The sequence below is a fragment of the Equus quagga genome, chromosome 19 (genome assembly GCF_021613505.1).
Source record: "Equus quagga isolate Etosha38 chromosome 19, UCLA_HA_Equagga_1.0, whole genome shotgun sequence".
Classification (NCBI taxonomy): domain Eukaryota; kingdom Metazoa; phylum Chordata; class Mammalia; order Perissodactyla; family Equidae; genus Equus; species Equus quagga.
In genome coordinates, this window is record NC_060285.1 from 16,118,920 (window position 1) to 16,263,098 (window position 144,179).

General features: G+C 38.1%; 3 protein-coding genes across 14 annotated transcripts; 2 read left to right on the forward strand and 1 right to left on the reverse strand.

The window, feature by feature from the left end:
- Positions 1 to 328: 328 nt before the first annotated feature.
- CRY1 (cryptochrome circadian regulator 1) lies at positions 329 to 93,901 on the forward strand. Its single transcript, XM_046646592.1, has 13 exons — positions 329 to 1,303; positions 66,483 to 66,591; positions 78,839 to 78,981; positions 81,328 to 81,512; positions 81,900 to 81,988; positions 82,571 to 82,711; positions 82,793 to 83,104; positions 84,495 to 84,646; positions 84,884 to 85,086; positions 85,191 to 85,286; positions 91,418 to 91,489; positions 91,564 to 91,667; positions 92,423 to 93,901. The coding sequence occupies exons 1-12, from the start codon at positions 1,146 to 1,148 to the stop codon at positions 91,665 to 91,667; spliced, it is 1,764 nt and encodes a 587-aa protein (XP_046502548.1). The 5' UTR covers positions 329 to 1,145; the 3' UTR covers positions 92,423 to 93,901.
- A 2,409-nt stretch (positions 93,902 to 96,310) lies between these two features.
- Positions 96,311 to 103,651, forward strand: MTERF2 (mitochondrial transcription termination factor 2). Of its 5 annotated transcripts, none has more exons than XM_046646762.1 (3): positions 96,311 to 96,543; positions 98,140 to 98,284; positions 102,226 to 103,651. In XM_046646762.1, exons 2-3 carry the CDS (start codon positions 98,274 to 98,276, stop codon positions 103,439 to 103,441), a joined length of 1,227 nt encoding a protein of 408 aa, XP_046502718.1. In that variant the 5' UTR covers positions 96,311 to 96,543; positions 98,140 to 98,273; the 3' UTR covers positions 103,442 to 103,651. The 5 variants fall into 5 exon arrangements, with proteins under 5 accessions (XP_046502718.1, XP_046502722.1, XP_046502720.1 ...); XM_046646764.1 differs by having other exon boundaries at positions 96,312 to 96,543; positions 98,140 to 98,250; XM_046646761.1 differs by having other exon boundaries at positions 96,312 to 96,543; positions 98,150 to 98,284.
- A 3,694-nt stretch (positions 103,652 to 107,345) lies between these two features.
- Positions 107,346 to 125,370, reverse strand: TMEM263 (transmembrane protein 263). 8 transcript variants are annotated; one of them, XM_046646457.1, is made up of 5 exons: positions 125,008 to 125,370; positions 124,533 to 124,598; positions 124,300 to 124,370; positions 114,220 to 114,289; positions 107,346 to 110,405 (listed from the first exon to the last, which is right to left on the reverse strand). In XM_046646457.1, the coding sequence occupies exons 4-5, from the start codon at positions 114,281 to 114,283 to the stop codon at positions 110,119 to 110,121; spliced, it is 351 nt and encodes a 116-aa protein (XP_046502413.1). In that variant the 5' UTR covers positions 114,284 to 114,289; positions 124,300 to 124,370; positions 124,533 to 124,598; positions 125,008 to 125,370; the 3' UTR covers positions 107,346 to 110,118. The 8 variants fall into 8 exon arrangements, with proteins under 8 accessions (XP_046502413.1, XP_046502412.1, XP_046502409.1 ...); XM_046646456.1 differs by having other exon boundaries at positions 124,300 to 124,400; XM_046646453.1 differs by having other exon boundaries at positions 124,533 to 124,579; positions 125,008 to 125,075.
- Positions 125,371 to 144,179: the final 18,809 nt, after the last annotated feature.

The window sequence follows — 144,179 nt, forward strand, 5'->3', positions numbered from 1 at the left end:
AGCTCCCCCGCCAACTCTTGGAGCACTCCAGGTTGTCTCCAGGCCTTCCCGGAACCCCGCAGGAGAAATCCCGGAGCGCACTCCCGCCCGCCGGCCCCGCCCTCCTTCCCTCTGGAACTCGGCGAGAGCGCACGCGCGCCCTCCCGAGCCAAGCGCGTGCCCGCGAGCTCCCCGCATCCCCGTGCTCATCCGGGTCTCAGCGGGCCTCAGCCAATGGTGGGCGCTCGCGGCCCCCAGGGGCGGAGCTAAGCCTTCCCTCGCATGGGGCCTGTGGTCACCGCGGGGGCTCCCAAACCACCGCGACCAGTCGGCCGAGTGGAGGGCCAGAGGCTGAGAGCCCAGCGTTCGGGCGAGGGTCGACGTTTCTGAGGTCAAGCGGCGGCCGCCCCCGGGAAGCGAGTGAATCGCGAGCAGAGTCCCCAGTCAGAGCCACTGTAGTAAACACATTTCAGAAACGTGAGGTGCCGGGGGTCACGTGGGGAGCGCGCCCTCCAATGAGGAGCCGGGGGCGGGGCCGGGACCGCTGACGCGGCGGTGGCGGCGGAGTCACCCGGGCAGCCTCGGGACCGGTCACCGGCCGGCAACCGTCCAGCGGCCTCGACCCCCGCCTTCGCGCTCCGTGCTTCCTCCTCTTTGCGGGGCCGAGAGGCAGCGGGGCCACAGCTGCTCGACCCTCTCTCGTCCCTCTCGGTGGCTCGCCTCGGGCGGGCCGTTCTCTCCTCCAGGGCCGCTTCGGTGGGACGAGGCTTCCGTGACGAACCTCCAGGGGCTGCCGGTGCCGGCTCAGGCCGTCGTGGCGGCTCGGGTCCCTGGAACTTGCTCAGCCCCCGGGGGTCCGAGGCCCTCGAAGTTATGCGTCGGGTCCGGGCGGCTGCGGCGGGCGCCGGCTCCTAAAGGGCGTCACACCCGGACTCCGTCGACTGGGCAGCCTCCATTCATCTCCCAGCTGCGCCTCCAGCGCCCTCTCCCTCTCGGGTCCCCTCGTCGGACTCATTTTTTCCTTGCCCGGCTCTGCCGCCCTTCCCTCGCTCCCCGGCTGCGGCGATTCTCCTGGAAGCGGAGGTGTCGGTTATGAGCCGGAGCCTCCTCCCTTGAATCTCTGCTGGAGGAACTCGGCGGGGCCCCGCGCCCGCCGCGCCCCCGGGATGGGGGTGAACGCCGTGCACTGGTTCCGAAAGGGGCTCCGGCTCCACGACAACCCCGCCCTGAAGGAGTGCATTCAGGGCGCCGACACCATCCGCTGCGTCTACATCCTCGACCCCTGGTTCGCGGGCTCCTCCAACGTGGGCATCAACAGGTGGCGGTGAGTCAGAAGTCGTGGGAAATAGATTTTGGTGTTTAGTGAATCAGGACTGTACATGCGATCGGCCAAATCGGAGACTTTAGACCTGGGACCTCCTTGCTTATGCTTTTGTAAGAATGTGCGTGCTTGAAGTATTAAATAGAATAGACTTACTAGTTCTCTGGCCCGAGAGTGCTGGCAACCTGGAACACCTTGGCCTTCGTGTGTGAGTTACGTGTCTCTGCGCTAATGGGAACTCTTCCCCTGGATTTATGGAAAATTCTTAGTGGTGGAGTGAAAGAAGCTCCCTCTCAGTGCTCAGTGGCCGGTGGAATGATTTCCTTGGCCTCTTTGTGGCATTCGAAAGGATTGCGGTTTTTAATGTTTACGTTTGTGTGTGTCTAGGTAACTCATCGTAGGGGGAAAATCATTCATTCAGTACAGTCGCCTCCAAATCCAGATTTCTTCCACCTTGAGGTTGCCGTAGGAAAAGCAAGAGAAACAGCATTATCTAATTTCTCTTTCTCTCAACTCCTCCTTGTGGTTGTTTAGACAAAGCACAGTTTTTCTTTCTAGGCAAAGTCTAATCCTTCTAGGGATCAGAGCCCTGGAAGAAATCTTAGAGAAGCTTGATGATCTTTTCCTGAAGTAGCAGGCGAGATGATTGTTAGGCCCTCTGGGGAAATGAAAGCAGTCATTCAACAGATAGATTATTGATCACCTACTGTATACCAGGCACTGCTTTAAATGCTACTTTATAGCAGTGAATGAAGACAAAAATTCTTGTCCTTTTCGAACACGTCCCAGAAAGTAAAATATATAGTATTTGGTAGTGATAAATGCTGTGGAGCAATATAGAGCAGAGAATACGAGGGGGTGGGATTAAAGTTGCAATTTTGAATATGGTGATCAGAAAAAAACTCAGAGAAGGTGGCCTTGAACAAGGTGATGAAGCAGGTAATGGGCTGCAGGTATCCAGGGGAAAAGCATTCTAGGCAGAGAGAACAGTTAGGGAAAAGGTCCTGAGGAGGAAATGTGCTTAACCTTTGGAAGAAACAGCAGAAGAAGCCAGTGTGACTGGAGCAGAATAAGTGAGAGGAGAAGTAGTAGATGAGGTCAGAGATTAAATGGGGCCAGAACGAGTAGAACTTTATAAGCAGTTGTCAAGATTTGGGCTTTTACTCAAAGTGGGAGTAACTGTAGGATTTGAGCAGAGAAATGACGTGATCTGACTTGAGTTTGATGAAGACTTCTCTGGCTGTGGTTCTGAGAACAGACTGAATTGACGGCTGGAGGCTGACGAGAAGCTGGAAGACTAGTTAGGAGGCTGTCGCATTCATCCCGATGAGAGACGGTAATGGCTTGGACCATAGTGATCGTGGTGGACTTGGTGAGAAGTGGTCAAATACTGAGTATATTTTCAAGGCGGAATCCACAGTGTTTGTTGGCAGATTGGATATGTGGTGTGAGAGAAGGCATTAGGAACGACTTCAAAAATTTTTGGCTTCAAGAAGTAGAAGAATAGAGCTGCTCTTTGTTAAGGAAGTGAAGTCAGTCAGAGAAGCCATTGGGAGGGTGATTGGAACTCGCTTTTGAACTTGGTTGAGTTTGACGTGTTAGTCACACATCCTGGTGGAGATAGCAAATGGCTATATCTGGAGTTGAGGACAGAGATCCAGGCAGGAGGTATAAATTGGAGAATCATCAGTTTATAGATAATATTTAAAGCCATTTATTCATCCATCCACTCCTTGAGCAAGTGTTTGTCTCACACCTGCTACATGCCAGGCACTGTTTTAGGTGTGGGGCATTCAGCATAAACAAACTTGCTGAAAAATTCCTACCCTATTGAAGCTGCATTCTAGCAGAGCCATGAGACTGTGTGAGAATATTAAGAACGTGAGTGTAGACAGAAAGGAGAGAAGGTCCAGGGACTGAGCCTTGAATACTCTGGTGTGTGGGAATTGTGGCGCTGTGGAAGAACCAGCAGAGGAGAGTGAGAGGAAACATCGACTAAAGTAAGAAGGAAACCCAGAAGAGTATGGTGTCTCAGAAGCCAAGTAAAGAAAGTATTTCAAAGAGAGTGTATTACCTACATCAAGTGCTACAAATGGGTGAAGTGAGATGAGGCCTGAAAGTTGAAAATTATACTTAGCATTTTGAGGTCATTTGTAATCTTGACTAGAGTGGTTTCAGTAGTGTCAGAAGCAAAAGTCTTTTTGGCATGGCTCAAGAGAGTCTGAGAGGAGAGGAGTTGGGAGACAGCTCATACAGACAGCTCTTTTAGGGAGTTTTGCTGTAAGGGGATCAGAGAAATGGTGGGGTTCCTGGAGTGGGATGTGAAGTCAAGACAGGATTTTTTTTAAGATGGGAGAAATTACAGTATGTTTGTATGCTGATGGGAATGATACAGCAACTATATATAAAACACTTTCATTAGCAGAGCTAGTGTCATTAACGTTTCTGGAAGAAGATGGTAAATGTAATATATTTTAATGTATTAATATCTTACAATAATATGATAATTCCCTTTTCATAAGATTATTAGGGGGATTAAATTAGTTAACAAACATAGAATGCTTAAAATGTGAGGAGTAGTAGTGCTTGTTTGCTATTTGCTATTCAATTGGAAGTCCTAGGTAAATAATATCTAATTCAGCGTCTGCAGTCGGTTTCTTCTCGAGCAGTTGATAAAGTCTAGACTGTAAGCTTCTTTAGGATAGGGGTTATATGTTGCTTCACTTTGTACACCTAGCAACTCACATTGTCAAATGATGAGTGAAATAAAACTGGTAAGCACAATAGGAATAGTTCCATATTTTCTTTTTTTTAAGGATTTTTTTAAACTACTAAATATTGCTCTTTTTAAAAGATGGATAAAGATGTAAATAATGAGTAGAGACAGACTGTTTTCTTCCACTGAAGACTAAGTTATAAAAAGGCAGGATCAGAGTTTTAGTCTGTTCTCCTAGCACCAGAGTCAGTGCTTTTCATGTAGTGGTAGCTCAGTTACTGTTTGTTGAATGAAATGGACATCCAGGAGTCAATAATTTTACACTTAAACAACTTTGTTAACTTCCTTATTGACCATAGGATAATGTGCAAATTCTTTAGCTTAGCATTCAGGCTGTCTTGTAGGGTTTCTATCTTCTTTCCTTCACGCCACTTCCTTCAATCAACACCATTTCCTAGATTTTGGGATTTAATAGAAAAGCAAATTTTTAAAAATTTATTTTTCGTAAGTAAATTAACAAAACCACCTTTTGATATTGCCATGATTTCATTTTAAAAGGATGCTTTAATGTTTTGGAAAAAAACTTTTCAAGGACATTGATGCAAAATAAAGGACAGTCCTTTGACTTGAATAAATTAAGCTTAATGAAAACTCATTTTGCCTTATTTGATCTCAGACCAGTTAAAACTTTATCTTGAATTTGTCATCTTTGGGATTGAATGATTTAAAATATTTCAATTCTTTCCTTCACTTATTTCTTATTAGAATAATACCATGCAAAAACTTATATGTGAATGTTCATAGAATTATTATTATTCATAATAGCCAAAAGGTGAAAACAACCCAATGTTCCTCCACTGATTAATGTCTAAACAAAACATGGTATATCCATACAATGGAATATTATTCAATCATAGAAAGGAATGAAGTACTGGTACATGCTACAACATGGATGAACCTTGAAAACATTATGGTAAATGAAGAAGCCAGTCACAAAACCCCACATATTATTTGATTGTATTTATATGAAATGTCCCAAGTGGGCAAATATGTAGAGACATAAGTATATTAATGGTTTCTAAGAGCTGAGGAGATTAGAGGAGTTGGGAGGTGGTAGCTAAGGGGCATGGGGTTTCTTTTTGAGATGAGGAAAATATTCTAGAAGGGGATGGTTGTACAACTCTGTGAATAGACTAAAAACCATAGAACTGCACACAAATTAAAAGAAAACAATCTGCTTACCCCTGTAAGGCCCAGTCCAAATGCCATCTTTTCCATAATACCTTTCTTTATCACCTTGCCTGGGGTGATTAATAGTCTTGTGAATCTTATACCATTTTTTGATTTTGTTTTTCACATCACCCTTAGTATTTACTTCTTTCATTTGTAAAATTGATGTAGTCCTCCAATATTTATTTCTCCTCGATTTAACAGATTGCACCTTTTCTTCCTGAAGAGAAGGTACTATTTCATTCAATTAAAAATTTATTTTGCATTCCTGTCATGGCAGGCACTATTTTTGTTACTGTGGATACAACAGTGAATAAGACAGAAAAAGTCCCTGTCCTTGAGGAGCTTCTAGTCTAGGAAGAGAAACAAACAAATATATAAATACAGAAATATAATATGTCAGGTGGTGGTAAGTGTAATGGAGAGAAAAAAAGCAGAATGTGAGAACAGAGACCAAAAGGAAGGGAGGAAACAAGCTGTAAGTATCAGGGGAAGAGTCCTCTTTGTATTCTCCACAATGTCTAGCATTGTGTTTTGTACAAAGTAGGCATTTGATACAAATCTCCTTGATTTTCTTTGTAAGTCTAGGGTTTAGGAGTGGGGCAGTTACTTCATTTAATTTAGATGCTTATGTGTATTTTAAACTCCTAATTCAGAAAAATAATTCTCAATGAATGGATTATTTTTAATATTTAAACTTCAATATGTTTATTACACAGTTGATGCTATCACATGTAGAGTTTCTTAATTTTCAGTAACCAAATCTATAAATATACCCACATGTTTCCTCATTCTTTCCTTTGACTATATGATTTCAGTGGAAGAGATATGCTTTCCCTATTCAAAACCAATCTCTTCATCTATACCCCATTTTAAAAACTTTTTTCCAGCTTTATTGAAGTATAATTGACAAATAAAAATTGTAGTATTTAAGGTATACAACATGATGTTTTGATATATGTGTACATTGTGAAGTTCATTTTTGATTATTTATTCTCATACCTTTTTTTTAACCTCTTTTTAGGTTGCTTCCAATCAACATTTAAGCGTGCTTAAGTCCAAGCTCCGTAAAAACAAAAAACCAACAGAGGAACAGAACCTACCCTTGACTGTGTTCCTCTCCTGCAACTATGTTTCTCGGTTCCTTTATGGCCAGACTTCATGAACAAGATGTGTAATACTGGCTGACTTCATTTCTTTATCTTCTACTCACCCTTGAACCCGCCCCAAACTAGTCTTGGTTCCACCTCCACCTACTCCACTAAAACTGTTTCCATCCAAAGGATACTTTTAAACTTTCTGTTCCTTGACTTTTTACTGTGTTTGACACATTTGACCACACCTTTCTCTTCTTCCCTCTGCTTTAGTTGGAGGACCACCTCTGTTTGTTTTTCTGCCAGAGCTATTAGTGTTCTTCCTTGACTTCTCTTTTTCTGTTCAACCCTTAAATGGCACTTAGGTCTGTGGTCTCCACCCTCTTTTCATTTTGCCTCTTTGCTAGGCAATCTCATCTCTCTTTGTAAATTCAATTACCATCTACGTGCCCAGAGTTCACAGATCAGTGTCTTCAGCCCATATCTCTCTCCTGATCCCCAGATAGATATCCATTATATAGAGATTCCCTGCCAATTTGAATGTATTATATTACCTTAAACTAAACTTGTTTAAAACAGAGTTCATCTTCTCCCTTACCTCTCTCTCAAAAACAAAAAACCCCAAACTGACTTTTCCTTTGTTTCCTATCTTCATAAATAATATAACCATTTGCCCAGTTGCTCAGATAATTTACAGATGAGATTGTTAATTATATATTTATTCAACAAATATTTGAGTCCCTACTGTGTGCCAATCACTTTGCTTATTTCTGTGGGTAAAGTGGTAGTCAACAGAAAATTTCTCTGTTCTCAGGGAGTTTACGGTATAGAGAGGGATTTATTCAGAAATAAAATAATCACAGAAATACATTTTTCTGTCTCCTTTCCCCTTCAGCCCGTATCGCCATCCTTCTTGCCTAGGTTATGTGAGTAGTTTGCAAATCATTGTTCCCCTTCCCCTGCTCTAATGCGTGCTCTACACAGCCACTGCAGTGACCTTTTAAAATTGCAAATCTGATCATGTCCTTTACTCTTCAGAATCATTCAGTGACATTGCTTTACCCTTAGATTAATGTTCAAAAGGCGATAGCATGGTTTAAAATCTCTGTGTAATCTGGTCCTCTGCCTCTTTTCCCAGCCTCGGAGGATTGCTTTACTGAGGCATTTGAGCTGAACCTTGAAGTATGAGATGGGTCTTAATAAACAGAGAATGGAGGGAAGGAAATTATAGGCAGAGAGAAGAAAATTCCAGGCTGAGAAAATAACATGAGGAGAGACACAGTATTCTGATACTGGTGAGGAGGCTGGTATAACCTAATCATGTGGTGCATAAAAAGATAGGACGTGCGCCAGCTGGTTGCCTGACTCAAACATGCTTAAGGAGAGTGCTTCTTGACAAGGGTCATTGAACAGTCCAAGGGCAGTTGGCTTCAGACACCGGTTGATGCTAAGGCTCAAAAGATGTCTCTAGCACCAAATTTCTCCCTTTGCATCTGCAACTTCACTTATTTTGAGTTGGCTTCTCAGACAGGCTGTCCTCTGTTGGTAAGTTATAGCAATAACAATAGCAGTTACAGCAGTAAAAAGCCTATGGCTCTGCCCCAGAAGTCTCTGGCAAAGTGGCTCTGTTTGGGCCAATTTCTGAACCAATCGTTGTGAGCCCCTGGTTGTCTGAGCTGGAGTTGTGTGCCTCATGGCTGGAATCAGCTCAGCTGGACTGAAGTAACTGAAGTAGAATGAGTAGAATGAAGTAGGTGATGCCCTAAAACAATAGATGCCTATTATGTAAGAAGTCAGATCAGAAGTTGGGACCGAGTCAGAAAAACTTTGACCCCTATTTGGGGAAATATAACTTTGGCAGTTGAGTGAATGACAGAGGAAAGGAGCAATCTAGTAAGGTAGAGGCTTTATCAGCAGTTTAGTTGAAAGATAATACAGGCTTGAATTAGGGAAAAGGCTGTGAGGAAGAGGGTGATGCGAGAGAGTGATTGTAGAGGGACAGTGGACAGTTTAGGTGACTGTCTGGAAAAGGCAGTTTCATAGAGCAGAGTGAGGGAGGGTAGAATGTAAGATTCTCATACTTTGTGCCTCTTTGACAATTAGACATTAACTAAGAGAACACAGGAATAGACTATATTCAGATAAGGAAAAGAGTGAGTTTAGTTTAGGTCATTGATGAATTTGAGGTACTGCTAAGATATCTATGTGGGAAATGGAGAAAATAGAAGTTCAAGTTTGGGGATTATAGACATTAGAGCTGTGCATATGGGAATAATTCCTATATAATTAATAGATGAAACATGACTAATGATATTGGCTAGAATAAGACCCATCAAAACCTTGGTGAATACTATATTTAAGGTGAACAGGAGCTGGTGAAGGAAACTGAGGAGACTCAATCAGAGAGGTAAGAGAGGAGCCAGGAGACTGCTGTATCATGGAAACCAAAGGTGGCAAGATTTTTTCTTCATTGTGCTAGAGAAGGCAAATTAGGATGAGTTTTGACAGTTATGCAGGAGAAATTGTCAAAGACTTGGAAACAGGCAAAAGAAATTACTGTGTATCTGGAATGCTGGGCATTGTCTAGAGGACCCTCCAGGACTTATAGTATTCTGATTTAGGGATATGTTCCCTTGTCCTGATTGGCTAGACTGTTTTACAACTTTGTAAAAGGAATAAAAGTTAAACTGTAGAAAACTGAAAAAACAAATGATTCCTGCCTATTCCAATGCAAATTATTCCTGGTCATGCCATGCAAATTAATTTTGTAGAGTGGGTACTGTGAATCTCTCTAAGTCAGATTCTTCTTTGAACCAGTTTTAACATCTTACTGGTTCCTTCATTAATGAGTTAAATAAAATCTGCCATATATTCATGTCATGTTTGTGTGAGTCATGATTTTGCCATTTTGAAAATTATACTTTAACTGTTACAAAAGCCTTTGGTAAACTTTGAGGAAGCAGCTTCAGTGTTGTTGTAAGGACAGAAATCAGAATGTATAGGGTGTTACTGAAAGTCTGTGTGTGTGGCAGGTGGAGGAGGGGGATGATTGAGGAATTGATGAAGAGGGTTTTTATGTGAGGGGCAAGACATAAACTGGATGCATAGGTTCTGGATAGGCAGGGGAAAGTGAATTTCGGGCAGATCACCAGACTTGTGGTTAAGACTGGAATCACGAGACTTATAGTCAAGACAGTATGATAAACAGAAAATAAAATAAGTAGATAAGGTGGGGCCTGAATGTGGAGTTCTTTGAATGACCAACTAAAGTGTGTTTAAAACATCTGGCTATCCTAAAACCTAGATTCTAGTCCTTGCTTTTCTACTAAGTAGCAGTGGCACTGACCTTGGATAAGTCACTCCCCCTTCATTTTATTCATTCAGGAAACATTCATTAAGAGCCTGTTATCTGCCAGGCCCTTTGCAAGGCATTGGAGATACAAAGATGAGGGTCATGGTTCCTGCCCATAAGGAAACTTTCACACCGCTAAAGGACAAATAATTAAAATATAGAATGTTAAATAGGACCTCTCTGGAAATATGCCAAGATAATCATGGGAGTACAAAGGAGAGGCAACCCTGGGGGAGGAGAAGGAGAAGTTAGGAGTAGAGGTGATGGGTGTCTGGGTGGAGGTGGGCAAAAGGAAGGAGGGAGTGAGATACTGGTTTGAGAGAAGAGTTCCACAATACTTCTTGATGAAGGAGATTCTTGAGTCAGTGTCTTAATATGAAAAAGGAGGTACTAAAAAAGCCCTCTTATGGATACCATTGGGACCAGCAGTTAGTTGAACAAGGCAAGCATAAAAAATAACATATAAGTGTACGCTAACTTGACAACTTTTGATGTAGGGTGAAATTCCAAGTCTCAGTTCTGCTTACTTCTTTGTCCACATTTACTCCTTAGATGATCTCATCTAGTCACATGCTTGAATACCTCATAATTTTCTGTTGAGCATCTCTTGCTCTGACCTGTCTTGAGTTCCAGACTCATATATCCAGTATTTTTACTCGGATTCCAAATAAGTATCTTAAGCTGGGTTTTGCTCCATCTTCCCTACCTCTCGTGGTTTCTCTGTATCACAATAAATGGCAGCATTCACCTTGTTGCTCTGCAAAAACCTAGGAGCCATCTTTCCTTCATTTCTTTTTTTCCTAACAATCCCATGTCTCATCCTTCAGCAATTATTATGGCTTTTCCTTCAAAGTAACTCCCACATCCATTAAATCTCACCCTTCCACTGCTGTCATACCATCCAACTCAACAACATTTCTTGCAGAACTACTGCAGTAGCCTCCTAACTTCTCTACTTCGATTTTTGTACCTGCCTTCCCAGTCTGTTCCATGTGGAAGCCAGAGTATTCTTTTAAAAACCTTCATCAGATCGGGTCATTCCTATGCTCAGAATCCTCCAGTTGCTTCCAGGGTGTTTGCATTTTCTGCTTCTCTACCCAGAACATTATTCCCTCAAACCTTAGGAGGGCTCATTCCTTCAATATCCCTCGCCAGAGAGGCCTTTTCTGACCATCCTAAGTAAAGTAATTGCCCCTGCTCCTTCCCCACACCTCTCACTTTTCACTTTCTATCTCCTTGGCCTGTTTTATTTTTCATGGCATTTATCGCTACCTGAAATTAAATATTTATTGACTTCTTTATTGTCTTACTCCTTCACCAACTTACACAAGAGTGGGATTGATTCATTATTGGTTCCTCATATTCATTGCTGGTTCCTCAGCTCTAAAGCAGCACTTCTCAGTGGTTGGTCCACGGACGCCTATGGGTTCCTGAGACTTTCAAGATATCTGTGAAGTTAAAACTATTTTCATAATAACACTACGACATTATATGGCTTTCTTACTGTCATTCTCTCACATGTATACAGTTGATTTTTCCAGAAGCTACATGATAAGGGATGACATTATTGCTATGATGGCTAATGGAATGAATGCTGCTGTATTCTTGTGTTTTAAAATGTGTTCAGCTTTAATTTCTCATGAAATATTGACAGGTATTGCCTATAAAACAAAACTCGTTGGGGTTACTCAGTAATTTTTAAGAGTATAAAGGGTCCTGAGACCCAAAAGTCTGAGAACTGTTCCCCTAGAGCAACACCTGGCATAGTGTAGGTGTTCAGTATGTACTTGTGGGTTGAATGTTTAAATGAGTGTTGTTCTGCTGATTTTGTCAATGGAGTTTCATGTTGGCTTTCATGCATAAATTACACCTATAGTCTGATATTGCCTGTCATTTTCTTAAAGTTGATTAAAACCTTAAAGCAAAAATACTCAGGGCAGCAAGGCAGAAGAAAATAACCTACAAAGGAACCCCTATCAGGCTTCCAGCAGATTTCTCAGCAGGAACCTTATAGGCTAGGAGAGACTGGAATGATATATTCAGATCTTTGAGGACAAAAACTTTCAGCCAAGAATACTCTATCCAGCAAAAATAGCCTTCAGATATGATGGAGAAATAAAAACTTTCCCAGATAAACAAAAGCTAAGGGAGTTAGTTCATAGCCACAGGACGCCCCCCTACAAAACCTTAAAGACCCTTGTGAGCAAACTTGAGTACAGAATTCCTTTAGTACATTATTTTTTCTGATCTATTATAACTATTTTATCCACAGGTAATTAGAAACTTTTTTGGTGATTCACCTTTTATCAAGCCTTTATAAAGTATTCAATTTAGTATTCAGTAAAACAGCTTTCTTGTTTATACTCATTCAATCAGTTTGTATCAAATTACTTTATGTGATGCAGTAAGAAGTTCAGCTGGCATGAACAGGCTTCAGTAACACGAGTGACTCTTGATCTGCCTAGAACTTTAACTGATTGGAACAGGAATCAAATGCACTAGAAAACAATAGCCTGCTTTTCTCAAGCAGAAATTAGCCATGGCCATGAGTCAGTATGGTCTCTGTGTGTTTTACAGAAGATATAGAGAGATTGTATAATGTCTGTGATGATAATAGCAAAAATAATTATTAATAATATAAAAGGTATAACTGCAGGTTTTTAGAATTTGACATTTTAAAATTAATTCTCTCATTTTTATTTGGTTTGGATTACATATTTGTTTTAACTGGATATTAGGGTTTCCTAGAGAAGAAAAATGGTGTTTTAAAAATGGTACTCTATTGATTTTAGGTACTTTTGCCATTTTTATCTTATCCCAGCTCTTTCCCCTCAGTAACAACAACAAGCTAAGTATCTTAATGACATTTGTGGACTATTTTTTAGCTTTTCTGGTTTAAGTGTCAAAGGCCAGCAGGAGTTAAAAGACTATCAGTAGAATGACTTGATATTAAATTACTGTGCTGTAGTGTATAGGTACTAGAGAATGTGCTGGCCAGTGCTTTTATTGGTATTCACATATGGTGGGGGGTCGGATTCTAAAGTTAGGGTTAAAATACCTTTGTTAATAGGGCTTTGACCACAAGGCCAATTGCATGAGCAGTGCAGGATGGGTTAGGGGGAAGAACGGAGAAAAGACAGAGATACGGCCTGTGAGACATAGGAGTTTATTCGGACTTACGGACAGGGAGTCCAGGAGTGGCCAGCTGGACGACGTTGCACACCTGCACCCACTACTGCAAGCAGAGAGGGGGTTGCTTAAGTAGGCGGGGGAACAGAGGCTCCGTTCTTGCCGAGAGGGACTGTCCTTGCATGACCAGCATTCCAAGAACCAGTAGCTCACATGGAAGCGCTCTGTGTTCCTTCAAGGTATGATGTACATCCGGGATAGCCAGGCCCTGAACTGTTACAAATACCAGAGGTAGCGTCCTGCTCAGAAGCGGGCCAGAAGGACACATGGTTGTTATAGGGCACGTAGGCTAGTGCTGCTACAGCCTGCTATTTTTTATAATGAGAGTTATAATTTTGGGTGATAGAATGGGAATAGAAAGGAATGATTGAATGAAAGGGAAATACTGAAAAAGGTTTGTGACATATATGAGAGATTTCAGAAAAGGAGGGTTCAGTGATAACTGAGTTTTGAGATCCCAGGAAGGGAGACATAAAGTCAGAAGGAACTAGTTTGAGAGTTAGGGTGATAAGCTTGGCTTAAGGTATATAAGTTAAGGTAACAACAAAGTAATATCCAGGTATAATTGGTTAGCAGGGACTGAAGCTAGGAAGGGAAGTTGGGACTAGATGTGTGTTTATAATTGGAAATAATCCTTTTTGAGGTGATAACTAAAAATGAGAAAATTATGAAAATACTGAAAGGGAGACATATGAGAAGGCAAAAAGGAATGGCAGACTTTGTGATTTTTGAAAAAATATACATGTTAAACTTTTTGTACTCAAACTTTTATGGTTTATATCATTAATAATAAGCTTCACAGGGCCTTTTCCACTCAAAGATGATATAAATACTTATCTATATGTTTTTCTAATATATTTGTATTTCCATTTATACATAAAAATCTTTATTCTATCTAGAGTTTATATTAACACAGAGGTTGAGCTCTAACTTCTTTTTTCCCAAATGATGGTCATTTTCCCCAAAATGGTGGTCAATTATTCCAACATTATTTATTGAATAATATCCCCACTGAAATGTTATCTTAACCATACACTAATCTTTTAATATTTTGTGGTCTGTTTCTAGGCTAATTTTCAAAATGTGATTTTTTTCTGATGAAAAAATGTAATAATTATAAATAATTCAAATGAGATGAAGAAAGTACCTCTAAAATATAATTCCTAAGAAGTATATCATTGGTAATAGTTAAAAAATATGAAAACGTGAATGCATATGTATATGAACATGCATATTTATATGTAAACTTTGGCATCTCTATTCAAAAATATGAGTAATTCATTGAGTGTTCCTTTGGGAATTAATTTTGTTAGATCTTGATAATGGGATCCTATTAGTCTTGTAAAATAAATTGGTAACTTTATGTCCTTTTTGTATTCCCTAACAGTACTATAAATAACAGGAATTGTGTGTTCCATAAAGGTCTGCTAGAATTCGCCCATAGTCTTTTGGGAGGAGGCAGATTCTTTTTGTAGATACCTCAGCGTACCTGGCTGTCCACACATTAAGCTGTCCACATCAATAGCCTTACTTGAAAGGATGAATTAGCGTTCATTTTAATAGCTCATGACTCTGTAATCTACTTTTTCTCTTTTCCCTGTGGACAGTTTATTGGATCTAGAGTCGATACCTGACCTAAGCTGCACCAATTTGGAAGTTTGGAAAAGGGGTCCAGAGACTCTGGTTGTTAATATTGGGCCTTGACACTGAGCAGCCATAGAAAGCTGGGTATCTTAAAGAGAAAAACATGGGCACATGTGTAGAAAGGAACAAACGAGACCATTCATTTCCAAAAAGGAGCAGGTATCCTGGGTTGCTAATGTTCCAGAATCCTTAGACTTGACTGTACTTCCTGAGCACAGGTTCCATGAGATACTCCAGTATTCTTCCAGTACTTTCTCTCTCTCTTTTTGTTGTTTGACTTAGTTTGAGTAGATTTCTGTTTGTTGCAGTGAAATAATTCCTGACTTAGATCATCTTTGTTATACTTTTCAGTTCCATTGGTGCTTACTAGTTTTCTTTTCAGTTTGATAATTGAACTTGATAATTCAGACTTTCCTAAAATGTCTACCATTTAATCTAGTCTTATATTTTTATATGTGTTACTAAAGTTGTATACCATATTCTTCTATTTAATAATCACCACAATTGCTTTTATAGTCTCTTTCTCACGTTACTAATAGGTATTTGTATTTTTCTCTCTTTTTGTTTCTCAGTTAGGCTTTCCAGATGCTTTTCTATTTTATTGAACTTTTGAAAGTATAGTTCTTACAGAAGGAATAAAGAATATTGTCAGAGTTACCTCTACAGAAAATATTGGGCTTAGATAGTTTCATAGAGGTTCTATGAAGCTTTTAAGAAACATAAAACTTCAGTGCCATAAAAAGCACTGTTCCAGAGCATAGTAAGAGAAGAAGAGGAAACTATAGTCCAGTATTATTTAGGAATAAAATGTACAGATTTATCAAATAGAATACAGAATCATATTTTAAAAGCATATTTTACATACATGTGGAAAAATGCAAGAGTAATTCAATATTTGAAATATATTAATATGTCTTTATATTAATAGATCAAAGAAAAATCATAAGATCATCTTCATAGATGCTGAAAAGACTTTTCATAAAGTTCAACATCAATTCTTAGTAAAAACTAATGCTAAACCAGAAATAGAAGGCTGCCTCCTTAATCTGGTTATATAAAAAATCAGCTCAAAAGCCGGCATCATGCTTAATGGGTAAATTTTAGAAGAATTTCTGTAAAATTGAGAACAAGATACAAATGCTTGCTATCATCACCGTTACTGTCATTGTGCTAGAGCTACTCACTAACACAGTCTAAGAGGCATATAAGTGGAAGAGAAGGTAAATTGTTGCTATTTTCAAGTGATATGATTGTACACCTGAAATATCTAGGAGAATCAACTGAAAAAGTTATTAACAATAAAAGAATTCAGTGATGTGGCTGAGTACAATTTTTCTTAACCTTGTTTGCAGAGAGTTAAACTAATCCTTAGTTCAAGACATTTTATTGTCATTGGTGTATATAAGGTCATTCGCTTTCTCTTTTTTTAGTCTCTTTTATATCTATTTGAATTTACCTTCCTCCATAAATAAATATCCTATTTGTTTATAGTATATTATTTTTAATAAAATAATTATATAGTATATACTATATTGTTTATATTCTAATATATTTATCTTTTTGTAACTGTGTTCTTGCAAAATGGGTATTGTTTTATGTGTATTTATTTTTTTATTTACATAAAAGTTATGTTATATATCTTATTCTGTTTTTTCCATAGGCACTAAAATTTTAAGATCCTCTTCTGTTGGTACTTCTAATTGACAGCTTCTAATAGCTGCATGATATTCTGTGGGACATCTACCTCATTTTCCTACCTGTCCTGTGATAGCTACCTACTTACTTCCAATTTCCTGATACCACAAATTATTTTGCAGTTAACATCCTTGTACATGAATCTATGTGAGAATTTCTTTGGAAAATATATACAAATGAATAGAATTGCTGGGTCATATGATAGCCCTATACTTGGTTTGACTAAGAAATGCCAGATTGCTGTCTATATTCTGTATTGCAGTCTATATTCCCACTAGTAGTGTGTGAGTGTTCCTATGTTCTTATGTTCCAACTTTTAAAAGTTATCCAGCTTTCTAAATTTTATTAGTCTAATAAGTGTAAAGTGACATCTGATTGTTTTAATTTGTGCTTTTTCAGTTACTAATAGGTTCGAACATTTCTTGTTATATTAGCTTTGGACGTTTTTTTCTTCTGTAAATTGCCTTTTTATAGTCTTGCCCATTTTTCTATTGATGTTGCTGTCTTTCTATTTTATTTGTAGGAGTTTTGAAATAAGTATATATTAAAAAATACAAACAATGACTAACAAGCACATGAAAAGATATTCAGCATCATTAGTCATTAGGGAAATGCAAAGCCAAGCCAGTGTAATACCACTTCACACCCACTAGGATGGCTATGATAAAAAAAGGTGTTTTTTTTTTAAGATTTTTTTTTTTTTAGATTTTTTTTTTTCCTTTTTCTCTCCAAAGCCCCTTGGTACATAGTTGTCTATTGTCAGTTGTGGGTCCTTCTAGCTGTGGCATATGGGATGCCGCCTCAGCATGGCCTGATGAGCAGTGCCATGTCCATGCCCAGGATTCGAACTGGCGAAACCCTGGGCCGCCACAGTGGCGTGCACGAACTTAACCACTCAGCCATGGGGCTGGCCTCATATAATAAAAAATTTTTTAAAAATATTTTTAAAAGGAAAATAAGTGTTGGTGAGGATGTGGAGAAATGTAAACCTTTATATATAGCTGGTTGGAGTGTAAAGTGGTACAACCACTGTGGAAAACAGTTTAATAGTTCCACAAAACGTTAAACATAGAACTACCATACGACCCAGCAATTCCACTTTAAGAATTTGAAAACAGGCAGTGAAACAAAAGTTTGTACATCAGTGTCGACAGTAGTGTTATTCACCAAAAGATAGTAACAACTCAAATGTCTGTCAACCAATGAATGGATAAACAAAATGTAGTGTGTCCACACAGTGGAATATTACTCAGCCGTAAAAAGGAATGAGACACTACAACATGGATGAATGTCCAAAACATGCCAAGTGAAAGAAGCCACACACAAAAGATCACATTCCATGATTCTGTTTATATGCAAAATCCAGAATATGTAAATCCATAGAGACAGAAAGTAAATTTGGTAGTAGCCAGGGAAGGGAGAAATGGAGAATGATTGTTTAATGAGTACAGTGTTTCCATTTGGGATGATGAAAATGTTTTGAAACTAGAGAGAGGTAATGATTATGCAAGATTATGTATTGAACTAAATGCCACTGAATTGTACACTTTAAAATGATTAATGTTATATGAATTTTATCCCACAAAATTACCAATAGCTTTCCTATATGTCAGAGATTGGCAAACTTTTCATAGAAAGGGCCAGATGATAAATAGTTTAGACTTTGTGGGCCGTAGAGTCTCTGTCACAGCTACCCAGCTCTCCTGTTGTAGCATGAAAGCAGCCATAGACAATACATAAACAAATGAACATGTCTGTGTTCCAATAAAACTTTATTTACAAAGCAGACAGTGGGCTGGATTAACCCATGGGCCATAGTTGGCTGACTTCCTACTGTATATAAACAACCAGTTAGAAAGTATAGAAAGAAAAATCCTATTTACAGTAGCAACAAAGAGAGAGAACACTCAGTGATAACTTGAATTCGGATACAGAGATTGGTGATTCAATCTTATTCTCCACCTAAACTCTTGTTCTCAAATAAGGGATGAGAGAGATGTGGAATAGTTAGAAAGTTACTGCTTCATGACCCATAAGACCATGAGAGGCTGTACTCTTCAGTTGAGAACATTCTTTCAGGACTCAACATGGAATATAGTTTGAAGCTTTCCAGTGAGAAGGGGCAGGAGACTTATGATATTATTTATCATGCAGTCAGTTGCGAGATTTCAGCCTTATTACAAACTCCTGCTTCTCCTCCTCCTCCTTAAACTTGTCCAACACCTCCCTCCCCCCATTAGTCTGCAATCTAGTATCCTGCTGTATGGATTCTCCTCCTTTTCTCCTAGAAAGGCCTAAGGAAAGCTACAGTAAATTCCAGGTGTCTCTGTGATTTAAAATGTAAAAAACAAAACTATAAAACTTATAAAAGAAAACGTTGGAGGAATTTTTAAAAGTACCTTTGAGGGTAGGGTATGTCTTTCTAACTTGCAATCCAGAAACTAAAAAGAAAAGATTGGTAAATTCAATTAGATAATCATATAAAAGTTGTACATGCCAATATCACCCTGAAGTCCGAAGATAGCATGCTAAGGGAAAAAAGTCAGTTTATGTGATAAAAGTCTGGTTTCCTGAATATATAAAAGCCTCCTATATATTAGCGATTTATGAATTATGGCAGATTGTACCTAGGGTCAGCAATTTAAAGGGCTAGAAAGCAAATATTTCAGCCTTTGTGAGCCACACATAGAGTCTCTGTCTTATATTCTTCTTTTTCTTTTTTTTATATGACTCTGTAAAAATGTAAAAGCCGTTGTTAGCTGGTGGGCCATTCAAAAGCAGGTCATGGGTCAAATTTGTCCGTGGGCAGTGGTTTACTGACCCCTATTATAAGACTACCCCTTCCTTTTTTTGAACGCTTTTGCCTTTATATGATGTTAATGTTGTCATTCCTGCTTTCTCTTTGTTTTCATTGTCTTCTATAGCTTTCCTTTTATTTTTTTGTATGTCTCTTATAAACAGTATGTAGCTGAGTATTTTAACCTGATTTGAATTTTTAATCTTCAGTAGCAAAATATGACCTATTCACAGTTGACAGCTTCAATTCTCTATTTCAGGGATGTTTTCTTCTAACATAATTTTGAATACTTTTTCTGTTCCATTTGTTGTGTTCACTGCTTGAACTAATTAAGTTGGATTGGCTTTGTCTTTCCTATCTTTTTTGTGGTTTCAGTCACTTTGTTGTTTTTCTCTCAAATTGTTGTGATCTACTTGCCATCTCCTACAATTCCTACATGTCATAGTCATCTGGTTATATTGTGTGGGTTCTGCCCTTTTCTATTTCAATTTAATTATTCTGTGTTGGTGGCCTTTTTATTTTTATTTTTATTAGCTCTGCAGTCTTTTTGTTTCATTTTCCTATTTTATCATTTTTGTTTTCAAGCACTTGTTTAATTGATTCGATGTTCTTTTTAAGTTCTTCTGAAGCTACAGATCTTTTTGGCAGATTTTTCTTGTATTCTGTTTTCTTCTATACTGGATTATTTGGTTTTTTGCTTGCCGTGGAATTATTTTCTCTCTTATTTACAGTAATGTTGCCATGTTACTTCTTTTCATCTTATTCATGTTTAGTGTGGGGAACTGTGTTTTACTTTTTAAAACATTTAAATTAACATATAGTAAAATTCACTCTTTTTGGTATACAGCTCTGTGTTTTGATGAATGCCCCGAATACTATAAGCATCACTAAAATCAAGATACAGAATGGTTCCGTCATTCCAGAAAAATTCCCTCATGCTATCCCTTTGTATTCAAACTCTCCCTCGCTCATAACTCCTTGGCAACCACTCATCTATTTTGCATTTTCCAGAATGTCATATTGTGTTGCCTTTTGAACTTGGCTGCTTTTACCTATCATAATACATTTGATATGCATCCATGTTGTTGTACATAGTAATAGTTCATTTCTTTTCATTGCTATTATTCCATTGTATGGATGTACTACAGTTTATCCATTCCTCAGTTCAAGGAATATTTGGATTATTTCCAGTTTTTGGCAATTATAAATAAAGCCACTGTCCAGAATAAAGGAGTTAACATAGCAGACCTGAGATTGCTGTCCTTAGGAAGACCTGCTTGCAAGGTTTTCTCTTAGCTCTTGTCTGGAACCTGGATTTTGAGAGTATTCCCACCATTCTCTTAACTGATAAGAGTGGTTTGTGTGACTAAACTCTTTATGCTGAACATATTCTTTCCTTCTGGAAGTATGGAATTTTGGTATGTGCTAATCTAAGGTAACTGGGTGACCAGCCCACAATAAAACCTTATATTCCCAGGCTTAGGTGAGTTTTCCTGGTAGACAGTGCTTCACACATGCTGTCACTGTTTGTTGCTGGAAGGATTAAGTGCATCCTGCTGGGAGAGGACTCTTGGAAGCTTGCACCAGGTTTCTAACTTGACCCGTGTGCCTTTTCCCCTTGCTGATTTTGATTTGTATCTTTTCTCTGTAATAAATCTTAGCTGTAAGTATGAGTGTGTCCTGAGTCCTCTGAATTCTTCAAATGAATCACTGAACCTAGAAGTTCCCTTGAGGACCTCCAACACAACTGCTGTAAATGTTCACAGACAGGTTTTGGTGTGAACGTGGGTTCTCATTTTACTTGGGCAAATATCTAGGACTGGGATTGCTGGGTCTTATGGTAAGGATGTGTTTTTAACTTTATTAAAAACTGCCAAGCCATTTCCCAAAGTGATTGTACCATTTTGCATTCTCACTGGCAATGTATCAGAGTTCAAGTTGCTCCTCATCCTTGTCAGCATTTGGTATTGTCAGATTTTCTCCCCCATTCTGATACATATGTGGTGGTGTCTTGTGGTTTTAATTTGTATTTTTTATGTACTTATTTTCCATCTTTGTATATACTTATATTATATTGGGTGAAGTGTGTTTTCTTTTGCTCACTTTTTATAGGCTTGTTTATTTTTTTGAGTTTTGAAAGTTACTTATATATTCTGGATAGAAGTTGTCAGATGTGATAAATGATCTGCAGATATTTTCTCCCAGTCAATACCTTGTCTTTTCATCCTCTTAACAGTGTCTTTCAAAGAACAATTTTAAAGTTTTTTGATAATATTCTGTTTATTAATTTTTCTTGTATAGATTGTGGTTTTGGTGCTGTATGTAGTAACTCTGCCTAATTCAAAATCACAAAGATTTCTCTTGTGTTTTTTCCTAAACCTTTCATAGTTTTACGTTTTCACATTTCGGTCTGTGATTGGTTTTTGGTTTTTGTGTAAGGTGTGTGGTGTGGTGTATGTCAAGGTTTATTTTGTTGCACATGGATCTCAAGTAGTTCCAGCACCATTTTCTGAGAAGGCTATCCTTTCTCCAATGAATTGCTTTTGCACCTTTGTCAAAAGTTAGTGTGTGTATGTTTACTCATATGTGTATGAATTTACTTGTGGTCTCTCTCTTTGTTCCATTTATCTCAACAACAGCATACTGTCTTGAATTCAGGTAGTGTGAGTCCTCTAGATTTGTTCTTTTTCAAAGTTGTTTTGTCTATTCTTGTTCCTTTGCCTTTCCATATAAATTTTACAGTTAGTCTGTGGATATTTATGAAAATTCTGGGGTTTTGATTGAAATTGCACAGAATCTATAGCTCAATTTGGAAAGAATTGACAACAACATTGTCTTTCAATCCATGAACGTAGAATATGTCTCCATCTACTTAAGTCTTTGATTTTTTTCCATCTGTTTCATAGTTACAGCATGCAGAGCCTAGGAATTGTTTTGAAGCCCTCTGTTGGATACTATGTATGTGTCCTCCTTAACTCCTTTTCTATTTGAAACCTTTAAAGTTTTTCCCTAGAAACTGTACTTGGAGCTAAAACATTGCATTTAATTTACTTCTCTTTGCTTGAAGGCGTTGAGGGGGTGGTGTGTGTGTGTGCCCGTTGCTTATAGGACACCTCCATTAGACTATAGCTTTTGCTTTAGGCACAGAACTCAGCTGCATGTCAGCTTGTTAGCTTGTGTTAAAGTTTTGTACTAGAGTTCTTTCCATCTAAATTGGGAAATATCCTTTTCTTGTGTGTGCATACTCTCAGGGTTTAAATTGTGAAGCTTCTTCAGTATAGGGCTCTGAAACTATATTTCCAGCATTCACAGTCTCTCATGGTTGTTTGAGTCTTTAAAAAAAAATTAATCATTTGTTTTCTCCTAGGGGCATTTGTTCTCCCTAGGCAAAAAATGATAAGGGTTCCTCTGGGTTTTGGCCCCATTATTGATAGTTGGTGGAAATGGGAGTGTTAAATTAGGGAGGAGAGATTCACCCTGGGATTTTAGCGTACCTTTCAGAATCTTAATTATTTTCTCTTTTATTTGTAGTTCCACCAAGACTTTGTTGATAGAAGTAAATAGTTCTGTGTAGTTATAGTTATGACCATTGAGTTCCTTTTGGTTTTTCTTTTAGCTTAGAGGGGCCAAAACGGAAGCCCTGATAATTCCTCCCCTTCTGCAGAAACTTGTAATCCTACAGGGGTATATTGTTTTCTAGTCTAAGTAGTTGTGTACATTTCTTTGCAACACTGATACCAATAAAATATTATTTCTGTGACTGCTAATGGCTTACTTATTAAGTGATGTATCTTCTTTTTTTTTTTAAGATTTTATTTTTTTCCTTTTTCTCCCCAAAGCCACCTGGTACATAGTTGTATATTCTTCGTTGTGGGTCCTTCTAGTTGTGGCATGTGGGACGCTGTCTCAGCGTGGTTTGATGAGCAGTGCCATGTCCGCGCCCAGGATTCAAACCAAGGAAACACTGGGCCGCCTGCAGCAGAGGGCGCCAACTTAACCACTCGACCACAGGGCCAGCCCCTGATGTATCTTTTTTTTAATGTTTATTGGCCATTTTCTTCTTTTCTTTTTTCTTTTTTTATTGATGTCATAATAGTTTATAACATTGTGAAATTTCACTTGTACATTATTATTTGTCAGTCACCATATATTTGTGGCCCTTTACCCCTTATGCCCACCTCCCAACCCCGTTCCCTTCTGGTAACCACTAATCTGTTCTCTTTGTCTGTATATTTGTTTATCTTCCACATATGAGTGAAATCATACTGTGTTTTTCTTTCTGTCTGGCTTATCTCACTTAACATAATACCCTCAAGTTCCATCCATGTTGTTGCAAGTGGGACAGTTTCGTCTTTTTTTATAGCTGAGTATTATGTGTATTTATATATATACCACATCTTTATCCATTCATCAGTCACTGGGTACTTGGGTTGCTTCTGCGTCTTGGCTATTGTGAATAATGCTGCAATGAACATAGGGGTGCATAAGTCTCTGAATTGTTGATTTCAAGTTCACCCAGTAGAGAAATAGCTGGGTTGTATGGTTTTTAAATTTTTCGAGAAATCTCCATACTGTGTTCCATAGTGGCAGCATTCCCATAGTTTGCATTCCTACCAGCAGTGAATGAGGGTTCCCTTTTCTCCACATCCTCTCCAAGATTTGTTGTTTTTTGTCTTGGTAATTGTAGCCATTCTTAACAAGTGTAAGGTGGTATCTCATTATAGTTTTGATTTACATTTCCCTAATAATTAGTGATGCCAAACATCTTTTCATGTACCTGTTGGCTATCTGTATATCTTCTTTGGAGAAATCTCTGCCCATTTTTTGATTGGGTTGTTTTTTTGTTGTTGAGTTATATAAGTTCTTTATATATTTTGGAAGTTAACCCCTTGTTGAATATATGATTTGCAAATATTTTCTCCCAGTTGGTGGGTTGTCTTTTCGTTTTGTTCCTGGTTTCCTTTGCCTTGCAGCAGCTCTTTAGTCCGATGAAGTCCCATTTGTTTTTCTTTTGTTTCCTTTGCCTAAGTAGATAAGGTATTCAAAAAGATCCTTCTAAGACCAGTGTCAAAGAGTGCACTGCCTATATTTTCTTCTAGGAATTTTACAGTTTCACATCTTACCTTCAAGTCTTTAATCCATTTTGAGTTGATTTTTGTGTAAGGTGAAAGATAATGGTCTACCTTCATTCTTTTGCATGTGGCTGTCCAGTTCTCCCAACACTATTTATTAAAGAGACTTTCCTTTCTCTATTGTATCTTCTAGCTCCTGTGTTGAAGATTAGCTGTCCGTATGTGTGTGGTTTTATTTCTGGGTTTTCATTTCTGTTTCATTGATCCGTGTGTCTGTTTTTGTACCAGTACCATGCTGTTTTGATTACTGTAGCTTTGTCGTATATTTTGAAGTCAGAGATTGTGATGCCTCTAGCTTTGTTCTTTTTTCTCATGATCACTTTAGCTATTCGGGGTCTTTCGTTGTCCCATGTGAATTTTGGGATTCTTTGTTCTGTTTCCGTGAGGAATGTGATTGGAATTCTGATTTTGATTGCATTGAATCTGTAGATTGCTTTAGGTAGCATGAACATTTTAACTATGTTTATTCTTCCAGTCCATGTGCATGGAATATTTTTCCGTTTCTTTATGTCATCATTGATTTCTTTCAATAATGTCTTATAGTTTTCATTGTATAGGTCTTTCACCTTCTTGGTTAAATTTATTCCTAGATATTTTATTCTTTTTGTTGCGATTGTAAATAGAATTGTATTCTTGAGTTCTCTTTCTGTTAGTTTGTTATTAGAATATAGAAATGCAACTGATTTTTGTCAGTTCATTTTATACCCTGCAACTTTGCTGTAGTTGTTATTTCCAATAGTTTTCTGATGGATTCTTTAGGGTTTTCTATATATAAAATCATATTGTCTGCATACAGTACAAGTTTCACTTCCTCCTTGCCAATTTGGATACCTTTTATTCCTTTTTTTTGCCTAATTGCGCTGGCCAAAACCTCTAGTACTATGCTTAATAAGAGTGGTGAGAGTGGGCATGCTTGTCTTGTTCCTGTTCCCAGAGGGATGGCTTTCAGTTTTTCCCCTTGAGTATGATGTTGGCTGTGGCTTTGTCATATATGGCCTTTATTATGTTGAGGTGCTTTCCTTCTATACTCATTTTATTGAGAGTTTGTCATAAATGGATGCTGGATCTTGTCAAATGCTTTCTCAGCTTCTGTTGAGATGACCATGTGGGTTTTATTCCTCATTTTGTTAATGTGGTGTATCACATTGATTGATTTGCATATGTTAAACCATCCCTGTGTCCCTGGAATAAATCCTACTTGATCGTGGTATATGATCCTTTGATGTATTGCACTATTCAGTTTGCCAATTTTTTATTGAGGATTTTTGCATCTGTGTTCATCAGCGATATTGGCCTGTAGTTTTCCTTCTTTGTGTTGTCCTTGTCTGGCTTTTGGATCAGGGTGATACTGGCCTTGTAAAATATGTTAGGAAGTATTCCATCTTCTTCAATTTTTTGGAATAATTTGAGGAGGATAGGCACTAAGTCTTCTTTGAATATTTGGTAGAATTCTACAGAAAAGCCATCTGGTCCTGGTCTTTTATTTTTTAGGAGGTTTTGGATTACTGTTTCAATCTCTTTGCTTGTGGTTGGTCTATTCAGATTATTTATTCTTGCTTCAGTTTGGGGAAGTTGTATGAGTCTAAGAATTTATCAACTTCTGGATTGTCCAATTTGTTGGCATATAGTTTTTCATAGTATTCTCTTATAATCCTTTGTATTTCTGTGGTATCTGTTGTAATTTCTCCTCTTTCATTTCTAATTTTATTTATTTGAGCCTTCTCTCTTTTTTTCTTTTTTTAAAGATTGGCACCTGAGCTGACACCTGTTGCCAATCTTCTTTTCTTTTTTTTCGTCTTCTGCTCCCCAAAGCTCCTCAGTGCATAGTTGTATATTTTATTTAGTTGTAGGTCCTTCTGGTTGTGCTGTGTGGGATGCTGCCTCAGCATGGCTTGGTGAGCGGTACCATGTCCACACCCAGGATCCAAACTGGCAAAACCCCATGCCCCTGAAGCAGAACACGTGAACTTAATTACTCGGCCATGGGGCCAGCCCCTTCTCTTTTTCTCTTAGTGGGTCTGGCTAAGGGTTTGTCAATTTGTTTATCTTCTCGAAGAACAAGCCTTAGTTTCATTGATCTTTTCTACTGTTTTTTGTTGTTGTTGTTTCAATTTCATGTACTTCTGATTTAATTTTTATTATTTCCCTCCTTCTGCTGACTTTGGACTTTGTTTACTCTTCTTTTTCTAATTCTGTTAGGTGTAGTTTAAGATTGCTTATTTGAGACTTTTCTCGTTTATTAAGGTGGGCCTGTATTGCTATGAATTTCCCTCTTAGGACCACTGTTGCTACATCCCATGTGAGTTGGTGTGGTGTATTTTCATTTTCATTTGTCTCTAGATATTCTTTGATTTCTCCTTTAATTTCTTCAGTGATCCATTTATTGTTCAGTAGCATGTTGTTTAGTCTCCACATGTTTATCATTTTCCCAACTTTTTTCTTGTAGTTGATTTCTAGATTCATAGTGTTACGGTTGGAAAAGATGCTTGATATGATTTCAGTCTTCTTAAATTTATTGAGGCTTGCCTTGTTTTCCAACATATAATCTGTCTTTGAGAATGTTCCATGTGCACTTGAGAAGAATGTGTATTCTGATTTTGGATGGAGTATTCCATATATATATGTATGAAGTCCATCTGGTCTAGTTTTTTATTTAGTTCCACTATTTCCTCGTTGACTTTCTGTCGTCGATCTATTCATTGATGACAGTGGGGTGTTAAGGTCCCCTACTATTATTATGTTGCTGTTAATGTCTCCTTTTAGGTCAATTAATAGTTGCTTTATGTACTGTGGTGTTCCTGTGTTAGGTGCATATGTACTTAGAAGTGTTATGTCCTCTTGGTGGAGTGTCCCTTTTATCATTATATGCTGTCCCTCTTTGTCTTTCTTTGCCTTTTTTATCTTGAAGTCTACTTTGTCTGATATAAGTATGGCAACACCTGCCTTCTTTTGTTTGCCATTAGCTTGGAATATTGCATTCCATCCCTTCATTCTAAGCCTGTGTAGGTCTTTAGAGCTGAGATGTGTTTCCTGGAGGCACCAAATTGTTGGATCTTGGTTTTTAATCCATCCAGCTACTCTTGTGTCTTTTGATTGGGGAATTCAAGCCACTTATATCTATATTGATTATTGACATATAAGGGCTTCTTTTTTTTTTTTTTTAAAGATTGGCACACCTGGGCTAACAACTGTTGCCAATCTTCTTTTTTTTTTTTTAAGGATTGGCACCTGGGCTAACAACTGTTGCCAATCTATTTTTTTTTCTGCTTTATCTCCCCAACCCCCCACCCCCACCCCGTACACAGTTGTATATCCTAGTTGCAGGTCCTTCTATCTGTTGGATGTGGGACGCCGCCTCACCGTGGCCTGACGAGCAGTGCCATGTCTGCACCCAGGATCTGAACCCTGGGCCACCGCAGCGGAGCACGCGAACTTAACCACTCGGCCACGGAGCCGGCCCCGACATATGAGGGCTTAATGCTGCCATTTTATTGCTTGTTTTCCAGTTGTTTTGTATTTCCTTTGTTTCTTGTCCCATATATTTCAGACTGCCAATTCAGTTTGGTGGCTCTCTGTGATGGTTTTTTCTCTATTTATCATTTGTGTCCTTGTTCTGATTTTTTGTTTCGTGATTACTGTGAGGTTTGTATAAAAGACCTCATAGATGAGATAGTCCATTCTCTGATAGCCTCTTATCCCCTTAGTCTAAGCAGGTTTCATCCCTCACCTCTTCCCCTTTTAAGTTGTTGTTACAAGTTATTCTATTATGTGTTGTGAATCTGTGGTTAAAATGAGGTGATTATATTTATTTTTGATGTTTTCCTTCCCTTTATTTTTAGAGTTATAATTAAATGTTTGCTAATCTGTGTGACAGAGAGTTGCAATTTTCTGATTTTGTCTGCCTATTTATCTCCTTGTTCAAGGCTTTCTAAACCCTTTTTTTTTTTTTTTTTTGTCAGGTATGTAGGCCTTCTTGATCAGATCTTGTAGGGGGTGGTCTTGTGGCGATGAACTCCCTCAGCTTTTGTTTATCAGGGAAAGGTTTTTTCTCCATCATATCTGAAGGATATTTTTGATGAATATAGTATTCTTGGCTGAAAGTTTTTGTCTTTCAGAATTTTGAATATGTCATTTCACTCTCTCCTAGCCTATAAATTTTCTGCTGAGAAATCTGCTGAAAGCCAGGTAAGGGTTCCTTTGTATGTTATTTTCTTCTGCTTTGCTGCCCTTAATATTTTTTCTTTGTCATTGGCTTTTGCCAGCTTTGCTTATATCTTGGAGAAAGTCTTTTTACACTGATGTAATTGGGAGTTCTGTTGACTTCATTTACAGTCATTCCAGCTCCTTCACCAGCTTTGGGAAGTTCTCAGCCATTATTGTTTTGAACAAGCTCTCTGGTCCTTTCTCCCTCGCTTCTCTGTCTGGAATACCTATAATCCTTATGTTACATTTCCTAATTGAGTTGGATATTTCTTGGAGAATTTCTTCATTTTTTTTAGTCTTAGTGCTCTCTCCTCCTTCTGAAGCATTTCTGTATTCCTGTCCTCTAGATTGCTAATTCTGTCCTCCATAATGTCAGCTCTGTTATTTAAGGACTCCAGAATTTTCTTTATGTCATCCATTGTGTTTTTCATCTCCAACATTTCTGATTGGTTTTTCTTTGTAGTTTTGATCTCTTTTGTGGAGAATTCCCTCAGTTCATTAATTTTGTCCCTGAAGTCATTGAACTCTTTCTGAATTCTCTTGTAACTCATTGAGTTTTTTTCTGATGGCTGTTTTGAATTCTCTGTCATTTAGATTGTAAATTTTTGTGCCTTCAGATTGATTTCTGGATGTTTGTCTTTTTCCTTTTTGTCTGGACTATTGATATCTTTCTTTATACCATTTGATGGAGTGGATTTGTCCCATCGTGTAGTTGATAGTATCTGGTTGCAGGTTCCACCTGCCACCACTGGGACAGGGGGCAGGTGCTGTGTAATCTGAGCCTGCCAGGATCCCTGTCAGCTGTGCCTGCCCGAGCCTGGGCCACTCCTTGGGATCGGAGTAGCCCTGTGGGCTTTCCCACTGAATGGGAAGGCAATCACATGGGGGCTCAAGGCTGCTGCCACCTGCTCCCACAGTCCCACTGAGACACGCTCCCCTCTTCAGGGCCGCAGCCGTACTATAGGTGTTCGCAGCAGCCAGGAGTTCATTTGCCTGGACTGACAGCTCCGCCACCATCTGCTCCTAGGTTGCACCAGCCATTGTGCATGGTGGGCAGGGCCTTCCTGCTGGTTCTGAGCCAGAGCCACTCCCTGGGACTGTGGACTCTCCCACCAGATGGGGAAACGATCACATGGGGCTCAGGGCTGTCATCACCTGTTTCTACAGTTGCAGCAAGGTGTGCTCCCATCGCAAGAGCTGCAGTGGTGCTGTGAGCACTCCAGCTGCGAGAGCAGTCACATGCGTGTACTGGGTTGCCTGGGGACCGGGGACTGCTCACCTATCTCCACCACCTCCGTGATGGGTAGTCCATCCACCTTCAGATGTAGAGCTGCACGGGTCTCTCAGGCATCGTGGTGTGCTGTGTGGGCATCCTGCACTGATTAGTGGATGTCCATTTAGTTGTAGTTCAGAGGGGGAGAGACAAAAGGAACAAGTCACTCTGCCATGTTGCTGACATCAGGCTACAATTCTTAAGTGATGTACCTTAATGACATGTTACTGTTTCTTGAGGGCCAAAATAGTGATTTTTAATGTTGAGGATAATAAAAGGATTTCTAAAGATTGAGCTGTAGTACAGATGGCTTGATGGCTGGGTTTGACTCTTTCCCAGTACTTGATTTTGCTCGTTTGTTTAGAGAAAGAAATTAATGGCATACTAGTGGATATATTAACAAAATATATGTGTTTATGTATAGCAATAGATTTAAAGAAATATTTTCTAAGTCCAAAGGTAACTAGAGAGGGGATTGGGAATTCATTTGTCAATTGAAACATTCAGCTGTTAGCTTTTGGGGGGGTTCATTGAATTAGTTTCTTAGTGCTTAAAGTAGTTACCCATCACTACTAAGTAAGGTAAAAAGACTCTGATAAAATATTGCAAACAATAGCATTCCTCTTAGTGATGGGAAACTATCATTGTTATTATTAATTGAAATGTTTAAATAAATTAAAATAAATTTTCCATTAATTTACCTGAAATTAGTGCTCCATATATATGCTATAGGTCGTTAAAGCTACGGATGCAGATAGTTTAATAAACACTGATAAAAAATTTGAAAAGCATGGATTGTATTCAGACAGAATAATACTCCTGTGTATTCAGAATACAACTCTTGTGCATTCACCTCCTGGCTTCACCATTTATATTAACAGTATGTGTGACCTCGGTAGGATATTTAACTTTTCTAAGATTGTTTCTTTGTATTTTTTATGGAGATAATACTACCCATCTCATAGAATTGTTTGAGGATTAAATTAGATAAAGGAAAATACTTACTACTATGGGAAATTATACTCAGTAAAAAGAAGTATTACTTCTTTAAATATTATAAATGCATATAATATTAATAATACTTTGTTCTTGTGTGTTACATGTGATAAAAAAGGATGGGGTCGAGAACTAGTAACTGATGCAGATTAAACTTGATCCCAGACTATCTTTGATCTGTGTGATACCAAAATATTTATTTATACCACAATATTTGTTTAAAACTTACTATGTTATTTATAGACCAAGACTGGGTGAGTAACTGGCACTTCCCACTGAGAGCTCATAATAAGCTTGTAGTTAATAAAGCCTCCGGGTCTTTTTCATCTAACTTGTTGCCAGGCTTTGTTTACTTGTCGAGGGCATTTCTGAACCTACATGTAGACCTTTATCTCTATAGGTTCATCTTGTTTTCAACTTCGTGTTCATCTATTTGGTATAATTCTGAATTCCATCATTGTTACTGTTTCTGTCAGATATATGTCATCTACTGATTTGATAGCATATATTTTATGTCAATATCTAAATTAGAGAAATAATTATAAAATTTTAGAGCTAGATGACTTTAGAAGTCATCTGGTCAATTTTTTCAAACCACAGTTCTTGTCCCATTTTTAGTTATGAAATCAATTTTGTGGATTTTAATCTACATTAAAAATAATGATATAGAATAGAAAATGTCAGGGGTTGTTATATGGCTAAGTTATTTTATGAAACTTTTGCTTTAGTTACACACACATACAAAAATAATTAGTTGTTCTGGATCACTCTCTGTGCTAATTAGTAGTTGTTCTTACAATGGATCACTGTCAAAAAGTTTGAAAGTCTGCTGATGTAGTCTACTTATCAGATGGAGAAATAGGTCCAGTGAGATTAAACCACTTCCCAAGTCATGTCTGTGTTAATAGTGTCTTAATATAGTGTCTTTATGTAATTGAGAATAATGGTGAAACTGTCAAGAGATGCACCAGTACAGACAGGAAGCTTCACCATGTGATTCATTTAGTGTCCTTGCTCCAGGTTAACATGAACTCATTCAATAGTACTCTTAGATACAATTCATACAGTTAAAAATCTTATCAATCAGTTCAGAACCCTCAGTCTTGTCCACAAAAAGCATCATTAACTTTGTCATATATCTATCAGTCTAATAATCTGTCAGAAAGTGAAAAAAGATTATCTTGACGTGAATTTAGTGATTCTGTTTTTGTTTTTAGAACAAGGTCTGTTTTCTAAGTGCTTCTAAACTTTATGTTTAGTAACCCTTTCTGTTATTTTCTGGCGATGAATAATCAAACTTGCTAGCTTGTACTTTTGGAATCTTCCCTACACATACACACCTATAAAAGTCACTTATTTTCTCATCTCCAGTCCTCTGACTCTTTTCTTAATTTGAGCTCAGTCATTATGTTTTTGGTGTTCTGTTATTCTTGCCAAATCTCTTGGACTTGTTCTCTCTTTAGATTTGTATGTTCCTATTTAAAGTTTATTGTTGGGATGTGTGTGTGTGTTTGTGTTTACCCGGGGCTAGTGGAATAGGACATTCTGCATTCCCTCTGTCATCTATTAATAGTGTATTATTATCCTGAGTATAGGCTTGCATTCTCTTTGTTAATTTTCTTGCCATGAGCATGATTTTTTAAAGAGTTATGTTGTTATCTTTAGCATTTTTTTTAAACTTCAGGCTTTAACATTCTAGATGCTTATCTTGAAGGTTTTTGTTTTTGCAGTTTTACTTGCTTATGTGCCAGTCTTCTCAATTTGAAGTTTGGGCTTATGAGAAAATTCCTGTAGAAAGAGAAAGAAAAAAACGTTCTTTTATCCCCCACCCTTAATCTTAGTTTCCTTTCTCATTGGACTCATTCATAATAGGGTAGGCAGGACTTTATCTTTTTCAATTTCGGTGCTATATTGCTGTTTTTTTTTTTCTCTAAAGATTGGCACCTGAGCTAACAACTGTTGCCAATCTTCTTTTTTTTCCTTCTTCTTCCCCCAAAGCCCCCCACTACATAGTTGTATATTCTAGTTGTGAGTGCCTCTGGTTGTGTATATTGCTTCTGGATTCGCCAAACCATCATGTACCAATTATCATTTATGCCTAATATGTAGCAGGTACTTTGTAAATCTTTCTCCTTGGCATTTACCAATTATCATTTACACTTAGTATGTGACAGGTACTTTGTAATTCTTTCTACTTGGTAATTTTTGGTCTTTCTTTATACTGTTTTCAGTCTTGTGCAGTCAGTTCTCATTTTTCAGTCTTGTCTACAAAAATGTCACTAGGTATCACAGAACCTGCTTTTTACAATATACGCTATATTATAGTGCTTAAATAACTACTTCTCCTGCTATATTGTAGACACTTGGAGGGCACCTAATCCAGTAACTCTAAATATGTATATCAGTTGGATCAGGAAACTCATACTCAGAGACATCATTGGTTTGCACATTATTTTCAAGAGTTGAAACTAGAACCCAGATCTTCTGATTATCAGATATTCTGCCCCCTAAAATAGGAGTAACTTGATATCCATGTGGAAAAAAAATAAAACTGGATCCCTGCCTGACACCATAACTAAAATCAATTATAGATCCAAATGTGAAAGGTAAGTCAATAATACTTTACAAGAATAAAATGTAGGAAGGAATTTCCATGCGTTTAGAGGAGGCAAAGATTTCTTAAACAGATGTGTTCTCATGCACGCACATGTGTGCACACACACAGATACACAAGTATTGACTATAAGGGAATATTTGATAAATTGAATTTCATTAAAATTGAGAACTTCTGTTCATCAAAAATGGCAATAAAATAGTAAAAAGGCAAGCCAATGAGAAGACAGTGGGAGGAGATATTTGAAGCAATTATAACTGACAAGAGTTATAAGAATCTATAAAGAACTAAAAGTCTGTAAGAAAAATGTAGATAATAGAAAAATGAGCAAGAATTTGAATAGGCATCTTGCAAAAAAGGATATCCACATAGCCTAAAGACATAGTAAAAGTTGCCCAGTCACATTAAATAGTTGGAAAATATAAGTTAAAATCACGGTGAAACACCACTGAATACCTTCTGGATTGATTGGCTAAAATTTAAAAATCCAGCAGTACAAAGTATTGATGGAGATGTCGAACAGCTGGAACTTTCATACACTGCTACTAGGAGTGGGAACAGTTAACGCTTTGGGAAACTATAGAGCTCTATGTTGAGTATTTACATTACCCATAACCCAGCTGTTTCACTCCTAAGTATACACTCAATAGAAATTCATGCACATTTGTAGATTTGTGCAAATTATATTCATAACAGCATTATTTGTAGTACCTCCAAACAAGAATCAACCCAAATGGCCATTAACAGTAGAATGGATAAATAAATTGATTGGTATGCTTTGTGTATACTTGTTGTATTTCAATTTTAAAAGCTAAGAGTAGTGTGGGGGGGGGTAAACAATGGGATTCTTTGAAGAAACATTGGAAAGAATAGAAAATTATTTCTTTAAGAGGGTGGGAGATTCTTAATTCCTTCATCCAGAAGCAACAGTTGCTTAAAATTTGGCACATTTTCATTCATTATTAATATTTCTTCTTTGCTATGTTTATTTTTATCAAAGTTAAATATACTTATAGTTTAAAGTATCAAAAAAATGTTAAGGCTCTTTAGAAACAGCAGAATGTAATCCCTGTTCTCCCTTCTCCAAAAATCCTCTTCCCTACTCCCACAAACCACCTGTTGGAATGTTTGTTGGAATTGCATTGTACTAAATCTATATATGAAACGGAGGAAATTAACATCTGTGAAAATTAATGGAGACCTCAGCTAAAACTGGAGTCAGGAAAGCCTGTAGAGGGAGCTCTCCTGCCCTACAACTCTCCTCAATTACCCCAAACAGGAACATGTCAATTACAGCTTCAGTAATTACAGGATCAGTTATGGTCCCCGACAAGGAAAGAGTATCTTGCACTCCCAAAAAGGAAGTACAACTACTTCCTTCTGCTCCAGCAGAAGGAAGGAAGACTTCCTTCTTACCCAGCAACAAGCCTAGCCAATAGAAAATGCTGCAGCTCAGGCAATGAGAAGCACTCATCACCAGAACTTTTACTTTCTTCTCATGAACTTTTCATTTTTTCCTTGCTAATGACTTCCTTTCCGTGTCTTGCCCTTCCTACTATAAAAGACTTCTATGTTGTGTAACCCCTCAGAGTATTTCTCTGCCTGCCACGTGAGATGTTGCTCAGTTTATAATCCTTTAATAAAGCCAATAAGATTTTCAAATTTACTCAATTGAATTTTGTTTTTTAGGACATCTTTTACCCTATTGCATCTTCCAATCCATTCTATATTATATTGTTTTATTTATTTTGGTCTAGCTAAAATTTTATTGAAAGACATTTTTCTCCATACACAGCTTCTGTACTTTATTATTATTATTATTTTTTTTTTTTTGAGGAAGATTAGCCCTGAGCTAACATCCACTGCCAATCCTCTTTTTGCTGAGGAAGCTGGCCCTGAGCTAACATCCGTGCCCATCTTCCTCTACTTTCTATGTGGGACACCTGCCACGGTGTGGCTTGCTAAGCGGTGCGTAGGTCTGCACCTGGGATCTGAACCAGCAAATCCCACGAAATGGAACATGCAAACTTAACTGCTGTGCCACCGGGTCGGCCCCCGCTTTTGTACTTTTGTTACATTTATTCTTAGGTCATTCATGTTTTCTATTGCTATTGGACATGGTATCTTAAAAATTAATAATTTATGTGTTAGGAGAATACAGAGATGATTTTATATCCATTAATATCCTATTAATTCTAATTTATATTTTCTATGAATTTTCTATGTATATATCATTATCTGAATTTTCTATGTATATATCATATTATCTGTGAATAAGGGCAATTTTATTTCTTCCATTCCAATCCATATAATTTATTTGGTATTTGTTTGGTTAGCTGATTGCTGTTAGTCTTACTACACTAACTAGGACCTCTAAGCATTGTTGAATAAAAATGGTTATAGTAGATTTCCTTATCTTGTTCCAGTTTGTTGTTGTTGTTGTTGTTGAGGAAGAGTAGCCCTGAGCTAACATTTGCTGCCAATCCTCCTCTTTTTTTTTTCTGAGAAAGACTGGCCCTGAGCTAACATCCATGCCCATCTTCCTCTACTGTATATATGGACCGCCTTCCACAAGCAACATGGCTTGACAAGCGGTGCGTAGGTCTTCACCCGGGATCCGAACCTGTGAACCCCAGGCCGCCGAAGCGGAACGTGCGAACTTAACTGCTGCACCACTGGGCTGGCCCGTTGTTCCAATTTTTAAAGGGAGTATTGTAATATTTCTCCAGCAAGTATGCTTTTTGCTGAGGTTTTCATTAGATGACTTTTTGTCAAAGTAAGAAAGAAAATGATTTCTAGCTTTCTGGGTGTTTTTTCATGTATGTGGTTAAATTTTATCAAATACCATAAATATAACATATTCCACAACTTTTAAAGTGAAAAAAAGAGATAAGGTGCATTCTTAATTTTTCAAAGTCTGAAGTAAATTCATACCTTTGGCCTTCCTCCTGCATAGTATAGGGGGCCTAGAATATTTAAATCTCATTTACTCGCTTCTATAATTAAACTTTTGCTCTCTGTTTTAATTCTATCCTTTTTTTTAATTATGCAAGACATTATTACAATATTATTTTATAAAGTCAGAGTTAATTTACATTTACCCATATATTTGCTACTTTCTTTTTTTTAAATTTTTCTTGCATACTAGACAGTCTTCTGGAATCACTTTACTTCTGCCTGAAACATATCGTTTAGAATTCTGAAACATTTAGAATTTACTTTAGTGGGATTTTTTAGAGACAAACTCTTTGATGTTTTATAAAAACAGTCTATATGTTTATGTCAATTCTTGGAAGATATTTTCATGGATACAGAATTTTAGATTGCTGTGTTTTGGGGTTTTTTTTGCTTTTCCAGCTTATTAAAAATATACTACGGTCATGTGGCATATAACAGCGTTTCAGTCAACAATGGATCACATATACAACGCTAGTCCCTTTAGATGATAATGGAGCTGAAAAATTGCTATTACCTATTGATGTGGTAACATTGTAGTGCAATGCATTACTCACGTGTTTGTGGTGATACTGGTGTAAAGAAACCTACTGTGCTGCCAATCTTATAAAAGTATAGCACATACAGTTATCTACAGTGCATAATACTTAATAATGATAATAAACAACTATGGTACTGGTTTATGTATTTACTATGCTATACTTTTTATTATTTTAGAGTGTACTTTCTACTTATAAAAAGAAAAGTTTACTGTAAAACAGCGTGCCATGTTACACTGACAGCAGCCTCATACACCTCCTGATTATTGCATCTCTTGATTGTGTCGTTTTCTCTTGTGCTTGATTTAATCTCATGTTGTTTTGCTCATCGTGGCCCCTAAGTGCACAAAATCCACTGCCAGTGTTGCCAGTAAGAGGTCGTGTTGAGTGATTGACCTGGAAGTGAAATTAAAAATGATTAAGGTCTATGAAGGTGGAAAATCAGTGATAGTTATTGCTCCCCATTCAGGCAAGTCCCATTCCACTATAGCTATGATCTTGAAGAACAAGAACAAAGTGACAGGAGCTGTTGAAGGATCTGCTTCATTGAAGGCAATGAGACTAACAGAAATTCAAGAAAAGCATAAATCCGACGTGGAGAAACTTCTGATCACCTGGATTGAAGACCAGACACAGAAGTGTCTCCATTTCAGCACCAAGATGGTCACAGCCAAAGCAAAAAGTTTGCAGTATTGAAAGAAAAGCTTGGACCCTACTATGATGTTGAATTTACTGCTAGCTCTGGGTGGTTTAAATGATTCAAGAATCGCTACATAATGTGTGAGTCTGTGAGTGCTGATGTGAAGGCAGCTGAAGAATATTTGGAAACTCTATATAAGCTGATTGTGGAGGAAAATTACTTGCCAGAGCAAATATTCAATACAGAGGAAACCTCCCTATTCTGGAAACGGATGCCTTAAAGGACTTTCATCCATGAGGAGGCCAAGTCAATGCCAGGTTTCAAGGCTTTTAAGGACGGGATAACAGTCTTGCTTGGGGGCAGTGTTGCAGGCTACAAATTAAAAACCCTTTGTGATCTGGCACGGTGAGAACCCCAGGGCCTTTACACATACCAATAAGCACACACTGCCAGTGTACTACAGGAGCAGTAAAAAGTTATTGATGACCCAGCTTCTCTTCCAAGATGTCCTCCTCAATTGCTATGCTAGCAAAATGGAGAAGTACTGTTTGGAGAATAACATACCTTTCAAGATTTTGCTTATTGTTGATAACGCTCCTGGATATCTTTGTTTTATTGATGATCTTCATCCCGATATCAAAGTGGTGTTTCTCCTTCCAAACACCCCCTCTTTGATCCAGTGAATCGATCAAGGAGTTATAGCAGCTTTTAAGGCCTACTGTGAGGGGAGGACCTTTGCCTAGGCTATTGCTGCAGCTGAGGAAGATGCTGAGAAGACCCTGATGCAATTCTGGAAGGATTACAACATCTCTGACTGCATCAAGAACTTTGCTTGGGCTTGGGGTGACATAACCAAGGAGTGGATGAATGGCGTCTGGAAGAAGAAACTCAAGTGAGTTGTCCATGACTTCAGAGGATTTACCAAGGATGAGGAGGTTGCAGAAATCACGGCTGTGGTTGAGATGGCAGACAGCTCTAACCTGGATGTGGCTGAGGATGGCATTGAGGAGCTCCTGGCAGTGGCGCCTGGGAAATTGACTAATGAGTTGTTGGAACAGGAATGCGTAACTGAAGAAGAGGCAAGAGAAAAACTGCAGGAGAAGAAAAAGAAGAACCCCCAAGAAAATTCACAATGAAGAATTTAACAGAAGCTTTTGCAGACTTCAACAAGCTCCTTAAAAAGTTTGGGGCCGGCCCCGTGGCCGAGTGGTTAAGTTCACGCGCTCCACTGCGGTGGCCCAGGGTTTTACCGGTTCGGATTCTGGGCGCAGACATGGCACCGCTCATCAGGCCACCTTGAGGCGGCATCCCACATACCACAACTAGAGGGACCCACAACTGAGATGTGCAGCTGTGTACTGGGGGGATTTGGGGAGAAAAAGCAGAAAAAAAAAAAAGATTGGCAACAGTAGTTAGCTCAGGTGCCAATCTTTAAAAAAAAAAAAAAGTTTAAGGGACTAGCCTGGTGGTGTAGTGGTTAAGTTGGCGCACTCTACTTCGGCATCCTAGGGTTCACAGGCTCAGATCCCAGGTGCAGACCTACACACCGCTCATCAAGCCATGCTGTGGTGGCATCCCACATAGAAAATAGAAGAAAATTGGCACAGATATTAGCTGAGTGACAATCTTCCTCAAGCAAAAAAGGAAGATTGGCAACAGATGTTAGCTCAGGGCCAGTCTTCCTCACCAAAAAAAAGAAAAAAGTTTGAAAACATGGGCTCAAACACCAAAAAGTTTTCATTAATAGAGAGGAATTTTCATGGTGCATTATCTGCTGACAAGCAAATCTATGGTGAATAAAAAGAAGCAAACCAAGCGAATGACCATGGACATATTTCTGAAGAGTAGCACCTCCTCAACAAGAGCCTCAGGCAGGTCCTTCAGGAGGTATTCCAGAAGAAGGCATTTTTATCATAGGAAATGACAGCACCATCCATGTTATTGCCCCTGAAGACTTTCCAGAGGGACAAGATATGGAGGTGGAAGACAGTGATATTGATGTTGCTGACCCTGTGTAGGCCTAGGCTAATGTGTGTGCTTGTGTTTTAGTTTTTAAGAAAAAAGTTTAAAAAATAAATTTAAAAATAGGAAAAACTTAGGGAATAAGGATATTAAAAAATAAAATATTTTTGTACAACTGTACAATGTGTGTTTTAAGCTCTGCTGTTACAAAAGAGTCAAAAAGTTAAAAAAAATTTAAAAGCTGATAAAGTAAAAAAGTTACAGAAAGCTAAGGTTCATTTATCATTGAAGAAAGAAAAATATTTTGTTAATAAATTCAGTGTAGCCGAAGTGTTTCTAAAGTCTGCAGGAGTGTACAGCAGTGTCCTAGGCCTTCGCTTTCACTCTCCACTCACTCACTCACCCAGAGCAGCTTCCAGTTCTGCAAGCTCCATTCGTGCTAAGTCCCCTGGACAGGGGTACCATTTTTATCTTTTATGCTGTATTTTTACTGTGTATTTTTTATGTTTACATACCCAAATACTTATCATTGTGTTATAATTGGCTCCAGTCTTCAATACAATAGCATGCTGTACACATTTGTGGCCTAGGAGCAATAGGCTATACCATATAGCCCAGGTGTGTAGTTGGCTGTCCCATCGAGGTGTGTGTGAGTATACTCATTAATGTTCACACGACAAAGTTACGGAATAATGCATTTCTCAGAACATATCCCCATTGTTAAGTGACGTGATTGTACTATCTTCTAGTTTCCATTATTGCTATTGAGAACTGTTGCTCCTTTGAAGATAATCTGTCATCTCCCCCTACCCTCTGGCTGATTTGAGGCTTTTTCTGATTTCTTTGAAAAATTATTTATGGGAACTTAATGAGGCCCAGGATAAGGGTGCCTTTCTCCAGAGAAAATTTGAACTTCTTAGTGGCATTAGGGTCACTACTACTTAAGGAACACTTTAAATTTATGGTTTGAAGTTTCTTGGACCACCCTGATGATTTGAATTTGGGCCACAAATGTGCCTCGGGGCTGGTCAGTGCTTGCAACTTAAAGATTGTATACTTTTTATTTTTTTCCCTCCTTTTCTGCTGAATGCCAAGGCAGCCTCACCACAAGTTGTGGTGCGGAGAAGGATTTTATTTCTGGTTCACTCATTCCCTAAGAATGTGTGTAGCATTTTGCCATCTTGGCTTAATGTTTTTGGGTGTCTTTTAGGCTTTCTGTCTTGGGCTGATCCTAGGCTTTGAGTTCTGTTCCCCTGTGTCAAGAGGGGATCAGAACTGCTGTTCAGGTTCTTTGGGATTAGCAAATGCTTGTAGGGCAAAAGCTGAGGATGTGTTCTGCTTAGCTTTGGCTTTGGCAGTTCGTTATTGTCTTGTCAGCTCTTAGCTGCTTTTAGGAAGATGTTTTTTATATATTAACCAATATTTTTGTTTTTGGTAGGAACGTTGATCTAAATAATCTAGGCCGTTCTTAAAATTGAAACACTTATTTTCTGTGTGTGTTATTTAAATGTATGTAGTATTTGTACTTACTTTGCCCTTTTCATTCTTGGTATTGCTTATTTGTGTCTTCTCCCTTCTCATTGTGACGAATTTCATCAGAGGTTGGCTAATTTTCTATCTTTTGAGAGAACCAATTTTCCTTGTTTTGTTGTTACCTCTGTTGTAGGTTTGTTTTCAATTAAATTAATATCTCCTGTTACTTTTATACCTTCCTTCCTTCTGCTGTCTTTTTCTTACTCTGACTTCTGGCGATATATGCTTAGCCTATTAATATTTAGCCTTTTTTCTAGTATAAGCATTTAAATATGTAAATATGTATCTAATTGCTGCTGTAGTTGTAGCCCACATGTCTCTTTGATGTGGTATGTTCATTATCATACAGTTCAAAATGTTTTCTAGGGGGCTGGCCCCGTGGCCGAGTGGTTAAGTTCGCGCGCTCCACTGCAGGCGGCCCAGTGTTTCGTTGGTTCGAATCCTGGGCGCGGACATAGCACTGCTCTTCAAACCACGCTGAGGCAGCATCCCACATGCCACAACTAGAAGGACCCAAAACAAAGAATATACAACTATGTACCGGGGTGCTTTGGGGAGAAAAATGGAAAAATAAAATCTTTAAAAAAAAAAAGTTTTCTAAATTTTATTATGATTTGTTTCTTTGGCTCATGAATTATTTAGAAGTATTTTTAAATTATAATATTTATTTATAACACTGTATTCCAAACACAGTAAGTTTTTCTAATTATCTTCTTAATGTTAATTTTTAGCTAAAGTCTGTCAAGGTCAGAGAATATGCTCTGTATCATTTAAATTTCTTGAAATTTGTTTAGACATTTTTTGATGTCCCAGTATATGATCAGTTTTTTAAAAATCTTCCGTGTATGTACTACTCTTCCAGCAGTGTCTATTACTGTTATTAGATGGAGTATTCTTTTTTTCCCCCATGAGGTCAGTGTTGTTGATGTGTTGTCCAAGTTTCTATAATCATTTTTGGTCTGCTTGTTATCTCAATTATTATCAGAAGACTTAAAATTTCCTCAATTTAATTGTGAGTCCCTCGTTGAAATTTTGTCACTTTTTGCTTTATACATTGTGAGATTATTATAAAAGATATCTGTCCTCCTGGTGAATTGATGCTTTTAGTTTTTATCATTATGAAGTGTGATGAGTGTGGGTGTAAATTTTACATATATATTATTAGATAATTATATATTTTCCTGGTGAACTGAAGTGTTTATTGTTATGAATGGTGCTGCCTTTCTTTATAGTATTTTTCCTTAAAGTCCATTATGTTTGTAATTAGTATAGCTACAACAGCTTTCTTTGATATTTTTATGGTGAACTCTGTACCCTTTTGTTTTCAGTCTTTCTGGAACCTTTGTTTTAGATGTCTCTTGTAAACAGCATATTTGGTTTTTTGGTTAATCGGTCTGATAATTTTTTTTTTTTAAAGATTGGCACCTGTGCTAACATCTGTTGCCAATCTTCTTTTTTTTCCTTCTTCTTCTCCCCAAAGTCCCCCAGTAAATAGTTGTATATTGTAGTTATAAGTGCCTCTGGTTGCGCTATGTGGGACGCCTCCTCAACGTGACTGATGAGCAATGCCATGTCTGCACCAAGGATCTGAACCAGCGAAACCCTGGGCCTCCGAAGCAGAGTGCTCAAACTTAACCACTCGGCCATGGGGCCAGCCCCTGGTCTGATAGTTTTTTTTTTTTTAATTGAAACCTATTGATGTTTTGTTTGTTTGTTTTATTTTGTTTTTGAGGAAGATTAGCCCTGAGCTAACATCGGTTACCAATCCTCTTCTTTTTTGCCAAGGAAGATTGGCCCTGAGCTAACATCCGTGCCCATCTTCCTCTACTTTATATGTGGGATGCCTGCAGCGGCATGGCTTGACAAGTGGTGTATAGGTCCACACCCGGGATCTGAGCCAGTGAACCCCGGGCCGCCAAAGTGGAACGTGCGAAGGTAACTGCTGCGCCACCAGGCTGGCCCTGAAACCTGTTCATGTTTGTTGTTATTATCGATGTGTTTGGATTTATATCTACTGTATTATTTTGTGTTTTCTTTTTATCCTGCCTGTTTTATTTCTTTATCTTCTCTTCTTTTAAATTTAATTAATTATTTTAAATGTCATTCACTTCTTTCTACTAGCTTGGAAATTATATATTATTTTAACTGTTCTTTTACTGTTTATGCCAGAAATTACTGCAGGTACACTGATCAATGTCTAAAGTTAATTAGTAATCTTGCCCCTTTATTGGATAATACAAGGCCCTTAAAACTCTTAAACTACAGTTAGTCTCCTTCTGACTTATAAATTCTAGTTCTGTCTGGTTTCTTTCTTTTTTTCTTTTAAAAAACAAAATACATTACTCTGGTTGTTTTATAAGGCTAGTGTTTAATTACCTACATATTTACTCCTTTCTGTGTTCTTTATTCCTCCTAGCATCTCAAATCTTCCACTTGGAATCATTTTTCTTTTATCTCAGATTTATCTTTTAGAATTCTCTGTAATGAAGGACTGCTAGTGGCAAACTCAAGGTTTTTTGGTCTTAAAATATTGTCTTTCTGTCCCTATTTACACTGGATATAGAATTCTAAGTTAACAATTATTTTTTCGCAGCAATTGGAGACATAGTCAGCTGCCATTCCTACTGTTACTTTTTGGGGGTTAATATGTTGTTTCTTTTTGTCTAATTTTAAGTCTTACTCTTTCTCTGATATGTTCTTCAGTTTTCCAATGATGAATCTAGGTGTGTGTTTCTTTACATTTACCTCTCTTGGATTTGTAAGATCTTTCATCAGTTCTGAAATTTTTTCAGCTGTTACCTTTTCAAATATTACCCCTACCTCATTCTCCTTTCTCCTTTTGGAACTTCATTTATACATATGTTAGGTGTATTCACTGCATTATTAATGTCTTACTTCTCCACGTTTTCCATCTTTTTGTCTCTCTGTACTTCAAATTTGTAAAATTTCTTTATATGCAGCTTTCTATTTCATAAATTCTCTTTTTAACTGTATCATTATGTTTTAGTCCAATTATATATTTTTATATAGAGAAATTTTCTTTGCTTCTTTTTCAAATATGCCATTTTTTACTCCCTGAACTTTTTGTTTTTTTTTTTCCTTGTTTGCTTGCTTTTGTTTATATGTTTTTACTTTAAACATATTAATTAAATTATATTGGTGCTGCTTTCAAAATGTATGCAAGCTCAGGCCATGTCTCATACCTCCATATTAACTACGTTGGCCCAAACCATCACATAGAATATTGCAGTAGTTTCCTTTTAGATTGACCTGGTTCTGCCTTTTCTCCCCTTCAACCTATTATGATCTTTCATAATCACAGGTAAGATCAATCCTCTAGTAACTCGCATCTCAGAGTAAAAGGAAACATCCTTAAAATAGTTTGTAAGATACTGTGTGAACTGGAACTTAATAACTTTCTAACCTAATCCTTTACCACTCTGCCTTCCACTCTCTGTGCTGTAGGCATATTGGCCTCTTGAGTATTCTTTTCAAGATATTATGCATATTCTTTATCTGAACTGTACCTTTGCTGTGCAGTCTGCACAGAGTATTTTCTACCAGCATGGCTTGCTCCCTCACTTTTCTTCAGGTCTCTGCAGAAATGTTTCATTATCACTAAGGATTTTCCTGACAGTCCTGTATAAAATAGAGATCTGCATTCCTTTATTCCCTGAAATCCCTAATCCCCCATTAACCTCATATTATTCACTTATTACCATCTGACTGATTTCTTTTTTTGTTTCTTTATTATTCTATCTCCATCCTTCCCCCACTAATATCTTTTGTTAAAAAGTCACAGCTATGCCCCCTAACATCTAGTACAGTCCCTAGTTCATTATAGGTTTTCAATAAATATTTATTGAATAAATAAATGATTACATAGCCTTGTTCAAGGGACTGCCATTGTGGTGAGTAGGTACTGTCATTTTGGGAAAGAGTCACAAATCTAATTACGTTAGAATACTGTGGTTATCTATGACCTTCTTGATTTTTTCTTTACTCTTTCTTTTTTTGGGGACGGGGGACATTCATATTTGGTTACTGTTGGGGAAACCTCCGGCAAACTTGAGTTAATTGTCTGTAATTTAGGTCATAGATCAGAAAAATCGGTATAATTTTCAGCATTTTTGAATAAATATTTTTCAGAGAAGAAATTTCTTTTAGGCTATCTGACTACAGAAAACCATTATATATAGCTCTTTAAGGCAGTTTGCCTTTTACAAATGTTTAACAGATTTTATTTAATTCCATGTAAGTCCCCTAAAGCCCCAAAATAGATCTCCTACCTGGTTTTGCCTGTCTTTTTGAGGTCACAGTGCTCTCTAAAAATAGACAAAGATTAGTAGGAGGCCTAGATTACAAATACTTCCATGTGATTTTTTAAATGAGGGCGGCATAAGTTACATATACTCGTGCTAGTGTAATTCAGTAACAGATGAGATATGATACTTCTGTTAAAAATCATCTTATAGTGCTATCACAAAGTGAAATGCTGTGATAGTAAAAGACCCATATCAGACATCATCTTTGTGGAGCTTTATGGCCCCCTCTTGACAGATTTGCCTCCTTTTTGTTTCCTTAGTGCATGAACTCTAATAATATACTTATTAAGTAATATAATATTTTTATACCTTGTTTTCATTAAGTTTGGGAGTCCTTAAGGATGAGAATTCTGTATTTATTTTTGTATCTCAAGAAAATGCCCAAATGTTGATTTAAAGAATGAGTGAATGAAAGTGCTTCAGATATGCTTTTCTACATTTTATTAGTAACTAGTAATTTACTATAAAAAACATAAAAGTGGTATGGACCATAAAGATAGTAGAAGTTAATACAGGCCTAAATGTGCCTTTTTACCTAAATAAGATAATGTAGTTCACACAATTCATTCATTAAGTACACTTCTGTTGTTGTTTTGGGTTTTTTCCCCTCTAATTAGAATGTTTTTTTTTTCATATGATTCTGTAACATCTGTATGCTGAGGGAACATTTCTTATTTTCAGATGTGCAAACACATGCAGTTGGAATTTGTTTGTGGTCCATGACAGGTCCATAAGTTTTTGCTTGGAATTTAAGAAACGTTTCTCTGCCTCAATCATTGAAAGCAACATCATATTAGTAGCTGTCTTAGTTGTGTTTTTTTATTCTTCCATTTTTCTCTTTTTCTTTAGAGCACTCACATTGACCTCCTGTTGGCCCTCCTCATTCAAGTGTGTCCGTCTGTCTTCCCCTTTCTTTCTCTGCCATCCCTCTCTTCCTTTCATCCTTCCTTCCTCCTTCCTTGCTAATGACATCTAGGCTTCCATCTGTCCTTTCTGAGATTGGTTAGTTTGTCCTTCCAAAGGCTGGTTGGTCCATCCGTGTCACCCTTCCAAAGCTCTGTGTTACTAAAGTCTGTCCTTTCTGTCAACTTTTCTTTCTTACTGTCTCCCTCTTCCTTTTTTTGGTGCCATCTGCTTTGTACCTTTCTTCCCAACCTCCCTCCCCTTGCATCTTTCTGTCCAGCCCTCCTCATAGTCTCTCCTGTATCCTCCCATTTTTTCCAGCTTCTTTTTCTCTTTCCTTTCTTCCAGTTTTCTTTTAGAAAGTATGTCCTCTCTTTGCTTTTGCTCCCACTGTGTGTCTCCTTCTCTTGAGTCCACATCTTTTTTCTTGTCTCCTCACTTCCTTGAGTGCTTTCCTTCTACAACTCCTTTTCTTTTTTTCTTTCATCCATCTGTCCTTCCATCCATATATCTGGTCTTATAGCTATTAATTCTATTTATACAATGAATCTCAAGTTTATATCTAACTATCAAGATATTTTTCCTGAATTCCAGAATTACATACGTCATTTGATAATTAACAAGTCCACTTGGATATCTAATAGACCCCTTAAACTAAATATATGTACAACTGAACTCCTGAACATTTCTCCTTATGGAAATGGCCGCTTCGGTTGTCTTAGACAATTTAAGTGCTAAAAATACCTAGAAAAGCTGAAAAAATATTTTAAGAAAATCTCTTTGAAGTCATCAGATAGTTACTAAGACAGTAAGAGCTGGTGAGGCTAAGATCTAGAAGAAAAGGAGAACCAAGACAATTGAACCCGGTGGCATTTGATGCTTTTCCCTTAATGCACAAGTCACTTCTAAAAATTAAAATGATGACAAAGAAGCTGAGCAGAATTTTCAGCAGTCTCATGGAGCTGAAAGGAAAAAAAATGAAGTTCAGAGCCTGCCAAGGAAGAAGGACCCTGGAAAATAGTCTCAACTTTTGGTTGGGACCCTTGAAGGGCAATATCCTAGGAGGAGGGAATAAAACAGTCTGTTCAAGCAGTGAAGTCCAACTTTAAATCAGTTCAGTCATTGATTGACTAATGGTATCAGCTTATATTTTAGAAGTCAGCCACAAGCAAAAGTTAATAGTTCTCTAAAGGAGGATATCTATAGTTTTTAAAAACATAATGTCTTCCATACAGTCAAAAATACCTAGGCATATTACAAGACAAGAAATGACTGAAACCAAGAGAAAAAAAAATTAGAAGCAGACCCATAAGAGATTCACATATTAGAGTTAACAATCACAGACTTTAAAGCAAATGTTATTAATATTTTCAAGAAATTGGATAAGAGAGAATTTTGGCGGAGAGCTATGAAAATAATCAAATGAGAATATTAGAAATGAAAAATACAATAGCTGAAATTGGTAAGTAAATGAATAGGTTTAACAGAAGATTAGATGTAACTGAGGAAGGAATTAGTGAACTGGAAGATAGTTCAGAAGAAAGTAACTAGACACTGAAGCACAGAGACATTAGGATGGAAAATACATAAAAGAGTATGATAGACATCTGGGACATGGCAACAAAATCTAGCATATTTGTATTGAAATCTCAGAAGGAGAGGAGAGAAAATCATCTAGGAGTAGCAGATCAAATGTGAAGGATATTCTAAAAGGGAGTTGTCAGGCAAAAGGAAGATGATTCTAGATAGAAGTATAGAGATACAGAAAGATATGAAGAACAATAGAAATGCTTAGTATAAGCTATAAATAGAAACAGATAAATCTGAATGAATACTGTTCAAAGCAACAATAATATGTATATGTATGTTAAATGGAGTCAATACATTCTAAGATCTTTGCATTGTTAGAGAAGCAAAAAGTACTAATTTATGTTGGACTTTAAGAAGTTAGAAATGTATGTTTTGATTTCTAGGTAACCTCTGAAAGAATACTAAAAAAAGTTATAACTAACAATCTAAGAATGGAGGAAAATGACGTAATAAAAAATACTTAATTTGAAAGGAGACATAGAACAAGTGGAACAAATATTAAGGTGGTAAATTTAAACCTATTATGTCAGCAATTCTGTTAAATATAAATGGACCACATTCTCCAATCAACAAAGATTGTTAGACTGAATTAAAAAATAAAACTGTTAGATTGAGCTATACAAAATTTCTGTTTTTGTAGATGAAAAGCAGTATAATATTAGCAATTTCATTTAGTTCACCCTAAAATATGCTGCTGATAAGAAATATACCTTCAATATGGGGATTAAAATAGGCTGAAGTAAAGAGCATGGAAAAAGATATACCATGCAAACACTAGTAGACAGCTGATATGGCTTTACTAATAGTAGATAAAGGCACATTTAAAGCATGAAGCTTTGTTATTAGAGACAAAGAGGGACATTTCAGTCATTAAAATGAACAATCTGGGGCTGGCCTGGTGGCATACTGGTTAAGTTCACGTGCTCCACTTCGGTGGCCTGGGGTTTGCAGGTTCAAGCGTGGACCTCCATGCCGCTCATCAAGCTGTGCTGTGGTGGCGTCCCATATACAAAGTAGAGGAAGACTGGCATGAAAGTTAGCTCAGGGACCATCTTCCTCTAACAGAAAGAGGAAGATTGGCAACAGATGTGTAGCTCAGGGCCAGTCTTCTTCAGACAAAAATAAAAAATAATAAATAAAATAAAATAGACAATCCTCCAGGAAGATATAACCATTCTAAATTTGTATATATAAAGCGTAGCCTCAGAATACAGAAAGCCAAAACTGATAGAACTAAAAGGAGAAGTAGACAAATTCATAATCACAGAGGGAAATATTAATACCTTTCTTTTGGTAACTAATAGAACAAAAAGACCAAAACTCAGTGGAGTTATAAAAGATTGGAGCAATACAATTAACAATCTTGACTTAATTCACATATCTAAAGCATTTTATCCAACACCTGTAGGATACACATTCTTTTCACAAGTGCACATCAAAAATTTAACAAAATTAATTCTATCCTGGGTCGTAAAGCAAGTCTCATATTTCAAAACATTGAAATAACAAAGAATATGTTCTCTGATGACAATGAAATAAGCTAAGAATTAATAGCAAAAAGATAATTAGAAAAATCTCCAAATGCTGATAATTAGGCAATAGTTTTATAAATAACTTATGGGCCAAAGAAGAAATTACAGTGGAAATTTGAAAATATTTTGAACTATAATAAAAATGACATCAAAATTTGTGGAATACAGCTAACGCAGTGTTTAGATAGACACTTATAGCCCTAAAAGCATGTAGTTGAAAAGAAGAAAGACCAAAAATCTGTGTCCTAAGAATTCATGTTTAGGAAGTTGAAAAAAAATCAGAAAAAAGAAACTGAAAGGAAATAAAAAATATGAACAAAAATTAAAACTGAACACTTTATTTCTACCCCTTGAAACAAACAGAATAAAACAAACAACAAAATCCCAAAAGTTCTTCATCCTGTATTCCCCCATCTCAATAAATAGAAATTTCATCCTATCATGTGCTCTGAATTTGGAAGCACCCTTGACGACTCTTTTTCTCTCATACCTCACATTTAATCTATCAGGTGATCCTAGGTTTTACCTTAAAATTATATCCAGAATCCAGTCACTTCTCATCCCCTCCATTGATTACAGCCTAGCCTAAGCCATCATCATCACCTCTTACCTGGGTAACTGCTATAATTTCTAAATTGGTTTCTCTCTCGGCACCCTTAGCCAGTTCTTCACACAGTGGTCAAAACTACCCTGTAAAGTCTTCCTGTCACTCTTCTGCTCATAACCTTCCAGTCATTTTCCATATCTCTTAGCATAAAAGCCAGAGATAGCCCTTACAATGGCCAAGGAGACCCTAAATAATTTGCTTAATTCATCTTTCTTTTTGCCCTCTTCCTGTTCCTCACTGTGCTGCAACCACGCTGGCCATCTTGCTGTTTCTCAAACATGCCATTAAATGTCTGGGCCTTTGCTCTTACCGTTCCTTTTTCCAAATGTACACATTGCTTACTACCTCACTTCAGGACTCTGCTAAGAATCACCTTATCAATGAAATTTTCTTTAATCAGCCCAGAGGACAGTAATCTCCTTCCCCTATGCTTAGTACTCCCTACTTTTTCTCTGTAATATAGGCCTGGCACATAGTAGGCACTCAAGTATTTAATTGTTAAATAGATAAATGCATGGTTGGAACTATCCAAGTGGTTACTACTATGGTAGGAGATTTGGAAATAATATCAATGTGGGATAGAACTTCCCAAACCTATTTATTTCAGAATGTTATGTTCTGATTCATCAATTTTTGTTTTGTTTTTATTTTGAAATAACTTTAGACTTCAGAAGAGTTGCAAAAATAATACAGAGAGTTCCCATATACCCTTCACCCAGCATTTCTTCATATTAACACCTTACATAAACATAGTATAGTTATCAAATTAAAAAGTTAGCATTGGTACAATACTGTTAATTACAAACTTTATTTGGATTTCACTGGTTTTGGCGCTGATGTGTTTTTCTGGCCCAGAGTCCAGTCCAGAGTTCCGTATTGCATTTAGTTGTCACGTCTCCTTAGGTTCCTCTGGCCGGTGACAGTTTCTCAGTCTTTTCTTCTCTTTTATGACCTTGAGACTTTTAAAAGTACTGGTCAGGCATTTTGTAGGATGTCCCTCAATTTGAATTTATCTCATGATTCCTAATGATTAGATTGAGGTTATACATTTTTTAAAAATACCACAGAGGTGATGTGGCCTTCTTTTATCAGGGAGGACATAGTATGAATATGTCGTATTACTGGTGGTATTAACCTTGATCTCATGGTTAAGATAGTGTCTCCCAGATTTCTCCACTGTAAAATTACTGTTTTGCCTTTGTAATTAATAAGTGTTTTAGAAGAGATACTTTGAGGCTGTGTAAATATCCTCTTTCTCCTTATACTTTCAGCCATTAATTTTAGTATTCGTCAGTGGATCTTGCCTGAAGCTATTATTATGTACTATTCTAATCATGATTTTTTCATTCCTTGTCTATTTATTAGTTGGAATTCTTCTGTAATGAAGAGTTATTCCTTCTCCTCCACTTATTTAATTATTCAATCATTTATTTATAAAAGTATGGACTCTTGAGTATTCTATTCTTTGGGTTAAAATCTGTTATCGCTGTTTCTTTTGTTGAAATTGTTTCATCTTTGGCACCCATCCTGTCTTTCAGCACGCCACCCATCTTATTTTTCTTGAGCACTTTCTTGCTTTCTGACATCATAAGATGCTCCAGCTCCTCTTGTGTTTTCCTTGCTCAGCCTTGGAATCAGCCCCTGCTCTGTGGAACCTTGGTTCTTCTTATTGGAGAAGGTTATTTAGAAACCAAGATCTGAGTCCTTGTTTCATCTATCATAGTCTTTTTTTCTTTCCTAGCATTCCTTCCCCCCAGCCACCACAGTCCTACCACTGTGAAAACTTTGGTAAAACTTGAATTATATCTAGAGTAAAATTAGCATTATTAGGAGAAGAGAATTTTCTGGTAGAAATATCAGAAAACCAGTATATGTAACTCTGTCGTTTGCTTTTGTACACATGTTGAACAGGTTTTATTTAGTTCCATTTTAATCCGATAAAGCCTAGATGTAGATTTTAAATGTGATTAAAATTGTGACAGGCGTATCTTCATAGTGTCACAGTGCAGTGGTTTATAAAAATGCACAAGGAACAGTAAAAGTCCTAGATTTCGAATACCTTTATGTGATTTGGGGATTAGGAAGACATAAATTACGTAGTATAAGTCAACCTCAGGAGTTAAAAGATACTTCAAATGAAGACTAACTTAACCTAGCTGATGTCACAGAGTGCTGTGATATATACTAAAAGACCCAAATCAGTCATCTCTTTGTAAAACCTTAGAGATCTTCTTCAGCATAATTGCCTTCCTTTTATATGTCCTTTAACAATAGGGACTTAATAGAATGTATTAATTACTACAATAAGAAATTTTCACATCTTAATCTCGTTAAACTTGGGGGCTCCAAGGACTAAAATTCTAGATTTATTTTTTGTATCCTATGTAGATGCCCACATGTTCGTTATTGTATAAATGAAAGAATGTATCTCAGAATATGTGATTCTACAGTTTCTTAGATTACTAATAATTACCTCTCAAATATCTCTGAAGAGAGCAGAAGTTAATGTGGATCTAAATGAGTCTCTTTACCCAGTAAGAATTGGTGGGCTAATATTTTGGGTTTATTTAGTTTTGCTTCTTTTATATTTCTCTCTCTAAACATAGAATAAGTTCTGTATACGGTTATAAAGCATCCATAAAGTCAAGAGACATTTCGTATTTTCAACTATGAAATCAAGTGCACATGGGATGTGTTTGAGGTCCATGACTGGTTCATAACTCACTTATTAGTAATTAAAGCAAATTGACCCTTTTTTGTTACTGAAAACTGCATCAGACAGGATTCTTAAATTTCAGTTTGATTGTTCCTTCCTACCTCCTTCTCTCCCTTTTTTTTTGACCCTGTTACCATCTTACCCCCCACTCCATCTCTGTTGATCCATTCTTGCTTCCATATCCCATCAGTCTTTGTTTTTCTGTCCCGTGTACTCTTGCTTCTCTCTGTCGTATGTCCTTACTTCTCTCTACCGTGTGTCATTGCATCTTTATCTTATTTATCTGTCCTCCCTCCCTCTCTTCCTTCCGTCAGTCATGCTATCCATCTTTCCTTCTAGGAATACATACATCTATTCTTTGCTTCTGTTTAACCAGACTTCATTTCATCCTTGCTTTTCTTTTTTTCTCTCTGGCCTTCTTTCTGTCCTTTAGTCTATCATTCCTTTTATTCATTCAAAGTGAAGCTCCTTCCTTCCATCAGTCCTTCTTTTTCTTTATCTAGTCTTATGGCTACCATCTATGTGCTGATGACTTCCAATTTTATATCTTCAGCTCACATTTCTACCTTGAACTTCAGACTTAGTAATCCCACTTCCTTTTCTGTGTTACCTCTTGAATTTCTATCCAGATTCCAATTGTTCTTATCATGTACACCATTGCCACTCTTATCCGTGCCACCATCATCTCTCCTCTAGAGAACTATAGTAGCCTCCTAAGTGGCCTTCCCGTTTCTGCCTTTTGCCTGATACCATTTTCTATGCCGCAGTCCAAGTGATTATTTTAAAAGCTACATCATATGTCCCAACCTCTGCTCAAAACCTATCAAAGGATTTCCATCTTATTCGGAGTAAAAGTCAAAGTCCCCACCATGATTCACATAGTCACATGTGATTTGACACCTGGTAATCCTTAACATCATTTTCTTATTATTCTTTTCTCTCACTGATTGGCCTCCAAGCATGTTAGTTTATTTTTTGTTTCTCACACAAGCACAAGATCTCATTTGTCTGGGCCTTTACCCTCTATGGATGTTTTCTTTTCTCAGCTATCTATATAGGTTGTTTACTCTCTTAAATGTTTCTCTCTGCACATGTGCCCTTTTCATTCTTTCATTAAAAAATACATATTTTATTGAATGCAATGAGCAAAAGAGGCTTACATCTAGGTGGGAATGGGAAACAAATAATAAATATATAAATAATATATACAATATGTAAGATGGTGGCACATTTTAAAGAGAAAAATATAGCGAGGAAGAGGGGTCAGGATTGCTAGGGGCTGGAAGTGAGGGGAGGTTGATTTTAAATAGGATGGTCAGAGAGAGCCTCACTTCAAAGATAACATTTGAGCAAAGACCTGAAGAAAGTGAGAAATTGAGCCATGTGGATATATGAGGGAAGTATATTCTAGATGGTAAGAACAGCCTGAGCAAAGGCACTGAGGTAGGAGCATTCCTCTCATGTTCAAGGGATACCAAAGAAGGTTTGTGGCTAGAATAAGGTAAAGGAGAGGGAGAGTGGTAGGAGATGGAGCTACTGAGATAGTGGTTGCCCAGATTCATTCTGTGGGGCCTAGAAGGTCATTTTAAGGACTTTATTTTAGTTTTTACTCGTGGGAAGTCATTGCGATTGGAGGATTTGATTTATTCATGACCACGTGGTGTCTGAAGTGTTTGCAACTGTTATTGTCATCGTCGTCGTCATCATCATCTAACATGCAAACTTCATGACAGTAGGTGCATAATTTTGTTCTCTCCTTTATCCCAGGGCCCACAACAATGTCAGTAGGATCTCAGTACATTTTTGATGGATAGATTACATTATGTGACTGTCACTTTCTGCAGTAATGTCAGTGTGGATCTTGACCATTGGCCAAACCTCAGACAGACAGGAATAATTACATGAGCTAGAGCATGAATTTTAAAAAAAAGAAGAATTTTTCAGCATTTTAGTCCTTTTTTTTCCACAGGTGAAAATTGAAGTTGTGTTAAATCTTTTTTTTCCAACTTTATTGAGATATAATTGACATATAACTAGTTGTTTTTCTAAAGGAGAGACATTTCAAATAGGACTATTAAACTGCAGAAAAGCATTGCACATAGATCTGGGACAGCAGGATTTTGAACATGTGTTGGACAGATTTTGTTTAGTGTGTGTAAATCCTTTAAAGCCTAGAAGTACATCTTACACTTGAGTTTGGCCTAACCCGGTGGAGTCACAATGCAGTGGTTTCTAAAATTAGACAAGGAATAAGAGTTCTAGATTATAAATAGCTTTGTGTGATTTTTGAGATCAGAGAGGCATAAGTTACATAGATTGTATTAGTGTAAATTGATTCCAGAAATTGTCATTTTAAGCCCTATTAATTCTAATAATTTTTCTGTGTATTTCTTTTTTTATATATTGATAGTATCGCTACTCATGTCATCTGTAAATAATCATGCTTTTGCTTCTTCCTTGCCCCTGCTTAGACCTTTTATCTCTTGTTCTGTTGTTACGCTGGTCAGGCCTACTAGTACCAGGTTGAAAGGGAGCAGTGATAGCAGGCATCCTTGTCTTCTCACCAAACCTAAAAGATGTGCTTTCAACATTTTACCATTAAATCTGATGTTATCTGTAAGTATTTTTGTGGATGCCTTTTTTCACGTTAAGGAAGTTACCTTCTTGTCCTACTTTGTTGAGGCTAAATGGAAATTGAATTTTAGTGGCTACTCTTTCTGAATCTGTTCAGTTGGTCATATGAGTTTTTCCTTTATTCTACGAATGAGGTGAATTACATTAACAAATTTTTAAATATTAAACTAATCAACCTTCTGAGGATAAGCCCAACTTGATCATGATGTATGATATTTTTTGTGTATTGCTGGATTTGGTTTGCTAATAGGATGTGAGTGAGATTAACTGGTAATTTTCCTTTGTACTGTACTTGTCTAATTTTGGTGTCAAGGTAAATCTAACCTCATAAAATGAGTTGAGGAGTATTCCATAACCCCTTTTTTATTCTTAATATTGCTTATTTTTACCTTCTCCCATTTTTTCCCTTAATTTATCTTATCAGACGTTTATATTTTTGTCTCTGCAAACAATAAATTTTGGCTTTGTTGTTTCTATTATGTATTTGTGTTCTATTTTCACTAATTCCTGCTCTTTATAATTTCCTTCTTTCTATTTTTTAAGGATTCATTGTGCTCTTTTCTTAACTCAATTTTAAGTCTTCTTTTCTAATGGTAGCATTTAAGCCTATACATTTCCTTCTAATACCTTTTTTTTTGTTTTGCATTCTGCAAGTTTTTGATATGTTTTCTTCATAATCATTCAGTTCTAGGTATTTGCTAAAATCCATTATGATGTTCTTTGTCCCATAAATTGTTTAGAAAGTGTTTTTTCAATTTCACAATATATGAATGATACCAGTTCTTTTAACTTTGTTGAATACAGTGTTATGGTGTAATACAGAGTTAATTTTCATAAATATTCCATGTATACTTGAATAATTATTCTCCACTTGTTGGGTATAGTGTTCTCTGGCTGCTTTATGTATTATATCTTTGTCTTTGGTTTTGTGCAGTTTCAATATGATATGTCCACATATGGATCCTCTCTCTCTCTGTCTCTTATCTCTCCTTCTCTGTACCTCTGCCCCTTTCTATCTGTTCTTTATTTCTGTCTCTACTTCCCCCCTCTCCATCCAACTCCCCATCCCCTGCCCAATGTCCCTCCCTTTCTTACCCTGCTTGGAATTCATGAGCTTCTTGAATTGGTATCTTTCAGCAGTTCTAGAAAATTCTCAGTCATTTACAGACCTGTCATTCTGCAACTCAGATTAAGTTCTTGTTTCCTTGTGTATTTTGTGATTGATTGATTTCTGATGAAACTGTTTTTGTGGAAATTGAGGCATGGAAGTTGACAATCCAGAGAAGATTTGTAATTTCTTTTAACAGTTATTTCAGATCACAACCAACCTGGGACTACTTTAAATGTAATGATATGCTTGAGGTGTTTGGGACCATTTAAATTCCATGAATTTGCATTGAGATTATGCATTGGGGAGGGAAGCACAAGGATTTAAAACAAAATAAATTTAAAAAATAATTTTAGATTTATAGAAAATGTGGAAAAATAGTGCAGAGAGTTCCCGTTATTCTGTATCCAGTTTCCCCTAATATTAACATCTTACATTACCACCGTACTTTTATCAGAACTGAGAAACTGTAGCGCTAACTAAACTCCAGACTCTATTCAGATTTCCACTAATGTTCTTTTTCTGTTCCAGGATCCTATCCAAGACACCACATTGTGTTTAGTCACATGCCTCCTTAGTCTCCTCTGTCTGTGACAGTTTCTCAGAGTTTCCTTGTTTTGTATGACCTTCATGACTTTGAGTACTGGTCATGTGTTTTGTAGAATGGCCCTCACTTTTGGTTTGTCTAATGTTTTTCTGTCTAGACTGGGATTATGTATTTTGTGGAAAATACCACAGAGGTGAAATGTTCTTCTCATTACATCATATTAGGGTGTACGTGCTATCAACTTGATTAACTTACCACTGGTGATATTTACTTTGATCATATGGTTAAGGTCATGTTTGCCACGTTTCTCCCCTGTGCCGTTACTGGTTTCTCCCTTTCCATTCAGGAATGGGAGATTTTATTTTCTTATAACCCAAATTGAGTAGAGGCAGGCAAATTTCCTAGCTGTCCTATTCTGGGATTTGATTTATGTCTTATTTACACTTGATCTGTGGGTGGGGCTTTTTGAAGCCCAGGCTTTATATTGAAGATCTGTTATAGCTTCCTCACTTTGAATGGACCTTGGGCTTTATCTCTTGTCCTCTTCAACCTGGATTAAGTTCAAGTTTCCAGGGCTCTGTAGAAATCCTCAAGGCGAACGCTGACTTTAGCACCCTGCTTAACCTTATGACTCCTTCCTTTGGGGGCAGTCCAGTGAATTATGTTTAAATGTTTCTTTTTTTATTGTTGTTTGTTAGTTTGAGTTATTTCTATTAGGGTATCTTAATCTAGTGTACTGCTATCAGCAGAAGTTGGTAAGTTTCTTTTGACATTGATTTTGAATATATTTTGAAATGTTAACACTTGGGTTGGGGGGCATATAGATCTTAGTATTAGAGAGTAAGATACTTGTAGTCATTCTCCCAGTCCCTCTCACCCTACAACACACGGAGTACTTAAGAATTCCTTGCTTTTAGGATACTCTTTTCTCTGCTTTGATTGCCCTTTATATTCTCTTGATCAACACGTATTGATTCCAAACTCTGCTCAGATGTTTTCTTCTTCATGCCCTCTCCTGTCCCCTTTTCTTGCCCTCCCCCTCCAGGAGTTAGATTTCTTCTGTGCTCTCATAATACACCCTTCATTAAGAAACTCACCATATGGTACATATATATTAATGTTGGTTTCAATAGTTGGTTTCAATAAATATTATTACTGTTCACCATTATTCAGTGTCCCTTTCTGCAGGAGGTTTATGCTTTCTGTCTTCTTGAAGTCTGCCTTGTTCATGTGACCTGCTTTGACCGATTAAATGTGAGCAGAAATGCCTTGGCTGATCTGCAATAGATATATAGCATGACTGAGAAATAAACTTTAGTTATTTTAAGACACTGAGCTTTGAGGGTTGTTTGTTACCTCAGTGTAACCTAACATATTCTGTCTTAATTGACACACATGCTCGTCCCCCATCTTGAAGGCAAAAACTATATTCACGTTGTCTTTATGTCCTTAAAAATGTCACACTAATTTTCCTGAAACATTTTAGATTATTATAAATCCTGTAGGAAAGTAGCATTATATAGTGCAAACAACATGGATTTGGGATCAAATGCATCTAAATTAAAATTTTTACTTCTTTGCTTAGCTGAGTCACTTTGGAAAATGTCCTTGATGAGTTTTAGCTTCATCATTTTTAAAATGAGATACCTTGTAAAGTTATTGGGTATATAACGTATGTAAAGAACCTGGCACAATAGACATTCAGAGAGTGTTCTTTCTTTTTCATGTTTACTTCTCCATTGACTATTGAATCAAGTCTTTAAAAACCTCTTTCTTCTGCTTTTATTTATTTATTTGGTTAGTCATTGGATAAATATATATATATATATCTCTCTCTATATATATAGATATATATATATATATTTTATTTTGCTGAGAAAGATTTGCCCTGAGCTAAGATCTGTTGCCAATCTTCTCTTTTCTTTTTTGCTGAGGAAGATTCATCCTGAGCTAATAACATCTGTGCCAGTCTCCCTCTATCTTGTATGTGGGTCACTGCCACAGCATGACCACCAAGAGATGAGTGATCTAAGTCTGTGCCTGAGAACCGAACCCAGGCCTCTGAAGCAGAGCATGCCAAACTTAACCACTAGGCCATGGGGCCAGCCCCTGGATAAATATTTTTTGAACTTGTGCTGTATGTTAGGCATTGTCTAGGCACTGGGAAGTGGTGAACAAGGCCTAGTCCATGTCTTTAAAGAGGTTACAGTCCAGTGGCCAAAAATTCTCCCTCCGTATCTCCAACTATTTAAAAGCATATTAATACTGTAAAGCCTCTTACTACCATCACTACATCCTTGACATTTTTGCCACCTCAAAAAAAGTACAAAAGTGATTTCTCCCGCCTGATTTTTCAAAGCTTATTAATGGTATCCATATGTGCCTCTTAAAATACGTGTTGTGTTTTGCCAAAACATGTTCTGTTATATTCAGGTGCATCATATACGTTTTCAAGTTTCTTTTGTAGAATTTAAGCTCTCTGAGTATTGGAATCTCATATCATTTATCTTGTATCCCTCAAATCAATGAAATTATGAGTAATCAATAAGATCACTCTTTAAAGGTGTTTTAGGAATTTGTGGGGGCGTTTTTGGTCATCACAATGATTGGAGAGTGCTAGTGGAATTAGTGAGGAGAGGCCAACAATGGACGTCTTCTTGGAATACTCAGGATAGTCTCTCAAAATAAATGATTGTCCTGAGTGCCACGTAGCTTTCAAATATTCTACTAGATGTTTCATGTAAGTGAACAACTTATTCATAATTTTTTGAATCTAGAGCCTGAATCCATTTTTATATATAAACTCTAGCTATTTTTTAATGTATACTGAGTTTTCCTGGAATATATTTAGCACCTATGTAAATCAAGGAAAGGTTGTACTTTGTTTTGTCCAGAACTTTACTAAGACTTGCTCAACATTTCAGAAAATCGTTCCCCCAAAGCCAGTACCACTCATGGTGTATGAGTCACCAATAATACAACACTGTCAGTCTGTTTTTGTAGCTATTGAATTTAAAATGATTCTGTATGTAGGGGTAGGTATCCAACTAATGCAGTGTCTTCCTGATATATACATATAGAAGTACATGTTACCTATTTTTAAAATATAAATGACCGTCCTTTAATTTCTTCTATAGATTACATTAGATCATTATCTTAATGCTTTAAGTTTATGTATTTACATATATTATCTATGATTTTTATTTTAGGATTTAAAAGAGGACATTGTAAAATATTTGTTATAAAAAGTGACATTGTTTCATAGTATAGGTCCTCTGATTTATAACCATTAGAACCTGGCAAAATACAAAATTTGCTTTTAAAATATACATTTAAGCTTTATTGAACATTAAACTATTCTCTTCAGGGAAAATGTGTATCACAAATATTATGACAATTTGAATAATGATTAAGTTAGATGAAAGCACTAAAAATTTGTCACAAACCAGAAAAAAAGCATATGTAAACTTTATTCAATTTATAGAGAGACAAATTGCTATTTATAATCTTCTATTTAAATAAATTTCTAATAAACACCATAGACTTTGATTAATGACGGAGACTCCCCATTTTGTTTTCTTTATTATAGTTAATATATCCAGAACTTTAATTTTAAAAAATTTAACTCTGTTGTTTCATGCAGAGGGTAGGAGAAGAGAAGAGATTTTGCATGCGGTTTTAATGATCTTAATGTGTATTCTTTAAATCAGTTCTCTAGGATCGGCAATGAATTGTTTTGGTTTAGATGGTCTGCATGTTTTCGTTGTTGAGCATATGATAAGCTGTGTTTTATAAACTAAAGTGCAGAACAAGATGACTTTATTCTGGTAACATACATGTTAATTGATAATGCCTTGTTTTCAACAGCAATCGGATTATTTTGTATCTTACCATTGCCTTTTTTAGATTATTTTATAGACAGAAGTAGAAATTCTAGTTATATAAAGCTGTTTTAGCACAGGATAGAAAGTAGGTCATTGTGAAGGGAGTATACCAAACCACCCACTGGTTGCTATAGCAATGACCTACTTTAAGAAACTATTTCTGTTGATTCATGTTGAAATCATCTTTTGGAAATGGTATAAGGAAGCTCACTGCAAGTAGTTTTTTCTGATAGCAATAAGGTAGTGATCTTGGAAGGTTTAAAAAAAATCCTTAAAATGTTTAAAGTGAAGAAATACCATTTTCTCACTTAACACCTCTTCAGTTTAATTGGAACTGGTACAATTAGTATTGTAATTAAATAACATGAAAACTGTGCTTTTGTGTAGGCAATACAATTATGTGAAGGGATATAGTGAGTTTTACTACCATGTGGCCTGTCCTGTTACATGTAGTTAGTAGTATTATTAACTGAGCCTTCAAATGTCTATCATTTCAAGAAAACAGTAAATTTCCCAAATGGGAGAAGGTCTGAAAATATGTTCCTGTTAAAAGTGTACCCTGTGTATTTTTAAAGTAATATTATATTAAATCATTCCATTCAATAGTGGATGCCTGTTGTAAGGCACATGCATTTATAATACACAAAGGTTGAAATTGGTGTGTTCTCTGGGATACATTGAATCTGAACTCTGACAGAACTCACTCTTCTCTCTAGTTGAGGGTAAAGGATGAAAAGTTAGACTTTATATAACACCCTTTCAAGTATCATTATTCAGCATTAAAAAGAAATCATACCTGTCAATGAACCGGTAGTTTGAACATGGGGTTATTAGAGGTTTTATTTTGTGGTATTATCAAGGAAGAATTATATGCTTAAAGATTAGTTGATTCAGGGTCTTAATTGCACTGTATCTTTTATATATACATATTTATATCCACATTTGCTATGTCACTGGGAAAGATTTTTCTCAAACCTTTGTTCGAAGTCACGTTCAGTGGAAGATATGAGTTCAAGATGATTCCCTGGATAGGTGTAGGTGTCCAATGAATTCTTTGTCTTCTGTTGTCATGCCCAGGTGTTTACAAATAGAAATACATGTTACTTTTTTCAAAAACATACATTATTCCAAAGGAAGAACAGTTATAACTCTGCTTAATGAATATTTACCAAGTGCTAGTGATTCTATTAGGTGATTGTATGCTGTTTCTATTCCTTACAGTTGCACAAGACAACCCTACTAAGTTATTCTATCTTATTTTTAGTCTTTTCAACAAATTGTATAAGGCACATGAGGAGATATGTTTGCCAAATGTAGAAACCAAAACACAGATTAAGAAAACTGTGTAGTTAGGAATTAGACAGAGATATTTAATTTGAAATCCAGCAGGAGGAGGAGGTAATATGTGTATGATAGCAATAATATTAGGTACAATAATCTGAAAGTTTCTCTAGGATGTGATACATTATGTCGTTTGACAGTCCAGAAGATAGAGAAATTACTTTGAGCTGGAAGACTGAAGATTAGTAGGATATGAACTTGATGAGATGGGAATTGGAAAAGTATTCAAGGCCAAAGGAAAAGCATGGATCAAATTCCAGGAGATTGTAGGGGGAAAAGAGAAGTAGGTTGGTTTGGTGGGAAGGAAAGAGAAGTGGTAGGAGATGAACCTGGAACCCCAAGTTAGTGGCCAGGCAAAATAATTTGTTCCTTATTTTATAGGGAATGAGTCTTTGAAGACCTTTGTATGGGAAAGTGTGCCTCAGGAAGATTTGATGTTATGTATAAAATGGATTAGAGTGGAGAGAGATTGTTGGTAGCAGATGTATTTTAAGGCATTGCAGTAAATAATACCAGCGAGAGAGAACAAAGACTAGAATTATTGTAGCAAGAATAGAAGTAGTAGAAAGGAGGGGACTAAAAAATAAGAGATAGCACTTAATATAATTGTGCTTACTATGAGTCAGGCATATTCTAAGAGCTTCTCATATGTTCATTTATTTAATTCTCACAACAGTGGGTCGTGTTACTATCTCAATTTTACAGATGAGGAAATTAGAACTTTTCAGGATTGACTGAAGTGTAGTAATTTGTTGCTAGATTTGTTAAATTATGGGACATCTGTGTAATAGGATATTATGAAACCATGAAAATTGATGCCATATAAGTATATCTATTGCTTTCAAAAGATACTTGCTATGTATTAAACCAGGTTTACAGTAGATATGGTATTTCTCAGTTTTTTTCCCTACTTTGAAGGAGTGTATGCTGATTACCAATTTTATACCTTTTGTGAAGTAAAAAGTAAAAAGTGTCTGTTTGTCTCTTCCTCTGTCCCACCCCAAACTCCCACTCCCCCTGGATAGCTAATATTAATAACTTGGTAAGTTATTTTCTTATACACATATAAAATAAGTAGATACATGCAAAGTAAATTTTATTTTATCAAAATAATATATGCATGTAGTTTTAAAAGTTATAGTGCAAAAAGCTTTGTAACAGGACAGCGTCACTGTGTGTTCTCCTTCATCCTGTCCTCTTTCTTTTCTTAAATCTTTTCTACCTAAAATATTTCAGTACAGGGGCCGCCCCATGGTGTAGTGGTTGAATACAGGACACTCTGCTTTGGCAGCCTGCATTTGCACCTTTGGATCCTGGGTGCGGACCTACACCACTCATCAGCCATGCTGTGGCGGTGACCCACATATAAAAAGCAGAGGAAGATTGGCACAGATGTTAGCTCAGGGCTAATCTTCCTCATGAAAAAAAAAAATTGAGTACAAATTACTATATTCTTTTTTAAAGTACTTATATTTGAGTCTAATGTACTTCTGTAATTTTTATGTGAAATTACAGTGATGTGAGTGATAATGTCTATGGAAGAAAAACATCATACTGTGGAAGAAAAACACCATAAATAGCATGTATGGAAGAAAAACACTGTACCTGAATACGATTTCTATTCCTTTGTTTAAAGAAGTGCCAAAACAAAATTAATTCTTTGGTTGCAAAACTTTTTCCATTGTAACACATTGCTTCAGTCCATATCATTCTGTACAATGTTTGGTTCATAGAATGTTTATTGAAAAGCATTAAGAATGCATATTCAGCTTGTGAACAAGAAAGGGAAAAATAAAAGGGCCAATTATTAATTAATCCAGGCTTACTCATTTTATGAATTAATCAGGTCCTCTTTTTTTTTTCTTTTCACATCTTAACTGTCTATCGTTGACCTGCTTATACCACGTAGAAACATTTCCGCCGAAAAGTTGAATGTGGAGAGCTCTTGCTACTTACTACCAGCTCTGGTAGAAAAGATCCTGAAACCAATAGTACAAAAGAGATTTGAGGATTATCTCTGCCTTGGATCATCCTTCCAGGAAATTTTAGTTTTGTACTGTTTAAGAAAACTTAAAATAGCTGGTTCATTCACCTTCTTAAGTTTTGATCTGACTCCTAGTATCTAAAAACTCTTGCCAAGCAAATACATAAAACTAGATGCTTCCCAGTAAACATTTATCACCAAACATGATAAGTTACACATAGTTCTGGATAATTTTACAAAACTCAAGTGTTTTTATATTGTTACAATAACAACAACAATTTCTCTCCCATAGTATTTGCATGGTGGTAACAGTGGGTTGGAGTTGGGATGGAATATTAGGTAGGTGACTCCAAACCAAGACAGAAAGGGGATGTGGTGAAATATAAACGTGAGGAGAGAAAAGCTTGTTTTCTGTTTGTTTAAGGACAACTGTGAGACTTCCTCAGGTGAAATGGTGGGATGTCTTTAACGTCCTCATGAGTATAGCACTGGGACTCCCCAAGCCATAGAGATGATGACTCCAAAAGGGGAAAGAGTGTTAAACCTGACTAGGTATACTGATGTGACTGATATCTACAGTTGTAAAAAATTAAGGCTTTCTTGGTGAAATGATGGGATCAGAACGGGCAAAGAGAACAAAATGATCTAGCTTGAACAACCTTCTAGAACAATGCTGTCTGGGAGAAACTTTCTGGAATGACAGAAATGTTCTTCACCTGTGCTGTCCAATATGGTAGCTACTCACCACACATGTGGCTGTTGAGCGGCCTTGAAATGTGGCAAGTGTGACTGAGGAACTGAATTTTAAATTTTTATTAATTTAAATAGCTACATGTACCTAGTGGCTACCATTTTGGACAATGCAGTTCTGAAACATGCCCTTCCATTTGTCATAACCACTCCTTTTCACAAGTAAGACACAATCGCTTCTCAAAGAGCACTATGGCCTGTGGAAAAGGCAAACAAATATTTAACCTTAAGATCAAAAACATGAAACAAGTATGTAAACATAAAAGAGGAAATAAGACATATCCAGCTGAGACAGCTGGCCCGTGGCCGAGTGGTTAAAGCTCTGTGCACTCCACCTTGGCAGCCTGGGTTTGCTGGTTTGGATCCCAGGTGCAGACCTACTTCACTCGTGAGCCATGCTGTGGAGGCATCCCACAAACGAAAAGTAGAGGAAGATTGGCACAAATGTTAGCTCAGGGCTAATCTTCCTCAAGTGAGAAAAAAGGAAGATTGGCAACAGACGTTAGCTCAGAGCAAATCTTCCTCACCCAAAAAAAAAAAAAAAGTGATGTCCAACCAAGAATAGAATCTAGATGAAATGTTAAGAGAAAATTAACATGAGGCAAACAATGAGATCGAACCTTGCAGAGGTGACGTCTCCTTCAGATTTGCTCTTGAGGACTGGTCCATTTCTTCACAATAGGAGACGCACAGTAAACAGTCTTCTGGTATTGCCCCACGATTTCCCTGGATGTCTGTTATGTGTAAGCCTTGTTGGTACTTATTTCATTGAAAAAAAAATCTTTAGCCCCACCTGCTTTGTGAAACCTTTTTTTAAAAAAAATTAATCTGACCTTCTCTACACTCAGAGTTAGCACTATATAATTTAGCATCCATTTATTATCAGTGTCTTTCTTTAATTAGATTAGAAACTTGAAAATGAACATTATGTTTTCTCTCTCTTAGAAAATTACAATTATCCCCTAATAAAGGACTCAAATTCGTAAATTATTCACTTGCTCAGGGTGATTAAATAGGATGTTTCTCTTTTTTTTTTTTTTACAGTGGAAAACATTCTAGACTTTTCAAAGTGGCTTTTCTGTATGAACTTGAATTCATTACATCAGGTTTAAACAATGAGATCAATTTATTTAATTACTTCTTTATATAATTTTTATGTTTACAAATTAAACTTTTGCTAACAGTCACTATTATTTAATGAAAGTTAGTGATTTAATTTAGGAGCTTTATTTAAATACTAAGAAACATGTGCTGTAATTTTTTAAAAACTGTAAGTATGGTTTCTGGGAACAGTAATTTTTTTTTTTTTTTTGAGGGAGATTAGTCCTGAGCTAACTACTGCCAATCCTCCTCTTTTTGCTGAGGAAGACTGGCCCTGAGCTAACATCCGTGCCCATCTTCCTCTACTTTATATGTGGGACACCTACCACAGCATGGCTTGCCAAGTGGTGCCATGTCCACACCCGGGATCCGAACCAGCGAACCCTGTACCACCAAAGTGGAACATGGGCATTTAACCGCTGCGCCACCGGGTCGGCTCTGGAAACAGTAATTTATGTATCAGTTAGAGGTAATATGATAAGAGGTAATAAGATGATGGGATTGGCATTTCAACTTTTAGAAAAGCCTGATTTTGTAATACTTTATATCTTCTAAATATATATTTTTAAGGATTTTAATAATACTTTCCTCTCTAGATTTTTGCTTCAATGTCTCGAAGACCTTGATGCCAATCTGCGAAAATTAAACTCTCGTCTGTTTGTGATTCGTGGACAGCCAGCAGATGTGTTTCCCAGGCTTTTCAAGGTAATTTGAAAAATATTTGCATAAAATAATCTTTTGTCAGAGAAGACACATATTTGGTAAATAAAGCATTTTGGGTAAGTGTGGGGAATATAAGTATTTGCGAATAAAAATTTTGTTGTTTTTTCTTTATTTAATAAAAAAGTTATATGTGGCAAAATCAGTGAAAAAAATGGTTTACAGTGAAAAGTTAAATCTTTCTTCTATCTTAAACTGCCGGAGGCAACAACTACACTCAGTTTCTTGTGTGTTTATTAGAAATATTCTTTGCATAAATAAGAATGTATATGTGTGTGTGTTTATATGTAGATAGATAGATTTATATGTGTGTTTATGTGTATGTTACCATCCCGCTTTTTTAGAGCCAAGATGGGAACACATTGTTCTATGCCATGCTTTATTTAAATGGCTTTGTATTATTCCAGTGTGTAGATATGCTACTAATTTCTCATTTGGCTTTCTACTGAACATTTAGTTATTTTTCCAAAAGCCTTTTGCTAATACAAATAATGCTGTCAGTGAACATCCTCGTCCAGATATACATATCTTTGCTGACATGTGCCACTTCGTTTGTGGGATAATTCTTAGAAGAGGATTTTCTGGATCAAAGGGCTGTAATGATCAACATGGGACCAATTATACAAAATTGTAGGGTTTTCTTTTTAACTTGGTAGAATCTTAAAAATCTCCTAGTCTTATTTCCCCCTTGTTTTCCAAATGAAAAAATTAGTCCTAGAGAGATTAAATGAGTTGACCAGGGTCATACAACTAGCTCATGGAAGTACTCAGAGCAGAAGCTGAGTTTCTTGGCTGAGCTTTTTGTATTCATCCCTTCCTCTTTACTACCATTAGAATTACTAATATATAGCTGCTTTTTCTTGCAACTGTTTGATTCATCAAATTTTTGTAATAGCAATGTTTCTATATCTAATGCAGTAGAGAACAGTTCCTTTCCCTGAATGAGAATGTCCCCAATGTCGGGAATCAAAAACTACCGAGCCTCTTTTCATTGGTATGAAAGAAACCTTTTTAATATTTAGGGTTTGGCTAATGCAACAGTTTGGCTAGTGAAAATTTATTAAAGTTTATTCACTACTGTAGCTACTAAGAGTCAGAATTTAACCTAGATACATGGAACAGTCCTGAGTAGAAAGCATATCAGAAACAATGGTAACAGTTTATCAGCAGCTCATGAGTATGAGAGTATGTGTGGATAATTGTCAGCTCTATCTCTAAGTCCATGTGGTCTAAGTAAAATGAATCCTAAGAGGATTTTTCTTGCTTTAAAATAACAAACCTTTATCTACTTGTTTTTAAAATGCTTGTTATAAGCCAACAAGTCTTTTGTGTTCTTTGTTTTGAGCTTTCTTCTGCCTAGAATAGCATATTAATGGATCAAACTATCTTCTGCATTTAGATGATGTCCTGTTTTGTCAGTTTGGCAAAGAGGCAGTGGTTTTCATATGAGCCATAAAACACAGATATATGAACGCACATAGAGTGCTTATTTCTTCTGATTTTTCCTCGGGCTACATACAGTAGTCTGTATAAAATGTCATTTATGAAAACTTCCATTCAGATTTATTTACCGTATCTGGAGCCATAGAGGACTCCTAATCAGTTCCTTTGTTATTGTATTGATATTTTTATTTTTACTTTTTGTTTAGAGTTATTATATGCATGTGTTGAAGGAAAAAAAGAGCCTAAAAGTATATACAATAAAAGGCAGGTCTCCTTCCCACTCCTAACCTTCAGGCCCCCACTTTCTTGGAGGGAGGAGATCCTTTTGTTGGTAACTAACTGACTCATTACATTATTGTCTCTGGTTTTATTATTATTATTATTATTTTTTTTTTTTTTTTGGAGGAAGATTACCCCTGAGCTAACTACTGCCAATCCTCCTCTTTTTGCTGAGGAAGACTGGCCCTGAGCTAACATCCATGCCCATCTTCCTCTACTTTATATGTGGGACGCCTACCACAGCATGGCTTGCCAAGTGGTGCCATGTCTGCAGCTGGGATCCGAACCGGCGAACCCTGGGCCGCTGAGAAGCGGAACGTGCGAACTTAACTGCTGCGCCACTGGGCCGGCCCCTGGTTTTATTATTATTAGCAAATAGAATTTTTAATAGGTAAGTAATCCTATTTCCCACATTGGAGGTAAAGCTGGTTCAGGCCTGGGAAAAGCTTAGTTTATTGGGATGGTAAGAGTGCTTCTAGTACTGATAGCTCCTCTAGTTAGTGTGCAGCTCCTCTACTCTAGAGCATTCACTTCTTTCATTCTATTTATATTGAGTAGATTTAGGAATGGGGTCAGAGCATTGCTATACCCACATATGTATACCCATATATGTCTGATAAACTGTTGTTTTTTTCTGATGTGTTTTCTATTTAGAATTTTTCTCAGTTAAATTCTGACTTAATATAGGCTGATAAGATGCTTTTTTGTGTGTCTTTTTTTCATATTCTACTGAAGCAATAATAAAGAAACTTAGGAGACACTAGTCTAGGCAAAACTTGGATGACACTCTTTAATCACTGGTGTCTTACATGAATTATTCTTATTATTCCGTTAAATCTTGCACCTTGCACATTTAGTGCCAGACTGATAAGCTACCAAGACCATACACATTCTAGGCCCTGCAGAGACCTTTTATGAAGAGTTTAAAGTATCGGTTTAAAACATTCTCATTATATCCAAGAAACAGACACGTGCGGCTAAAGTCTTTATAGATGGACACATTGAAGCATAATAAAATGTTTTGTTCGAAATCACAGAATAAATAAAGAAGAACATATAAAGCCGTTAACACTTCACATGCATAAAAATTTATATTCTTTTTGAGATATTTTGGGTTCTTGCTTAATTATTTTATGACACATGCTCGTTTGAATAAGAGAACTCATTCAGCAGATATTGATTGAGTGCCTCCTACGTCCAAGGCAGTGTTCGAGGTGATGGGGATATAGTAGTGAACCAAACAGAAAAGTTTCCTACCTTCTTGGAACTTACACTGTAATGGAGAAAGACAGATAGTAAACAAACAAGTGAATGTGCAATGTCAGGTGGTGATAGGTGCTAAAGTGAAGGGTGGGATAGTAAGCGTCAAAGTGAGGGAAGAGTAGTTACTTTACATGGGATCGTGGAAAGCCTCATTGATAAGGTGACATTTGAGTAAATGTGAATGGAGTGAGCCACACAGATGTCTGGGGTCTGATATATTGAATCCACAATATTTTGCAGCTCGTTCCTTCAAAAGGTGGAGTTTATGTTTCCACTCCCTTAAATCTGGATTGACCTCATAACTTGTCTTGACCGAGTGTCAAAGGGGACATTGAGTTCCAAATCCTAGGCCTCAAATAACCTTGCAACTTCTACCTTTGCTCTCTTGGAATGCTCCTTGTACCATGTAAGGAAACCTGGGCTAGAATGTCAAATTACGGGAAACCACATGTAGAGAGAGAGGGCCAACCAACAGCCAGCACAAGATCTGAGATGTGTGAGAGAGAGCATCTCTGGTCCTCCAGACCAGGCTGTGTGAGCCCAGGCGAAACCAACAGAAGACCCAACCATCTAGTTAATTAATAATTTGTTTTAAGAGAATTAATAAATTGTTTTAAGCTGCTAAGAATTAATGAATTGTTTTAAGCTTCTAAGATAACTGCAACATGCAGAAAGAGTGTCACAGGCAGAGGGAACAGCAGTTACAAAGGCCCTGATGTGGAAGTGTGCTGTGACTTGTTTAGGAACAGCAAGAGGGCCAGTGTGACGAGAGCACAGTGAGTGAAAAGAAGAGAGAGAGTCAGAGATGTTGCAGGGAGCCAGGTTATGGGACTTTATAAGCCATGTTAAGGACTTTGGCTTTTACTCTGAGTAAAATGGGATGCCATGGGAGATTTCTGAGTAGAGAAGTGACATAATTTCACTTATATTTTCAAAGAATCTCTCTGGCTGTTTGTAGAGAATAGACGTGGGAGTGTGGAAGTGTTGTAAAGGCAGAAGCAAAAAGACCAGTTAGGAGGCCCTGGCAGTTATTCAGGAACAAAATGGTGGGGACTAGGACTACAATAGCAGTAGAGGTGTTGGGAAGTGGAGGATTTTGGATATGTTTTTAAAATAGAGTCCATAGCGTTTGTTTATATGTGGTATATGAAAGTCAAGGATGACTCCTAGGTTTTTAGCTGGGTAAATGGCATGAAATAAAGACTATGGGAGGAACAAGTTTAGGGAAAAGTCAGGATTTCACTTGTAAACGTTTTGAGTTTGATATGCCTTTTAGGCATCTAAATATACTTGTTGAGTAGTCATTCTAGTCCAGTGCTCAGGGGAGAAGTCTGGACTAAATTTAAGAACCTTCAATATATAAATAGTGTTTTAAACCCTGAGACTAGATTTATGGAATAAAGGAAGGGGTAGTGGATGGACGAATGGAAATTTTTAGAGCTTCACCTTCTTTATATTTGGGTTATTGTGTGAGATAACGTTTTTTATTGTAATTATACTACTTTAAATGCTATCTCCCAAGAATTTCGTCATTTGTAATTTTTAGTTTTTCTATCAAATTTTACATTTCTTATTTTCACAGTATTAATCATGACTGTTTATAAACTTTACATTCATTTAGTTGTTCATATTATGCCTTCTGAATGGTTAACAAGTAATTGTGATACACAGAAATGGATACAAATCTCAGTGCTTAAAATTTCAAAATTAATATTCACTTATTCACATGAAAATATTTTAGTACTACATGCAATCTTGTTGTTATATTCAAGTATTTGAATTCAAAGATAACCACATGTTGCTTAAAATAAAGCCCTCACTAAAGAATAGATGGGCACTTCCACGTCTGATTAAGATGTAGAAAGTTACCGTAGACATCACTTCCATCTTAACAATGAGAGAAGAACGTGAATCTACCACAAAATCATAGGGCTTTTTAACATATCAGAGAGTTGAAGACACAAAGAACCCTAAATAAACTAAATCCCAGAAAGGGTTGCATCTTTCATAGGAAAGAAGAGACCTGTGGCTACTTCCCTGGAGGCACAGCAGGAAGAGAAGGGAACCCACTATAATTGAGAATGAAGTGAAACTAGAAGAAATTTTACCAAGCTTTTCATGGTCGTATGTGGGCTGACTTGGCAGATTAGAATCCCCAAGAAGCCCTAAGCACAGAGCAAGTTTACACTCACTCTCCAGTTCTTTCCTACAGTGCCTTCATGGAGTACCAGTGGCAGTGTGTGAAAAGCTGGGGAAAGGCAGAAGAGCTGAGAGAGATCCTGCATTGAAGTGCACTGGGTATTCAGTTAGTGAAAAGTAGCACTCTCCCGAAGCTGGGGTCAGGACAGCAGGGTAGAAAGATGTCTCCAGAGGTGCAGAAAATTAGGGGACAGGGCTGGAAAACAAAGAGAACTCTCCCAGAAACCATAAAGCTGATGGGTGGACAGGAAAACAGAGAGATATGTCCTGCAGTTTGTAAGGCTAGTGAGTAGACCTGTAAAGCAGAGAGAGACATCTGGAGTCTTGTCAGTGCTCAAGTCTTAAGCCCTGTTGAAGAAAAATCTAGATCCTGCCCTCAAAAACTTTGAAGCCAGTGTTGAATGGAATTTAAAGCAGCAACAAAGCCTAGACCCAGCTCAATTATAGACTACATTAATTCAACTTGTAACAGTCAGAGCAAAGACTGTGCACTTTTCTAGAGAGAAATATTATTTCATCTCTATTCTTTTATACCATTGCATGGCATACAGTACAAAATTATGAGACACATGAAGAAGCAAGAAAATGTGACTTGCAATCAAGTAAAAAAAAAACCCCAAACAGTCAATTGAAACAGACTCAGAGTTGATGCAGATGCCGGGGTTAGAATAAAGGACTTTAAAATAATTATGCTGTAGATATTAAAGGGTCTAGTTGAAAAGTAAAAAGTATATGTGGATAGATGGCAATTTCCGTGCAAAAATGAAAACTATTAAAAAGAACCAAATGGAAATTCTAGAACTGAAACATGCAATATTAGAAATGAAGAATTTATTTGATGAGGTTATCCAGACTGGACAGAGCAGAACAAAGGATCAGTGAACTTGAAGACAATCAATAAAAGTTGTCCCAACTGAAGCATGAAGAGAAGGAAGATTTTTTTTTTTAAGGGAACAGAGTGTCTGAAACTTTTAGAACAAGAGTAAAAGAGGAGAGAGATTGGGACAGAAAAAAAATATTTGAAGAGATAATGATTGAGAATTTTCCAAAATTCATGAAAGACAGCAACTCATAGTACCAAGAAGCTCAACAAACCCCAAAGAGCATAAATACAAGGAAAACCACATCTTGCCGTATCATAGACAATTCACTGAAAACCAAAGATAGAAAATTTTATAAGCAGCCAGAGGAGAAAAGACATAAGAATGGTGAGTGGTTTCTTATCAGAAACAATAAAGTCTAGAAAACAATGGAATGACATTTTTAAAGAACTACAAACAACCATGTTAAATTAGCAAAAATTTTCATTAATACAAAAAAGGTAAAATGAAGGCATTTTTAGGTAGACAAAAGCAGAGATAACTCATTTATAGCAGATCTATACTACAAGAAATACTAATGGAAGCTCTGTTGAGTGAAAGAAATTATTCTAGACAAATGACGGTCTGCAGGAAAGAAGGAAGAACACTAAATATATGGGCAAATATAAAAGACCATCTTTTTCATTATTTTCAGTTATGTGTATGTATCCTATTTTCTTTAAAGGGCTATTGACAAGTTAAAACCAACTAATAGCAATTAATTGTAGGGGATAATGCCAGTATTATGGGGCTTGTAACATCTATAGAAATAAAATCAACAAGATCATACAAGGTGGGAAGAAGGTGAATCGTATATGTAGGTTCTTACATTATTCAATAGTAATATATGATTTGAAGGTACTGTGATAAGAATGCATATAGTGATCTAAAATAACACAAAGAGCTACTTCTAAAAAGTTAATAGAACAGTTTAAAGTGGAATACGAAAAATATTTTGCTCATTCAAATGAAGGAAGATGGGGGCAAAGAGAGGAGCAAAAGAAGAGATGGGCAAAAAGACAACTTACGAAGATGGTACATTTAAACCCAACTGTATCAATAATTTCATTAAATGTAAATGATGTACTTTAAACTCTCCATTTAAAAGACACGGTTTGTCAGACTGAATAAAAAATAAGCAAGAACCAACTATATGCTAACCAGAGGAGACACTCTAAAAATATAAAGAAACAGGTAGGTTGAAGTTAAAAAAACTGAAAAAATGTACTTTGCAAACAGTAAGCATAAGAAAATAGAATTCAAGACAAAATTACCAGAGATAAAGAGTAAAGTCTCACATCAAGAGGATATAAGCATCGTAAATGTATATGTACCTACTAACAGCATAAAAATACATGAATCTCAAACTGATAAAACTAAAGGGAGACATAGATAAAGTCACAGTCATAGTCGGTGATTTTTACACTTCTCAGTTATTGTTAGGATATACAAAAATTAGTAAAGATACAGATGAGGTGAATAACACTGTCAAGCAATTTGATGTAACATATCTGTGGAACACTACACCCAAGAACTACAGAAGACATGTTCTTTTCTAGTGCATATGAAACATTCACAAAGATAGACCATATGCTCAGCCACAAAACAGGTATCAATAGATTTAGGACTGAAATCTTACAGAATATATTCTCTGAGTTCAACGGAATTAAATAAAAAGTGAATACCAAAAGAATAGCAAATATTTATAACCAAATGATAGTAGAAACCCAATATATCAAATTTATGGGATTCAGCCACAGCAGTGCTTAGAGGAAAATTAATAGCTTTCAATAGTCTATTAGAAAAGAAGAAATCAAAGAACTAGGCTTCACCTTAAAAAATAGAAAAAGAAGAAAAAAATTAAACCAGTAGTAGGTAAAAGGGAAATAATAAAGAGACGAATAGAAATCAATGAAACAGAAAGCAAGTAAACAATAGAGAAAATAAATGTGCAATAATCAATTTCTCGTCTCACTTCCAAATCCACCCTTCTTTCCCCTGCCTTATGATACTGAAGCTGGACACTGCCAACATTTCTCTTTTGTCAGCTGGCTTGATATTAGGCTTTGTCAGTAGACATTGCTGGTGGTTCTCTGCAAGGTCATAGCAAGAGAGAAAGGACTTTCCTTCTTGATATCCTTGTGCTTTTTGTCTGGCACGTCAGCCAGCAGATGAGCAGGTGGAAGGCCCAATAGAACTCACCTCAGCAGCCCTCCTGGACCAGCCCCAGCCTACACGTATCCTCTGACAAGTTTCCCTGCCACCTGATAGGCCACTTCCCCAGACCAGCTACAACTCATCCAGGCCCTGTGGTAAATTTCTCTGCCGCCCAGTGGACTACTTGTACAGATCAGCTCCAGTTAGCCCACACCCTGCAGGCAGTTTCTCAGCCACCCAGTGGGCTGTTCTTATGAACCAGGTCTGCCCTTGCCCTCTGGGAAGTGTCTTCTCTGCAGGGAGGGTTACGTGTTCCTGTGGTCCCATACCCCATACAATGAGGTGTCTCTCTCAGCAGGAAGAAGGAAGGGAACTCTTTTAAGTTCTGAATTTGTTACTTACTTGTTTTCCCTCTATTTAGAGGTGATAGCTTCTTTCTGCAATTGCTACTTTTGGACACTTTAGAGCAGTACTGTCTAACAGAAGCCATAGATGTAATTTAAAATTTTCTAATAGCCACATTTTAAAAAAGTAAAAAGAAACAGGTGAAGTTAATTTTAGTAATATATTTTATTTAACCCAGTATATCTAAAATATTGTCCTTTCAGTATAAAATCATTATAAAAGTAAGATATTTTAACCTTTTTTTCATGTAAAGTCTTTGCAATTCAGTCTATATTTTATATTTAACAGCACATCTCCATTCCAGCTCACCACATTTCACGTGCTCAGAAGCCATTTCTGTGGCTAATGGCTATCTACCACATTGGGCAGTGTAGTTTAACTCCTCTGTGACTCCTTGTTATTGTTGACCACCTTTTACTTGATAACAATTCTTTATGTTAAATTTTCCTTGTTAAAGTTGCTGATGTGGTTTCTGTCTTCTGACTGAACCCTGATTGATTCAGTCAACAAAGCCAAAAGCTAGTTCTTTGAAAAGATTAACAAAATTGATAAACTGCTAGCAATACTGATCAGGGCAAAAAAGGGAGAAAACACAAATTACCTTTATCAGGAATAAAAAAGAGGACATCACTAGAGATTCTCTAAATTTTAAAAGCATAATAAGGGATATTGTAAATATAATGCCAATAAATTCTACGACTAAGATGAAATGAAAAAATTTCTTGAAAAGTACAAATTACTAAAATTCTCAGAAGAAGAAAAACCTGAATCACCCTATGTCTCTTAGAGAAATGGAATTTGTAATCAAAAACCTTCCCATAAATAAAACTTCAGGCCTAAAATGTCTATACTTGTGAATTCTATCACATGTTTAAGAAAGAAATAATAACAGTCTTATAACACTCTTTCAGAAAGCAAAGGAGAATGTTGGGAATACTTCCCAACTTGTTTTATGAGGCCAGCATAACTCTGACACCAAAACCTGATGATGAAATTTTAAGGAAAAAAAAATATAGTCAGTATCCCCCATAAACATAGACTCAGATATCCTTAACAATATAATAACAAATTGAATTTAGCAATATTTTAAAATAATACTACATCATAATCAGTGGGGTTTTCCCAGGAATAAAAAGTTGATTCAACATTATAAAAACCAATTAACATAAATAGAATAAAGGAAAAGATATTATAATTATCTCAATAGATGAAAAAGCATTTGAAGGAATTCAACACCCATTTATGATTTAAAAAAAAACTTTAAGCAAACTAGGCATAGGAAGTTGCTAAATATCAGTTTGATGAAGGTTGTCTATAAAAAAGCATAGCTAACATGATACTTAATAGCGAAATTGCTTAATTCAAGGCTTACCTGCCCTTAAATCTAATATATTTTCTCCAATTCAACTTCATTAGTAATGTGGTCTGTATTTTGATTTTTAGCTCCATGACTTATCTTCCCTTCCTTTTCAAAAAGAGAAAAGGGGAGGAAGTGTTATTGACTTGCGTCAAACTCTAACATTTACTTTCGAAAAACTGAAAAATTATTTGTCAAAAAAATCATAAAACTAAATTATAAACTATTTAGAAAAAATAGTAACATATATGACAGAGAAAGGGTTGCTATCATTAAAATATAAGGAACTCTTACAAAACCCTAAGAGAAAAATTAACTGTAATAGAAAACGAACCAAACATGAGGTGCAACTCACAAAAAAGAAATATACAAATGGCTAGTAATAATAGCTGAGATTCATTGAGAGCTTACTGTGCACCATGTCCTAAACAATCTTTCAGCAACCCAGTAACATAATATTATTTTTTTCATTTTACTGTAGCAAACACTTACCTAGTGTTTATTATGTGCTAGGTACTCTAAGCACTTTACTTACATTTTACCCATTTTATAGGTTAGAAAACACGGATGGTGAGTTTGGCAATTTGCACAAGTGGTTGAGGCCAGTCTTTGCACTTAAGATAGCTAACTTCAGGTGCTGTGTTTTTTAATAACTACTACTCTATACTGCCTCACTATAAAACAAAGGAATATAATGCTTTCCTATTTTCATTTTCATTTTAAGTTTCAAAAGCAGTACATGATAGTACTAAGAATTCTGAACAATGCAACAGTGTGTAAAATAAAAAATAATCTTATTTACTCTGCTCTTGAAAGGTAACAGCTATTGACAGTTTTGTATGCATTCTTCAGGGCTTTCAAGAAAGGAAAAATTTTTAAATGAGATACTATTTTTCTGTGTATACTGTGTGTATTACTGGTTTTTATTTTCATTTATTTTTTTATTTTTAATTTTTTTTTCTTTTGGTGAGGAAGATTGGCCCTGAGCTAACACCTACTGCCAATCTTCCTCTTTTGTTTTTTCTCCCCAAGGCCCCAGTGCATAGTTGTGTATCCTACTTGTAAGTCCTTCTAGTTCTTCTATGTGGGATGCCACCACAGCATGGCTTGATGAGTGGTGTGTACGTCTGTGCCCAGGATCCGAACTGGTGAACCCCATGCCACCAAAGTGGAGTGTGCAAACTTAACCACTATGCCGCCAGCCAGACCCTCATATTAGTGGTTTTTAAAACAGTATATTTGGTGGAAAATTTGACAGGGTCTGTCAAAATTTTAAATGTGCTTATGTTATCCATTAATTGTTTTTCAAGGAATTATTTCTAGGAAAAAATAGGACAATTGCCCCAAAAGGTTTAAGATGTATGCATAAAGATAAAGATGTACACTGCAAGGTTTATAATAGCAATTTTTTTTTAAAAAAAAAAACCATCATTGGGAACAGCCCTTGTCTGATCTGTAGGAGTTTGGAGAATGACAGTGTGTTACCATATAGTCAGTTAAATAACGGTAGAATTAAGATAGATAAATCACCTGTCGATTTTAGAATTTGAAGCAACTTTACTGCTCGCCTAGGAGATCGCTTCATTTCCTTCAGTCGCAGTCTCCTCGTTGAAAATCACTATAAGGGGATGTGCAGAGCTTCTTCTATCGCACCCGACACTCAATAGACAGCCGCTATTATTATTGCTATCTGCATATTTTCTACAGTTAACATCTTTTGGTAATCACAAATAAAGCATAAACAGAGTACCGCAGCAAAGCAGCGTATACCGCATTAGCCATCAAAGGTTTGTCGAGGACCAACTCTTGGAATCAGCAGATTCCAAGTTTAGGTATTCTAGCTCTTTGTGAATTTGGGCAAGTCTCTAAATTTTTTAAATAACCTAATCTCAAAAATCGAGATACCAACAAAAGTGCCAAACTCTGCGGGTTGTTTTGAGAAGCAAATGAGATAATGTAAGTGTAACTTACTTGAAAAAGTGAAGTGCTATGCAGACACGTTTAGTAGAGGACACTGGTTTTAAGCGTATTGGTAGATTGTCTAATGCCTAGCACAATGCCTGAAATGTAGTGAGTATACATTTCTTATTTACATATTTTTGAAGTTATAAATTGTGCATGTTCTTCCTGCATATTCAAGGTTTGATTTATGTATAATCATTTGATATGTAGATTTCAAGCTTTTCACTTTTTTCCAGACTGTGGTGTTATAATAGAAAAAGTAATTATTAAAATTTGTGTACGTTTTCCCCCATTTCTCTTATTTTAGGAATGGAACATTACTAAACTTTCAATTGAGTATGATTCTGAGCCCTTTGGAAAGGAACGAGATGCGGCTATTAAGAAACTGGCTACTGAAGCTGGAGTAGAAGTCATTGTACGAATTTCACATACATTATATGACCTAGACAAGTAAGTTTTTTCCTTCTGTTTTTTATTATGGTAAAATACACACAACATGATATTCATCACCTTAACCATTTTTAAGTGTACATTTCAGTGGTGTTAAGTACATAGACAAGTAGGTTTTAGCCTGTGGGAGTTAAGTTTGTAAAATGGAAATAGCAATATATACATCTATACATCATAGATTATGTATAGAGAATTAAATGAATATATATCATACCCTTAGCATTTTATTTAACTGTTGTGATTTTTATTTACTCAGTGACAGATACCAAAATTACATAGTGCAAAAGATAAAAATACTCAGAAGGAGATTTGATCGGGGGTTACCAGGGAAAAGGGGGGGTGGGGGGAGGGTACGGAGGGGGAAGAGGTGTACCCACAACATGACTAACAAAAATGTACAACTGAAATTTCACAAGCTTGTAATCCATCATAGAATTAAAAAAAAAAAAAAAAAAAAAAAAAAAATACTCAGAATTTCAGTTTCAAAACTATTAAGAGTATCACAAAATTTCCCTTGATTATTCTAAGTCAGCCTACTGTAGTCTTGCCTTTCTGGGCTCTTAGCAATATTAATTTATAATTTATATGATACATAGCCATAAACCTCTTTGATACATTTTATATGATTGTCTTAAGTTATTTTATTTCATGTGTGTATATCTTGTCTATCTGGATTTTAAGTCCAGATGCAAATTGTATATAATATTACTTTGCATAGCTGTAGTCCTCTGAACAATAGCGTAATATTTTATTTCTCAAAGTGTATTTCTTGAAATATCAGTCCTTGGTGATGCTTTGTCTAGCAAAGATCCTGTGGTCAAACTTAATTTTAGTAAGTATTGTATGATGTGAGTCTTAAAGGTTCATAAGATTCATTAATTTATTAACTTTTGGCATGTGGTTGTCCTTACAAGTGCTGAAATCTTATAATTTATGTACCTTTTAAATTATTTTATCTTTTTAGTTCTTTACAGATTTTATCCAGTTAATAAAGCTAATTCTGTAAATAACATGACAAACTAATTAATTTTATTCCACTTTTCCAACTGTGTCAAAAAATCATAGTTTGATTCAGGCAAGGGTCTTTCTTGGTATTAAGCCAGAAGTCATATATCCTTTGATGATAAACTTTCCTTCTGGTTTACCGGTTTTCTTAACTTTGGGGAGCTGATAGCAAGGACGAGGCAAAACAGGATAAGACCAGTTGCTTCTAAGTGGGAGACTCTGTTACGCATAAAATTGGATTATTTATTGGGTAAAATGTGAGTATTTACCATATATTTATCATAAAAAATGTAACATATAGAAAACATTTCTTCTAAGGTTTTTATTTTGCCTCTGTCTGTAATTAGCAGTGTCCTCAGTAGTATCATTGCAGTATGGTTACAATTGACAAATTTCATTATGACTCTATGTGTAAACTCCACGTATTATACCAAAGCAAAATTACTAAAAGCAGAGAGGATAGCTTTCATGGTGTTTACTTTCTGCACATACAGTTGATACATAATTACATGTGGTATAATGAAAAATGTACTGTATTTGGATTAAGGAAACCTTGATTTGCTATTCATCAATGTTATGTGACCTTGACTAGTTAACTTAACTCTCTTGGTAGGCTTCAGTTTTTGGTCTATAAAATGATGGAGTTGGATTTTGCCAGTAATTCTTTATTAAGGCTAAATGCTAAGCGAATAGCCTTAATCAAAAAGAATAATTGGTTATTCTCAAATAGTGCCTAATTCAAAATACCATTGGCAAGCCTGATCTTTTTTTTTTTTTGGTATGACTTGATTGAGGCAATCAGTGATCAGAAGTAAATATAAAATATATATGATGACATTTTTAACAAAGTCATGAGCACAATAGAAAATAGTGAGTGATTTATCACTGTAGTAATATAGAATCCTAATTAATGAGACTTGCTGATTACTCCTTGATGTAATATTGGCCTGGTTTACTTTTTATCGATGATTAAGAGATTCTTTGAGCTGAGTTGTAACATGTTTTTACATTTCCATGTATATTATTTTTTTATTATTGCCTTTAGGCTAATTTAGCCACTTGTTTTTTTCCCCTCATAGGTACTTTGTACCCTTTGTCTTAAAGGTTTTGGTATTTGCATACTGTATTTTTGGACATCTAGCAGATGTCTAGAAAATTAAGAGAATAATTTTTAGATTCATTAACCATTTTAAGTTTCCCGGTCATATAAGAAGCTAATATTCTCCTACAAGTCTTAAATGATTAATTTTGTTTTCTGATTTTAAGCCTTTTCAGAGCTTATCAATCAAAATATAGTGTCATTTTTTTATGCTAACTGCACTTTACTAACTTTTGTAATAGGATCATAGAACTCAATGGTGGACAGCCACCTCTTACTTATAAAAGATTCCAGACTCTCATCAGCAAAATGGAACCACTGGAGATACCAGTAGAGACAATTACTTCCGAAGTGCTAGAAAAGTGTACAACTCCTCTGTCTGATGACCATGATGAGAAATATGGAGTCCCTTCACTGGAAGAACTAGGTGGGTGTAAATGGTAATAACTGTGGAGCTGACGCATTAATAAATCATTCAGAAAATCTTACTTTTATTTTGACATGTAAGGTCTTTTGTGTTAAGAGGGAAAGAAAGAAAGAAGAAAAAAGAAAAGAAACTCAAACTAAGAAGTGAAATATCTTTGTATTTATATGTTCTATAAATATGTGATCTATCTGTTACCACCTTGAGATGTACATCCTAAACAACAGAGACCACATCCTCTCTATGTGAGGACCCACCCAGGGCCCTCAATTCATTTCTGTGCTACTGTCAATTTTTCTGAAAAGTAATTTTTTTCTCCCAATTATTGTGGTTAAATAGAAATTATTTTAGTTCCAGAAGAGTGATATTTGTCTTTTCTCTCTTTTTTAGGTTTTGATACAGATGGCTTACCCTCTGCAGTGTGGCCGGGTGGAGAGACTGAAGCACTTACACGTTTGGAAAGGCATTTGGAAAGAAAAGTATGATAGTGGAGATCATGCTCATATTTCCAAACTGGCATTTTAAAAATGATTTCACTCTTTGTTAAAAACAAAAAATAGACAGTTGAAATAAAGGATTGAGAGAAATAGTTAAAATAGCACAAAAAAACCTAATTATTTGAAAATTAACAACTCTCTCTTCATTTAAATACCGTCTCCCCTCCTCTTCTGATTGTTTCCCGTTTAGTTACTACCAATACTACTTCTTCTATGCTTTCTGTCTGAGCTGGTATCTGATGACCATAACTTTGAAACCAGGATAGAGTTCTTCTGTTTCACCTTGACCTCAATGTCAGAGAGACAGGTTGAAGGTGCTCTCAGCCTTGTGTTAGGAGTTTAAAGGTAATTTCTTTCGCATGAGTATGTGCTGCATGAGGATGGCTGAAACAAAAGAATACTCACTTTTATCCTTTCTTATTTTTTATTAAAACATGTCATTTGTGGTTGGGATAATAAGATTTTATTCCCCAAGAACTATGTGACTTTTTTGAAAAGTCTGTTTTAAACACTTTTAAAATGGAAAAGGCAATTAGTTAGAGGAATCTCTTTGTGTGTTTTCAGGCTTGGGTGGCAAACTTCGAAAGGCCTCGAATGAATGCGAATTCCCTGCTTGCCAGCCCTGCCGGACTCAGCCCGTATCTCCGCTTTGGGTGTTTGTCATGTCGACTGTTCTACTTCAGACTAACAGACCTCTACAGAAAGGTATCGTCTGGAACTGGAGCTTATTTTGCAGAATACTTTTGTACAAATTGCTGAGAATACCTCTTTGCTTTTTAATCTTAGGTAAAGAAGAACAGTTCCCCTCCCCTTTCCCTCTATGGGCAACTGTTATGGCGTGAATTTTTCTACACGGCAGCAACAAACAATCCACGCTTTGATAAAATGGAAGGAAACCCCATCTGCGTTCAGATTCCTTGGGATAAGAATCCTGAGGCATTAGCGAAATGGGCGGAAGGCCGGACAGGCTTTCCGTGGATTGACGCCATCATGACACAGCTTCGGCAGGAGGGCTGGATTCACCATCTAGCCAGACATGCAGTTGCTTGCTTCCTGACACGGGGTGACCTGTGGATTAGTTGGGAGGAAGGAATGAAGGTAAGTATTCTTCTAACTCATGGAGCATAGTCCTATTCTGAAGGACTCTATACCTATTAAAACAATTTCTAGAAGTTGTCTATTATGTAGATTCATTTATAGTCTAGTTTTTCAGCTGGTAAAGCATTTAATTCCCATGGTACAGGCACACTTTCGGAGAGCAGAATTGTATATCAGACAGGAGAAATGATGGAAACTGGTTTGATTAACCTAAAGTCATTTCGGTGGCTAAACCAGCCTAACCATCAAGAGAACTGTAAGATTTAATACTCTGGACTTATTGGATCAATATATTTATAGTGATCATTTCTGTTCCAAAAAGGATTCACCCAAGAGTTCTTAGAAATAGTGAATTTGTATTATACAATTTAAAATATAAATTATTTCCCCTCACTTGAACATCGCAGCTTTTGAGGAATACTGTTTTGTAAAGTGAAGCATGCTACATCTCGTGACATCATCTTATGGTTATATATAACGGAACTTTAAATATATGTGTTTTATCTTTCTGTCTAGATCATAATTTCTTCTATGCAAGGACCATTTCTGATCCTGTGTTTTTTTGGATCTCCTTTATTTTCTAGTACAGGCTTATACGTGAAGTAGATGTATAGCACACACTTAATGAATTTATAAAAAAATAATTTATTTTAGGGCCAGCCCTGGTGGCCTAGTGGTTAAGTTCAGTGTGTTCCACTTTAGCAGCCTGGGTTTGGTACCCAGGTATGGACCTACACCACTCATCTGTCAGTGGCTGTGCTGTGGTGGTGGTTCACATACAAAAAATAAAAAGAGAGAAAGATTGGTAGTGATGTTATCTCAGGGTGAATCTTCCTCAGCAAAAAATAAATAAATAAAAATAAATAATTTTTTAAAATTCTATTTCCCTTATGGATCAAGGAATTCAAAACTTAAACTCTATACTGCTAGTGCATTTTTAAAGGTCATTTGTATTTGGGTGCTCCCGCTATGTAGGCCAGTGTACCAAGCTTCTAAGTTTTTGTTGGTGATTTATGTTTTGGTAGCAGTTTTGCTTTGTTGAAAGTGTTTACTGTTTTTTTCTTCCATTTTTTTAATCTCCTCCTATCCCATCTGATTTTTTTAAATCAGTGACTTGAGTAATTTTTTTACCCACCCCGCCGATAAAACTGCAAAGATTAGAAAGGTAAATTCCCTTCAGAAATCCACTTATGTTGCTGATATGTTTCTTTCCCTGCAATAACTCATTGCAGAACAAAACGTGAGCAAGAAAGCTCACTTTGGAATATTTAATTTTACAGTTCTGTGCTAGATTTTCTTTGCCTTGACTTTGGATCTCACAGAGACCTGGAAAATGCTTGCTTTGAGAATTGTGTGTGTGCAAACTAATTGGTTGCTGTTACTTCTGAAGGTATTTGAAGAATTATTGCTTGATGCGGATTGGAGCATAAATGCTGGAAGTTGGATGTGGCTGTCTTGTAGTTCCTTTTTCCAACAGTTTTTTCACTGCTATTGCCCTGTTGGTTTTGGTAGGAGAACAGATCCAAATGGAGACTATATCAGGTAAATCAAGGGTGATTATTATTCAGTTTGGAATAGCTAATCCAGGAAGAGCTTTTCATGTTTAAGCAACGCTTAAAGTATTCCCCACTCACAATGGGCAGCACAGATGAGGAGAAGGGTAAAGAAATCATTTAAATGCTATTGATTTGATTTTGGTCATTCATAGCTAATAAATAATTTGTTATAATTTGCTTATAGTTCATTTTATTAATAATTTTTATTCCTTCTCCCAAAAAGGCGTTATTTGCCTGTCCTAAGAGGCTTTCCTGCAAAATATATCTATGATCCCTGGAATGCACCAGAAGGTATCCAAAAGGTAGCCAAATGTTTGATAGGAGTTAACTATCCTAAACCAATGGTGAACCATGCTGAGGCAAGCCGTTTGAATATCGAGAGGATGAAACAGATCTATCAGCAGCTTTCACGATATAGAGGATTAGGTATGTCAGTAACTGCCTTTGATTTGTTTCTTTGGCAGCTGTTTATGTACCTATCCTTGAATTTGATCTTGATCACAATTTAATAGGAAATTTTTTCCCTTTAGGTCTTCTTGCATCAGTGCCTTCTAATCCTAACGGGAATGGAGGCCTCATGGGGTATTCTCCTGGAGAAAATATCCCAGGTTGTAGCAGCAGTGGAAGTAAGTGAAAAGGAAATTTCTGCATTTAGTAACATGAAGAGATTAATAAGCAAATATATTGTTTATTGAACCTCATCATAATATATTTTTTAAAAATCTATCTTTAAAATTTGTCTTATAGGTTCTTTGTACATGTGCATACACACACACATTCCTTTATTCCATTAGTGACTTTTTCAAGATGGAAAGCATCTTTACATGGTCACGGTAAAGACCTTTTCGTGAAATAAATGAGGAGAGCAATTTTAAGGATAAAATGAAACACAAGTATCATATTTTCAGAGTTCTCATTATTCTTGTTAGGTACATATCAGCTATAAGGTATTTAGTTAAGAAGGTCACTGGCCCTGTGAGCATGGCCAAGACATTTATCATACACATGCACAGGGCCTCTAGTCCTTTTGCACATGAGTTTTTCCTTATAAAATCTGGTCTGTAATGATATGTATATTTAGTTGCCACATATATTCTTAACAACATGTGATATTAATAATGTCAAGAAGTCACTATCTATTGGAAATTTGAATCCTTCTACCAGTTTTCAAAGCCTGTAAGCAAAAATAGTATGAAGCTAATTAACTTGATTAAAAGCAGGGTCGCATTGGAGGAATGCTTAGTTTTTTTAAGTCAAATGTTCAAAGTTGATGTTAAGAATAAAAGCTTTCAAAAACTGAACCTTTCTGAATTCAGAAATATCCTGCATCCTTTTGAGAGCATCCTCCAAGAATTGGCTCAGGGAGAAAAGAACAAAGGCACTCACCTTGTGACTGCCTACTTTGTGCCCAGTACGAGGGGATTTTTGCCACACTCTCACAATAACCTGAGGAGGTAGTAGTGGGATTCTCATTTTATGATTGGGGAAATAAGCCTAAAAAGGTTAGCTAACTTAACCAAGATCCCACAGTTAGTAGGTATTTGAACTAAGATTCAGCTCAAGTCTGACTAGTCCTAAAGTTCATGCTCTTTCCTGTTTCTCTGGGCCTCTCATGCAAATGTGAAGCCATACGTAGTGTTTATAAGATAAAACATTTTATTACTGGAATATGTTTCACCTGGCAGTCAAATATTGTCATTGTGGGCAGTATACTTCAGAAATGTTCTTTCTTGGAGTTTTCTACAGTTTGGAGTAAACTCCTACAATTTTGAAGTATCATTTCAAAATTCTGTCAGATCTTTTGTTCAGTTCACAGCCTGCCTTTTCTGCCCTCTCTCGAGTATGAGGAACAGAGGTTCTCTGAAGCCCTAAGAAAACAGGCAGGTAACAGAGAGGTGGAAAGCAACAGGCTCCAAGTGCCTGGCTTGCGGATAATGATGGTACACTGCTTCTTAGTCTACCCAAATCTGTACCCATTTTTGGAGTTACCAGCGAAACTAGTCATGCTAGCAAGTTAAACTGGAATAATTTTGCTTCACGAATTTATAAACATGGCATTTTATGATATAATAGAATTAATAAATCTTGAAATGACTCTAATCATGTAAATTTTTGCCTGTAATACACTTTGTAGCTAGGTGCTGTGAGGCTTTCAAAAGACATAGAAGCTACATAAGCTTACAGCCTCATTGGGAGGGTAGAAGGGAAACAAAAATGAAAAAAGTGATATTGTAAGATGCTGCTTCCACATGCAATAGGAGAAAAAGGAGAGATCACTGAGAACTGAAGGAACTAGGGAAACATTCTTGGAAGATGGTGGGGTGGGTAGCATCTGGGTAGGCAGATGAAGGAGAGAGTATTGGAGACCTGGAAATGGGAGCGATTGTGGCAAGATCCTTAGGATTTAGACTGTGCTGCTAAACATTTCTCCCCTCGGGTTTCTGCTCCATTTGGAAGGACTTACGTGCTTCTGAAGCATATCCCTTTGCTTTATGCCCTCACCTCATGCTGTCTGTAGGCTTTTATAGTGTCTCACAAGGCATACCAAAGGGCAAGAGTCTTTATGACTTCTCTTAAGTTTTGAGTTGAATGTGGAAAATTCTTAATCTCTGCAACATCAACTGCATTTTGCTCCTCTGGTTTTTATAGAGTTTTTTGTGCCAGGAAAGGAAGAAGTATACATAGATGTATTGAAGGATTTGTGTTCTTATAATACAACAGACCACAATCTGTTTACTATAGTAATGTGTTTTAGTTTATTTATTTTTTTTCTATTATAAAATACCTGTTCATCAGCATTATTAGTCATTAGAGAAATGCAAATTAAAACCACTATGAGACAGTTCTTCACACCCACTTAGGATGACCAACTATTACTGATTGTCTGGGATTGAGGGGTTTCCTGGGACACAGGACTTTCAGTGCTAACACCTGAAGAGTCCCAGACAAACTGGGACCGGTTGGTTACCCTGTGACACCCTAGAGTGTCTTTATTAAAAAAGACAGACAATGACAAGTGTTGTGGAAGATGTGAAGAGACTAGAACACTCAGACATTGCTGAGAGGTGGAATGTAACATGGTACAGCCACTTTGGAAAACAGTTTGGCAGTTTCTTAAAAAGCCAAACATAAATTTACCATACAACCCAGAAATTCCATTCCTAAGTATCTATCGAAAAGAAATGAAAACATGTCTACACAAAGACTTGTATGTGGATGTATATAATAGTTTTATTCATAGTAGCCAAAATGTGCTATACCCATACAAGGGAGTATTATTCGTAAAAAGGAACAAAATGCTCATACATGCTACATCATGGATAAACCTCAAAAATATGTTAAAGAAGCCAGACACAAAAGACTACATACTGCATGATTCCATTTATATGAACTATCCAGAAAGGACATGACTTTAAAAGAGACCACGTAGGTTAGTGGTTACCTTAGGCTTAGGGGTAAGAATGGGGAAAGAATGCAAATGGGCATGAGAGATCTTTTAGGGATGCTGAAAATGTTTTAAAACTGGATTGTGGTGATAGTTATACAACTCTGTAAATTTACTAAAAATCAATAAATTATACACTTAAAACAGGTGAATTTTATGATATGTAAATTATAACTGAAAACTGCTGAAAACAAAACTATTCATTCTAGAGAATTTAGAAAATTCAGAAAAACAGAAGAACAAAAATCGCCCACAATTCCATCCAATAGAGACAGGTCACTATTAAAATTTCGGTGTATTTCTATGCAATTTTCCCTCCACAGTATCTTCAAGTTAGAATTTCATAAGTGAAGAGTCTTTTTGGTGCCATTAACAGCATAACATAAGGGGAAAGTGATCATATAAACTTTTTGCCGTTATAAAACTTGAGGGTAGGGCCAGCCCGGTAGCATAGTGGTTAAGTTTGCATGCTCCACTTCAGTGGCCCGGGGTTCTCCAATTCGGATGCTGGGCATGGACCTACATACCACTCATCAAGCCATGCTGTGCCCTGTGGCAGCATCCTACACAGAAGAACCGGAAGGTCTTACAACTAGGATATACAACTATGTACTGGGGCTTTGGGGAGAGAAAAAAAAAAAAAGAGGAAGATTGGCAACAGATGTTAGCTCAGGGCCAATTTTCCTCACCAAAAAAAAAAAGCATTAAGAAAAAAGTTTAAAAAAAAAAAACTTGAGGGTTTTTTTTTAAGCAAGAAATACTTTTTTTAAAGTTGATTTCACTGTAAGATTCACATCTTTGAAATTTAACTGCTGTAATGACCCTGAAGACATATGAATATGGAGTTTTGTGATTTTTGTGAATGGGTAAGCTAGTCATAAGCCAATGGATCAGCAAAGCTCCATTCTTTACTCGTCTCTTACACTTTTATTCTCATGAAAATATAATTTAATACATTTTATAGGGAAGTTACAGGCTATAGAGATATACATGAATTTAGGGACTCAGGAAGATCTTAAGTGCCTGCCTATCATGTAGCTCTCTAAAGAAATAAAATACCACCTTAAGGAAATTCCTAATATATTTACTGAGCTTATTAATTTCCCCCCTCCTCCCCAAAGGTAATCACTCTCCTAATTTCTAATACTATAATTTTGCCTGTTTTTGAACTTCATAGAATCATATAGTTTGTATTAATTCTTTGTCTTGCTGCTTTCATTCAATGTTTTGTTTATAAGATTATTCTCATTTATCTTAGAAGTAGAAGAGGAATAGAGTGGTGGAATTGGGAAAATGAAACTAAGGTGACTAGTTATGACTTGGCCTAAGGGCCACCTCTGTGAATCTTCTGGTAAAGTTGACCTTTCCTCCTTCAGTTTGCCCACTGCATCCTGTGCCGACTCCCGTTCCAGCGCCTTTGTATTTAGTGGTTTTACGTCTCTCTCCTCTTACTTGACTGTAAGCCTTGAAAACCGACTTCATGTCTTCTTGATATTTCTGTCCCCAGTACCTGGTATAGTCGCTAGCATCAGCGAGCACTCACCAAACGTGTAAGATATGAATAAATGCGATAATTGAAAATGTACTTGTTGAAGTTTTGTAAATTGTGGTAAAATATATATAACAAAATTTAGCACTTTAACCATTTTAAATGTGCAATTCAGTAGAATCAAGTACATTCCCGTTGTGTGAAATTGTGAATAGTGTGAACCACTGCGTAATGACAGGGTCACTATTAAGGGAGGCCTGCTGATGGCGAGGCTGAGGAGCCACGCTCAGTGGCAGGTCCGCCGCAATCCAGAGTCTGACCCGCAGCCTCACAAGTCCAAAAACGGAATGTTTTCAGTATAATTAGAGATGGCCGTTCTGTGAAGGACAGACTAGAAATTTAAAAATCATAGGGATTAAAATATCTACAGAGAACACTAGTTTATTAATTTGTGGTGGAGATACCCCTTTCCAACAATAGAACGCCTCATTCCTGATGAGGGCATTCGCTTTTCTCAATTTTGAGTACGTGAAAAGCTGAATTCTTTATCCAGAGGAACTTGATAAGCATGAAACTACAATAAAAATAAGTAGATTGTCTTGTTCAGCCCACGAGGTGATGTCTCTAGGGGCTAGAATGCTCACATTTTTCCATAATCTGGACAGAGTGATAAAAATGTTTTCTAAAACCTACTTTTCTGGGCCACCACATTCCCCTGTAACATGATTTCTTTTTAGAAGGATTGATATAATTGCTCAGGCTAGGTAATTGCCACATTGGCCTGGTCTGTGTCTCCTCCTTGTTGAACCCTCATCTGGCAGGCCTGCATTCCCTCGTCTCCAAGCACACGTGTTTTCGGTGGGCGCTGAGGGAAGAGTGTAGAATAGATGGACAAGAGGTGAAGAAAAGATGTATACCTCCCTGTTTCACTATGTTTTGCCTTCGTGGTCTAATTGCTGTCATCCGGTAAAGAAACGTTTTTTAAAGATGAAATCTTGCCATTTGCAACAACGTGGACGGACCTTGAGGGTACTTTGCTAAGAAAAATGTCAGACAGAGAAAGAAAAATGCCCTATGATTTCACTTGAATGTGGAAGATAAACAAACACACACATGGATACGGAGAACAGATTGGCGGTTACCTTGGGGGAAAGGGGCGGGGGAGGGCTAAAGGGGTAAAGGGACGCATGTGTGTGACCGTGAATGGCATCTGGACTTTGGGTGGTGAACATGATATAGGCTATACAGAAGTGGAAATGGAATGCTGTACGCCTGAAATGTGTGTAATGTTATAAACCAATGTGACCTCAATTAAAAAAAGATGGTCACCAGTGATGGGCAGATAGAAATCATGTGTCTCCAGATGTAATGTCCTGAGAAGGACACAACATCCCTATGCAGTATTCTGGTTGAGAATCCATAACATGCATCTAAGCATGAAGAAACATCAGACCAATCCAAAATAAGGAAAGTCCCATTTAAAAACTGTATATTTTTAAAACTGTCAAGTAATAAAAGACAAAGAAAACCTGTGGAAATGTTCCAGATTAAAGAAGACTAAAGAAACATGAGAAAAAATGTTTTTCAGAAAATGATTATCAATGATTTTGCCTTTGAGCAGTCAGCATTTCTGTGAGCCTAAATTTCCGTTTTATTTGGGCATGTGATTTTGGGTTCATATGAAGAATTGAGATTTAGTCCTAACAAGCATAGTCATGCAAATACTATACTAAATACAGATGCTAAAAATTGTATTTGTGGTCTTGATACACACAACTTGGAATTTGTCTTAAGTAATTTCACTGTGTTTTAAATGCTAACAGGTTGCTCTCAAGGGAGTGGGATTTTACATTATGCTCATGGGGACAGTCAGCAAACTCACCTGTTAAAGCAAGGTAAGAAAGAAGCATTCAAGAGTACTGTGCTTTTCACCTTTTCTGTCTTAAACATACATTTTTTACATGTGCAGGAAGAAGCTCCCTGGGCCCTGGTCTCAGCAGTGGGAAACGCCCCGGTCCAGAAGACGACACGCAGGGTATCGGCCCTAAAGTCCAGCGACAGAGCACTACTTAGGTAAGTATTTTAGAGCTTTTCTTTTTGCTTTAGTGGAGTGTGTAATCAACATAAGTTAAGATAATTTCCAAAATGGAGCTAATCTGTATTTTCAAACCAGAGAGTATGAGGCATACATTTTTCAGTGATTGTTACAAAATCAGTTAATTCTTAGATGAGAGAACGCCTCTGTCTTGGACAAGGGGCACTCGGTTTTGAGCCTCCTAATCGATGATCTTTAAATGTGAAAAGCTTATGGTGTTGTACGCAAGTTTTTTTGCAGAAAAAGACATTTTCATTTCCTTATTATGAGACCATGAGTCTAAAACAATTAATGTGACCTTTTAGTTTTAGTGGCATTAATATGATTCCTTTGTGAACTTCCCCACATCTTTGCCTCTTAAGTGTTTATAAATTTCTTTTGTCTGTTGTGATACCTCTAAAATCTAAATTCTTTCCAGTTTGGAAGTCTTTTAAAATGTTGGGCCTTTTTGGAAATGTCAAAAAACCATGCCTGTATTCAGTTCAGTTGGATACTGTTTTGTGATTTAAATTTACGCTAAAAGTATTTATACAGTGTATTTGCCAGTTTTTAAAGACTTTTGTTTTTTCTGTTAAACTGTTTACATCTTAAAAGTTATGACTTAGTTTTTTTTAATGCCAACCAAATTAGACTGTAAATTTCTTGAAGATCAGTAAACACTCATCAAATTTTTATCATTTAATTCCTTGCAATCAAGCTTTACTCAGTGTTTTTTTTTTCCCTTAAATCACAGAAAACATTCAGGAGGAATACTGTTGCAGCTGAAATTGGGGGAATTCAATACTTTTTCAGTTAAATTATTTTAAAATATTCTTCATTGATGGAAAGCAGTTACATTTTGAAATGCATTGTTTCTATTGACATTTGTGTGGTTTTTAACTTTTTAATGAATTTCACGTAGGACAGATGGTTATTTATATATAAAGAACTTGGTAAAAGAATTTGCTTAATGTAAATATAGGCAATCACAATTAGTATAGATCCATCAATATATTTTTGATAATTTTTCATGTATGGTGAAAGTTAAAGTGGCAAGCTGATATACTAATATAAAAATCAAAGTTTTGAGAGTCAGTGTGGGAAAATAGGAGGTTTTTAGACTTTCTTAAAAGACTTTGTTAAAATTTTAGGACAGAATTTTCTTGACATCATTGTTGTATTTCACTTTTCACTCTTTGATAATAATGTTTTAGAAAATATGCGTAATCAAAATTGGTAGTTATAGCCTCTGTTAACACAGAAAATATGTTATTAAAGCTTCATGTCTGCCTGTTTTTGACCCAAACTTGTGGAAGTATCGTGTGTCAAGTTCTCTGTCTCCTTTTCCTTGTTCATTTCCAGCTACAGTGACCTTGTTATTAAAGTATACGCATATATGGAACCTTGTGTACTTGGTGGTTGGTTTTTTTCTTCTTCTTTTTAAAATTTGTTTGTTTTAGGTACGGGGAGAGCATCGCTATGTGAGATGTGATTATAAGTTAGTAACCGAGTCTGTAAACCACATGTCACCATTCTGAATGAAGGAGAAGCTACCATATATTTAGTAAAATAATATTTTTCAAAATTATTCCAAATAAGAATACTGTTTTCTAAATGCTTTTTATACTTTTAAATATAAAGTTATCTATAAGAAAGATTTAAAACAAAGTTTTTTTTTCCAAGTAATTGGGCTTGTAACTATGAGTTAGTCAGCATGGGATAACAGGTAAGAGTCTGGGCTCTGGAGTCAAATGCCTGGCTCTTCCACTCATTAGCTTTGAGATCTTAGGCAGGTTATTAACCTTTTGTGCTTTTTTCCCCCCATCTTTAAAATGGGGGTGAGAGTAGTATGTGTTTCATACTACATATGAAATGCTCATAACAGTTCCTGGCGTGTGGTAGGATACTTGTTCAGTGTTGGCTGCAGGGCTGCCACGCTGTGCAGCACCCTGGGTTGTGTAGTGCACAGTCTGCAGAGCTGTGCGCTGCACCTCTGGCTAGCTGCCATAATTGTTATTACTATTATTGTTGTTATCCCTTTCTGTCCTCTAGTAAGCTAGTTCTTGCCACTTGGAATTATAGTCAGTGGCTTTTTGTTTTCCCTTCTTTCGTAGTGATAGATGTTTAGTGTGATAATTATATTTAAAGGTAACTCAAGATAAATTTGAGTCAAAAATTCAGAAACGTGTTTTTAGATAATATGCATTTTATAAAGTATCTTGGATAATGAGTTAATAGTGATCAATAAATTCCATTATTGAGAAAAGAAAAAAATGTGCCTTATCTTTTTTCACTGCTGTTAATAAGGAGTAATATTTTCATCATTCTTCATGATACCTGTACTTCATATCCTACTCTGTGGGCCTGATTTTATTGTACACAATTAAGAAATTCTTAGACCTGGGATTTACCATCACTATCTAGGGGAATAAAAGATTCAGTTTTAATGCAAATAAATATTTTAATAAAAGAACAGTTTCAGCATAGGCACTGATATTTTACTTTTAAATGTAGGGGGATTTTGTTTTGTTTTTTAGGGTTTTACAGAAAGCTTTTTCAGTTTCGTCTAAATTGTGACTAAGAAGAATCCCCTCTCTCTCAGTGTCAGTGTGCTCCAGCTGAGCAGGTGCATTGTGTTTGAACACTGGGACTCCCCCTAACTAGAAGGGTTAGTGTTCTAAAAACCCTACCAATGGTTGAGGGATTTAAGACTTTTTATTCATTCAGCAAAAACTTCATGAACTCTTACTGCCAAAAACTATGGGGGCAACTTGGAAAAAGTGAATTGAGAGAACCAAGCTTTTGAATGAACCTATACGAAGTTGTTATGTTTTTCATTCACTTAAAATAATGCATCTCATATATAACTTCAGCATTTTCCCACAATTTTAAACATGTATTTGTAATTTTCTTGTAGATAGTATGCATAATTCTAGGTTCTTTCCCCCATTTCTACATCCAAGTGTCTTTTCTGATTGTATGGTCCTAGAAATGCACAGTTTAAATATTTGGGATGGAAAAATCTTTGGGTAGCATTTACTTAATATAGTTGGCATAGCTGAGTTGGTCAGTTTCAAGTTTTGACTGCAATGCCCAGGGTCAAATGTATTGTCATTCCTCGCACAATTATGTGGAGTCCTGGTACAAGCTGCCATAACCCTAGGGACCAGCGGTTGCAGCATGCAGTCCTAAGGCTGAGTTTACCTTCCTTAACTTCCTTCTCTATTCTGTATCCTACTCTATTCTCTCTTCCTAAATGCAGGTGACACACTTTGGTTGGTCTGGACCCAAAATCCTTGTATTTCAAGAAAGAGTGTGCAATAAATCCATGAATACTAGGGCTTTTGTAGAAGGGTAACTCAGAGAGAGACGGGTTGCTGGACAAGCACTTCCCTACCTCATATACCTTAGCTACTCAGTTAACTCTAGAGTATCCTGGAGATCAAAGTTGATCTTCAGACAAGGAGCCCCAATTCTTGCTGCTACACTCGTAGAATTAAAGTGCAAGTGTCAGTCCCTCTCAAAGTCTACTGAGCACAAACTGGGTACTTAGGGTAGACTCAAAGATTTCGTTAGCATTTCCTGAGTCCCTACCGTATTCCAAGCATTGTTCATAGGAAAATAAATTCTCAGTATCCACAAGTTCACTCCACAAGGTGAGAGGGCTGTCTGGAAGAATTACAGGGCAGTGTGTTAAGGCTGTGTTAGAACTGTGCACAGCGTGCTACGAAACACACGAAGCGGGGACCTCCAGCCTGGGAAAATCACAGTGTCCTGGCTCCAACTCCACACACAAGCTTAGGACAACTAGGTAGGGTCAGGGCACCCTGTCCTTGGAAACATTTAACTCTAGTTGCGATTAATCATGTTACTGGTTGTCAATGTCTTTGTCCTCCACTAGAGTGTAAACTCCATCAGGACAGGGAAATGTACTTGATTCCCTGTTGTCTTGTCCACCGCTGTCTTCTCGTTGCTGTTTCACATGCTTGGCACTTAACAGGCATGCCATAAATATTAGTTGATTGGATGATAAATGTGAGAATAAATGGGACAAGCATTGAACCTGGCTTTAAGGAAAAACTGATTTGTTTTATGAGGTCGGGCATCACAGGTCATAATTAGACTGTAAACCGCTTAGCGGTTCATCACAAAAGGCGAGTATTTAGGTGAAGGTGGCAAAGAGGGAGGCTTTTAAAGACCAATCAGACGCTGTCGCTGACAGCTGGCGGGGGTGGGGGAGGGGCAGCAGCAGGAAGGCTAGATATGTTCCAAAGAAGTTCTGGGTTTTTTTAACTACATTGTAAATTAGATCTTTACCTAGTGAATCACTTTGGGAATTCTGAACGGCTACAGCTTCAAGATTTAGCGGTGTCTGAGTTACTTCTACCTTTTACTTACGGGCTAGTGACACTCCCCAAGTGACAAAGCGACTGAAACTCCAGTTTTCTAAAATGCTGGGAAGGAAAGAGTGTGAAAATCCCTGAAGCAATTGCTGGCACGACGCCCTATTCTCTGGAAAGCTGAGTCCCACGCTGGCCCGCCTCCGCCGCCCCGACCCGCGGCGTCGGGAGGGTCACGTAGCCTACGTAACCTGTGTCCCGCGCCCTGATTGGCTGCGTTAGGCTGCGGGGGCGTGTCTGCGGGCTCGCGGATCTCCGGTGCTCTGATCGGATGCGGGCGAAAGGTCTGGAGGCTTGGTCCGCGCTGCTGAGGGAAGTTCGCGGGCCGTGTGGGACCCGGGCCCCGGGAACGTGGACCCTGTTGTCACACCTTGAGAAGACGGCGGGCCACGGGGAGCCTCGGCCGGGGGAGGGCGGAAGGACGGAGCCAGGGACCCAGGACTCACTGCGCCTGGCACGGAGCGGCCGCCAGCAGGTGAGTCGCTCCCTTCCTGCGCCCCTGGGAGTGAATGTCCCCGGCCGAGAGGCGGGGTCGGGGGCCGCACGCCGCGGAGCCCGACTCCCCCCGCGGCCGCTCGCCTCCGCCTGCCCGGCCCGGGCGGACGCCGGGGCGCCGCGGGTCGGAAGGTTCTCTGGAAAAGCGCGGGCTCTACATGATGGATGTGCGGCTTTCGATCGCTCCCCAAGATCCTCGTTTTTCCTTTTTTATAAACGTTGAGGTTAATTTGAAACTGTCAGCAGATCGTAAATATTATAAAAGTACAACTTAACTGATATTACGACTGTTGTTGAGGGGACCGTGTTAAGTATGAAAACTGTGCATATTACAGAAGTGGATTTCACGCCTCAAAAATGCTTAAGAAACATGAAGCATCAGAAAATAGCCCACATTGTGATTTAACCAACATTTACCGAGGGCATCACTGCTCGTAGAGTACGTGGCTAAGAGCAGGACTCCAGCCAAGCTGTTGGGTTTGAATCCAAAGTCTGCCCTTTATTCCCCGAGTAACCTTGGGCAGTGCATCAGTTTCCTCCTCTTTAAAATGGGCTGCTCTGATGATTTACTGAGTTTCCTGACTACTCTGTAAGTGATTGATGGTATTAGCTCATTTAATCTTCACAGTCACCCAGGATGTAGTGTCCCCATTCTCCTCCTGCTCAAACTGAGGCACAGAGAGGTGAAGTGACTTCCTCAAGTCACAGCACAACTAGTCACCAGAAATCAAGCCCACGCAGCCCAAAATTTTACCCACTACATTGCCGCCTCATGAACTTGGTTCGTTCCTTCAGCTCCAGTTGGCCAGTGCTGATTTTGCTCATCCGTGGACCAGGTTCTTTGCCGGTTACAGGGGGATAAGGCGGCACAGCACTCAGACCCTGCCTTCCCAGTGCTTAAATCGAGTGCAGCTTGTTCATAGTTGGGCCACAAGGATTCCATGAGTCCTGCTAAATTCTTTCACAACATGTTACAAGTATGGGTCTTTATTTTTTTGGAAAGTCTGTGGCTCTCACCAGGTTCTCTGATGGGTCTGTGATCCAAAGCTATGAAGAAACATTTTAGTAGAAGAGCTAGTGGGGTCAAGAGCAGGGTTCTATGGAAAGGCACACGAGGTCACCTGCCTTCTGGACTCAGTGATGCCAGCCAGGTGAAGGGTAAGGAAGCAGTTCATTGGATCACAGTGGTGAATGGTCTTGCCCTCGTGGAAGGGGAGAAACACGACCTTCCTGCAGCAATGACAAGTGGCACGGGGAAGCAGTCCATGGTGCCATGAGAGCCTATAATGGGGACAGGAGGCTTCGTCTATTCCTGAAGCTCAGGGAAGTTTCCCTGAGAAAGGAACACTTAGACCTGGGAGTTAGACAGGAGCATTTTGGGCATGGGGCACGGCCCTCAGTCTTCAAAAATCCTGCAGTGGGAACAGAGCACCAGAGACTGACAGGTAGTGGGTGCGGCTGACGTAGGGAGAGGGTGATGGGGGATTTGGGTGGCAACAGCCCAGACAAAGAGGCCTTCTAGGCCATGGTGAGGCATTTTTACGTTACGTCTTTATGCTCAAGCACCACTGAAAAGTTTATTGCAGGGAGGTGAGAAGATCACATTCTGAGAAGAAGCTGGAGAGAAGCCCAGGGGGGTTAACTGAAGCCCGGGACAAAGAACAGGAGCTCTGGCAGAAGCTGTGAGGTAAGAAGAGGAGGTCTAGAACCATGCTTCGAAGGTGAGCTTGCGGAGGAGACAGGCACAGGGAGGCCGGGAGTGTGGGAGGGAGGAGGACCGCGAGGTGGGAAGGCCTGGAAGGCAAGTGACAGCATTTCCCAGAGAAGGTGCTCAACTGTGCTGGAAGCTGCAGAGGTCAAAGGAGATAGGCACTAAAACTACTCCTTGGCTCCTATCACATGGAAGTTGTCTTTATTGGGAGCTGTATCAGGAGGAGAGGAAATGGAGAGAAAGAAGGATCTGTAAGAATTAAGGGGAAGAGCAAAATGGGGTTTTAGCTGGAGCAACAGTAAGAGGAAAAGCCATTGAGGTAAAGAGTGGGAGCCTCAGAGAGGAGGAGACAGCTGAAGGAGTGACTATGTGAGAAAGAAGGGCTCTCCAGATCTCAGGCCAGAGGGGGTCAGCACGGAACGGATTACCCTGGATAATGACAGGTGTAACTGCAGGGAAGGGGAGACAGCAGAAGGTTGGTTTGGGGTGATGAGGTGCTCTCCTTTCTTTGTACAGGTTAGAGGCAAGGGCATTGGTTGAAAGTGGAGGGAATGGGGTTGGGGCCAAGCTGGAAGTCTGAGTTGAGAAGATGAGACATAGTGGATGGGCGACGTGGAAGACTGAGTAGACTGCAGATTGTTTTAGGATGGTCTGGCGGGGGAGCCAAGTATGTAGCAAAGGCCAGAAGTTAGTCTCCTGGTCGTTCAGGGATTGCAAAACAGCAGGGCAGGGAGGCGGGAGGCTGGCCAGAAACAAAAGCTCCATTTCACGTGTGATAAATGAGGCATCGCGGTCATGAGGAAGGAAAGATTGTTCACAAATGCTGCTTGGAGTTAGCTACTGTTGATAAAATCTGTTTCGATTCTCAGCTCACAACCAGAAATGTCAAATGAATTAAAGGCGCTAACTTTCAAAATTCAAACAAAAATATAGAAGGAAATATGGATGAATTTTTATCTGGTGCATAAAAGGTGTAGAATTTTTAAAAAGCAGAAAGATTGCTGTTTAAAAAGGCAAAAGGCAGGAATAGTTAATTCACAAAAGGAAATAAAGATGGTCAAAATAATTTATTAAGAAAAGCTCAGCCTCATTAATAATAACAGAAAATGAAGTTAAATTAATGTTGTATTCATTTTTCACACATCAAAATTAAAACTAATGAGAGAATCACTCATACTGCTTGTGAGAAGGTCAGCGGAGATAGTTTTTCTGGATGGGAAATTAACAACTTAGCTTTTCAAATGTTCACACATCTCCTCTTCGGTAATTCTACTCCTAGGGATTCATCTCAAAGATAGAAAGTGAAATGTGGACAGATATTCAGCATATAGCAAAAATTACAAATAGCCCAAATGCTTGATATCAGGGAATGATTTACAAAATTATGGTCTATCTGTGCCATATATCATGCATTCATTTTAAATGTTTAGAGGTTTTGATGCCGAGGTTAGGTATTTAGAGTGGATAAAATAAAAGAAGAAAAGAAATTGTATACAGAAGGTGTGCTGATTACAGAGGAGTCACAACATTCTTGCTTTTCACTTTTGCAGTCAGTTGTGTGTGTGCGCATCAGAGAGTGAGATGGAGCCAGACAGACAGCCTGCCTTGTTCAGGCGGCTCGCCTGAGCACGTGATAGTCCACCCAGGAGAAAGCAGGAGGCGGGAGACAGCCTGCTTTTCCCTTAGCCTCACCGGCGGGGGCATCTTGCCGTGGTCGGCGTGGTCCTAACTTTAATGATCTGTCATGTGTGTAACGTAACCCCCACACTAAGCCACCTCCTTCACCTGGTGCTTAGCCAAACACTGGAATCTCTTCCAGCCTGCAGGGACCCCTGGCTGCGCTGGGCTTACTGTTGTTGGACTGTCGTGTACAACGCAGTTGTTACTGTGTTGGTACCTGCTTAAAAGATTTTTAAGGAAAATTCTGAGTCTTTGCAGCTTTTCACTCTGTAGGCTGAGTTCAGAACCTAACTCTCATGTGTACGGCAGCCTTGCTTTATGTATTTAAAAAGCATAATAAAGGGGGCAAGAAGCATAGAAAAGGCTGGACATATGTGTCAAAGTATGAACAGTCGTCTGTAGGTGGAGAGAGAGTGAAAGACTTTTTCCACTTTTCAGAATTTGGCAAATTCTCTGTAGTGAGCATGTATTGCTTTTATAAGCAGTTATTTTAGACAACCAAGGCATTTAAAAGACAGTTTTCACAATTTTCAGTTACCTTGGTAAAGAATGTACTTCTGTCTAAAATACAATTTAAAGTCCTATTACTACAAGACTTTGGCTCTAGATATTTCCTAGTAATGGCTACCAATTACTGACTTTTTACCAGGCTTTGTGCAAAGTACTTGATATGCATTTTAACCCTCGCAGTATCCCTGTAAGGTTTACCTGCTGTTCTCTCCATTTTACAGCTGCCGCTATTATTAATACTTATTGAACATTTACCCTGAGGCACTGTTTTAATCATTACTTGTTTAATCTGAGGCTAAGTAACTTTCCCAAGATGACCCCGTGATTAGAGCCAGGACTGGGCGTGGGCACTTTGGCAGCAGAGCCCACGCTCTTTCTAGCGCGTGTTCCAGGTGTACGGCCCGAGCTTGTGGGGTCCCACGAACAGGGGGTATGGGGCTCCACCCTGTATCTGCCTGCTCCTTTATTATGCTGTACTTCCTCCTTCCTCTTAAAATCCGTGGCCGTCTTAGAAATTTTTAAAAATACTTTGATATTTACATCTTGGCTATTAGTAATTATCTGCGGGAAACTGGTATTAGGAATTATCTGAGGAAAACTCTGGTTGAACCACTAGAAGTAAAACAGAAGCTATGCCTACAATTGTTTGGATCCCATAAGCACTAACAATGAGCTGTTATCACAGATGGTAAACCAAAATGAGAACATTGTTACTCGTTATCTTTCCTTTGAGAATCATCATTTATTTGCATTAGTTAGGACAGGCTTGAAAGTGAAGAGTAGTCCTTGGCATATATGGCAAGGGCATAATTAGGGGCAGGGATTGGAAATGGCTTTTTTCAGCTTTCCTTCAGACCTCCAGATTGGCTGCTAACTAGCTAAATAGCTCAGTACTCCACACTTTTGTGGCAAGGCTGAGACACTTAACACTCTCAGGTACTGAAAGTTAAAACAACTGACTAGGCATGTTTTCATTGCCAGAGATATAATCAAATAGTGCCAAAGGCTACAGTGCATCAGGCACACTAGAGCCATCTCTAGGGACCTAAAGATGTCAAATGGGGACTGTTGTAAAAGGATGGTCACCATTCCACAGCTAACATGATTTCCCATGGCTCCACTGGGGCAGTCACATGGCATTTCTCATTTTGCCTGGCTAAGACTTATTTTAATTGTGGATTAAAAAAAAATGATTTTCACATAATTATCATAAAACAAGCATGCATTTATTAACTCATTTTAAATAAAACATTTTCTGACTTATTTGAGTAATAGTTATTCAGCAAAAATATTTACTCTAAAATTAGAGATGACTCCTCTCACTTTCTTAATAAGTATTTGCTTCAGCTAAACATCAACTTGAAAATGTAAAACATTTTCAAAAACCCGTGTGTGTATAAGTAATATGTCTCCTAAACAGAAACATATCAGAGTTGTAGGAAGCGGAATTTGTGTCAAAATAACATTTGAAGTCTGTGAATCTTTGAACTCTTTGAGGTCTTGCCACTGATCTGCAAAATGGAAGTAGCTACTTCACAAGGTTGTCACACACCTCAAATAGACAATGTATTTGTAAAACACAAGGTGTCTAAGTTGTAAAGAGAGATATTACAATTACTTCATAAGTTGTCTCAGATGATATATTTTATATTCCACATGAGTAGTTTTCCTAATTTGAATCCATTTTATTTCCATGCTTACTACTTATTGCTCGAATTTGTGTTCTAAAAGTCAGCACCCCTTATGTTTTCTTTCCTACAGGTCCGATGAGTACATTCTGAGTCCCAGGACGGTGGGAATTAGCCAATGGACTGCAGGCATGCTGTGGAAGTTGCTGGGGAGATGCCAGCCCTGCAGGCTGTGTTCTTTCAGAAGGATGCTCTCAGCTTCACAATACAGACCTGTTTTAGCATACTTCCCCTATACAACTGATAATCGGTCAAACAAAGAAAATAAAAGAACAGTGGAAAAGCTCTATAAATTTTCAGTTGATATCAGGAAAATTCGCAGATTAAAAGGATGGGTTCTTTTGGAGGATGAAACCTATGTTGAAGAAATTGCAAATATTTTACAACAGCTAGGTGCTGACGAGACTGCTGTGGCCAGTATTTTGGAACGCTGCCCAGAAGCAATTGTCTGCAGTCCAACCGCTGTTAACACCCAGAGAGAGATCTGGCGGCTGGTCTGCAAAAACGAGGAAGAGTTAGTCAAGTTAATACAACAGTTTCCAGAATCTTTCTTTACTGTTAAAGACCAGGAAAACCGGAAGCTGAACATTCAGTTCTTTCAAGAGTTGGGACTCAAAAATGTGGTCATTAGCAGATTTTTGACAACTGCATCTAATGTTTTTCATAACCCTGTTGAGAAGAATAAGCAAATGATAAGTATTCTCCAAGAGAGTTATCTAAATTTAGGTGGCTCTGAGGCCAACATGAAAGTTTGGCTACTAAAATTATTAAGCCAAAACCCATTCATTTTGTTAAATTCGTCTGTGGCTATAGGGGAAACACTAGAATTTCTCCAGGAGCAAGGTTTCACAAACTCTGAAATTCTCCAACTTGTGTCCAAACTCAAAGGATTTCTTTTTCAACTTTGCCCAAGAAATATACAGACCAGTATTTCCTTCTCTAAAAATGCTTTTAAATGCTCTGATCATGACCTGAAGCAACTAGTTTTGAAATGTCCTGCCCTTTTATATTATTCTGTTCCAGTTTTGGAAGAGAGGATTCAGGGATTATTAAAAGAAGGAATTTCCATAGCTCAGATACGAGAGACACCAATGGTTCTTGAATTAACGCCACAGATAGTACAGTACAGGATAAGGAAACTGAATTCCTTAGGCTATAGAATAAAGGATGGACATCTAGCAAATCTAAATGGAACGAGAAAAGAGTTTGAAGCTAGCTTTGATAAAATTCAGGCCAAAAAAGGAAGGCCATTATTTAACCCTGTGGCGCCATTAAATGTTGAAGAGTAGCTTGCTGACGGATGCTGCGTTCTAGCAGTGCAGTGAAACTGAGCAGCAAAGACTTCAGTGACTCAGGAGGTTTGTAGGCACCAGTAATTTTAAGAACCTACTTAGCTTCTGAATTGTATTTGTTACCTCTAAGTAGATAATCTAACTCATTTGCTATATTTTAAAATATAAATTGCAATTATTTTAAATAAATAAAGTTGGTAATTTTGACTTTGAGGTATTATTTTCTAAGAAACGCACATGTGCAGTCCCTTAATTCAAAGTATGGCTCCGTTTTATTCAGATAACACATTTCATCTGGGATGCCGATCCAGCCTTCTTTCTCCCTGCGAGCTCTGAAACCTCACTCTACTGTGGTCTGAATTCTGTGGCTTAGTGTTCAGTGAAACATTAGCAAACTTCTAATACATTCTTCTAAAGCTGATTTCATCTCCTGGTTGGAATAAAAGAATCTGTGAGAACCAAGTATTACTCATCCAACAAGAATAATTAGAGCTTATTTGTGTGGTCAGTTTGTTTAAAAGGCACGATTTTATCTCCTGAAACATTTTTATGTGCATTTATTACTTTCCCCGTCTTACAGGTGAGGAAACTGGAGCTGAGAGGCCACTCAGCTGCTGATGACAGAGCCTAGATTTACTAAGATCTGACTTCTGTTCAAACCTTGTGAATAGAAAAAGGATTGCTTATGAGTTGGCATGAGAAAAGTCTCCCCTACCTGACATGCCAAGAGTGAGTACCAACTACAAATTTAGGGATTTTTATGAAAACTTATGTAAAATTCTTTAAATTTGAAATGATTTAATTCATATACACTGGAAGTAAATGCAGCTTTTTAGAAAACTTTCTGAAAATCCAGGCCCATAAAAGGGCAAATGTGTGATGGTTGGTACTGATTTTAGTAGCATTTCAAGTTTCTAAGTCTTGTTCCAAGATAAACATTATCCAGATAAAGACTGGCTTACTTTCAGCTGTGGAGTTTGAACTTTGTAACAAATACACAACCACAATTGACTCTGACACTCAGACATCTGTGCACTATGTGTGCATGGCCTTTTCTTAAGTGATGAAAAAATTATGAAAAATGCAGGGCATGTCTTCACTCTGTTCAGCAAATGCAAGTAACCCTCACTATCCAGATCTGTTCTGTTCCTTAGGGTAGTAAAAGATACCTCTCTCCATGCAGCATCTACCAAGTGCCAGGCACGTTGTGCTTTATAACCCTTAGAGTTGAGTACCATTGTTTACTGTTCTACAGATGAGACTCGGGCACAGAGAAGGTAGGTCACTTACTCAAGGTCACATGGGAATGTTTGTTTAAGAATGGCAGCCAGTACAGTTGGGGCAGGACTGAGTGATGGGGAGAGTGGCACAAGATGAGGTGAGCATCACAGGTCCATCTAAGGAGCAGGATCTCATTTTAAGCGTGATCGGAAAGCCTTGGAGACATTTCACTTTATGCTTGTTGTCCTGACATAATTATCCGTGCTGTTCTCTTTCTGAAAAGCGCCTCAGTTTAGAATAGATTATGTGTTATATGGTCACTTTATTAGCTCTACTTTAGATGTCAATTTTGAGATGCTCACTAGATATCTGAACAGAAATGTCAAACAGGCAAATGGTGAAGTCTGGAGTTAGAAATCAGGACTGGAAATAGATATTTGGGGATCATCTGCATAAGTATGGTATTCAAAGCTATGACTCTAGATGAGATTGCCCAGTATAGATTTGTGGTAGTGGCTGGTCAAGCCTGGAAAGGATTGACCAGAGGAAGAAGTCTATCAAGAAAAGAGGGCATGGTCAATAATACCGAATGCCATTGAGAGGTCAACTAAGATACAGAGAAGTGACCAATGGCACTTCTTGGCAAAAAGGAAATCATTAGTGTTGGCCCTGTCAAGAGTGATTCTGGTGAAATGAGAAAGGTAAGGCGGCAACTGGAGTGGACTGAGAGAATAAGAGATGAGGAAGAGGCAGAGACTATAAATTTCTTCAAGAAATTTTGTGGCAAAGGGTAGCAGAAAATGGAAGTTGTGAGATTAATTTTTCTTTAAAGAAAACACATACTGGAACATGTTTATATGCTGATGGGTATGACCCAGGAGAGAGACAGATGAGGGATGGAAAGACTGCAGGGTTACTAGCTTTGAGGAAGTGAAGGTGGGCTGACTTTGGATAAGGGCAGAGATACTAGTCCTGGTCCACAGAGCATGAGAACAGATGCAGGCGGGTGGGTGGAATGGGCAGTGTGAGAGGTAGCAGAGTTGCTGTCTGGTCGCCTCTTTTTCACAGAGGAGGACAGCAGAATGGGAGGAGGGGAGTAGATGGGACTGGAAAGAGGAGGTGTGAAACAATCCTTCTGAGGAGTAGGAAAGTGAACTTACAAGAGGGTATGCAAGAAAGCTTGGCAGAGTTGAGTGGTCATGTATGCTTTGTGGCCAATAATTTACAAAAAGCCTAGTCAGGGGGCTGGCCCTGTGGTGTAGTGGTGAAGTTTGGCACACTCCACTTAAGTGGCCCGGGTTCACAGGTTTGGATCCCAGGCACGAACCTACTCCACTCGTCAGCCATGCTGTGGCAGTGACCCAGATATAAAGTGGAGGAAGACTGGCATGGATGTTAGCTGAGGGCTAATCTTCCTCAAGGGAAAAATAAAAGCCTAGTCAGAACAGCAGAAAAATTTGGGTGCTCAGGCCCAGGCACAAAGAACCAGAGGCAATTACAGTTATAGAAATGCATTTGTAGCTTACTCTAACTTGAAAAGATTTAAAAACAAAATCTACATTCATGGTCAAACAAGCAGTATACTGACTTTGTTTCCCCTTTAGACCAAATCCTATTCCATTATTTTTTAGCCTTGAACCTCTGCCTTTTTTCATTCTTGCATTCTTACTCAGATCTTCCTATACATAAAATTTAAAATATTCAAAATCAACAACATAGCAAGGGGAGGTATCCTTACATAAAACACTAGAGTCAAATTTTATTTCCTCTGTAAAAAAAAAAAGGCCTCTAATAAAATTATTTCCTGTAAACCATTTATGTATAATCACTCAATTCACTTCTGTGGCAGAATTTAATTAGCTGCCAAAGTAAATGCCGACCTGGAAGACTTCCAGTGAGCACAGGTTGCACAGCCTGGTGAATCCAGCACACAGGGAGCACCGAATGCCAACAGCAGAATGAAGGACTAGTTCTTGAGTAGCCCCATTTCTGTTTCTGGACATAAGCTGAAGAAGTTGTGACTTACGCTAATTCAAAACTGATGTGAGAAATTCAACTAATGTTAGCCTGCTCCATATTTATAAAAAAGGGAATAAAGAATACTTCCCTCATAAGACCCTCAGACTGATTCAATCAGATAAGGTATGGACAGTTCCTGGCAGGTAAGGAGATGCCCAGTAAATATCAATTTTCTACCTACCTACAACTGGTTCCCATCCCTCTGAGTCATTTCTGTCCAGTGAGAGACCTAAGGTGGTTCCACTGCCACTTAGGACAGAAGGAAGTACTCCCTACTTTATAATTCCTCCATCAGTTCCCAAATTTCAGAATGCACAAGAATCGCCTGCAGAGGTTGCTAAACTGCAGTTGTAGGCTCCACCATGCAGAAATTCAGCAAGGTGGAGTAAACCTTAGAAATCTGCATTTTTTTTTTTTTTTTGAGGAAGACTGGCCCTGAGCTAACATCCATGCCCACGTTCCTCTATTTTATATGTGGGATGCCTGCCACACCATGGCTTGATAAGTGGTGCATAGGTCCACACCTGGGATCCGAACTGGCGAACCCCAGGCTGCCGAAGTGGAGCGCGAAAACTCAACAGCTGCACCACTGGGCCAGCCCCGAAATCTGCATTTTTATCTTTATTATATATTTTGTATTATATACATTATTAGGGTTGTTTAAAATACATTTGTACTTCATTGTGTTGGCATCAAAATACATATTAGAGGTTTGATGTTTGTGCATTAGTATCAAAAAAATATAAAAATTGGCTATAGTACTTTCTGAACTGCTATGTAACTAAAAAGACTACCCTATTTCAAAATTTCCTTTATTTCCTTAGATCTTTATGAAACATTTCATCTTTTGCAGATCATAGTGCTTTATTAACAGATGTATTCTTTTCCCATTCTTTTAATACAAAAAAAATTTATTCAATCATCAGTTCTTTCCCTCTGACATTTCACTAAGTACAGGATTCATAATGTCCACATTATTAGGTCAGTCCTTCAAGTGAGTCACAACTTTATCCTCGTGCCGAACACCCACTCAAAGGGTCAAATGAATAACAGGTGCCTCCAGGTGTATACAAACCACCGTAGTTTCTTGAAGTGATCTAGTACTGTTTTACAAGTCAAACTGCTAGTCTATGAAAATAAACTGGAAAAGACTCAAGTGTACAGCTGTAGATATCATCAAAGGGCAAGTTCATTTCAGCAAGAACCTCTGACTGACTGATCATTTGTACAGTTCTCTGCTATCATTGCAAGAGCCTCTCCTGAACAAAGTTAGAGTTTGGAATTTAAAACAAACTTTATGAGATAAAATGTTCCAGGTGGCTTTTCTGTAGCAGAAATTAATTACAACCATTTTTCCTCAGCAATTTTAAAGACAAGCAAACTTGAAAATAAATATGCAAGCATACAGTGAAGTCTATATGTAGAAATTCAGGTACAAAGCACGGCAGAGCCCATGACTACAGAAGACAAATTAGAAATATAAACTAGCAGTGAAGAGTTTCTTTCAAATAGCAGGAAACAAGTTCTCCAATTCCATTATTTAGTTCATTATTTAGTGTTCATCTATTAATTCTGGAGTTTTTTTTAAAAAAAAACACCTTTGCTAATTATGACATTTGACCAGATATACCAACAAATATACCTTAAATCATACTGCATGAAATAATCATTTATTTGTGATGAACTCCTTAACAACTCTGAAGTTTTGTGTACAACAGCGAGGTTCAAGAACCTTTGTAGATTTGCTTAAAATCCCTGCTGTTATTTATGAAAGCTTTTAAAAGAAAAGTTAAGTGATATTCTTATCCATTTGTTGATCCACATCATTAATGTAAAACTCTCAGTGCTTTAGAGACATTTTATTTAAGCCTTGGGTATTAAAGTGATCTGTTTTAAGCTCTCAGGGATGTTATTTTGATTTATTTACTCCAGAGCATCACCTCCTTTCCTCCTCTCCCGCGCAAAAAAAAAGTCTGCGGAATGGAGGCAAATTTCCAGACTGATAGAAAACTAAGGTTTTTCAGACTTGGATTATAACCCTTAGTTAAGAGGAATGCCAAATATATATGCAACTTTTTAAATGTTTATGAAACTGAACATGAAACAAAAAACAAATAGATGAACTCCAGCTAGGCTGTATTCTTTGAGAATGACTGAGACATGATGAGACGTGTTAGTGAGACGTGACACACTTGGCGTCCATAATCAGAAACTTCAATGCCCTGCCTGCAGTGGACCTGGAAGCTAGTGCAAAGTCTACAGCTCCTTTAAAGGACTGCAGGATACCATGTTTGAAAAGCCTATAAACCACTGAAAACACTTAGATATATTTTCAAAACTAATCTATGGAGCCCATTTCATTCCGTTTAAAAGTCAGCCCTCACATATTTGTGTTTGCTTTTACTGTGTTTTTTGAAAAGGGGCACTGCTAGTATAAGCCATCTTAGAAATAAAATAGGTATGAAGAACTCTTTTTATATCTTGGATGCTTTAGGTAATTCTCAAGAACATTTATTTATTTGTTCCTCCTTAATAGGAAACTCTTCCAACATAGCTTCTGACCAGCAAAGAAATGTTCTTAGGCACTGTGAGGTGAATTAACGATGGAGCATGAACACAGGCTGAAGCGTATGATTTGGTTATAACTACTAACAGTTAACAAAAAGTTACCAAGCACTGTCTTATCTGCTGAGAGCAAGAAATGCCTTTACCCCACTACTCCTGAGATTCTTAAAAGGGAAAACTAATTTCACAAACAACTTTTAAAAGAATGCATATATAAGAACTGCACATATTTAGGGTATTAAAAAAGATGTTTTCTTTTGTAAGGCATCAATGATTAAATTAATACAATGCATATCTAACAGAAGATGGTTAACACTCAGCATCATAAAACGATTTATCTTTTCTTTTAAACTTCTCTAATTCCTGCTACTTTTACCAGCTTAAATAACAAGAAGAATGCCTCTTGGCCTAATCAACTATGGTTATAAAAAACCTAAGACATCTGAAACTATTAGGCACATCAAAGGTACAGTTTATGTAATTCAAGGTTCCCTTCTTAAGGGGCAGATGAGTCACCTGGCACATTATACATATGGAACTTACTGTAAAGATCATCCACTAAATTCAACTTTCACATTTTTAGTTAAACTGAAAGACTTATAGTAAATATTCAAATATACTGATCTTCAGTTACAACTGAATAAGTAACATTTTACCAGATAAAAAGCTGGACTTTAAGTATGAGAAACCTTCATACACTGTGCTAGTATTGGTCTCTTCTTTTTAGACGAAAGCCAGTCATCAATACTTTGAACACAGCAGTTTAAAAGATGAATGTCCAAAACAGGTGACTTGGTTGTAGTCCATAATTTACCAATTCAATGCCACTGGCATCATAATGCTGTGGAGAGCAAGTGTATCTCCATGTTTTAGTCAGATTTGTCTTTCTTCTTTCCTGTTAAGGGCACTTTGTTTACAACAGCAGACCCAACAGCTGTAACACCTCCAGCCACGGCAGACACGCCCCCTTTCACCAGCCCTATTCCCATGGAAGGCACAGTTGTAACAGCTGTTTTGGTCACCTCCAGACTCTTTCCACCAATCCAAGCCACACCACCAATGGTAGCACCAACAGCTCCCTTTGTAACACTGAAGATACCCCCAGTCACACGGGACAACATGCCTGGTTGCTGCTGTGGGTGATCTTTCATTGAACCTAATGAGAAAAAATATCATGAGATGGCCAAACATACGTCTTTAAAAGAGCAGTACAAATCACTAAGTTACCTGAGACTTCCCAACACTCAGGAGGTCGTTTGATAAGGCCACACAAATATAAATCTAATGAAGACAAAGAAGAACAAGGCTATACTTGTACATGTTTTTAAAATATCTTGGCCCAATGCTGAGTTGTAGTATCTTTGAGAAGAAATGCTTTAGAGACTAGACAACTTTCATAAAATGGAATCAATGTTTCCTTGATTTATGGTTTTGTTGCTGCTAATAAATAATCCTTATTTTATATCCTAAAAGGAGCATGAAAAAATTTAAAAACATATTTAGCCTTCATTTCCTTGACAGAATTCAGTCATTATTGAAACAGCCTTCTTCATTTAAAGCAGTGTTTCTCAAGGCAGGGGCTAGGACCCCTGGGTATCCCCAAGACCATTTCAGGGGATCTGCGGGGTAAAAACTATTTTTATAATAATACTAACATGTCATTTGTCTTTTTACTTTTCATTCTGTCACGTGTCTTCAGAATTTTCCAGAAGCTAAATGACGTGCAGTAACATCAGAGACTAAACACAGAAGCAGCTGTAAGAATCTAGTTGTCTTCTGTTAATCACAACATTAAAGAAATTTGCAAAAATTTAAAAACAATGTCACTCTGCTCACAAATTTTTTTTTTGTTTTGGAAAACAGGTGCTTTCCAAAAAATATGCTAATCATGTTAATATGTAACAGGTTTACTGGGTCCTTTTAATGAATAAAATAATCTCTCAGTTTTTGTTAATACAGTAAATATCAAAGGACATAAGCTCTCTGGGGTCCTCAATTTTTGCAGGAGGCGGGGAGACTGGCCCTGAACTAACATCTGTTGCCAATCTTCCTCTTTTTGCTTGAAGAAGATTGTCCCAGAGCTAACATCTGTGCCAGTCTTCCTCCACTTTGCAGGTGGGATGTCACCACAACATGGCTTGATAAGTGATGTATAGGTCCGCACCCAGGATATGAACCCTTGAACCCTGGGCCACCAAAGTGAAGTGCACACACTTAACCACTACACCACCAGGCCGGCCCCAGGGTCCTCAATTTTTGAAAGCAGAAAAGCATCCTGAGACCAAAAAGTTTGAGAACTACTAATTTAAATATATTTGAGCTTCTGCTCTATGTGCTCCTTAATAATGTATTTAAAGAGCTAATGCTATGTAAAAGTAGAAAATTATTTGCTTAAAATCATGTTACCTACCTAAAATCATTTTTGTAGTGTTGAGAAATTACAGCTATGGTTAATACTCAGTAATTCTTATAGAAGAATATGTAATTTAAGTATCTAGTTTGTAAAAACTCGTCAAACACTCCCAGAAATGGTAAAATCAATATGCAAAAGTCAGGGGCCGGCCTAGTGGCACAGAGGTTAAGGTTGTGACCTCCACTTTGGTGGCCCGGGGTTCACCAGTTCGCATCCCAGGAGTGGACAAAGCACCACCCTTCAATCGCTGCTGTGGAGGCATCCCACATAAAGTAGAGGAAGACTGGTACAGATGTTAGCTTAGCAACAATCTTCCTCAAGCAAAAAGAGGAAGAGTGGCAATGGATATTAGCTCAAGGCCAATCTTCCTCACCAAAAAAAAAAAGAAAGAAAGAAAGAAAAAGTCAGATTTAAGTCATGAGTTTGCTTTGTTTTTTTTTAATAGAGCCACTCAAATTGGCATGAAACCTCAAACTCAAGCATAAAATGCCTAGCAGAAAGATTTCATAAAAATTTGCTTATGCCAGCCTCAAACGAACACCCAGGTCTTTTCTCCTTTGTAATCTAATGATTTAGGCAGCAACAACACATAAGCAAGGGTATTTTTATTTTTCTAAACTTCATGGAAAAATACTTGGTAACTATACAATTCAGGCTTTAATCACTAAAAAGGTACAATCTCACATAAAGAAAGGTAAATTCTTGGGTAGATAAGTCCAACCAAGATAACCAAAGACTAAATCCTAGTAGAAGGTGGTTATTAAGGAAAGACAACATTGGGAAACTGACAATATTTGATGGAGAAAACAATTTTGAAAATCAGGCTTTTCTAATACACAAGGCACAAATTTACCCTGAGATAGATCTTCTTTTCATTGTTTGGAGGTTGTCATCCTACTACAAGTAAGAAAATCTCATCGATTAGTCAAAATAGTTCACAAAGATATAGCAATGGCTAAATTTATTTTTTAAAAGTCAAATTTTTATTGAAACTGAGTACTAAGCAGAGTTAATATATATTTTTAAGTAGCTGAAATAAATGACTTAGATATGCATTTGAACATAATTATAAAATTATGATGGAAAGGGTTACATAATTGGTAATTCTTTTGTAATCTAGGTCAGTAACACTAAGAAAAAGGGGAAAATCCTGATTTGAGTATAAGATAGATAACTGCCTCATGCTGAATAGCTCATTAGTATTATCCTGCTATGCCAAATTTGGGGCACATGCATTTAATGAAGACAATTTTCTTAGTCAAATCAGATAAATATTAATGCTGTTGATCTCTTTAATTACAGTGTGCTCTTAATTACCACCATATAAGTTATCTGCTTTGCAGACTACTCTTATTTAGCAGGTTGCCATATAAGGACAGGAAATTCCTGAAGCTTGTTCTCTTCCTTGACAGTCATGCTCCTAGATGGCCTTTATCTATCTCCTTCCTGACTCCTTTCTCAGAGAGTCCTTATTAACTTTCTCATTGAGCCCAAACTTTTCTTTTCAAAACTCTAGAGTTCTAGTCCTAAAAAATAAAACAAGGATAACAGCTAAGCTAGTAATTTTCCAGGCTATTCCTCCAACAAACTGAACTAAACTAAACTAAAACTAATCAGCCAGTTACCTCCATCATCGTTTAGGCTTAAGTATGAACTTTTCATTGTGTTTATTTTCCTAGCAATTTCATTTTTGTCTACCAACATAAGAAATACAGGAAGAAAGTTTTGGAGAGTGGCTAACAGAGCTGGGAAGAAAATCCAATACCTAGAGTCACAACTTCCAGCCCCTGCCTCTTCCCAGAGACATTCTAGTCTGTGCTACTCCAGGCTGGTCTGTTGGCCACTTCATCCCTTTTTCTTCAATTTGATTCTCTTTCTTACCTAGTATGACTGTCCTGTACAAACATGCAGTTATCCAAGGAGATCATTATTTGGATTAAGCTTAATTATATTCTGTGCCAAAACCATTAAAAAATGCCTGTAATCATTTTCTGTATATAGTGAGGACATTCAGGTATGCAGTTAGTGTTTCCATGGGTTTTTACAGTCAAAGAACGAATAAAATGATTCATGATTTCACAATTTTCAAACTAAAAGAGAATTTAAATTAAGCAGACTCTAAGACTATGTATTAATACAGGGAGAGAGAGCTACCAATTATAATGTAATGATTAATAGGAGTTTAACAACAAATCTCAAGTACCTCTTGAATTGAGTTTTCGTATGCATGACATCAAAACTAAACATTATCCATCCTTCCTCTGCACCCTACCCCAACTCCTTAGGAATGAAAGGATACTCTTACTTGTGAAACGGCCTTAAAAGAATAAAAGAGTAACAGAAAAATAGATCTTATATAATAGAACAGTTACATTGTGTCTCTACTCACCAATATGTCTTTTCTTATTAGAGGATAAAAATGTTTATCTTCAATTATTTTGGGAGCATATTTACTGACAAGGTAAACAGGTTATGTTATTTTAAATTTAATAAACAAAATCAGCTTTAATTCACTAGGATTTTTTTTCCATTCTTAGTGTTACAGAAGCATACATACCTTCTGGTGGTTCGTCACTAAGGTATGATGGGATTTCTTGTTGATTTTTATCTGCTTGATTCATGATCTCCTAAAAAACACACACACATTTCATTTTAACTTCAACTTATCACATGTTCAATTAAGACAATCAGCTTTATTCAGATAAACAACATTTTACAACACCCATCACAAGACATCCTACTTTGTGGTGTTTAAGAAATATTTTTGTTATTTTTATTATTTGCTAGTGGACAGTAAAAATCTTATCTCAAACACCAACCAGGGGCCAGCCTGGGGGCATAGTGGCTGAGTTCATGCACTCCGCTTCAGCGGCCTAGGGTTCGCCAGATCAGACCCTGGGCACAGACCTACGCACCACTTGGCAAGCCATGCTGTGGCAGGTGTCCCACACATAAAGTAGAGGAAGACGGGCACAGATGTTAGCTCAGGGCCAACCTTCCTCAGCAAAAAGAAGATTGGCAGCAGATGTTAGCTCAGGGCTAATCTTCCTCAAAACAACAACAACAACAAAGAAAAACATCAACCAAAGAGTGGTAGGCACAGTACTGTAATGCTGTCCTATGTTGGTACTGCTGCTTCAACTTAAACTGAAAATTACCAATTGAAAGAGAGGTGGAAGGTGAAGGTTAACAGACAGAAACATTAGGTGCTTCCTCCTACAGAATATTGGTTAACAATAATTTATTTCATAACAGCCTTAAAGAAAAAACCATATTATGACTAAAAAAAAGTTCTATCTAAAAAATTTCTAAAAAGCATGACATCCTTCTCTTCTAAAGATAACACCACCAATCTGAGTCACTAAGAGATGGATCTTGATTACTTTTTTATTGCTGTTTTTAGAGCTCTTATAAACAGAATTCAAAATGTACTACAAAAATATATATATATATCCTGTAATTACCTCTAAGTACAAGTAGTAAGGAACATAAAAAATAAGCTGTGCTGGGATAAAGAAAACACAGTTGAACTTTCTTTTCCCAATTTCCTTTACTATCTTAAAATGCTTTCATATTCACTTGACTAAGTAAAGATTAAACCAAGTCAAGATTGGTCTAAAAGATTTCTTACTTGGCCAGAAAACAAGGGCTGTCATCCTAGCAGTCAACTAAATATTTCCTAGTCATAAAACCAGGGAGCCTAAATTATTTTATCTGTACATATACAATACAGATTTAAAAGGGTATTATGAAATCATGCCATTTGTGACAATATGGATGAACTCTGAGGGCATTATGCTAAGTGAAATAAGTCAGAGAAAGGCAAAGTATGATCTCACTTACATGTAGACTCCAAAAAAGCTGAACTCAGAGAAACAGAGAGTAGATTGGTGGTGGCTGGGGGCTGGGAGAAATGAGGAGATGTTGGTCAAAGAGTACAAACTTGCAGTTATCAGGGTTCTGGAATCTAATGTATAGCATGGTGACTATAGTTAACACTGTATCGTATACTTGAAAGTTGCTGAAAGAATGGGTCTTAAAATGTTCTCACCATAACAACAACAACAGTAATTATGTGAGGTGAGGATATATAACCTTATTGCGGTAAACATTTCACAATATATATGTGTATCAAATCATCACAATGTACACCTTAAACTTACACAATGCTAAATGTCAATTATATCTTAATAAAGCTGCGAGGAAAAGGATATTGTGAAAACTAACAATGTACTTCAATACACTGATTAACAAATATTGACTGATTGATTAACAAATATTGGCACCTCCTATGGGCGAGGCAATATTTTACGTGCACAGGATATAGCAGTGATCAACAGACCAAAAAATCTCTGCCACCATGAAATGGACACTCTAGTGGGGGAAGACAATAAATAAGTATATGAAGAATATACTGTATGTCAGATGGTATTAAATGCTATAGAGAAAAAGGGATGGAGGGGGAGAAAATGTGATATTTCAAATAGGACAGTCTGTAAAGGCCTTGTTGTGGTGACATCCCAAAGGAAGTAAGGATACAAGATATTTGGGTGAAGAGTCCTCAATGCAGAAAAAACAGCAAGAGCAAAGGTCCTGAGATGGGAGTTTACCAGGAGCAGCAAGAAGAAACAGCCAGAAAAGTGTGGCATGGGCAGCATGAAAAGGCAGCAGGAGAGGAAGTCAAAGAGTGAGGTATGGATGGCATAGGCCCTTAGAGGCCATGGTAGTGTTTAGCTTTTAACTCTGAATAAGATGGGGAGCAGTGAAAGGCATTGAACAGACTAGTGACATGTTCTGATTTATACTTTCAAAAGATCATTCTGGCTGTCGTGGGGAGAAGCAGCAAGAATAAAGGCAGAAGACCTGTTAGGAGACTTTGCAGTACATTCTCAAGGTTCATACATAGCGTAGCAGGTCTCAGAACAAACTGGTTAATTTTAAGTAGTCAAAGGAATGTCAGGAAAGCTTTCCTTTCCTTTATGATTCTCACTGCTTTTAAGCACCAAGTGATCAGATAAAACTTCATCCATATTTCCTTCTGTATTTCAATAATCCAAGCAAAAAATGTTGATGGCTAGAATGAGTGTGGTAGGGCTAGTGGTGGTGAGAAGTAGGATTTTTCAAAGGTGATTCTAATTTCATGCAATTCATCCTGCAGTACCTTTAAAACCTATATCCTGCATAAGACGGGGCTTCACCCCAGAGTCCAGCAGCACACATCATGTGCTTTTAAGTATCTTTTAGTTGCTCCAGTGAAAACCCCGATTTAGGCCACTTATCAAGAGCACCTAATCTTATGCTAGTCTAGTTTGTGAATTAAGCAAATCATCCCACACACACTTAGAATTTAAAAAGGAATAGTAAAGACACATAATCTGACAAAAAAAATAAATGAAAAGAATATCAGCTGATGCATTACTGGGAGGAGTTCTTGGCTGATTTGCCTTAATTTTAAAACTCCCTTAAACTAGAAAGTTAAATTTATTTCCACTCATATTTATAGTTCTTTAATTTATTATGGTAGCTCTGAGATCAGAGAGCCTGAGTTTGAGTCCCAACTGCACCATAAACTGTGTGGCTGAGGACAAATAACTTCATCAGATCCTTGCTGTTCAGGAGATAAAGTAGAAATTAAAGATATTCTAGCCCTAACTCTAAGATGAGAATACTATTAACAAATTCAAACAAAACATGCAGAAATTCCTGGCAGAATACGTGTCTTCCTTCCTGAAGAATATAATTGTTTTGGAGCCACTTTCTTCCCCACTGGCCTGCTAAGTCCAAGAGGAGAGACACTTGGTCTAGCTTATTCATCACTGCGATCCCAGGATCTGTATACCATACACATATAAACCCGGCGGATCACCAGGCTGACCAACTAATCAATAGATGCTACCACACCCTTACAGAATTATGGGGAAATTATGTATACATATACATCTTACATATTTTAGCTGGAGTTTAAAAACAGGTATGATAGATGGCAACTAGATTTTTGGTGGTGAACACGATGCAGTCTATACAGAAACTGAAATACAATGATGTATTCCTGAAATTTATATAATGTTATAAACCAATGTGACCTCAAAAAAAAAAAAAGAAAAAACAAACAGGTATGATAGTAACTGTTATGTATTTCAAAACTGCCCTTCTGTATATATCCCACAAATTCCTACTGAAAGTTTTAACTTTTCCTTCTAATATGGAATCCCTTAACAAAATTCTTAATTTTTCCACATATATCTATCTTGTGATTTAAAAAAGAAAAAGACCACCATTTAAAAATACTGGAGCTGCTTTATACTATGACAGCATAAAAGACATATGCAAATTCATGTAAATAATATGAACTGACTTTATCCTCCTCTGGATAGGCAATGAGGAGCCATGAGCAGAGTAACATTGTCAGATCTGTGCTTTAAGAAGCTAAATGAAGCAAGAACAGATAGGACAGAGATATTAAATACAGTAAGTGGCTACTTTAGTAGTCCAGGAAGATGGACTAACAATCTGAACTCTGCCAGTTTTTCCCTGTCTAAACAAACGTTTGGGCCAAAAACCTAAGTCACCCTTGATTTCCTTTTTTTTTACATTCTCATCTAATCAGTAAATTCTGTTGCCTAAAAAAATCCAGAATACGGTCATTTCTCATCACCTCTACTGCTACCACTTTTGACTAAGCCCCTGTAATTTCTTACTTGTACTACTACAGATCTCTTCCTTGGTCTCTGAGCTTCCACTTTGCTCCTCCTTCCGTCTAGCCATGCCATACTTTGCTTAAAACCCTCCAACTGCTTCCTATTTTGCTCAGGATAAAATCCAGAGTCCTTCCCTTTGCCTTTGAGGCCCCACATCTAACACTGTGACATCATCTCCTACCATTCATTCTGCCTCTTGCTCATTCCAGTCTAGCAACTCAGGCTTCCTTGCTCATCCTCTCCTGAAAGGCTCTTCCCCAAGACATATACTTGGCTTTCTTCCTTACTTCCTTCAGGTCTTTGTGCAAATATTCCCTTATCAGAGGTCTTCTCTGACCACCTGTAATAGATTAGCACCCTCCTACTCCTCTCCCCATCATTTTCACCTAACCCTGCTCTATTTTCTTCATTGCTCTTATTGCCACTTGATGTATATATCTGTTTACTTTGTGTCTCTCTCAATTAGAATGTAAGCTCCCTGAGAACAAGGCTTGGTTTTGTTCACTGCTCCATCCTCACAGCCTTAATCAATGCCTGATGTATGGTGAGCACTCAAATTCTTGAATTTTTTATATGAAGTAGAACATAACTTGGGTATTAATGTGAGATAAAAGGAGAATACAGGATGTAAAATTTCTAGTGTGAGCAACTAAGTAGACAGAGATGATGATGAAAACAGGGGCAAGAGAGGAGAAACCACTTCTGAGAGAAGATAAAGGACTTCTTGTTTATGTGTGGTAAAAACGCATGAGATCTACCCTCTAACATGTAACTGTACAATACATTATTGCTGACTGCAGGTACCCTGAAAGGACCTGTCTTTGAACAGCTGTATTTGAGATAGCTTCAGGGCATCTACAGGAGATGTTTAGCGGGCTTGGGATTTAAAAGGGGCCTGAAACTCAGCATTAAGTCTCAGTTAGAGTTGAGGTCCTGAAAGTGGTTTCAAGTGAGGGCTGCAGCTGTAGGGGGTAATATGATCAAGGAAAAGAGTGCTGAGAGAAGGAGACTGATAACCTTAATTAGGACTGCTCATCTTTAAGAGGTGAGTGAAAGAGAACCCAGCAAAAACAAACAAAATACACCTGAAAATGAATAGTCAAATGAGTATAGCCTCATGGAAGGCAAGAGATGAATCTGTAAGCTTCCTAAAGACACACAATGCAGACATTAAAATAATTTATGAAGATCAGATACTATGGGGAAATGCTAATGTTATGTTTAGAGAATATAAAAGGCATGTATCATATGATCCAATTTTTTTTAATGTGTATAAAAGGACCGCAAGGAACTATATCAAAGTGTTGACAAGGACTGCCACCAGGGAGTAAATACAGAGAGAGAGAGGGAGAGAGAAATATATATATTTTCTACCATAAGTATGTATCGCTTTTGTAGTTAAAGAAAAAAGTATTCTTAACTCTTGTAAATCAGTGACACTCATAAAAGATATTTTTAAAGATTATGCAGTTTATCTACCTAGTTATTCTAGGTTTTTACCCTCAAATGAAGTTGAACCTCTAAAAAACAAAGTAACTGAATCACAAAATGCTGACTTGAAGAAAATGACATCATAGTTTCATTCGGCGTTATGTTCTTGGTAAAGAAACCCTGACAGAGAGCCTTATGCAGGCTATTACTACACTGACTGTACCACACTGTTAAGGAATTACCCACTGTATCACTCAATAGCTTTGATATAGAGCTCCACATAAGAAATTTCTTTAGAGGTATTCAGAAAACCTTTTCTAATTCCCCAAATATTTGCTTCCCTTTGAGATCTATCTACCTTCCTATTTAAAAGATACAAAGATATGATGTCTCCTTTTTCCCTTTAGCTTCCAAGAAGCTTACAGCTAAAATCCCAGCTCAACTAGGTAGATTCCTGTGTCCTATTTCCCCATACACACACACTCCACACTCCCTAAGACCTCCACTCTCATTGCTATTTTCCCTGATTTGCAATTTGAATATCTCATTTGTATTCTCACCATTTTATTACTACATGTTTTTTGTTTTAGTTTCTTTTTGGTGAGGAAGATTCGCCCTGAGCTAACATCCATTGCCAATCCTCCTCTTTTTTCTCTCTCTCTTTTGTTTGAGGAAGATGAGCCCTGAGCCTAACATCTGTGCCAATCTTCCCCCACTTTGTATGTGGGATGCCTCCACAGCAGGGCTGATGGGTGGAGTAGGTCCGTCCAGGATCCAAATCTGCAAACCTGGGGCGCCCAAGCACAGCACACAGAACTCCAACCACTCGGCCATGGGGCTGGCCCCATGGTAGTACATGTTTTTGTTGTAAGCTGACAAATAGTATTTGTAATAAGTGAGATAAAAATATTATTTGTATCCACATTAAGTTTAAGCATCACAAGAAATGATGCATACCAATATATGGTCCAAAGCTTTGTTTAAGAAAAAAAGAAAACTTTAAACTAGAATCGTGCTTTTCAAAGGTACTTCAAGTATAGGCAGTGGTGTGCCAGGGGCTTCAATAACCAAAAGAGAGACGTGATGCACTCATTTTACTACACAGTAGTTTAAAATACTGTTTTGCTTTTAAATATATACCAATTAAAAGTTAAATGAAAACTGCTTGGGACTTTTTTAAGACAACTAGACTTTCAAGAAATTTCATTCTTGCCTGGAGCTGCTTCAGAATATACTCTCAGATTTACCAGCTCTCTTCCCAGCCCTACCACACTCCCAGCTCCCCCAGGAGTTTACACTGCTCTTAAGTTAGGAGTGTTTTTGGTAGAAGAGTTTGAAATGTAGGAATCTAGATAGTACTATATAGAAACATTTGCAGTTACATTTAATATCATTAGCAATAGTTACCAACAGGATTATCAATAAACAATAAAATAGAAAATCTGGAATCCTGCCAGACCAGGAGCCTGGCTACCTAGACTCTCTAGTCTACTAGAAAGCTCTAAGAGGCCACAGAGATTGATTTTTGTTTTGTATATATTTTTTTTGCTTTTTCTCCCCAAATCCCCCCCAGTAGATAGTTGTATACTTTTAGTTGTGGGTTCTTCTACTTGTGGCATGTGGGATGTCGCCTCAACATGGCCTGATGAGCGGTGCCATGTCCGCGCCCAGGATCCGAACCGGCAAAACCCTGGGCTGCCGAAGCGGAGCTCCCATACTTAACCACTCGGCCATGGGGCCGGCCCCTGTATATTTTTTTTAATGTTTGAGTTTCTTGTACATTACTAGTATTAACGGGAAGTATGTAGTACTAAAATTCCTCTCAAATTCTTAAGAGTAATAAAAATTGTGTAAAAGCCGCAAGCATTTGGAATATATATATTTTTTCTGAATTCCTAAATTTGATTATAAAATACCAAGTTACCTTATAAAGGTATTTTTTGCTAAAATCTTTAACTATCTGTAATGCCATCTGTACTTTTTACTCACATAAACCATTGCCAATCTCTACACACATATATGTGCCAAACTTTTAGTGATATTAGCTCCTTATGGATATCATCACTTTATCACTAAGGAGAAATACTTTTTATATTACCATCCCTGTTCATTATCATCATCAGAGGGACCTGTTTCTTTTAAATTGGAAATTGTGAAGAGAAACACACCCCTAATCTCCTGAAACTGGGAAAGGTAAAGAATCTGCCTGTAAAATTTAAAAGTATGCACATGGAGACAGGTAACAATGGACGGTAAAAGTATCAAAATGATCACTTTTAAATGTCACCATTAAACAAATTAAATTCTATGCAAACCATCTGCCCTAAACTCACCGAGTCGTCAGTTCAACATATCCTTAGGTTCCTACTGTGTGCCAGGCACCCTGTTAGGCACTGAAGATTTCAGTATGATTAAGCCAGACTTTAAAGGACTACTCTAAGCCAGAGTTTAAAATCCAGTGGGGATACACTTCCCTAGCACTTATCCATTTAGTTTCATTCAAAAACAAAAAAATATCTGCTCTCTAGGAACTCATAATGCACACACATTTCTATTAAAAACTGTACTTTCCTAATGGGGGCAATAAAAACAGAAAACAGGCTTTAGATCAGGACAAATAATTTAACTTATTCTGTGGACATGAATCAGTTTTACCATTTGGTCCTGACATGTGAACAGACTATTACAGGACCAAATAAAACTGGTTACAAGTGTGTTATCTTAAGGAATTCTGAAACGTGAAAAAGTCTTTGCTATAGACTGCAACTCATCAGCAGTTACTTTTAAGCATTTTAGGCCAAGGAGAACTAATTCCTGTCCAGAACAATAATATCATAGATATAGCAGCTGGCAAATACATTGAGCAAGGATTACTAACAACATCATTCCCTAGAGGGTAATTTCTTCCAATAATAGAAATAAGTAAACAAATGCCTCTTAGGAACCTTTTTTTTAAAAAAAAAGAAAACAGATGAATCAAGGCTGTTTGTGGATATTTGTAACATTTTATAAATAAAGATTTCATTAATAATGAAAAAAAGTCTGAAAACAGCATAAAAATTTGCCTATGGCTAAACACCCCTCTGTGTACCAAAGGAAGTTAAAAGCACTAAGACACTGCATAAAGCCTAGCTACAAAATGCAGTGCACAACAATCGACCTTCAAAGCCACTTCAGAAACCTGTTATTAAACAGTAAGTGCCAATTTCCCTATAAGGAAAAGACTACAAATGAATTACCTAAATTTTTCTATATATTCTATATATAGGAACTTTGCCACATCCTTAACTCCAATGTTTTAGAATCTTTGCAAAAACTACAAGGAGTTTCAAAAATACATTTATGCACAGCTTTAACACACATACGCCAACAAGCAGTGTATACTAAAACACCAGCTTACTGTTTTTAGTAAGCTTCTCTAGTTAACCAACTATCCTGAACAGGCTGCTTTTAAAAATGGCCCCTGCCCATTAAATCAACAGCAAACAGACTACAAGAAATGCACTGAACCTGACAGGGAAGAAAAAGTAATCTGCCAGTGACCACCTAGTGACAAGTAACAACCAACAGTATCAAAATGGCAATTTTTAAATGTTGTCCTTAAACAAAACATTAAGAAGAATTACAGTAAGCTATCAAACCAGATAACCAGTACACGAGTCCTCTTCGCTAAATTACACTTCATTAGTTCAACAGATATTTGTGTCCCTACTATAAGTCAGACACTGTTAAGCGCTGAGGTTTCAGCCTGAACAAGCATGTAAATGCCCTACTCTGAAGGTGTTTATATAAAATCCAGCGAGATAGCTTCAGGAAGTGGCCAAACAGCAAATGCACAATGACTGAAACAAAGAAAGGTAAAGATTCTCCTGGAGTTAAAAAAAAAAAATCAAACATACACAAGAACCACTTAAACTTCGCTAACGATGTTCTCTACGTTTTTAGTGAACTTGGTTTCTGGTACATCTATTATAACAAAGACTAAAGAAATGAAAAGGGGAAAAAATCAAAACAGGATGCATATGGGCTTATTAACTGTTACTTTCCTTTCTTTAAAAAAGCAGGCGTGAACACACACACGCACACATATACCTGTTGACGTAAAATCAGTCTTCCTAGGGAGCCCTTGAGAGCATCCACACCAGAGTAAGTTTTAAAGGTTAAACAATAGTATATAGCAAACAATCATAGATAGTAAAGTATTATCATTTGGAATTAGCACAAGTGTTATAATAATAAGGACATAAGAAATACGAACTCTCCCTTTTCCCTAGCTGTTTCTAAACCTTTCCCGGCCACCTCTTCTCCCCCCACTGATCGCTTTAGGCACTAGCAAGTCTCTTTTTTTTTTCTTTCTTTAGCAGAGGGAGTGACGTGGCAGGAGAGGCAGAAAATGACCCCGGAGGAGCCGTGGCTAGGGCTGAGCGAGCACCTCCTCCCTCCGCTCCACGTTGTACACCAGCATACCCCCATTCCCATAGGGTTCCAGAATTTCTATGTCTTCTTACACAGAAAAGGCGATGTGTCTTCAGGAGAGGGGATCTGACTGCAAGTGGGAGCTGGGGGACCAGTCTTGAAGCTGCGTGTGCAAAGCAGGCACGGTGTTTATCTAGACTCGGGAGGCAGTGATGGCCCTGATGGGTGCTCCAGCGGTCCCCAGTCACCCCCTGGCGCCGCCAGCGCCTCTCTCCATTCCCACACTTTCAGCTTTAGGTTAGGCGTGGGGGTAGAGCTTTCCTACCTGGGAAGAGCACTGGGAATGCCCACTGGGGACCAAGGCTTGTGTGCCTGAACCCAAGAGAGTGGCCTGTCAACAGGTCAGGAGTTAGTGGGGCGAAGCAGCCCAGCACAGAGCCTCTCTGCGGCATCCCTCTCCCCTCCCAGGCTGCTGATGCCCTCCCAGCCCCATCCCCCAGCGTGACCCCCGAGGAGCTCAGAAATCAGGCGGAGGCTTCGAAGGAGAGCCCCCAATCTCAAACCACGGCGAGGGAGTCAGGGACACGTAGAGAGGAGAAACCCCGCTAGCGAACCCCCACCCGCCCCCAACATCTTCCCACCCCTCCCCCTTTCCCGCTCAGTTCCCCCCAGAAGAGCCGCTCGGGGCAGCCAGGCCCGGAGAGGGGGGCGGCGAGGTGCAGGAGAGCCAACGGAAGAAGGCGACAGAGCGGAGGGCAGGAAGCCGGGACGGCGCCCCCCACCCTCGCAGCCCGACTCACTCACTGCCAGGGTCGCGGGCCGGCGCCGGGGCCTGGCGGAGGGAGCGCACAGCACGGGGGAGGGCCGAGGCGGCCTGCGCAGCTGGCACGGCCGCGGGCGGTTGCGGGCTCCGAAAGCGGCCCCCTCACGCTGTGGAGCCAGAAGACTCAGTCGGCGGCGGCCTCTGGCTGCGGACGTGGCGCCCGACGCGACCCGCCCCCTCCGCCGCCTCCTCGGCTCCCGCCTCCTCCCGCAGCTCCGGCTCAGACGCGCACGCGCACCCGGGCCCCTCCCGCGCCCACCCGGCACACGCCCACCCGTTTTTCGAACTGCCCAACCCTCCCAGCAGCCCCCTGTCTGCCTCCTCCCGTCGTGCGCACGCGCGACCCCCACCCCCCAGCACCCGCCCCCTCCCCCGAGGCTTGCTCCCGCCCCTTCGTCCCCTGGGTGCCGCCGCGGGAACCCCTGGCCGGCTGCGCACGCGCCTGCTCCCGGGGTCTCCCCGCCCCCTCTTCTCCGCCGTCCAATGAGATCGGGCGAGGGGCGCGGAGTCCCGGGAACGCGGGGGAGGTGGCCGTGCAGTTTCTGGCACTAACTCGGGTGTCCTCCCGAAGCCTTAGTTCCGCCGCGAGTAACGGTCCGTGGGAATTAACAACCTTCGCCCCAGCGAAGGTGGGCCGGTCGCCAATTTCAGCAGCTCCCTCTTCGCCCAGGGGCCCCAGCCTTCTTCCCTCACGCGCATCCCCTCAAGGGAGTGACGAGCTAGGCCTTCGCTCGGCCCTGCACCTTGGGGCTCTCCCCACGCCTTCAAGGTCCAGGCGACAGGGCTGCTCGCTGATGCTTATCATTTTTATTCTTATTTTGAGCCTCCCAGGCCCTAGACCCGAGCCTCTGGAGAGCCGGCAGCCCTCTGGGGGGGTTCGTCGTCGCCCCCCCGCTTCCCGCGGGGCCGAGGCTCGCCGCAGGGAGGGGGCGTCCACCGGGAGACGAGGAGGGGCTGGGCGGAGACAGCGGCCGTGCGCCCGCCCTCGCCCCCTGCCGGCCGGCGCGGCGCGGCTTCTGGAAGGTGCTGAGGAGGCGCGGTGAGCGGACGCTGTCTGGGCCTCGGCGCCGGTGGCGGCAGGCGTCTCCGCGCGTCCCCGTGCGCGGTGGGGCGGGCTGACCGAGATGAGGTGCGCCAGGGCGGCTGGCGGGGCGAACGGCGCCCGCGGGCCTCCCCTCTCCACGCCGGCAAAACGGGGGCTTTTGAGAGAATCGGGAAAGGTAGCGGGTGTGAAAGACCTTTGTAACCTCGGATGCCTTCGCCGGTGTGAGGGCTCCCTTCACAGTCTGGTTGGCAAGACGAAACACGCGAAGCCACCAGCAAATAACCTCACAAGAGGTTTTTCCAGAGCAAGATGGTGCTGAAAACCAGCTGTTGACGTGGCTCGGGAAAGCGCCCGCTAAGCAAGGAGAGCGTCCTGGAGGAAGCTCGCCCTGGCCCGGGACCTGGGAGGAGTGCGCTAAATGCAGTGGGTGCGTTCAGCCTGACCGTTGATTTATCCACGCGCAGCAGATCCGCTCACGTTGTGCTGAGGCTGCCGACATATTTTAGTGTTCCAGAACTAGAAGGCGAAGTGAAATAATCTTGGCTCTTTGAAGTGATTTGAGCGCTGAGCAGCACTGTGAATGGTTGCGTTTACGCAGCGTGTGGAGAGGTGGATACCTGCTTGTTTTCTTATCCCGGAAACCTCTGTCCCTAACGGGTGACGTCTGCGGGGTGAGGGCCGGGCAGCACTGTGAAGTGCGCACTCGCACTGTTTCTCCCTCCTCTTGCACTTCTCTCTACGAGAGAATTGAATCATTATTAAAGTCTAAGTGACTGGTAAAACTGTAGCCACTCCTGGGAGATTTTGCATTTTTAGAGTTTTCCAAATCATAATCCGCAGCAGTGGTGGAAACCATCTCATAAACCAACCAAGATGTAGGGGAGCTTTTTTGGGGGCAGGTTGTGAGTTCACCAGAACCGTCTGGAACCGCAAGTCTAGGTAGTCACGTATTGTAAGTCTGACGCTGGTCGTTTCTTATTGCCTTAGTTTTCTTACCTATAAAAATGAGTAGCACCACTCAGTGCCCACCCACCCCTAGATCTAAAATGAAAGTAAATGTAATCTTGATGGGATGGCTTCAACAGAGGGATACTCTGTTGATTTCGGGTACCTTGGTGCAGCGGAAGTTTGAAGGAAGTCCGGCCTATTTTGTGGGTTGAATCCACTCAGTTCTTGATTCCCATTCTGTGACATCTCATTCTTAAATTATTAAAATGACACTTTTTTATCTTGGGATGTTATTTTGAAAGACTATATAATGTCTTAATGAGTCCTTAGTGCCTTCAAGCAGTAACTTTAAAACAAAGTTTTAATACAACCTATATCAATTATCCAGTCTCTTCAATGGCTGAGTTTTCCTCTGCTTGGTTGCACGCACAGAGACTTTTGCATTATTGAGAAATTAGATGTGACGATGCATACTTGACAAGGTGGGGTAGTTCAGAAAGTAAGGGCTGGAAAGAAGCTGGGAACTAGAAACATGAAAGCAAAAAATAAATTATTTATAGGCTGATAGTACATTGAAGTTGAAAGGGATCCCAGTCCAACCTTCTCTCCATCACGAGTCTCCCTCCTGGCAGATGCTCAGTAATAGCTTTCATTGTTGTCAGTCACTTCTCACTGTTTCTGTGTGAAATCATTTAAATGACAAATCACTTGGTATAATGTCCACACGTTTTCCTTTATTTTGCCGTGTTTTTATGAATATATGTAATGCGTTCTCCGGGCATTTTGAAATGAACTGGACAATTAGTAGCTTTATATAGATTACCACCCAACCTAAATTATTTTGCTTTTCTATCCTCACTTTCTCACTACTCTTTGACTTCCGGGGCACAATTACCTGCACTATTCTTGATTTTCTTTTCTTTGCCCCATTGTCTTTAATCTTTTTTGTGATATTACAATAACTAAGATCTATTTGACACAAGTTTTTAGCATGTATCATCTCATTTCTCGTCACAATCCAATGAGGCAAGTACTATTATTACCCCTATATTCATATGAGGAAACTGAGGCATAGAGATGTCAGATAATTTACCCAAAGGCCCACAACTAGTGAAGAGCAGACCTTGGAATTAAACACATTTTGTCTGACTCTGGGGCCTAAGTTTTTAACCACTATGTTCTGAGAAATAGAAAAGCAGTTTCTGACATGGAGTAACGGGGCTGGTACTATCAGCTGGGTCTTGGTTTTGCTAGGAGCTGGCCTGGCACAGCTAGGCCTCGGTGTCTCCTGTTGAACATAAACAGTTTCAGAGCACATCAACGTGAGAAAAGGCCACTCCGTGACCGTGATGGATCAGGACAAAAATAAGACTACTCTATAATCATGTCTGAACACAGACAAAAACATGAGCCTTATCCAAGCCACCAAATGGAATACACAAACTGAAAATATCAAACTAATATGAGTGTCTGTTGCTTCTTTACCAGTTACAGCTTTAGCCTCGTTCTAGTCTTTCCTCTTTCTACATAAGATGTATTAAGTTACGCAATCATGGAATTACCCCTGCTTCCTGACAGCATCAAATATAGAGCAAAGTCCCCCAAATCACCTGACAAACACAAATCTTAGTATAAGTCCTTTCTAACACCCTCTTACTGAGATGCTTCACAGTTCCCCCATAGTATGTGTTCTCCCTTGCTGCAATGAGTAATAAGCTCAACTGGTTCAACCACAGGTGTGTTCCTGGTGGTCTTTGGCTAGAGAGCATTGACACTTCTTTCTGGGCTGTCCTCTACCATGCCTGTCTATAGAGTGGAAAGCTTACTACTTAGGCATTTCTTGCCAGTCAAAGAAACTGGGAACTGCCCTCCCGTCTCCAGCCGTGGAATTGTCACACCAAAGCTAAAGGGTTATCTTCCTTTTTGTAGATTCTTTATAGAGTGTATGCTAAATGGAACCTTATCAAAAGGAAGGGGAAAGAAACAAATGATGCTGGAATAATTGGACATCATTTTGCAAGAAAAAAAGAACTTCAACCTGTCAACCCATACCTTGCACCACATGCAGAATAACTAAAAAGTGGGTCATAATGTAAAATTATAAAACTTTTAGGAGAAAATAGGGGGGAAAATCTTTGTGATCTTGGGTTAGACAAAAAATTTCTTAGATACAAAGCACAATCCATGAAAGAAAAAAATTCATAAAAACTGCTGTTTTGACAACACTGCTAAGAAAATGAAAGGATAGGCAACAGACTGGGAGAAAATATTTGCAAAACATATCTGATAAATGACTGTAACCAGAATATATGAAGAACTACAAGTCAATAAGAGGACAAACCAGTTTTTAAAAGGTCGACATAATTGAACAATCACCATAGAAGGTACACGGGTGGCACAAGAAATGATGCTCAACGTTAGTCATTAGGGAATGCAAATCAAAACCGCAATGAAGTATCACTACTTGGTTAAAATAAAAATAATTCCAGATGCTGTGGAGAATGTAGAGCAACTAGAACTCCTGGACGTTACTGGTGGGAATACAGAATGGTAGAGACATTTGGGAAAGCAGTTTGGCAGTTTCTTATGAAGTTAAATATACATTTATCATATGACCCAGCAATCCCACTTCTAGATATTTATCCAAGAGAAGTGAAAACATGTCCACACAAAAACCTGGACACACATTTTATAATATCTAAAAACTGGAAACAATCTAAGTGCCCTTTAATTGGTGAAGGGATAAGCAAATGGTGGTACATAAAAACAATGGAATCTACTCAGCAATAAAAGGGACAGACTACTGCTACAACAACATGAGTTAATCTCAGATGTATTCTTCTGAGTGGAAGATGCAAACTCAGAAGTCTGCATACTGATGCTTCCTTTTATGTGACATTCTGGAAAAAGTGAAACTCTGGGGAAAGGAAACAGATCACTGTTTGCCTGTGAGTTGGGAGGGGTTGACTACAAAGGGGCTTGAGAAAATTTGGGGGGATGATGAAACTGTTCTATATCTTGAGTGTGGTGTGGGTTACACAATGTATGCATCTTTCAAAACTCATAGAACTGTACACTAAAAAGAGCAATTTTGTTGTGTGTAAATTATTTCTCACTAAGCCTGACAGAAAAAAGAAAGATGTTGGGATTGGGTAGAGACACCAGACACCATGAATATGAAGACAGCAACAGTAGCTCATACTAAATTAAATAGTAGCTGATATTAAATTCTAAATCTAAAAAAAGAAAGACGATGTATTATTAGTAGATAATCCACATTATGAAAGAACTTATCTTTTCCTCCTTCTAGAGTAACAAGAGTGCATAGTACATTGAAATGGTGTTTTTACAAATGAGGAACTACTTGGTTTATTATGGAGTGACTTAAAACAAGTTGAAAGTCACTGCCAACTGCAGATCAATACAGATGAAGATAAAGCACCTGTGAAACTATGAGAACTGTGGGAAAATATATCTGCATTTCAAAAACTCTGATTTATAGTTTTTCAGGAACATATTTATTGCACAAATGAGGTTCCTGATGCTGTACTGTGGAGGTAAGGGTGTAGGAGAGCAGAAAGTAGCCAAGAGTGGTCACGTGTGGTAAACTATTAGGCAAAAATAGAAGAGCAAATGGAGCATCTTCAAACTCAAGTTGTATTACTGAAATTACCACGAAGTGCTGCCCGTTAGGCATGTAAGTCGCTGTTTTCCCTTAGACTTTCAGAAAGGGAATGAAGATGAGAGGGAATAAACTAGAATGATTTAAAATGTGCAAATACGGACAGCTGGTTGGCTCAGTTGGTTAGAGCGTGGTGCTAATAAAATGTGCAAATACATTTGGTAATGTGAATTAGAGATCTAGCAGAGATAGAACTGGATTAATTTGAGGTTAATTTCACAGTTAATGCTAATAGTTTTATTAGAAATCACCAATAATCTCTGCCACAGTAGACAAAGTACTCTCTGGCTAGTGGAAACGAGCATCCATCCTGGGCCTCACCCACCAGTTCTCAGAAGGCCTGCTTTCGATGGACTTTCTAATTTCCCATTTCTCCAGCAGCAGTGGTGGCCAGAGTCTTCATGCTGCTGAAGTGCTCCAGGTTCCCTCTAAGAGGCCCTTAAAGAAGACTGCATAGGTGCTGGCCCAGTGGTGTCGTGGTTAAGGGTGTGTGTTCCGCTTCAGCCGCCCAGGATTTGCAAGTTCAGATCCCGGGCGTGGACCTATGCACTGCTCATCAAGCCATGCTGTGGCAGTGTCCCACATACAAAATAGAGGAAGATTGCCACAGGTGTTAGCTCAGCGACAATCTTCCTCAAGGAAAAAGAGGAAGATTGGCAACAGCTGTTAGCTCAAGGCCAGTCTTCCTCACCAAAACAAAAACAAAAACAAAAAAAAAGACTGCATAGTGCCTGGAAACCTTCCAGTTTCACTTACAGAATTCGGTCTCACTCATAGTTCCCTGGGTGAGTATTAAACTTCATCAGACTGCCATGATCTGTCTTTCTGCTTAAAGTGTCTCAATGAGCCAGGTTGGTTTCTCTTCTACCTCTTCCAGCATCAGTAGCTACCGTTGTCTTTGTTTTCCTGAAGTTTCTTAGGAACTCTGCCAAGGTAACTTTTTCCTGAAAGACTAAAACTTGTGGGTCAGGCATTTCATTTCTGATATCCTTGGGGTCACCCAGTTGCACTTTCAGGTCATTCATAAAGTCATCTTTGGTTTGTATATTGCTGGTCAGGTACTCCATATCACCAGACTTCCCTGGCATCTCCTCCTCTTGCTCATCCACAGTGAATTGTAAAAACGAAACTCCATCTGACTTACCCCCTATTTTTTAGCCCTGAGTTTAAGGTCCTCTTTGGCGTTAGTCAGTTCTGTTTCCAGCTCTGCAGTTCCCTCCAAGTCTCCTAACCTGGACCTGGGACAGAGTCTATAATTGTTGAAAGATGCTCTCTTATTCTTTCTGTCAATTGCTAACTTCGGTCTCCTTTTCTTCTTTCAGCCATTGAAGGTGTTTCTGGCTCATCTCTCCCTATGACTTAGAATTTTCTCAAGCCCAGTGTAGTCTGCATTTTTTTTAATGCCCTCCCCTAACCTCTCAATGGTCAGAAGAGACAGTGCAGCCTACAATGGGTACACTGAGGGTGATGTTCTCTCTTCCCAATAGTTCCAAAAGGGAGGGACTTCAATTATGAAAGGTAAACAATTAGCCCATTTTAATAAAATTCATGGTTGGGTTGAGATAATGTTAGTGGTTTGATAGACTATTGTTACAATGTGATCTTAGTGAGGAACCATTTTATAGTAGGAAGTTGGTTTGCAGAAAGAGATCATTTTGTTGTAAGAAAGAGAAACCCACTTGAACTAGAGTCGAAAAGCAAGTGGAATTGAGAAGATGACTGCGTAGACATCTCAGGGAAGGCAAGGGCACTATGTGCAACCAGACCTCATGAGAGTCTACACCCATGCACTGGTAGGCTTGCCGTGATCAAGGAAGTTACCCTCTATTTTTCTCACTCTCACCACTTCTCTTTCGAGAGTACTCTCTCATTCCCACTCATCATCTTTACACATCCCTTACCAGGTCAGCTTCAAACCAGCTTTCCTACTAGAATCGTTGGGACCAAACTCTGTATGCCTGGGGAAAATAACCTAAGTACCCCAGTTTGAATCTGGTTTCTACTCCTGGGTCTACCCTCTAGAGTGGTAGAACACTAAATATCCTGTAGCTTAATTCTGCTACAGGGTCTGCTCTTCCTAGGGGGTTTGGCTCTGTCTGGTTTCTCTTTCAATAGTCTCCCTCATTACTTGAGGGAACTGTAGCCTTTGATTCTTGTAGCCAGGAGAATCCAACCAAAACATCGGGCATTTCTTATACACCATCCATGTGTCTAGCACTAGAAGATGGATGACATAAATCTCATCCTTAAGAAGTTTACACTCTTGAGAAAGGCAAAACATATGCACATTAAGCATTTGTAAATCCTTAAAAGAGAGTACAAATAAATGCCAAAATGAGTTGTCAGAAAATGACTGAATGAATGCCAAAAAGATAGATATGGATGTAGGTAGCAGAGAGCTTCTGGGACAGGGAGCAGGAGGAAGTTATATTTTAGTAAGTATTAAGTGCCTACTTTTTTTTGTAAGGTCTTGGGCTGGATTCTTATAAATAGGCAGAGTGGAATGACTACTGTTTCTCATCCACATCCAGTTTAGGTGTTAGACCCATGGAGGGACTAGTAATAAACTTAACCTACTTCACCTTGGGGCAAGGTACCCAAATTGGCAACAGAGCTCACCCGGCATAAAGCTTTCTGATGGTAAAGAGTTAAATGGTGAAGACGGGCAAGGTGGAGCTTTAAAAAAGTAAAAAGTAGAGCATCCCAAAGTTGAACCATAGTGTCTTTATTGTCGTCTCTAATAGTCGAGTTGAAAGAACGTTTATGTTTACCGTGAGATGGGAGACTTACTGAGTTAATGTTTTGCATGTGACCCCAGAACACAATATGGTGGGTCTGGAATCTGTGTGAACTACGGTAAGAGAGCCTCGCTGTTTGGCCTGTGTCTGGGAACACTTGCCCGCCTATGGTTTCGGCAATGCTGTGTGCATTCTGAGGGGTATAGTCCCTCTTTTATAGGTGAAGAAAAAGCCTGAGGATATCTAGCATCTTAAAGCAAGTCCTCTGTAACTAGAGTAGGTGGATTTCTCCTAATGCGGAAACACTGATAACAAACAATATGGGAAGGCAAATAAGTTCTACGAGGGGAAAAGCTGCCTTAGGTCACCTTTTGAAATCTGTCCTTTTTTTTTTTTTTTTTGAGGAAGATTAGCCCTGAGCTAACATCTGCTGCCAGTCCTCCTTTTTTGCTGAGGAGGACTGGCCCTGAGCTAACATCCGTGCCCGTCTTCCTCTACTTTATATGTGGGATGCCTACCACAGCATGGCTTGTCAAGCGGTGCCATGTCCGTACCCGGGATCCTAACCGGCGAACTCTGGGTCGCCAAAGTGGAACGTGCACACTTAACTCCTGTGCCACTGGGCTGGCCCCTGAAATCTGTCCTTTAAACTCACATCGAATGGGGGAAACAGCCACAAATCCTTCACCAAAGTGTGAAGAAGCCAACATTAATCTCTCCCTAGAGCTAAAACTGCCAAGCTAAAAGTTGTCAGCAGTGACTGCTTGACCTACTTTCTTTCCTTGCTTTGAGGGCACATCCTTTCATGGGGTCTAATTTATTTGCCAAGAGATTAATTAGCTTTTCAGAGCCTCTGTGCTAGTTCATAGTCCCAAAATAGACCACTAGTCCCACTGCCCATTGCTTCTTAGGAGAACAGAGTATAGGAGGGACAAAATTTGAGCAAGATATATCTGTCAGTGTCTTTATGCTCATGAAAGACGTGACCTCCAACCCCCTTGGCTCAGTTGGTCTCTAACGGGTTGTCTCAATTATGCCCCTCCCCGCTTCCCTCGAGATTCCTGGAGCCTTTAGAAGACTAACCCTGGGTTTCAAGGTGATGTGACTAGGCAATATGATGTGGTGAGCCAAGGTCCAAGTGCTGTAGCCAGACTTGGGTTTTAATCCTGACTCCGCTACCTTCGTCAGGGTACTTGTCTGGGCTTCTTTTCCCTGATCTCTAAAACGTGGACAAAATAATAGTCCCCATCTCCTAAGATTGTGGCAATGATGGAGTAACATAATGTATTAAAAACTGCTCACCCACAGTACAACTGAAATCTCACAAGGTTGTAATCTATCATAATCTTAATAAAAAAAAAAAAGAGAAAAAAAAAAAACCCTGCTCACCCACAGAGTAGGTACTCTGTACATGGTAGCTGTTTGTGTTGTGACAGACAGTTGAAGGCACAACATCTTCTCCCTTCAAGCTGTTGAAGCCTGGGAGTAAACTGGATCTGCAAGGCTGTCAGAGCTTCATAGGGGCTGGGGAACATGGGTGTCTTTGGTCAAATTGTTCAATGCAGCAGAATGTAAATTTTGCATGCTATACCCAAATGAGTAAAACATATAGCACTCTATTTTTTGTAACTTGCCTTGATGCTCCCATTCCCTTTGAGGAAAATCACAGATTTGCCAGTTATTAAAGGTAACTCAGTCTCTTTCCATTATACAGTCTTTTTAGAGTCATCTTAGCCTCTTTAGGGATAAACGCTTAGTCCTGCAGGGTGGTCTTCCCCAGCTTTCCCCATCTCAAGAGGCCGTCTATTGTGCATGACCTTATGGCAATGGAGAGGAGGTGATTGCTCTGTGAATGGGTTCTTGGGCTCTCTGCTGGGTCCTCACTGGCGTTTCAAGCTCCCTCTGAATCTCATGATTCAGTACCTTCTCATCCTGACTTCTAAACATTGAGCCCCAGGGCTCAGGCTTCACACATCTTAATCTAAAGTGACTCCATAGATTGAATAACTTCAGTTACTCACCCAGTTCTAGAATCATGGCTTTCAGTGTATTGTACTGATTAATCCTAAATATATATCTCTAGTTCAGACCTCTCCTGTGAACTCCAGACATACATGTATCATCAATTATCTACTGAAAGTCTCCACTAAGATGTATAACAAACATCTCAAATTTGATGTCCAAAACCTAATTCCTGATCATGCCCCTCAAACCTCATCTTCCGGCAGTCTTTCTCAACTTAGTGAGAAACTCCATCCTTCTAGTTGCTCAGTTCAAAAACCTTGCAGTCATCTTGAGCTCCCACTTTTGCCCATATCCCACAACTAATTTGGGGGGAAATCCAGTCACTTCCACCTTCAAAATATATTCTGAATCCAGTCATTTCTCACCACTCCGACTGCTGCCGTTGTGGCCCAGGCCTCCATCATGTCTCACCTGAATTATTGCGATAGCCTCCTGACCAGTCTGCTCACTCTCACCCTTGCAACCTTATAGTCAGTTCTCAGCACAGTATTCAGAGTGATCCTTTTAAAATCTAAATCAGATTATGTCAAGTCCTCTGCTCAAAATCTTCCAGTGGCTTCCTGTCCTATTCAGAGTCAAAGCCAAAATCCTTTCACTTCCTACAAAGGCCTAGTGGAAAGTATACTCATTCCCTTTCTCTGCACCTTGACTTCATCTTCTTTTCTTTCCCTCTTAAATGCTCTGCTCCAGCCAGATTGGCCCCCTGCTATTCTTCAAAGATGTCAAATATTCTTCCTCAGGGCCTTCACACTCGCTATTTCCTCTCCTAGAATGCTTGGGATTTCTTGCTTGCACCTCGCTTTCTTCAGGTCTGCTCAGACCTGACCTGCTCAGACCGTTATTAGGGAGGTCTTTGCAACAAACCTATTTTGTAATGCAAAACCTGGAAGTTGCCCTCCTCTGCCCTCCTTAGGAATCAATGGCTAATAGATATTTAAAAAAAATCAAATACTAGTTTTTGAAAACATCCTTATAATGATGCTGTAAGAAAATGATGAAAAAGAGCAACAAAATTTCCCGACAAAGAAATTCAACAGAAAAATGTGGACCCAAAGCAAAAGAAAGTGATAACCCAACATCCCAACATGAACTTTCAGGAACACAATGCTTCAATTGAACCAAAGGAGGAAAAACTCACAGCAAAAGTAAAAGAGCTCACAAAAGAAATGGCAAGACAATAGCAGGTGATAGATGATAGGAAGCATTAAGTGATAGGTACTGAAGAAGAAACAGAAGAAAAGAATAAAGCCACTTCAAAAAATAAAGACAATTATAAGAAGCACAAGAAAGACTAAAATGTGACTGAAAACACAGTTAGAGGCATAGAGATTAGAAACTGGAGAAAACGAAACAATATAAAAAGGGTTATAGAGAAAATGACAGGTAATAGAAGATAGGCAAACTACTTAATTGAAGTCCCCCAAGGAGAAAAGGAAAACAACACGACATACAACTATTTATAAGCAAAATTTTAAAATATATTTTTCCTGAAAAAAAATTAGTCTAAATTTTGACTGGTACATCATAATCTAGGGGAAAGTTTGCCCAAAAATGGCCAATAAAATATGCTACTAAAACCATTGGGCATTAAAAGATAAGGAATATGAAACAACCCACCAACTGGGAGAAAACATTTGCAAATCATATATCCGACAAAGGGTTAATCTCCATAATATATAAAGAACTCATACAACTGAACTACAAAGAAACAAACAACCCAATCAAAAAATGGGCAAAGGATATGAACAGACATTTTTCCAAAGATGATATACAGATGGCCAATAAGCACATGAAAAGATGCTCAACGTCACTAATCATCAGGGAAATGCAAATCAAAACTACACTTAGATATCACCTTACACCCATTAGAATGGCTATAATAACCAAGACAAAAAATAACAAATGTTGGAGAGGTTGTGGAGAAAAGGGGACCTCATACACTACTGGTGGGAATGCAACCTGGTGCAGCCACTATGGAAAACGGTATGGAGATGTCTTAAAAAATTAAAAATGGAAATACCAGGGGCTGGCCCGATGGCACAGTGGTTAAATTCACATGTTCCATTTCGGCGGCCTGGGGTTTGCTGGTTCGGATCTCGGGTGCAGACATGGCACTGCTTGACAAGCCATGCTGTGGCAGGCGTCCCACATATAAAGTAGAGGAAGATGGGCATGACTCAGGGCCAGTCTTCCTCAGCAAAAAGAGGAGGATTGGCAGCAGATGTTAGCTCAGGGCTAATCTTCCTCAAAAAAAGAAAATATATAGAAATATCATATGATCCAGCCATCCCACTACTGGGTATTTATCCAAAGAACTTGAAATCAACATTACAAAGAAGCTTACGCACCCCTATGTTCATTGTAGCATTATTCACAATAGCCAAGATGTGGAAGCAACCCAAGTGCCCATTGACCGATGATTGGATGCAGAAGATGTGGTATACATACACAATGGAATACTACTCAGCCATAAAAAATGACAAAATTATCCCATTCGCAACCACATGGATGGACCTTCAGGGTATTACGTTAAGTGAAATGAGCCAGACAGAGAAAGACAAACACCACATGATTTCACTTATTTGTGGAACATAAACAAACTTACAGACAAAGAGAACAGTTTAGTGGTTACCAGGGGGGTGGGGGGTGGGCACAAGGGGTGAAGAGGCACACTTATATGCTGTCTGACAAATAATAATGGACAACTGAAATTTCACAATGTTACAAACTATTATGACCACAATACAAAAATAAATTTAAAACAAGATAAGGAATATAACTTCTGAAAGAAAACATAGGAGAAAATGAGTTTGGGCTAGACAAAGTGATACAACACCAAAATCACGTTCCAGAAAAAATAAAATTCGTAAACTAGATGTAATCAAAATTTGAAACTTTTGCACTTCATAAAACACCATTAAGAAAGTGAAAGGAGAAACCACAGAGAAAATATTTGCAAATCATATTTCTGATAAAGGATTTGTATCCAGAATATATAAAGTAGTCAGTATTAAGAAGACAAACAACCCAATTTAAAAATGAGCAAAATATTTTAGTAAATATTTCACCATAAAAGATGTATGATTGACTAAGAAGCACGTGAAAAGATGCTCAAAATCATTAGTCATTAGGGAAATGTAAATCAAAACCACAATGAGATACCACTTCACACCCACTCAAATGGCTATAATCAAAAGATAGGCTACGGCAAGTGTTGGTGAGGATATGGAGAAATTGGAACCCCCAGACATTGCTGGTGGGAGTATAAAATGTTACAACCAACTTAGAAAACAGTTTGGCAGTTTCTTTCGTTTTTTTTCTTTTTGAGGAAGATTAGCCCTGAGCTAACTACTGCCAATTCTTCTCTTTTTGCTGAGGAAGACTGGCCCTGAGCTAACATCCATGCCCATCTTTCTCTACTTTATACGTGGGACACCTACCACAGCATGGCTTTGCCAAGTGGTGCCATGTCCACACCAGGGATCAGAACCGGCGAACCCCAGGCCGCCAAGAAGTGGAATGTGCGAACTTAACCACTGAGCCACCGGGCCAGCCCCATGGCAGCTTCTTAAAAACATAAACATATGACCTAGCAACTCCACTCCTAGGTATCTGCCCAAGAGAAATGAAAGCATATTTCTACACAAAGATTTGTGTCCAAATGTTCATAGCAGCATTATTCATAATAGCCTAAACATAGAAAACAAAATGGTGAATAGATGAAATATAGTAGAGACAATTCTCCTTATTCATGGGTTCCACATTTGCAAATTTGCCTACTTGCTAAGCCTTATTTGTATCCCCAAAATCAATAGAGCACTTTCCTCGTCATTCCTGGACATGTGCATGTGCAGAGCAGCAGAAAATTTGAGTCACCCAACAAACATGTTCCAGTTGAAGTCAAACAAGGTGACACTCTGCCTTCTTGTTTCAGCTCTCTTACTGTACAAGTGTCCTTTTTGAGTCTATTTAATGCCATGTTTTTCACATTTTTGGTGCTTTTTATTGATGCTTTTGTTTAAAATAGCATCCAAGCCTGGGGCTGAAGTGCTGTCTAGTTTTCCTAAGCACAAGAAGGCTGTATTGTGCCTTATGGAGAAAATACACATTAGATGAGCTTCATTCAGGCACAAATCGTAGTGCTGTTTGCCCTGAGTGCAATGTTAATGAATCAACAGTATATAATAAGGTGTCTTTAAACAGAAACACATAAAACAAGGTTATGTATTGATTAGTTGATGAAAGTCACATTTTGTAGGAACCTAACCCTGAATTTTCCCTAGGGGAAATAATTCAGTATTCACTAATTCAGTGTTTGAAGCAACTTTATAGAACGTAACACCGGGAATAATGAGAATAGACTGTATATCCATACAATGGGGTACTGTTCAGCGGTGAAAAGGAACACACTGCTGATACATGCTACAACATACATGAACCTCAAAAACATGCAGTGTATGTCGGAGAAATGAGAAATTGAGGCCCAAAGCAACGTGCCAATTTGTAAATATAGAATTAGATGATTTTATTATTGAGCGAAAAATACCAGAATGCATGCAAGTTACTCACAAGTGGCTAAAAGCTATAGTGGAGTTTCAGTTCTATTTATCTGGGATTCAAGCTACAGTTATTACACACCATCCTACTTTTAATAAACAGAAGCAATTTTTTGGTTTGTGTTAGTACTTACTTTGAGCTTACCCTGACATCGTCTTTTTCATGATTCTTAATCAGGCTGACTGTGATGTCCTGATTTTCATAACTTATCAGGCTTACTCTGATATTCTGTTCTTCCTAATTCTTTACCAAGACCTCCTGTGGTTGCCTCTGCCAGTGCGTCTGGTACGTATGATTAGTCACATGCTTCGACATCCCTCAGGAGTGTTTCCCACCTGTGAAAGAGGCCGGAGACAAAAGACTACATAACTGGATGGTTTCATTTATGTGAAATTGCCAGAAAAGGCAATTTTTTTTTAAATTGAGCTATAATTGACAGAAAACATTGTATCAGATTTAGGTGTGCTACATAATGATCCAATATATGTATATATTGCAAAAGGATTACCACAGTTAGTTTAGTTAACATCTAACACCACATGTAGTTACATTTTTTTCTTGTAATGAGAATTTTGAAGATCTACTCTCTTAGCAGCTTTCCAATCTAATGTACAGTATTGTTAACTATACAGTCACGCGTTGCTTAACAACAGGAATACATTCTGAGAAATGCATCGTTAGGCAATTGCATTGTTGTTTAAACATCATAGAGTGTATTGAAGAGGAACAAAATTTGCTATCCCAAAATGTGTCTCTTTAATATGAGGATTATTTTAGGCTTATTATTTTTAAGAAACAAAAGACTCAAAGTTTTTTTGGTTACTTCTCCCTTAACTGCCTTAAAGAATTAAGATAAAAAACCCGTCTCAGAAAGCAAGCTATCACTTTAGCATAACATGAACCAAGTGGTAGACAGGGAGGAACCTAGAAAAGCCTGTTTGTTGGGCTCCCCTCTGTGTTGTTCTGGTTCTTTTTTTTAATCTCATTTTTTAAAATTGAGGTTATGATAGTTTACAGCATTGTGAAATTTCGGTTGCACCTTATTATTTGTCTGTCATCTTATAGATGCGCCCCTTCACCCTTTGTGCCCACCCCCATCCCCCTTTCGCCTGGTAACCACTAATCTCTTCTCTTTGTCCATGTGTTTGTTTATCTTCCACATATGAGTGGAATCATCCAAAGTTTGTCTTTCTCTACCTGGCTTATTTCACTTAACATAGTACCCTCAATGTCCATCCATGTTGTTGTGAATGGGATGATTTTGTCATTTTCTCTGGCTGAGTAGTATCCCATTGTATATACACCATATCTTCTTTATCTAGCCATCAGCAGTCAATGGGCACTTAGGTTTCTTCCACGTCTTGGCTATTATAAATAATGCTGCAATGAACATAGGGGTGCATAAGCCTCTGAATTGCTCATTTCAAGTTCTTTGGATAGGTACCCAGTGGTGGGATGGCTGGGTCATATGGCATTTCTATTTTTAATTTTTAAAGACATCTCCATTACTGTTTTCCATAGTGGCTGCACCAGTTTGCATTCCCAACAGCAGTGTGTGAAGGTTCCTTTTTCTCCACAACCTCTCCAATATTTGTTATTTTTTTGTCTTGGTTATTATAGCCATTCTAATGGGTGTAAGGTAATACCTTCCTGTAGTTTTGATTTGCATTTCCCTGATGATCAGTGATGATGAGCATCTTTTCATGTACCTATTGGATATCCATATATCTTCTTTGGAGAAATGTCTGTTCATATCCCTGCCCATTTTTTTTATTGGGTTGTTTGATTTTTTAGTTGTTGAGTTGTGGGAATTCTTTATTTATTATGGAGATTAACCCTTTGGCAGATATATGATTTACAAATATTTTGTTTTTCTGTTTCTTTGTAGCCAGACACTCGTTTTCCAAACATTTGCTCCTTTTCACCTACCTATGAATTGCCTTCCTTACCTTTGAAGTCCCTGACTCTCCCTATCCCCAACATCTTCTTTTGTCCTTAGCTGAAGATGGTATTTAAGGTAAGGGTTTCTGCCATTTTGGGGAGTTATTTGCTTTTCCTGGATTTCTCCCATGTAAATACGTTATTAAACTTTTCTTTGTTTTTCTCTTGTTAATCTGTCTCATGTCACTTTAATTTGTAGACCAGTGAGAAGAACCTAGAAGGGTAGAGGAAAATTTCTTCCTCCCCTGCAGTACTTACACAAACCTAGATAGTATAGCTTACTATACACCTAGGCCATATGGCACTAACCTTGTGGGACTACTATTGTATATATGGTGTATATGTTCATTTATTAGTTCTAACAGTTTTTTGGTGGCGTCTTCAGGTTTTCCATGTATAATATCATATTATCTGCAAATAAAGACAATTTTACTTCTTCCTTTCTGCTTTGGATGCCTTTTACTTCTTTTTCTGTCCTAATTCCTCTGCCTAGGACTTCTAGCACTATGTTGAAAAGAGAAAAGGCAAATCTTATAGAGATAGAAAGCAGATCAGTGGTTGCCTGAGACTGGGAGTGGGAATAGGGACTGATTACAAATGGGCACAAGGGATCTTTTGGGGTAATGAAAATGTTCCAATACTGGATTGTGGTAATGGCTACGTAACCATGTAAATTTACTAAAATTCATTGCATGCATTGTACACCTAAAATGGGCAAATGTTATGGTATGTAAATTAATCTAGAGAGAGAAGGAATTATTTGGGCAGCCAGGTGAAAACAAAGTTACTTATAAAGGAAAGAAAATTAGGTTCTCCTCAGAAACATGCAATGACTTCTCACAGAAACATTTAACACCAGAAGACATGAAGTAATACCTACAAAACACACAAGGAAAGAAAGTGTAGCAAAAATTTCCATATGAAAGTCTTTCTCCCATCTCCCACAATCTTCTGCAGTGTGACTTTGCCACTCTCCCATCAAGAAGTGGGGTCTAATTTCCCTCCCTGTGAATCTGAGTGGGCCTTAGTGACTCTTTTGTAACCTATAGAATTAGGAGGGACTGATGCTGGGTGACTGCCAAGTCTAGGTTAAAAGAAGTCTTGTAGCCTCTCTGTAGGTCTCTTGAAACACTCAGTCTCCAGACTCTGTCCCAGGACACTCCCTCTGAGAACCCAAGTATCAGGCTGTGAGAAGCCAAAGCACATGGAGAGACCACGTGGAGATGGTCAGGTTGATAGTACCAACTGAGCCCAGCTTTCAAATCATCCCAGCCCAGGTGCCAAACTTAGTAAAGAAATCTTCAGACTATTTCATCCCCCAGCTGTTTCAATCAGCCCCAGAAGTGATAGTCTTTTTCTCAGCTGAGGCGCCAGACATCATAGACAGAGACAACTCATTTCTGCTGCACCTCATGCAAATCCTCACCCACAGAATCTGTGAGCATGTAAGGTGGTTTTATTTTCCACCACTAAGCTTGGGGTGCTTTGTTAAGCAGCAAGAGATAACCAGAACAGCAAGAGTACAATAAGTGATACTGTGTTCTCATTTCAATCATGTAGTTCATGATTTCAATCTGTCTCATTACTCCTGCTGTTCATTTGCATCACTTGTGTAAGGTGACATCCACTCTACTCTAACATTACTCTTCTCCCTTTGTAATTAGTAGGCATTTTGTGCAGAGACATCGTGAAACTTTGTAAATTTTCCCATTCCTCATCAAACATTCATTTAACTTGTTTATTTAAATCAGTATGGACTCATGAATTTCTACGTTACTCAATAGGTTATAATCCGTTACTATCATTATTTATTTTGATGCTCAAATTGGCCTAGATTTAGTCAATGGGAGCCCCTTGTAAGTTGGCTTCCATGTCCTTTTGTCATGTCCCCATAACTCTTTGAGCAGTTTCTAATTTTCTGGCACAAGAAGATGTTCCAACCTTACCTTGCACTTCCCCTGCCCCAGCCATGAATCATCCATTTCATCACGGAAAGTCCTGGTACCTTGTAGTGGAGAATGGTATATAGAAACCAAGATATGGCACTGGGTAGGCCCACTGCTATTAGGTTGTACCATGACATATTTACATCTATATTTATTTGTATATATCTACATATTGACAACCATGAGTTCATACCAATACGTCTAATTCCAAATTAATGCCACAGTGTTCATTTTTGCTTTCTCCCTTTTTATATTTGTTTGTCCTTT

Coding starts and splice junctions, on each gene's coding strand:
- CRY1 (XM_046646592.1), top strand. CDS start 1,146: ATGGGGGTGAACGCCGTGCACTGGTTCCGAAAGGGGCTCCGGCTCCAC. Junction 1,304..66,482: donor GTGGGCATCAACAGGTGGCG/GTGAGTCAGAAG, acceptor TTTCCTCTCTAG/ATTTTTGCTTCAATGTCTCG. Junction 83,105..84,494: donor GTTGGGAGGAAGGAATGAAG/GTAAGTATTCTT, acceptor TTACTTCTGAAG/GTATTTGAAGAATTATTGCT.
- TMEM263 (XM_046646458.1), bottom strand. CDS start 114,283: ATGAATCAAGCAGATAAAAATCAACAAGAAATCCCATCATACCTTAGT. Junction 110,406..114,219: donor TAGTGACGAACCACCAGAAG/GTATGTATGCTT, acceptor TTTTCTCATTAG/GTTCAATGAAAGATCACCCA.